The sequence below is a fragment of the Mustelus asterias genome, chromosome 22, assembly GCF_964213995.1.
Source record: "Mustelus asterias chromosome 22, sMusAst1.hap1.1, whole genome shotgun sequence".
In the NCBI taxonomy this organism is placed as follows: domain Eukaryota; kingdom Metazoa; phylum Chordata; class Chondrichthyes; order Carcharhiniformes; family Triakidae; genus Mustelus; species Mustelus asterias.
This window is the reverse complement of record NC_135822.1, coordinates 6,667,286-6,798,877: the sequence shown is the minus strand read 5'-3', so window position 1 is coordinate 6,798,877 and position 131,592 is coordinate 6,667,286. Positions and strand designations below refer to the sequence as shown.

At 44.9% G+C, this 131,592-nt stretch overlaps 2 protein-coding genes across 5 annotated transcripts; both read left to right on the top strand.

Moving 5' to 3' along the window:
* Window positions 1-135: 135 nt before the first annotated feature.
* On the top strand, window positions 136-36,696 carry slc25a33 (solute carrier family 25 member 33). Its single transcript, XM_078238720.1, has 7 exons — window positions 136-233; window positions 14,179-14,358; window positions 19,606-19,683; window positions 28,641-28,741; window positions 29,783-29,849; window positions 29,949-30,223; window positions 33,194-36,696. Exons 1-7 carry the CDS (start codon window positions 193-195, stop codon window positions 33,382-33,384), a joined length of 933 nt encoding a protein of 310 aa, XP_078094846.1. The 5' UTR covers window positions 136-192; the 3' UTR covers window positions 33,385-36,696.
* A 26,386-nt stretch (window positions 36,697-63,082) lies between these two features.
* LOC144509836 (transmembrane protein 201-like) lies at window positions 63,083-125,774 on the top strand. Of its 4 annotated transcripts, XM_078238716.1 has the most exons (7): window positions 63,088-63,257; window positions 90,450-90,570; window positions 93,604-93,798; window positions 110,322-110,498; window positions 118,499-118,878; window positions 122,615-122,818; window positions 123,589-125,774. In XM_078238716.1, exons 1-7 carry the CDS (start codon window positions 63,151-63,153, stop codon window positions 123,626-123,628), a joined length of 1,224 nt encoding a protein of 407 aa, XP_078094842.1. In that variant the 5' UTR covers window positions 63,088-63,150; the 3' UTR covers window positions 123,629-125,774. The 4 variants fall into 4 exon arrangements, with proteins under 4 accessions (XP_078094843.1, XP_078094842.1, XP_078094844.1 ...); XM_078238717.1 differs by having other exon boundaries at window positions 63,083-63,257; window positions 122,615-125,774; XM_078238718.1 differs by lacking the exons at window positions 122,615-122,818; window positions 123,589-125,774 and adding an exon at window positions 120,685-120,897.
* The last annotated feature ends 5,818 nt before the right edge of the window (window positions 125,775-131,592 follow it).

The following is a 131,592-nucleotide window of genomic DNA, read 5'->3' as shown; positions in this document are numbered from 1 at the left end:
ACGCAGACGGCCGCGATGACGCAGGGCCACCGCCCCCGCCCCGCCCCCGGTGAGGTCACAGGCCGGAGCCGCGCCTGCGCACTGGCCGCCGGCCCCCATTGCCGCGCGTGCGCACTGGCCCCTCCCCACCGGCCCGCATTGCCGCGGCTGCTGTCAGTGCGGAGCGGCTGCCCTCAGCATGTCGGTGTGAGCATGGCCCAGAGAGACACGGTGCTGCACCTCTTCGCAGGAGGGTGAGTCCCACCGCGCACACACACATCGACCTTTGTGATTCTCTCTCAGCACTGGGCTTGGGGGGGAAAGGATTAATTCAACCAGTTAGGCCGCTCCCGGTCGCCCCTGGTTACCGCTCAGATGATGGACTGAGTGTGAGGGAATGTTCCAGAAGGCAGCAGCGTGTTACACCCCAGACCCCCCACCCCCAGGCCCCCACTAACCCCCCCTCCCCCCCACTAACCCCCCCTCCCCCCCACTAACCCCCCCTCCCCCCCACTAACCCCCCCTCCCCCCCACTAACCCCCCCTCCCCCCCACTAACCCCCCCTCCCCCCCACTAACCCCCCCTCCCCCCCACTAACCCCCCCTTCCCCCCCCACTAACCCCCCCTCCCCCCCCACTAACCCCCCCCTCCCCCCCCGGCGCTCATCCCCCCCCCCCCCGGCGCTCATCCCCCCCCCCCCGGCGCTCATCCCCCCCCCCCCCCGGCGCTCATCCCCCCCCCCCCCGGCGCTCATCCCCCCCCCCCCCCGGCGCTCATCCCCCCCCCCCGGCGCTCATCCCCCCCCCCGGCGCTCATCCCCCCCCCCCCCGGCGCTCATCCCCCCCCCCCCGGCGCTCATCCCCCCCCCCCCCGGCGCTCATCCCCCCCCCCCCCCGGCGCTCATCCACCCCCCCGGCGCTCATCCCCCCCCCCGGCGCTCATCCCCCCCCCGGCGCTCATCCCCCCCCCGGCGCTCATCCCCCCCCCCGGCGCTCATCCCCCCCCCCGGCGCTCATCCCCCCCCCCGGCGCTCATCCCCCCCCCGGCGCTCATCCCCCCCCCCCCGGCGCTCATCCCCCCCCCCCGGCGCTCATCCCCCCCCCCCCCGGCGCTCATCCCCCCCCCCCCGGCGCTCATCCCCCCCCACCCGGCGCTCATCCACCCCCCCGGCCTTCTCCCCCCCCCGGCGCTCATCCCCCCCCCCGGCGCTCATCCCCCCCCCCCGGCGCTCATCCCCCCCCCCGGCGCTCATCCCCCCCCCGGCGCTCATCCCCCCCCCCGGCGCTCATCCCCCCCCCGGCGCTCATCCCCCTCCCCCCGGCGCTCATCCCCCCCCCCCGGCGCTCATCCCCCCCCCCCCCCCGGCGCTCATCCCCCCCCCCCCCGGCGCTCATCCCCCCCCCCCGGCGCTCATCCCCCCCCCCCCGGCGCTCATCCCCCCCCCCGGCGCTCATCCCCCCCCCCCGGCGCTCATCCCCCCCCCCCCGGTGCTCATCCCCCCCCCCCCCCCGGTGCTCATCCCCCCCCCCCCCCGGTGCTCATCCCCCCCCCCCCCCCGGCGCTCATCCCCCCCCCCCCGGCGCTCATCCCCCCCCCCCCGGCGCTCATCCCCCCCCCCCGCGCTCATCCCCCCCCCCCCGGCGCTCATCCCCCCCCCCGGCGCTCATCCCCCCCCCCCGCGCTCATCCCCCCCCCCCCGGCGCTCATCCCCCCCCCCCCGGCGCTCATCCCCCCCCCCCCCGGCGCTCATCCCCCCCACCCCGGCGCTCATCCCCCCCCCCCCCCGCCCGGTCTCATCACCCCCCCCCCCCCGGCGCTCATCCCCCCCCCCCCCCGGCGCTCACCCCCCCCCCGCTCATCCCCCCACTCATCCCCCCCCCCCCCCCGCTCATCCCCGCCCCCCCCGCTCATACCTGCCCCCCCCCGCTCATACCTGCCCCCCCCGCTCATACCTGCCCCCCCGCTCATACCCGCCCCCCCCCGCTCCTACCCGCCCCCCCGCTCCTACCCGCCCCCCCCCGCTCCTACCCGCCCCCCCCGCTCCTACCCGCCCCCCCGCTCCTACCCGCTCATACCCGCCCCCCTCGCTCATCCCCGCCCCCCCGCTCATCCCCGCCCCCCCCCGCTCATCCGCCCCCCCCCGCTCATCCCCGCCCCCCCCGCTCATCCCCGCCCCCCCCCGCTCATCCCCATCCCCGCCCCCCCCGCTCATCCCCGCCCCCCCCCGCTCATCCCCGCCCCCCCCGCTCATCCCCGCCCCCCCCCCTGCTCATCCCCTCCCCGCCCCTGACACCCCCCCGTGCTTATCAGCCCTTGTACCCCCTCCCCCGCTCATCGACCCTGGAACCCCCCATCCCTCGCACACCCCTCTCTCTGTTTCTCCCTGCATTCGCAACCCCTATCCTCCCCCTTCGATTGGTCCTGCGATATAGACTATCTACAAATCTGAAAAACGTGCTGGTTAGGGTGCATTGGCCATGCTAAATTCACCCTCAGTGTACCCGAACAGGCGCTGGAGTGTGGCGACTCGGGTGATTTTCACAGTAACTTCATTGCAGTGTGAAGGTATGCCTACTTGTGACACTAATAAATAAACTTTAAACACATTCAGAATTTTAAAAATGTACTATTGGACTATGTCACAGAATGAATCATTGTAGCTGTTTAAGTGGAGGTAGGAGAAGGTAATCCTGGACTACACCAGCTCTGTTTTCTCGTTGGTTTACTGTGGTGTTTGGGGAGAACATTATTTTTGGCATCATGGTTGGGTTTTGATTTGATTTTGTTTTCGTGTTGGCACATTTTGCTGGCCTGGCGGCAGAACTAAAATCGGTCATCATCCTTGGGTGACATAACCTTAACTATCCAATAGGTTCCCAGAATAGCATAAGCCGCTTCTGAGTTTGTGCCACAAGTGTGACGACTAATCCAGTGGGGATTTGGAAGCAATGAGGGACATGATTGCAGTCCCATGGTTTAATCCTGAGCCACTCACCTGATCATCATGGTGTGTCACCAACCTGTTTCCAAACTTGCTCAGCTTCTTCGTACAAGTCCCAGCTCTGTGTCAAGTTCACTTGTACTGGGTAAAGCAATGTAATTATATATTATAACATACAATGGGAAATTAGTGTCTCTTCATTGTATTTTTCTAACTTGTTCATCTATGTGGAGATGGAGGGGAAACGCCTCTCTTTTGTTTTTCTTGACTTGTAGCTGAGTCCTATTTACAATGTCGCCTGTGATGGACACTATCTTTTCACACACAGTTGGTTACTGGCTTTCTATACAGCTCTGTTGGAAGCAGTTTGATTTGATTTATAATTGTCACATGTATTAGTATACAGTGAAAAGTATTGATTCTTGCACGCTATACGGACAAAGCATACCGTTCATAGAGACGGAAAGGAGAGAGTGCAGAATGTAGTGTGACAGTCATAGCGAGGGTGTAGAGAAAGATCAACTTAATGCGAGGTAGGTCCATTCAAAAGTCTGACAAACAGCAGGGAAGAAGCTGTTCTTGAGTCGGTTGCTACGTGATCTAAGACTTTTGTATCTTTTTCCCGAAGGAAGAAGGTGGAAGAGAGAATGTCCGGGGTGCGCGGGGTCCTTAATTATGCCAGCTGCTTTGCCGAGGCAGCGGGAAGTGTAGACAGAGTCAATGGATGGGAGGCTGGTTTTGTTGTTGGAGTTTGTGAGCAAAGTAACGTGACGATATTTTGGAGAAGGGCAGTGGAGCTATTTCACTATAGATGTGGTCTGACCTGAGTATTTCCAGTATTTTCTGTTAAAGTTTGACGTTTATTTATTAGTGTCACGAGTAGGCTTACATTAACACTGCAATGAAGTTACTACGAAAATCCCTAGTCGCCACACTCACCGGTGCCTGTTCAGATACACTGAGGGAGAATTTAGCACGGCCAATGCACCTAACCAGCACGTCTTTCGGACTGTGGGAGGAAACCGGAGCACCCGGAGGAACCCCATGCAGACACAGGGAGAACGTGCAGACTCTGCACAGACAGTGACCCAAGCCGGGAATCGAACCTCGGTCCCTGGTGCTGCGAGGCAGCAGTGCTAACCACTGTGCTGCCCACATCTATCTCTTTGCTCTTTGTGGGAACTTTGTGTGTGCAAACTGGCTGCCATGTTTTCTATATTACAACAGTGACTGAGTTTCAAACATACTTTATTGGCTGCAAAGTACTTGAGGACAGCGTGAAGTTGTGAACGGTGCTATATAAATGCAAGTCGCTTTATAGTTGAACTCTGTCCAGTCTTGTTTGTCACAAGGCATGCTGTTTTTATTCATTGAGGCATGAGGAAATTAACCTTCAGGGGAGTAAGATGCTGAAGTATTTTCCTGCACAGATACTCTTTCAGTGCATCATAGCCACATTTTGGAGGTATTGCTTTGTTTGAGGTTTCAGGAACCCCTGGCTAAATAATTTTATAACTTCTGCATTGTAGGGATTCTGTGAGTCTGTGATTGTGATTCACCTTATCCATCTTTTTTTAACTGGATCAGTTGATGACAGTTCTGTGTAATTCCCAAAGGGTGGTTATTGAGCCTTCCACGCTTGTAGCAATAGTTTTTGTTGTTGCAGCAATATGGCTATGTGTCTAAGGTGGAGGTTCCCACTATTATTAAACAATCATAACCGTGATTCATTCTCTTATTCCACCTCTGTGAATCTGAAGATACATTTGGCTGAACACCTATAGGAAGAAGTATAGTACTCGGTGTTCTGTCGAATGTTCTAAATCTGAAATGGAACACGTAGCTCGTAAAACTGTTCTGCTCAAAAACCATTAACTTGCAACAAAACGAACAACACCACTGAATGTTAAATAGCATCAATTCTTAGTGTGTGAAACTAACACTATATTAGCACATGGAGCCATTGGAAGCAATATTTATACATTTGCTTTCCTTTTTGATAAGGTAGCAGTGCTTCAGAATCTAAATTGATCCTTTATGTTGGTGCATGATTTATTTGTAGTGTGTTCATGGTGCTTTTGTGCAGCATTCTTGGTGGAGTTGGGCAATGCCTAGTTGTGACTCACACAAGAAAATGTTCTCATGCTGCTTTTCGGCGATGACTCAAGTATGTAGTAATCACACCAAGGATATTTGGCATGGGAGTTTAAGAGGTGCCCACACAGAGCAGACAGCACTGGCAAACAATGAAGAGAAATTAGTTCCAACAATGCAAATGATGTATGAAGCTGGTTTCAAGCTAAAAGGCATAACATTTGTTAACTCCTCAATAACTGCGGCAGCGAGGGAATTTGGTGTTGTTGAAAAACTGGTGCGAGAAATGGAAGGAGGAGTCTGCCCTGAAAACCGAGGGCAGAATCTTCCGGCCGGCGGGATTTTCTGAAACCGTTGCGGTGAACAGAGTGTTGGCTGAGTGCCCAATTCTCCACCCTCTCTTGCATTGGGACGTGAACGGCTGGTAAGATTGCGCCCTAAGACTGAATGCACCATGAGACTGGAGACCAGCCACAGATCTTGAGATGCACATATTGAATGAGTCTTTGAGATTTGTCAGATTAGTTACATCGCCATCAGAAAAGCATTGCGCACGCAAACATTGAAGTGGATCAAATCAAATTCTGATGATTTCAGAGCAACAGCTAGTTGGCGTAGCTGTTTTATGGAACAAAAATGTCCTCTGTTGCGACAGCAGACCAAAATTGCTCCAACTACCAAAAGGCCTCAATGCCAAAATTACCAGTCCCCAGCGATTCATCTTCACACAATAGCAAAAAGATGAGTTTCCATTATGTCACATGGGTATCCTGGCTGGAACTCCATGAACTTTAATATGCCTAGCCACAGAACTGCAGGGTGCCAAGGTGTGAAAACATTTCTGCTGAAAACCTGAGGACATTGCAAGACACGGTTCACTGATATGAACCTGCAAGCCAACAGAATGAAATTTAAGCCTAGCTAATTTTTAACCATAAGCTGTAGCTTTCTCTGCCAGATCATTTGGCTATTTCAGAAAAGAAACTGCAAGGCATGGATCCCACTTTGTGAGCCAGTCCCACCAGCAACTTATCTTAAAGATTGGGGTGCAATTATTAAAGGCCATCCCAATACAAGAAATTTAAAATAAGACTAGCCTGCAATGCAACACCCACTCTCTGGCTCTGCTGCCTGCCGCTGACTTGATCTCTTTCCCTCCCCATGCGATGCACTCACTTGAACTCCTCTGGTGGTTTCCATCTGCCAGGTGCACGCCAGGAAAACCGCCCCCCCATTGCTACAGGCTCACCAGGACTGGAAATTGAATGTGCATGGACATTTGTCATTCAAGAAGGATAGGTAGAGAGGGAAGGGAGGTGTTAGTAAGGGACAAGATCAGTATATTCGTAAGAGAGGATTTTGGGTCGAAAGATCAAGATGTAGAATGCGTGTGGCTGGAGCTAAGAAATAGCAAAGGGGCCGCAAAAATTAGTTGGAGTCATTTATATGCCACCAAACTGTAGTGGTAATGTTGGACTTGGTATAAATCAGGATATTAGAACTGCAGGTAACTTGGGTATAGAATCATAGAATTCCTACAGTGCAGAAGGAGGCCATTCGGTCTATCGGGTCTGCACCAACTCTCTGACAGAGTTTCTTACCCAACCTTAGGGTAATACAGTAATAATGGGCAACTTGATTTTAAACATAGACTGGGTAAATCTAATTAGCATTAATGCTGTGGGGGATAACTTCCGGGCGTGTATAAGAGATGGGTTACTGGAGCAGAATGTTGCAGAATTCACTAGAGATCAAGCCGTTTTAGATTTATTATTACATATTGAGAAAGGTCTAATTAATAACCTTACTTAAAAGGAGCCATTAAGAAATAGTGACCATAATATGATAAAGTTGTACATTAAGTTTGAAAGTGATGCAGTTCGTTCTGAAATAGGGTCCTATATCTAAACAAGGGAAATTATGAAGGGATGAGGGGCAAATTGGCTACTATAATGGATAGGGAATTAAAAGGTTTGATCGGAAACAGATAATGGCTAGTATTTAAAGAGTATTACATGGTATACAACAAATATGTATTCTTCTAAGACACACCACCCAACGGGAAAGGTGAATCAACCGTAGCTAGCAAAAGAAGTCAAAAATTGCATTAGGTTAAAGGAATTGTCTTAAGGTTGCCAGAATAAGTGGTAAGTAAAAGTGGGAGCAATTCAAAATCCAACCGTGGAAGACCAAGAAATTGATAAAGAAAGGGAAAAGAAGGTACGAATGTAACTTATAAAAACGTCTTTAGGTACGTGAAAATGAAAATATTAGCCAAGCACAAATATGGGTCCATTGCTGGCAGCGACAGGAGAATTTATAATGGAGAATAGGAAAAGAGTGGCTGAACTAAAACATTTCTTTGTGACTGTCTTCATAGAGGAAGGTACAGAAAATCTCCCAGAAATACTAGGGAACCAAGAGACAAGGGAAAATGAGGAACTAAAAGAAATTAGCATTAATAAAGAGGTTGTACTCAAAATTAATTGGATGAAAGGTTCATAAATTCCCTGGACTCGATGAGCTACATCCCAGAGCGTTGATGGGGGTCGCGATAGAGAGAGTGCATATATTGGTGGTTATCTTTCAAAATTCTATAGACCCTGGAAAAGATCCTGGGGACTGAAAAGTCATTACTTTTTGCATATGATGTTGCAGTTATATAGTTGGTTAGGCCACATTTGGAATACTGCATCCAGTTCTGGTCGCCACACTACCAGAAGGACGTGGAGGCTTTGGAGAGAGTACAGAAAAGGTTTACCAGGATGTTGCCTGGTATGGAGGGTATTAGCTATGAGGTGAGATTGAGTAAACTAGGGTTGTTCTCCCTGGAAAGACAGAGGTTGAGGGGCGACCTAATAGAAGTTTATAAAATTATGAAGGGTATAGATAGGGTGAACAGTTGGAAGCTTTTTCCCAGGTCGGAAATGACAAACACAAGGGGTCACAAGTTCAAGGTAAGGGGGGCAAGGTTCAATACGGATATGCGGGGGACGTATTTTACACAGAGGGTGGTGGGGGCCTGGAATGCACTGCCAAGCAAGGTGGTTGAGGCAGACACGCTAGGATCATTTAAGACTTATCTAGATAGCCACATGAACAGACTGGGAATAGAGGGATACAAACGGATGGTCTAGTTAGGAACACATGATCGGTGCAGGCTTGGAGGGCCGAAGGGCCTGTTCCTGTGCTGTATTGTTCTTTGTTCTTTAGCAACATGTGGCTTGTGCAATAGTGGTTCAAAGTCAGAACAGAGATATCGTCACAGGTTTTATCACTTCAATATTATGAAACAATTGTCTAAACGCGAGTGAAAGACTGATACTCGTGTTATATGTGGCACCAGCAGCCTGATCAGACTTGGAGAAGGTAACTTCTCCACAGCTCCAGAATGCTACAATGTATGTCCAACAGCTTAAGTACAGGGGAAGCGGTAGAATTTATGAAAATGCTTTGGTTAATTCACTATAAATTGACATTGTCAATGCGATAGAACATTACTTATTTGTCTTTAAGACAGAGGGTATGTGGTAGAGCACAGAACAAGAGTGATTAAATGACAGAAGAGATGATACAAAGCAACAGGGGACGATCATAGAATCTACGGCACGGAGACAGGCCCTTTGGCCCAAACTGGTCCAAGCCAACCAAAAAGCCCATCTAAGCTAACTCCATTTGCCTGCATTTGGCCCATATCCCTCTAAACCTTTCCTATCCATGTATCTGTCCAAATGCCTTTTAAATGTTGTCAATGTCCCTGCCTCCGGCAGCTCATTCCACACACGTACCACCCTCTGTGTAAAAAAAAAAGTTGCACCTCAGGTTCCCATTAATTCTTTCCCCTCTTTCCCCGGTAGCACAGTGGTTAGCACTGCTGCTTCACTGCTCCAGGGACTTGGGTTCGATTCCCGGCTTGGGTCACTGTCTGTGTGGAGTTTGCACACTCTCCTCGTGTCTGCGTGGGTTTCCTCCAGGTGCTCCGGTTTCCTCCCACAGTCCAAAGATGTGCAGGTTAGGTTGATTGGCCATGCTAAAAAATTGCCCTTAGTGTCCTGAGATGCGTAGGTTGGAAGGATTAGTGGGTAAATATGTTGGGATATGGGGTAGGGCCTGGGTGGGATTATGGTCAGTGCAGACTCGATGGGCCGAATGGCCTCTTTCTGTACTGTAGGGTTTCTATGATGACTAACGTAAACCTATGCCCTCTAGTTCTCGATTCCCCAACCCTCAAAAAAAGACAGTGCATTTACCCTATCCATGCCTCTCATGATCTTATACACCTCTATAAGATCATCCCTCAGTCTCCTACGTTCCAAAGAAAAAAGTCCCAGCCTGTCCAATCTCTCCCAATAACTCAGTCCATTGAGTCCTGACAACATCCTTATAAATCACTTCTGCACACTCTCCAGTTTAATAGCATCTTTCCTATAGAAAGGCGACCAAAACTGAACACAATACTCTTCACCAACATCCTGTACAACTGCAACATAACTTCCCAACTTCTATACTCAATGTCCTGACTGATGAAGACCAGCATGCCAAAAGCCGCCTTCACTGTCCTATCTACTTGTGACTCCACTTTTAGCGAATCGTGCACCTGAACACCAAGGTCCCTCTGTTCCACAATACTCCCTAAGGTCCTACCATTCACCGTGAAAGTCCTACCTTGATTTGACTTTCCAAAATGCAACACCGCACATTTATCTGTATTAAACTCCATTTGCCATTTCTCGGCCCACTTACCCAACTGATCAAGATCCTGCTGCAATTTTTGATTACCACCTTCACTGTCTACAATACCACCATCTGCAAACTTACTGATCATGCCTTATACATTCTCATCCAAATCGTTGATATAGATAACAAACAGCAATGGGTCCAGCACTGACCCCTGAGGCACACCACTAGTCACAGGCCTCCAGTCCGACAAGCATCCTTCCACCATTACCCTCTGCTTCCAACCATCAAGCCAATTGTATATCCAATTTGCCAGCTCTCCCTGGATTCCATGTGATGTAACCTTCCAGAGCAGCCTACCATGTGGAACCTTATCAAAGACTTTACTGAAGTCTATATAAACTATTCTACCACCCTGCCCTCATCAACCTTCCTGGTCACTTCATCAAAGAACTCTAACAAATTTGCAAGGCGTGATCTCCCATGCACAAAGCCATGTTGACCACTCCCAGTCAAACCCTTTCTTTCCAAATGCCTGTATATTTATCCCTCAGAATCCTCTCTAGTAACTTACCCACCACCGATGTTAGGCTTACCGATCTGTAATTCCCAGTTTTTCTTTGCAGCTCTTCTTAAATAAGGGCACAGCATTTGTTACCCTCCCGTCCCACTCGTGGCTATCAATGAGCTGATAATGAGGAAAAGTAAGGAGACAAAAAATAGGTCCAGAGGTGATGGTTACGGCAGAAACATTATCAGCTCCTGTTGTCTAAGCAAATGAGAGCAGTGGTTATCACCTCAATTTGTTGAATTTGGTGTTGAGGCTGCAAGGCTCTAAAGAGACTAATCAAGAGATATGGTGTTGTTTCTTGACCTTGCGCTGAGAGCTTCATTGGAATAATGATACAAAGGGAGAATGCAGCAAATGCTGGAAAGCTGAAATATAAACAAAGATTTAGCAGCAGAGTTGCCTCAAATTCGTCACCGCAGTGCGTGGCCTGACTGTTGCAGTGCACAGTCACTTTTAGATTGCCATGCATCTTAAAGGAACATCAGTCATGTGTGAGACCTCATTGTCCCTGTGTGGTCCATTCCAGATTTCTGCACACTGGGCATCCATGTAATTTAAAGTGGGCATTGTTCAATAGGTCAGACATTTATAGAAAGACAGACAAATCTGTGACTTCTGTCAGAACTGGAGAATGTTGTTCTGATGAAAGATTGCCCACCTGAGGTGTTACCTCTTGAGTATTTCCAAGATTTTCTGTTTCTATTTCTTGGGACAGTGTTAGAGGTGGAGGACAGAGAGACCAGAGTGGGACTAAGAATTAAAGTGGCAAGAGACCCAGAAGCTTGGGGTCACGCTTGTGGACTAAACTTAGATGCTCAGCAAAGTGAACATCCAATTTGACCTCTCCTGTGTGGAGGAAGCCACATTGTGAATAGTGAATCCAGTATAGTAAATTGGAGGTACAAGGGAATCAATTCTCAGGACAATGGGGGAGGAGGAGGGATATAACATTCCTGTGCTTGCACGGGAAGGTGACTGGGGAACGGAAGCTTAAGGTGAACTTCATTGAGCATTTAACTTGCTCTCTCTGACCTGGGAGTTGGTGTTGATAAAGAGAATCTGAAGTGAGAAAGATTTTACTTTCCAACATGCAATCTAGCGAAGTTTAGTAGGAAACCTAGTGTTTAAACAAAACAGATTTTGACTCAATTGCTACAGAGGTTTGTATATTCTGCATATACCCTTTAGAAATGTTCCGTCTGAATGCAAAACCAGGATTGACAGTGGATGGGTGTCAGAATTCATGGGCAGGGGCGGATGTTGTCAGGCTTTATGGGTGCAGATGTTTTGAACATGATGTTGCAAGAGGGAAAAAAATAAGGAAAGAGTTTCAAAGCATGAGGGTAAAATGGTTGGGGCTTTGCTGCTAAAGATTGAGTGGAGAATGGGAGGTATAGGAAGCCAGAATGAAGAGTAGAGGATACAAGAAGGCTTTTGGGGCTAGAGCAGATTCTAGAGTTGGGCAAGAACAAGGCTATGAAGGAACCTGGTAGACAAAGGTGTGAATTTTGTTGCTGATATGCCAAGGGATGGTGACCTGATAGAGGTCAGTAAGAATGAACTGACGAGCGGCACATGCTAAGGTAGGATGTTGGTAACTCATGTTTTGAAGACTTGGAGTTATGGAAGATTAGAATGCGGGAGGGTTCTATCTTCAATCTCTCTTGGTTGAGCTCTTTGAGTGGCAATGGTCATGTCGCAATTAGCTTGAGCATCAGGGGGCTAAAGAGATGAAAAAAACAACCAGCATTTCTGCTCCTGATTGTTAAGCTGCTAGAATCTGTGTATTCATATAATGTGTGGTAAGGCCAGGAGTTCGGCTTGGCAATGCTCCTCTCCGTAATGAAGTAGGATGCCACCACTCAGGTTAGGCCTAGAAATAAATAGAATCATAAATGCAGAAGAGGCCCTACTGTGTAATTAAATTCCCAGCACTAGGAGAACCGGAAAACATGTAGTTATGTTTAGTGGTGCTTCACATGCCAATCTACCAGATGGACATTCAAGCGATGCCAGATACATAACATTCTTGGTAGGTAAGAAAGAAAAAAGCTTCCTACAGTTCCCAACAGATTCTTCTTTATACTGAGTCGGTTGGTCAGCTGACCACCACATCATTTTGTCATTCGTTACATAGTTTACTGGGTCAGCTGATCCTGCTACCATTGGTCACACTACAACAGATTCAACGTTATCATTGGTTACATTCTAACAGATTCCCCTTTGTTTTCTAAATAATTTAAGACAACCATCCTCCAATCTTAACTTTCCAGTACCTGCATCAGTCCAACGCCGGCATCTCCACATCATCCCTTTTGGTAAAGCAGTCGGATAACTGTAGATTTGCACCAACCCAGTTGAGTTTGGAAACGTCCTTGTTTTCCAGCATTTGTTTAATGCTGGCCCTGTTAGGGTGTAGCCAATGATAACACCTACGACTCATCAAGTCTGCACCGACACACGAGAGACACCTAAACTCCCACCTAATCCCATTTACCAGCACTTGGCCCATAGCCCTGACTGTTGTGATGTGCCAAGTGCTCATCCAGGTACTTTTTAAAGGATGGGAGGCAACTCGCCTCTACCACCCTCCCAACAGCGCATTCCAGACCGTCACCACCCTCTGGTTTTAAAAAAAAAGTTTTTCCTCGCATCCCCCCGAAACCTCCTGCCCCTTACCTATGTCCCCTCGTGACTGACCCTTCAACTAAGGGGAACAGCTGCTCCTTATCCACTCTGTCTATGCCCCTCATAATCTTGTACACCTCGATGGCGGCCTGATGGTGGTGGAGGGGAATGCCGACATCCATGAAACCGTTAATGAGAATGAGGAGAACATGGGAGAAAGATAATGGGTAACATTGTGCTTTGAGCGGCTGGCTGTAATTATTGTGCAACTTGTAGATATGCGTGACTGCCGAGTTTAGCAGCTTTCTCTCCCACTGCTTAAAAGACCCTGCCAATTTCTGTGAAACACTCTGTTACTATACTGGTACCAGGAGCAGGAAGTATTTTGCTCGAGTCAATATTATTTTGTGATATGAACTAAAATTGATCTCATTGTTCCCACCGCTGTCATTAACACATGTAGCCAGCAATATTTAATTTGAGCCTTAATGTCTCAATGCGTTCTGAAGACTTAGAGTCTGACAGTAAAAGTAGATATTTTGTCTGCTCTGTGCGAATGCAACCTGGAAATGCCTTGCAAGTCCCAACGACTGTGACGATAGTGTATACTTGGCATCAGCACTTTGCAAAAATTTGCATGACTTCGAAACCAGAGAGGCAGGATTGCAGCCCAATAGGGTGGTTTGTGCATATTGTAATTGCCAGTTTGAGAAAATCTTGGCACCTATCAGCTATCTATTTTTGAATGCAGGTCTGAGCATTTCTGTCACTTAGCAATATTTTTGCCTTTTTGGGTAATATAGGGGGGTGCGGCACGGTGGCACAGTGGTTAGCACTGCTGCTTCACAGTGCCACAGGCCGAGGTTCAATTCCAGCCTCGGGTCACTATCTGTGTGGAGTTTGCACGTTCTCCCCGTGTCTGCGTGGGTTTCCTCCGGGTGCTCTGGTTCCCTCCCACACTTCAAAGACGTGCAGGTTAGGTGGATTGGCCATGCTAAATTGCCCCTTAGTGTCAGGGGGATTAACAAAGTAAATACGTGGGGTGGTGGGGATAGGGCCTGGGTGGGATTGTTGTCAGTGCAGAGTCTAAGGGCTGAATGGCCTCTTTCTGCACTGTAGGGATTCTGTGATGAATCTATGATGCTAAATGCCCTTTACCCACAAACCTTTATCCCCTTGATCCCAAAGTAAAGCTCACACATGGAGCAGCCTGATTTGATGCCTGTGTTTCACATATACTTTAATAGCTAATTGCTAATTTTTTTCCTATTCTTTGCATTATCCACAGGTGTGGAGGAACAGTGGGGGCAATTGTCACTTGCCCATTGGAAGTGATTAAGACTAGACTCCAGTCCTCAGGCTTAACACTTCGTCCAGTCTACATTCCACAGGTCAACCTTAATACAATCAATGGACCGGGTGTGGTTCGACCAGCACGTGTAGCACCCGGACTTTTCCAGGTTCTAAAGTAAGTAAACTATACTTTTCTATATTTCTTCACAAAACTAATGAATTGGGTTTTGCCGCTGCAGCATATTGTCCGTGCAGTAACCTGGTCAGATCAACTATTGCCCAGCCAATTCACTTCAAGTTAAATGTTCATTGATTCTTGTATTTGGGATCTGCTCAATGTATCAGCAAACAAACACCAACCTGAAAGCAAATGCTGGGGATGCTGGAAATCTGAAATAAAATCAGAAAATGCTGAAAATATTTAGCAGGTCAGACAACGCCTGTGGAAAGAGAAACGGAGAAAGGTTGTGACCTTCCAGCTACAAAAATGGGCACTGGGTTTTTAATTAATTTTTTAGAAGATGTGGGCATCGCTGGCTGAGCCAGCATTTATTGCCCATCCCTAACTGCCCTCCATTACAGAGGCATTTGAGAGCCAACCACATTGCTGTGGGTCTAGAGTCACATGTAGACCAGACCAGATAAGGGTGGCAGATTGCTAGTCCAGTGATAAGACCACAACTGCCTTCCCTGGATAGTGATGCGCAATCACCTCGCGATCTTAGTGCCACCTGCTCATTATCACGATTGCTGTGTGCAGTCAGCACTAAATGTGCTGTTCATTTGCTGCACACGTTAGGGGACCCAATGTTATTACTTGCGAGTACTATTAAAAGCTAGCCTGCACTTAAAGGGAAAGTGCATTGTGGTGCTGGAGGTGCGAACTTCATTAATTTCACTGTTCAACAAAGGAAAATGGCTGATTGTAGGCCATCTGGCAGCAGGGACCCAACCTTTTGGCTAAGATCAAGTGCAGTATGGTCGGCAGCCCATGGTCGGCCGCACTTGGTCGAGGTCATTAGGTTACACTGAAGCTTCATATGTTGCATATGAAGCAATTTTTAAAAGCGGCATCTCGGCCTTTTGGCTAAGATGCAAATGAGCTCAAGTCTTGGAGGAGGAACCTCCCCCTTCTCCAATCAGCTTGGCTCATGGAGATCAGGCCCAGGACAGGGTGGTTTGGTCGCTCGCCCTGTCTTGTCAGCCTGGATCTGAAATGTCTCAACTTGTTGAGACTCTGAATTGGATTTGATTTGATTGAATTGGAAAAGTATTAAAAAAAAACCTGGCAGCAGGGACCCCTCCAGGCACTTGAGGAAAAGGCAATGAGAGCATCAGGGAAAAATGCCAGAAGGTCGGCACTGAGGAGTGGGATTTAGTACCCAAGAAGTTTGCTGACTCCATGAGTTGTCATGGCTGTATCTTCAAAGACCACATCCAGTTGTAAGAATAGCCTCAGCCCCTGTTTGATTCAGCACAACTATTACCATCAGCAACCACCCCCATCACTTGCCCATACTTAGAGTAAGTAAGAGTGAGGATAGAATGGCAGTTAACATAATGTGTAACCGACATATAAATAGTAAACGGTAGTAAGAGGTGGAGTGGGACCTAGTCAGGAACTATTCAAGAACTTAATGAGTACTTTTCATTGGTGTTTACTAAGGCGGAGTATGCTTAAAAAATAGTAAGGGTTAAGATGGCAGATGTAATGGTTGGTTGAAAATTGATAGCCAGGATCTACCTGAAAGGCTGCCTGTGTTTGAAGTGGATAAATTGCAGTGTGTTAAGCGAAGTGCGGGTGGAGATGATAGATAGATTTGCTGTAATCTTTCAATCTTCCATGGATACAGACGAGTTGCCAGGGGATTGAAAAATAGTAAATATAACACCCTTGTTCAAGAAAAGGTACAAGGACAATCGCAATAATAGTGGTTTACTCTGTAAATTACTCAGTTTAACATTGGTGGTCGGTAAGACGTGCTGGTTAGGTGCCATACTAAATTCTCCCTCAGTGTACCCGAACAGGAGTGTGGACACTCGGGATTTTCACAGTCACTTCATTGCAGTGTTAATGTAAGCCTACGTGTGACACTAATAAATGTACTTTAAACTTTAACCTTGAAGTCTTCAGAAACAATAATCAGGGAAAAGATTAACAGGAACTTGAGAGTTCTGACTTAATTAAGGTCAGTTTGGTCATTTGAATAAAAGGTCACAGTCTTGAAACATTAACTCTTTCTCGCTCCACAGATGTGGCCAGACCTGAATCTTTTCTCTTAATTCTATTGAAGTCACACTGTAATGGCAATTACTTCACTGTGCTGTGATTTTTTTGACTTAAAGTAGATTCCACCTGCCTGTAGCTGGCACCTTGGCCAACTTGGAAAGCCAGTGAAGGTGAAATGCTGCAGGGCAGGAACAGACCAACCTCTCTCTCAAATCGGTTTAATCTTAATCCCTCTTATGCACTCATGTTGCTATCGAGGAGTTCAAAATTGCAATATCTGGCCCAGCGTCTGTCTGCATTTGGAATTTACATCTAACATGTATTTGCTTTGAACAAAAGTTGATTTGCTGAGCATAATCTATCCATAAAGAAATAATCAAATGAAGGTTGCATACTGGGGTCAGTCTGTTTTCTTTATAGTAATAAAGTTGAAAAAACAGATACAGTGCTGCACGTTTTAAAGTTGCATTGCTTATTCTGCATGATTGCTGTTGCACAGAAATGTTAGAATCAGCATTGTCGCAAATGGATATTTAATGGTGTAGATTTTGTTTTCTCTCCCGAGATTCAAATTGCAACAAGTTCCTATCGCACTGCATTTTTCTATCATTGCCCTCTGTCATTGACCAAACCTTCAGCTGTGCTCTTTACTGAACAGAACTCATAATTGTGAAATTTGATACCATGCATTAGTATCATAGAATCCCTACAGTGCAAAAGGAGGCCATTCGGCCCATCGACTACAGGCTCTATTCCAGAACCCCACATAACACTCGGGTCAATTTAGCCTGGCCAATCAACCTAACCCACACATCTTTGGACTGTGGGAGGGAACCGGAGCACCCGGAGGAAACCCACACAGACACTGGGAGAATGTGCACACTCCACACAGACAGTGACCCGAGGCCGGAATTGAACCCAGGTGCTTGGGGCTGAGAGGCAGCAGTGCTAACCACTGTGTGCCACCCTGCGAAGTACTGTGTAATAAGGCCACATCTAACTTATTCTTCACTCCACAGGGATCACTCTGGTTACAGAGTCCAGGGCTGCTTAAGAACTTATTATTTGTATTGCTAGTTCTTTTAGAGCTTTTATCAGCTGATCCACTGCCATTTTCTGTATTCATAAATGTTGGGTATAAGACTTGCTTTAGAACTAGTATTCTCGCCTCAGTCAAATGATTGTCGGTTAAAACCTTTGACAAAGGGTCATCTGGACTCGAAACGTCAGCTCATTTCTCTCCTTGCAGATGCTGCCAGACCTACTGAGATTTTCCAGTGTTTTTTCTCTTGGTTTCAGATTCTAGCATCTGCAATAATTTGCTTTTAACCCTGAGATCTTGTCTGTCTTTTCAAGATGCCTCCCTACTCTTCGATGAAGGGCTGGGGAGTACTCATCACCTGGTTAACGTTTAACCCTCAACACAAAAAAAGTAAATTATCTGGTCATTTCTCTTTGATGCTCGTGGGGGCTTGCTGTGCACAAATTGATGACTGTGTTTGTCTACAGTACAAATATGTGTAACGGTGACGTACTTGAGGGATGCCCTGAGGTTGGGAAAGAGACTATATAAATGGATGTGTCCTTTTTGCTTGCATTCTCCAGATTTGATTTTATGCTTCACCATTGTTTTAATTAGGAGAGGAAATTCGAAGCAACATTGACAACCATAGAAGGGCCTGTGCATGGTATCTTTGAGTGGGAGGCCTGTTGCGCTGTCGGCCCCACACTAGCATTTAGTATTGCTTGGTTTCAATGATCAAGTGAGCCTGTGTATATGAGGACAAAGTGGGACAAGGTCCTGCTGCAACCTTTTGTCTGCCTTCATAGTTATCAGCTGATCCACTGCCATTAGTATTAAACTTGGGTTTGAGTTTGAACTCAGTTAATGGTAGGGCAATGGGGAAAGTTATAGAACACAAAGATCTAGGGGTACAGGTTCTAAGCTCCTTGAAAGCGGAGTCACAGGTGGACAGGGTGGTGAAGAAGGCATTTGGCATTCTTGGTTTCATTGGTCAGAACATTGAATACATGAGCTGGGACATCTTGTTGAAGTTGTACAAGACATTGGTAAGGCCACACTTGGAATAGTTGCTTCAGTTCTGGTCACCCTATTATAGAAAGGATATTATTAAACTAGAAAGAGTGCAGTAGGATACTACCGGAACTTGATGGTTTGAGTTATAAAGAGACACTGAATAGACTGGAACTTTTTTCCCTTGAGCGTAGGAGGCTTAGGGTTGATCTTATAGAGATCTATAAAATAATGAGGGGCATTGATCAGCTAGATAGTCAACATATTTTCCCAAAGGTAGGGGAGTCTAAAACTAGAGGGCATAGGTTTAAGGTGAGAGGGGAGAGATACAAAAAGATCTAGAGGGGCAATTTTTTCTCACAGGGTGGTGAGTGTCTGGAACAAGCTGCCAGAGGTAGTAGTAGAGGAAGGTACAATTTTGTCTTTTAAAAAGCGTTTAGACAGTTACATGGGTAAGATTAGTATGGAGGGATATGGGCCAAATGTGGGCAATTGAGACTAGCTTAATGGTAAAAACTGGGTGGCATGAACAGATTGGGCTGAAGGGCCTGTTTCCATGCTGTAAACGTCTATGACTCTATAAGCTACTTACTGGGAGACCACTTGTGCATTGCAGTCACAGTATTGGGGAATGGAAGTTTTAAGCAGGCATTTCAGGCTTCCTGAGTAATATAGGGTGGTCGAAAGGTGCTGACAATTCTTGAGTTGATGCGGGGTGGAGGTGCCTATGGTTTTATTTCAACCTGTTTTGCAGCAACGTTCTAACCACCTCCAACTCTATTTAATCCCTGATGCAACCATTTAACCTTCTTCAATAAGTTAAGTAAAAGTCCCAAAGTGCTTCACAGAACAGTGATCAAAAAGTCTGGAGTGTAAGTCAAAAAAATAGTTGTTTGAACAGGTGTCAAAATCTTGATCACAGAGGTAGGTTTTAAGGAGAACCTTAAAGGAACAGATGGAATTGGTAAGTTGGAGGGAATTTCAGAGTATATGTCCAAGTAGTTGAAGATGGAACCACCAGAGGGGTTGGAGGAGCATTCGGCCTAAAGCTACATCTTAAAGTTTTAAGCGTCCATTAATATAAAGTTGCAAAAGTTTCATTGTTTTGTTCCTTTATTATAAAACACTTTCTAACCTCATGTAATAACTCTTTGCAGGTCTATTTTAGAAAAGGAGGGACCACGGTCACTTTTCAGAGGACTGGGACCTAACTTGATTGGTGTTGCTCCATCCAGGTAAGTGTTCAAATTGAAGGGAACAAATTCTCTAGACTTTGTTTTGGTTACCGTGTTACCAACAACTTTGCACATATATCATTAATGCTGTGTGAATTTGGCCTCCCTCTGGAGCTTTCGTTGACAAATAACTTGAGTGCGTGTGCCCTCCTCTCATTTTATATTCACACATGGCCCTTGAAAACCAGATGTGAATCCAGTCTCTGGTTAAGAGACCATTTTTTTATATCAGAACATCCATAACAGCTCCACTCCACTGAGCTCTGTTTTACCAAAATATTAAACGAGACCATGCTCAGTTACTTTGCCTTTGGGGTATGGGGTGTGCTTTGAGCTGGGATTGCCACTATGGACTTGCTTCTCTTTAAATGAGATGAGTAAGGAAAACTAGATTAATAGTTCAAAATATGTCAACAATACAGGAGCAGAAATCATGGCGTACAAAGGGCAAATTTTCAAACTGAAATTGAGTGGCAGGGCAGAGGGGGGAATGTTAATTCAGAATTTGTTTCTACAGCGACAGAAATACTATCCCTGGAGCTGAGCTGGTGCACCCACAGTTAGGGCAGAAGCCTCTCTCAGCACCTCCCAAACTCATGGCCTCCACCACCTTGGAGAGTAAGGGTGACAGATACACATCACCACTTGCAAATTCCCCTCCGAGCCACACACCATTCTTATTGTGAACTCTGTTGATGTCTCTCTGCTGTCACCAGATCAAAATCCTGGAGTTCCCTTCCTAACAGCAGGATAGGTATGCCTACACCAGGTGGGCTACAGTGGCCAAGGAGGTGATTCACCAACACCTGCTGTATGATTGCCCGACCAATGCAAGAGTGTGGCACAGTGGTTAGCACTGCTGCCTCACATCACCAGGGACCCGGGTTCGATTCCCGGCTTGGGTCACTGTCTGTGTGGAGTCTGCACAGTAAGTAGTCTCACAACATCAGGTTAAAGTCCAACAGGTTTATTTGGTAGCACGAGCTTTCGGAGCGTTGCCCCTTCATCAGGTGAGTGAAGAGTTCGGTTCGTCACCTGATGAAGGGGCAGCGCTCCGAAAGCTCGTGCTACCAAATAAACCTGTTGGACTTTAACCTGGTGTTGTGAGACTACTTACTGTGCCCCACCCCAGTCCAACGCCAGCAACTCCACATCATGTGTGGAGTTTGCACGTTCTCCCCGTGTCTGCGTGGGTTTCCTCCGGGTGCTCCGGTTTCCTCCCACAGTCCGAAAGACGTGTTGGTTAGGGTGCATTGACCCCAACAGACGCCGGAGTGTGGTGACAAGGGGATTTTCACAGCAACTTCATTGCAGTGTTAATGTGAGCCTACTTGTGACGAATAAATAAACTAACTTTTGCTCACATCCCTTGAAAGAATTTTAAAAATACTTAAGCTGACAATTTCAGTGTAATCATAAGGGGTAGGATGCTGAATCAAGCAGCTCAGACCTTAAGGCGGTCGACACTCCTTCCTCAATCAACGTTACTAAACAGAGCATATTGTAAAAAATCACTTTACAAAAAATAACTACTAGTTTGCTTATTTAAGTCACTATACTTCAGGGTAACTTATTGTATGTGATGCACTTCGTGATGATTTTTTTCCTTCAATTAAGCCAATGGATTTTTATAATCCGCGTTATATCTGAAGGCTTGCTGAGCAGTCTCTAAGCAGGGGAAAAGTGTACCCAATTCAACTTCAAAGAATAACATGAAAAAGCTGTGTGCAAATCACGTGACATTTGTTTAAAGCTTTGGAAAAGTTCAAGATAGTGCATATAGAGTTCCAACTTATCTAAAATCAAGCAAATTCCTGTCTTGTGATCTTTATTCATCTCAATTGGAACACCGTTGGCATGACTGCTCACCTGAATGCTCCTGGGTTAGAGAAAAGAAATAACTCCTGGTTATCCCGCTTCCCCTGCGAGAGCGTGTGCGCATTTCAGATGAGGATAGAAATTAGTGTGGCTGTACTAGCCTGCTGTCACCCAGAAGTGATTCTTCACAGTCATATTGGACTTGAAGCGTTAACTCTGTCTCCCTCTCCACAGATGCTGCCAGAACCACAGAGTTTTTCCAGCATTTTCTGTTTTTATTCCAGATTTCCAGCATACGCAGAGTTTTTGTTTAGTTTTGAATATCACCATTGTCGGTTGTTGTTCTGTTCATACATTTCCATTGTGGGCAAAGAAAGCAAGTGATTTTTATTTATAGTGTAAGGAGAGACAGTGCACAAATGTTCCCTGGAAAACAGATGTGCGTGCAGTGCTGGGCACAAATTGGATTCCTTACAGATATCAATATTAATCAGTTGTTAAAAGATTTGTAGGGAACAAAAGAATAACTCAGTGAGGCAGGGGGTGCTGCTGGTGATGGGAATGGATCTCATTTTGCAATCCATCTTGGACAGCCTGTCACGATGTGCTGGGAGCAAGATGCAAGTTTAAGATCCTTGTTTCAATAGCAATGAAAACTCCTATTACATTTTTTGCTACTGCTATTCCTTGACCGCCATCGTGGGCGGCACGGTGGCATAGTGGTTAGCACTGCTGCCTCACAGTGCCAAGGACCCGGGTTCAATTCCTGACTTGGGCTACTGTCTATGCAGTGTTTGCACGTTCTCCCCGTGTCTACGTGGGTTTCCTCCGGGTGCTCTGGTTTCCTCCCACAGTCCAAAAGATGTGCTGGTCAGGTGGATTGGATGTGCTAAATTATCCCTTGGTGTCCAAAGATGTGCAGGTTGGGTTAATTGGCCATGGTAAATTGTCTCTTAGTGTCCAAATATGTGTAGGTTAGGTGGATTGTCCATGCTAAATTGCCACTTGGTGTCCAAAGATGTGCAGGTTAGGGTGATTGGCAGTGGTAAATTGTCCCTTAGTGCCCAAAGATATATAGGTTAGGGGAATTAGCGGAGTGAATATGTGGGATTAAGGAGGTGAGGCCCCAGTCGGAGAGTTGGTGCAGACTCGATGGGTTGAATGGCGTCCTGCACTGTAGGGATTCTATGACCTTTTATGAGAATAATTGCAAGCTGCTTTGTGTGAGGGAACTTTGCCCATCATGAACTAGCCCGTGACAAATGGCTGTTCAGGTGTTAACCTAGTTTTTGACTGAATGGGAGTGCGCATTCGCACCGAGCCCAGATCTGGTTTCACCCAGCATCCCCTTGTGCAAATTTTCTTCCGAGAATTCGCACTGCATTGCACCACTTGAACCTTTGCAAGTTGAAAAGATGATCCTTTCACTTGGAGGCAGTCTTTTTTAGATAAAGTATTAAATTCTATTTTAATTGATGTCAGACATTCATTACAAAGAGTAATCTAGGAAAGTTGGCTAGCATTTCCAGAGACATCACTGTACACAAAAATTGCAATTTGGAAGAAAAACAGAAAACATATTTGCGACAGAACCAATTCGTAATGATGGGGGCGTACAATCCTCAAGTTGCACACCTGAAACAATCCAGGTGTGCTTTGTGTTCTGTCCACAGATGCTGATAGATCTGTGTTTCTCCAGCATTTTGTTTTATTTCATGTTGCCAATATTTTGGGGTTTTTTTCTTTTTAAGAATTAATTTCATTTGGCAAACCCAATTTTTAAATGCTTCAAGCCTGTCTTTAATTTCAGCAGTTTTAATTAGTGGCACTGTTCCCAAATGAATTGATTCCGTTTTGTAAGCCTATATTTTAAAAAACAAGTCTGTACAGCTTCCCGATCTCCAGCTGAAAAACCAAACAATCTGCAGCCAAGCATCAGCTGATGCTTGAAGTGGAGTGGAGTTTAGGCTGCTTTCCTTTCATTGTTTCTTGCCTTATTTGTGCAGGGTTTTGGTGTCCAATTTGAATTCCTTCTGTCAGCAAGCCATGAAAGGAATCATGGAAGAAGTGGTATAAAAACAGAGAATGCCGGAAGTCCTCAGCAAAACTGGTAGCAGAGAGAAGTGGAGCTAACGGTTCAGGTCAATGACCTTTTGTCAGAAAGTTCTGATGCAAAGTCATTGATCTGAAGTGTAATTCTGTTTCTCCACAGATTCTGCCAAGCCTGCTGAGTATTTGCAACATTCTCTGTTTCTATTTCGGATTGCTAACATCAGCAGTATATAGCTTACTCTATGTCAGCCGGGTGGGTCAATCAGTGCCGCCTTGTAATGTCATTGCAGCCTTCGCCCAGCCCAGGGGATACCAAGGGCAATTCTGCCCATTGGTGCCCTGGCTCCAATTCGTTGGATCCTGTCTTCCCCTGGTGCCCACCAGCATCCACTTTCCACCACAGAAACCTGAGCACAGGGCCACGGCAGCCATTTTGGAGAGCTTCTGTGAATGCCCTCTCTGCGCTCCAGTAATTCGGCATAAATCAGAGATCAAACCCCAGGTGTTCAGCTCAGTGACGGGGACCTAGGAGCTGCTGTGTACAAGTGATCCAGTGTGTTAGCCAATATCGCCAAAGCTTTGTCAGTGCCAATTGGCGATGGGCTATCATTCTGTGATGCTGCAATGTCTGAATGCATCCATCCCAGGAGAGTGAACACCCCAAGATGCCCAGCCTGGAGTTGACAAAACCCATTTGACCATTGTTTACCCAGGGCCTGGTCCTTCCTCCTGCTGCGAGTTTCCATCCACCGTTCCAGTTTCTAACAAGCTCTGTTCGAATGGGTGCAGGAGGAGTCCATTCAGCCCCTCACCTATCCCACCATCCAGTGAGACCTGTATCTTATTTCTATTTACTCACCTTGGTTCCACTGTCTGTGTTGAGTTTGCACATTCTCCCGTGCCTGCGTGGGTTTCCTCCGGGTGCTCCAGTTTCCTCCCACAGTCCGAAAGATGTGCTGGTTAGGTGCATTGGCCGTGCTAAATTCTCCCTCGGTGTACCCAAACAGGCGCCGGAGTGTGACGACTAGGGGAATTTCATAGTAACTTCATTGCAATGTTAATGTAAGCCTACTTGTGACTAATAAATAAACTTTAACTTTATATTGCTTGGTGAGGAAAATTTATTGAGCTCAGATTTAAAATGGTGAATTAAGCTAGCCGTTACCTTTTGTGGGAGAAGTTTCCACATTTTTTTTTCTCTTCTGGGCGGCATGGTAGGAAAGTTATTTCTGAAGGTGTTGTAAGAAGGATACAAAGAGACATAGACAGGGCAAGTGAGTGGCAAAGATCTGGAAAATGGAGTATAATGTGGGTAGATATGAAATTGTCCATTTTGGCAGGAAGAACAAAAAACACTTGCTGTCTAAATGGTAAGAGATTGTAGTGCTCTGAGGAGCAGAGGGATCTGGGTGTCCTAGTGCATGAATCACAAAAGGCTCGTATACGGGTACAGCAAGTAATTATAGCAAATAATAGAATGTTATCATTTACTGTGAGTGGAATCGATTACAAAAGTATGGGGGCTATGTCTCAGTTGCACAGGGCATTGGTGAGACCACATCTGAAATATTGTGCAAAGTATAAGTCTCCTTATTTAAGGAAAGATGTAAATGTGTTAGAAACAGTTCCGAGAATGTTTACTGGACTAATACCAGGAATGGGCGTGTTGTCTTCTGACAAAGATTTGGAGAGATTAGGTTTGTGTCTGCTTGGGTTTAGAAATGTAAGAGGTGACTTGATCGAAACCTTTAAGATCCTGTGGAGTATTGACAGGATAAATGTACAGAGGATGTTTTTTATTAATTCGTGGGATATGGGCTTCGCTGACTGGCCAGCATTTATTGCCCATCCCTACCTGAGGGCAGTTGAGAGTCAGCCACATTGCTGTGGTTCTGGAGTCACATGTAGGCCAGACCGGGTAAGGACAGCAGATTTCCTTCCCTAAAGAACATTAGTGAACCAGATGGGTTTTTCCGACAATCGGCAATGGTTTCATGGTCGTCAGTAGATTCTTAATTCCAGATATTATTTATTGAATTCAAATTTCATCATCTGTCGTGGCAGGATTTGAACTTGGGTCCCCAGGTGGGAGAATCTAGAACAGTGGGGGGAAGGTCACTGTTTAGAATAAGGGATCACTCAATTAAGACAAAGATGAAGGGAAATTCTTTCTCTCTGAGGGTGGTGAATCTCTGGAACTCTCTTCCCCAAGGCAGTGGAAGCAGAGACCTTGAATATTTTTAAGGCAGAGTTAGATAGATTCTTGATTAACAAGGGGGGGTGAAATGTTATCAGGGGTAGGTGGGAATGTGGTGTAGAGGTTACAATGTGATCAGCCTTGATCTTATTGGATGGCGGAGCAGGTTCAAGGGGTTCAATCTAACTTGAAGACCAACGGGCAGATTCCTGATTAACTCCTCCACTAACGAGTTTTCCCCACATTCATTAACTTTTGTCACATTGCTTGGCATTCATGCTGTCTACAAAGCTATGGCTGAATCTTGATGATCTCCATGTTCTACTGTGGCAAAGTAAATATCTTGTTTGACTTTGTGGGCGGCACGGTGGTTAGCACTGCTGCCTCACAGTGCCAAAGACCCGGGTCCGATTCCTGGTTTGGGTCTCTGTCTGTGTGGAGTTTGCACGTTCTCCCCGTGTCTGCATGGTTCTCCCCGTGTCTGCATGGGCTTCCTCCGGGTGCTCCGGTTTGCTTCCACAGTCCAAAGACGTGAGGGTTAGGTTGATTGGCCAAGGTAAATTGCCCCTTAGTGTGAGGGGGGATGAGCTGGGTAAATACATGGGGTTACGGGATAGAGCCTGGGTGGGGTTGTTGTCGGTGCAGGCTCAATGGGCCAAATGGCCTCCTTCTGTACTTGTAGGTATTCTAGCATAGACTGGGAACCTTCTGGTCTGTAGAGTGCTCAATACTAGTGAGCCACCACTTTTAGCAAGTGTGTGTACTTAAAAGGGGATTGGTAACTATACAGAGAACATAGGACATAGACATAGAACAGTACAGGCCCTTCAGCCCACGATGTTGTGCCGAAACTTTTCCGAAACCAAGATCAAGCTATCCCACTCCCTATCATTCTAGTGTGCTCCATGTGCCTATCCAATAACCACTTGAAAGTTCCTAAAGTGTCCGACTCCACTATCACAGCAGGCAGTCCATTCCACACCCCAACCACTCTGAGTAAAGAACCTACCTCGTACATCCCTCCTATATCTTTCACCACAAACCTTATAGTTATGTCCCCTAGTAACAGCTACATCCATCCAAGGAAATAGTCTCTGAACGTCCACTCTATCAATCCCCCTCATCATCTTACAAACCTCTATTAAGTCGCCTCTCAACCTCCTCCGCTCTAAAGAGAAAAGCCCTAGCTCCCTCAACCTTTCCTCATAAGACCTACCCTCCAAACCAGGCAGCATCCTGGTAAATCTCCTCTGCACTCTTTCCCGTGCTTCCACATCCTTCTTGTAGTGAGGTGACCAGAACTGCACACAATATTCCAAATGTGATCTCACCAAGGTCCTGTGCAGTTGCAACATAACCCCACGGCTCTTAAACTCAAACCCTCTGTTAATAAAAGCTAACACACTATAGGCCTTCACGGCTCTATCCACTTGAGTGGCAACCTTCAGAGATCTGTGGATATGAACCCCAAGATCTCTCTGTTCCTCCACATTCCTCAGAACCCTACCTTTGACCCTGTAATCCGCATTTAAATTTGTCCTACCAAAATGAATCACCTCAACATTTATCAGGGTTAAACTCCATCTGCCATTTTTCGGCCCAGCTCTGCATCCTATCAATGCCTCTTTGCAGCCTACAACAGCCCTCCACCTCATCCACTACTCCACCAATCTTGGTGTCATCCGCAAATTTACTGATCCACCCTTCAGCCCCCTCCTCCAAGTCATTGATAAAAATCACAAATAGCAGAGGACCCTTGTGGAACACGGCTGGTAACTGGTCTCCAGTCAGAAAATTTTCCATCCACCACCACCCTCTGTCTTCTATGAGATAGCCAGTTACTTATCCAATCGGCCAAATTTCCCTCTATCCCACACCTCCTTAGTTTCTTCATGAGCCGACCATGGGGGACCTTATCAAACGCCTTACTAAAATCCATGTATATGACATCAACTGCTCTACCTTCATCGACACACTTAGTTACCTCCTCAAAAAATTCAATCAAATTTGTGAGGCAAGACTTACCCTTCACGAATCCATGTTGACTATCCCGGATTAAGCTGCATCTTTCTAAATGGTCGTAAATCCTATCCCTCAGGACCTTTTCCATTAACTTATCGACCACCGAAGTAAGACTAACCGGCCTATAATTATCAGGGTCATTCCTATTTCCTTTCTTGAACAGAGGAACAACATTTGCCACTCTCCAGTCCTCTGGCACTATCCACGTGGACAGTGAGGACCCAAAGATCAAAGCCAAAGGCTCTGCAATCTCATCCCTTGCCTCCCAAAGAATCCTAGGATATATCCCATCTGGCCCAGGGGACTTATCGACCTTCAGGTTTTTCAAAATTGCTAATACATCTTCCCTCAGAACATCTGCCTCCTCCAGCCTATCAGCCTGTATCACACACTCACCCTCAAAAACATGGCCCTTCTCCTTGGTGAACACTGAAGTTTTATCTTAGTATTTACGATCAGTGATATGACTATAATTGCTTCATTTCCGGATTGAGCAGGAGGCTATTCAGATAAACCTTGAAGCAAGTCAAATACATTCATAAGTCTTGTCTTGCTAGATCATAATGATCTTGCTAGATCATAATTTTGGTGTGCGTTGCTTCACTTCAATGAAATTTATGACTCCTGAGATCCACAAGTTAGTATAACAATTATCTGTACAACCCTAACGCACTATAGACCAAAATTACCTCGGTATTTGCTGGCATAGTCAACAACTGAAGCAATAAGTTATAGCCTTGATTTCGAAATGCATCGTTCGAATTCCATAAACCCTTCTGTACCCAAATTATGATTGTCATTCAATTTGCTTGCTGGCTGTAATTAAGTTCAGCAAAACAAATGCATTATCATTTTTGTTTATCTACAGAGCAATCTACTTTGCTGCATACTCCAAAGCCAAGGAGAAGTGTAATGCAGTCTTTGTACCACACTCTAATGTTGTCAACATGTGTTCTGCCGGTTTTGCAAGTAAGTGCTAGTTTATTATTAAGCATTAGTTTAAAATGTTCATTTAAGAGTAAAAGTTCAAGGGAGTAAAGTTTTATGCTTCTTCCCAGAAGCTGGATGCCATCTTGTCACTGGTTCCCTGTACCATTTTTGTTAATTTTATAAGGGATGATTTAACTAAAGTTTTCAAGATACTAAGGGGGACGGATAGGGTAGATCGAGGACAATTATTTCCACTCGTTGAAGAGTCTGGCGGCATAGTCCAAAAATTAGAGCCAGACCTTTGAAATGAGGAAGCGCTCCTACACTCAAAGGGAGCACAAGTTTGGAGCTGTCTTTCACACATGGCAATTGATGCCAGATCAATTATTAATCTTAATCTGAGATTGATAGATTTTTGTTAACCAATGGTATTGAGATGTGGGGTATTCGGAGTTAAATCGCAGAACAGCCATGATTTAATCAAATTACAGAATGGACTTGAACTTACTCCAGTTTCTATGTTCTTAATCAAATTATTCAAGTTTTCTTTTTTACTTGAGGTAAAAATGAATATTCTGAACTGTGCAACTTTAATGAAACTGTGTAATTTAATGTTCAAATGTAATAGCTATTAAATATGCCGGATTAAAATATTGACCCTAAAGCATACTTAATTATTAATTAATCGTGGCGGCACAGTGGCTAGCACTGCTGCCTCACAGCTCCAGGGACCTGGGTTCGATTCCCGGCTTGGATCACTGTGCGGAGTTTGCACGTTCTCCCCGTGTCTGCGTGCGTTTCCTCCGGGTGCTCCGGTTTCCTCCCACAGTCCAAAGATGTTCAGGTTAGGTCGATTGGCCATGCTAAATTGCCCTTTAGTGTCCCGGGATGCGTCGGTTAGAGGGATTAGCGGGGTAAATATGTGGGGTTACAGGGCTAGGGCCTGGGTGGGATAGTTGTAGTTGCAGACTCGATGGGCCAAATGGCCGCCTCCTACACTGTAGGGATTCTATGATTGCATTTATGATCATATTTCAGAAACTGTGGAATAGAAATTTGTGTATCTCTTTTATACACTAGGCTTTATTACAAACACATTGATGAACCCTATCTGGTTGGTCAAAACAAGGATGCAGTTGGAAAGCAGGTAGGCTACACTGCTGCACGTGTTTTAGGAAAATTTACAGTCGCAGAAGCAACTACAAAATCCTCAATGCTCTATTGGTTCCTTATTTTCTGTCGGTAGGAAACGAGGTGAGAAAGCAACAAATGCTTTCCAGTGTGCAAAGTACGTTTATCAGACTGAAGGATTCAAAGGCTTTTATAGAGGTTTGACAGCCTCGTATGCTGGGATCTCCGAGACTGTGATTCACTTTGTTATTTATGAAGCATTGAAGAAGCATTTAGAGGAGTGGAGGTTCACCATAAGGGAAAACAACAAGAATGCATCGGATTTTCTAGGATTGATGATGGCTGCTGGCTTCTCAAAGACGTGTGCATCTTGTACAGCATACCCCCACGGTAAGTCTTGTTCATCCCCTTTGATTTATTAAACACTGCTCTACTACTGATGTAAGGAGCTACTGGAACTGAACAAAAATGTTATCTAAAATTCTATCAATGCTTTATTGTATCGTTGCATTTTATTCTGGAAATTGCACACTGCAAAGGATCTGATTTGCCATTATCTGAAATGTTTGAGGGTTTCTTCCATGAAGGAATTCAATAAAATGCATTTTATAGATTTTTATAAACAAAGTTCTGTTGAATCTTTAAACAAGTTTGACATAGGAAAGTACTCGTTACCCTTTTATTGTGCTACACTGCTTTATTTTTGTGACCTCAGATTGGTAGCTTTCACCTTCTGGTAATCATCAAACAGTGGCACGGTGGTTAGCACTGCTGCCTCACAGTGCCAGGGACCCGGGTTCAATTCCGGCTTTGGGTGATTGTCTGTGCGGAGTTTGCACATTCTCCCCGTGTTTGCATGGGTTTCCTCCGGGTGCTCCGGTTTCCTCCCACAGTCCAAAAGACGTGCTGGTTGGAAGCATTGACCATGCTAAATTCTCCCTCGGTGTACCCAAACAGGTGCTGGAGTGCGGCGACTAGGGGATTTTCACAGTAACTTCTTTGCAGTGTTAATGTAAGCCTACTTGTGACTAATAAATAAACTTAAAATGTCTGAAAGTTAAATGAGGTGGCAGAGTGGCTAGCACTGCTGCCTCACAGCGCCAGGGACCCGGGTTCAATTCCGGCCTTGGGTGATTGTCTGTGTGGAGTTTGCACGTTCTCCCCATGTCTGCGTGGGTTTCCTCCAGGTGCTCCGGTTTCCTCCCACAGTCCAAAGATGTGCAGGTTAGGTGGATTGGCCATGCTAAATTGTCCCATAATATTAGGGGTAATAGCAAGGTAAATATGTGGGGCTATGGGGTTAGGGCCTGGGTAGGATTGTGGTTGGTGCAGACTTGATGGGCCGAATGGCCTCCTTCTGCACTGTAGGGATTCTATGAACTGCCAAACTAGTTTATCACAAATCTAACTACAATTGTATTCTGTTGTCGACCAGTGGTGCTGTGTGACTGTTTTACAGATGATTGCTTTTATGTATATTTCTCATGGTGGCATCACATGGCTACCATTGTACTTTATTTGAAATTCAGAAAGAAAATAAATGTTAAAAAATCTAATCCCACCAACGCTGAATGTATGAAAACATTAGGGAAGAAAAGAGTGCGCAATATTTTCCTCTGAATTATCTCTCACTAAGTTGGATTCACTTTCCCTTTGCTTGCCTTTTCTTTTTTCGTTCTTATTCATTTCTCCTTTTTTAACCCACCCTCCCCTCTTCTGAAGGCACTGGTTTATCCCGAGGTACAGATCCATGGCTTCTGGCAGCCACTCAGCACTGAACCCAAATGCTCTTGACTATAAAGTCAGCACTACTAAAACTAATTTCAGTTCCTCTACCACATTTCCAGTAAGGTCTGATAATTTCATAGTGCTTAGCATCTTCTCTCTACTCTTCCCCGAACCCGTCATTGGGAAATTACAGATGTGATCCTATAACGTGCCACAGCCACATTATGTAATGTTTGTGACTCCACGATGTTGCATTGTTGGAATGCAGTGAATTAAACACAGGAGAGTTACAATTGGAGCAGTTGCTGATCTGTTTCAACATTAGGCTTGTTGTCATTTCTCGATTCTACTGTAGTCTGTGTCTTTCCAGATTGCCAGAATCATATGGCACAGGTAGAGATGATTCGGTCCATTGTGCCTGCTCTTTGAAAGGGATATCCAATAATTCTCATTCTTCTACTCTTTCCAATTAGTTCCTTTTCAAGTATATAATCAATTCACATTTGAAAGTAACTGGGTGCCACAATGGTTGTTAGCACTGCTGCATCACAGCGCCAGGGACCCAGGTTCGATTCCCAGCTTGGGTCACTGTCTGTGTTTGCATGTTCTCCCCGTGTCTGCGTGGGTTTCCTCCCACAGTCTGAAAGGCGTGCTGGTTAGGGTGCATTGAACCAAACAGGCGCAGGAGTGTGGCAACTAGGGGAATTTCACAGTAACTTCATTGCAGTGTTAATGTAAGCCTTACTTGTGACTAATAAATAAATAAAACATTTTATAAATAAAACTTTTAACTATTGAATCTGCTCCTACCAACCTTTCAAGCAGTGCATTCCAGATGATTGTAACTTGCTGCATAAAAATATTAATTCTCATCTCTTCTCCCCCGCCACCCGCACCGATTATTTTGTCATTAAATTCTCTTATTTTCATTTTTTCATTCTTGTGATTATCAAGTTTCTTGCCCACAAAAGCATTTTAATAAACTTTGGGTGTTTGAAAGCATTGCTTGGAGTGGTATTAAACTATTCCCAGCAGGAAGGTGGAAGAAAAACAGAAAATGCTGAAGAAACTCAGCAGGTCTGACAGCATCTGGGGAGAGAGAATAGAGCCAACGTTTCAAGTCTGGATGAAGTTGAGTGGGGAGGCAGTGGCGTAGTGGAATTGTCACTGGACTAGTAATCCAAACACCCAGGGTAATGCTCTGGGGACTCTGGTTCAAATCCCACCACGGCAGATGGTGAAATTTGAATTCAGTAACAATCTGGAATTAAAAGCCTAATGACCACCATGAAACCGTTGTCGATCGTCGGGAAAACCCATCTGGTTCACTAATGTCCTTTAGGGAAGGAAATCTGCCATCCTTATCTAGTCTGGCCCACATGTGACTTCAGATCCACAGCAATGCGGTTGATTCTTAAAATGTTCTCGGATGGGCAATAAATGCTGGATAAAGAAAAATAATCCTTTGGTAAAAGGTCTGGCCGTGCATCTGAACAATTGGCACTTGCTGAAGGAACAGGATTGCTAACTGCTTTTCAGAGGTCAGTTCAATGATGCTGAGAGGAGTAACAAAGTGAAAACTGAGTGAAGAAAAACCTTAACGCTAATTATTTTTCACATTTTTTTTTCCAGAGGTGATAAGGACACGACTAAGGGAGGAAGGCACAAAATACAAGTCATTTTTGCAAACTGCGCGCCTAGTGGCAATAGAGGAAGGTTATAGTGCTTTTTACAGAGGACTACAAGCTCAGCTAATTCGCCAGATTCCAAACACTGCAATAATGATGACTACGTATGAACTGATTGTTCATGTTTTGGGATAGTGTTGGAAATAAAAGGAGACTCAGCAATCAAAGGATTCTGTTTTGTCACACCGCAATATCATAATGAGCCACAAACTAAGGGAAAATGTGGCAAGTCACTGACCAGATTAGAAGTTGTTCATGTCGAGTACAAAGGTGAGATTTTTCTCTCTGGATTTGAGCCAACTGGGCACTTTGAGTTCGGAAACTGGCATTGCCCTCCCTGGGTTAGCTAGAAATAAACTTGCCGGGGTCATGGTTCCTGATTGCTGTCTGGGGGCTTCCGCACAAAAGTGTGCTGGTGGACACTGGGTGGTATCAAAAGCATCAAGTCCTCTCTGGTTTATTGCCACTCGGACCAGGCTCTCATTCAGGACACTTGGGGGAAGTTACTGGAAGGCTGCCAGTGCCTGTGAAACTGTACCAAAGCAAGAATCATCGCTGATGGGGAATTGGCAAAACAAAGGAAATTCTCTTTCTCTGAAACTAATCTGTGCAGTGATATTGGTCTCTAAGCATCGCTATTTATTTTGATGATAAAATGAAGTAAAGTTGCAAACTTAATTTGAGATCCCATTTTTCTGTTGGAATGCATAGGATTTTTCTTGCGGCCTCCTGGAAATATTCGGAAGCTGTGAGAAGGGAATGTGTAAATATTTGTAATGTATATGGTTTCTGTAGATAAGTTTGGTTAATATGTGTTTCTACTGAATGCGGTATAAAATACGCTCTCCAATGCAGTTACAAAAGGAAATGAGCGCAAATGTTAATTTATTTGGTTTAATGTGTCTCTGACAACATGTGGAAACTGGAAAATGCTTCAGCTAATATGGTGGTTTACACAACTCGGAAGGGAAATGTATGACAAGCACAGACAATACTGCTATGGTACTTAGTCACTTTTTAAATTATTTTAGTTTACAACCAAGTCTTCTTAAAAAATATATATATAATTTGGAATTAACTTCTCATTGAATAGAATTATCAGGACTCAGTCTTACCTGAACTTTGTTTTATTTTAGGTTACCAGCTTCTGCAGTACCTTGCATTTATGTTTGCAAAGCTTTTGATAGTTCTTTCAATATATTACACATTTCAGTGCTGAATCAGCAGAACACTAACTCGAATGTTAAAACCTGCAGTGGTGATCATTTAAAATAAAATGCTTCTTTTACTATTAATTTTAGATGTGTGCCTTACTCAGTTGACAAGCTACCAAACTCACACTGTAGTGGAAGAAAATTCTTTTCAATGATCAATACTGCAGGTCCTAGTATGATCTGGTCATCAAAATAGTTTTATATTTTTCCCTTTCCACACTTGTTGCAGATAATTATTTTTTCCCAGCTGTTTAAATGCTTGCATTTAATGACTAAATCTGTGGGGAGGTGGAGACCGAATGATAATGCCTTCCTCCAGCAATATTGAAGTGTAAGTGACAATGGATAGAAATGTTCTGGTTAACCCCAGAATTTGGGGCAGACTTACTGGGCGACGCTTTTTAAGGCAAATAAATAGTAATGACTTAGTCATGTCACATTGTTGCTTGTGTTACTGTTGAACTTGTTTATTTTGAAAATAAGTTTAAAGTTTATTTATTAATGTCACAAGTAGGCTTACATTAACACAGCAATGAAGTTACTGTGAAAATTCCCTAGTCGCCACACTCTGGGGCCTGTTCAGGTACACTGAGGGAGAATTTAGCATGGCTAATGCATCCTAACCAGCATGTCTTTCGGACTGTGGGAGGAAACCAGAGCACCCGGAGGAAACCAACGCAGACACGGGGAGAACATGCAGACTCCGCACAGACAGTGACCCGAGGCCAGGAATTGAACCTGGGTCCCTGGTGCTGTGAGGCAGCAGTGGTAACCACTGTGCCACTGTATTGCCCTATTAAATATAGATATAGAATCATACAGTGCAGGAGGCCATTCGGCCCATCAAGTCTACACCAACCACAATCCCACCCAGACCTTATCCCCATAACCCCATGTATTTACTCTAGCTAGTCCCCCTGACAGTCGGGGGCAATTTATCATGGCCAATCCACCTAACCCGCACATCTTTGGAATGTGGGAGAAAACCGGAGCACCCGGAGGAAACCCACGCAGACACTGGGATCTGAATCGATGTGAGAATTCCCATCTGATTAATGCCTTCATCCTAAATTTCCTACCAAACATTTCAATTATTCTGCTCTTTGTATACACCTCAGGAGCAGGTTTCATTCAGCTGAATACCAAAGCAACAGGAGGCAATTCCTCTTGCTTCCTTCGACTTCTCTGGTGCCAATCATCTGTTTTATTTTGAGAATTTCTCAGTTCTATCGCTGACAAATGAGAACCCCAGAGAATGTTTGTATTTCAGAAGAAAATAGGAGGGCTTAAAGTCTTTGTCACAGATGATGATTTTCCCCCAAGTTCTGCAGATTTAGATAGCAAAGTGAATAAAATTGAATGACCTTCCCCGAGTGGTTACCATAAATGGATTTAATGTGATTACCCAATGGAAAATTACATGTGTTCAGTTCTGAGTCTGTGTTTTCGTGTGGCACCAGGTCCTTTTGAAAGGAAGTAGAAAATTGGAAGTGCCATCTAGTCAATGTCAAAGTATAACCTTCGAATAATTGTAGGCTTTTCAGATGTATTCTGTTGACAATGCTGAAATGTTCCAGTTTTTTCTTTTGTATTCGAGTTAAATCATTCAACACTTTTCAAAAGAACACGAGGATTTCTCTTAAAAGATACTGACTGATTCAGATAGGTGGGTACCACAAAAGAGTGCTACCCCCACAGTTTGAATTCCAATAGAATACGGATCCCAACTTCATAAGTAATAACTTGATCTTGTTTGGGTTATCCTTAGATGATCCAGTTTGTATCCAGACATCTGTTCTACTATACTCCCATCACTAAGCATTAAGCAGATAACTACGAAAGGTCGTGAATGTAGCCCAGTCCATCATGCAAACCAGCCTCCCATCCATTGACACTTCCCACTGCCTCAGCAAAGCAGCTGGCATAATTAAGGACCCCACGCACCCCGGACATTCTCTCTTCCACATTCTTCCTTCGGGAAAAAGATACAAAAGTCTGAGGTCACTTACCAACCGACTCAAGAACAGCTTCTTCCCTGCTGCTGTCAGACTTTTGAATGGATTTACCTTGCATTAAGTTGACCTTTCTCTACACTCCAGCTATGACTGTAACACTACATTCTGCACCCTCTCGTTTCCTTCTCTATGAATGGTATGTTTTGTCTGTATAGCGCGCAAGAAACAATACTTTTCACTATGTTAATACATGTGACAATAAATCAAATCAAAGATATAAATTTAATTATTTTAGCCCTGGAATCTATTTTTCTCACGTATCCAGGTTGCTACCCGTATCTTCTAAAAAGAAAGACACGTTTGTTTGAAGTGGGACTCGGCATAAAATGGTTCGGCACAGACAAGAAGGGCCAAAAGGCCTGTTTCTGAGCTGTAATTTTCTATGGTTCTATGGAAGTTTAAAGTTAAAGTTTATTTATTAATGTCACAAATAGGCTTACATTAACACTGCGATGAGGTTACTGTGAAAATTCCATAATCGCCACACTCTGGTGAGAATTTAGCACGGCCAGTGCACCTAAACCAGCACGTCTTTCGGAATGTGGGAGGAAACCGGTGCAGACACGAGGAGAATGTACAGACTTCACACAGACACATTTATTGTTACAAAAGCAATGTTTATAACATTATGTTTAGGGACTGTCTCTAATTTAGGGTAAAATGGAGGAGGATGGTCACGTGACCTGTTCCATATTCTGCCTGACAACAAGCTTGGGTGCAAAAAGAGAAAACGCTGGAAAATCTCAGCAGGTCTGACAGCACCTGTGGAGAGGGAACAGAGCCAGTGATTCAAGTCTGGATGACTCTGTTCTCCAAGATGCTGTCAGACCTGCTGAGATTTTCCAGCGTTTTCTCTTTTTGTTTCAGATTCCACCACCCACAGTAATTTGCTTTTAACAAGCTTTGGTGGCTTGGTTGTTAAAGGGAGGCCCATGTTGTTCCACTGGGAAGAAGGTAAAAGTGTTCACACCTGTGGACAAGGGCATCCGCGATAACTGTGGATAGTGTGTTTGTCTCACAGGAAGGTATTGAAATGTCAGGTTTAATAAATGGTTATATTTTAAATCGTTTACTTAATTGCAAGACAAAATAAAGTTGGATTTTCAGGATAGTTAATCAGCATTTCTACCTGAATACAAGGCCCGTGTGATTCACATTGTCATGGAAATCCCCTTTGAGAGGGGTACAAGCCATATATCATTGTATAGGCTTAGAAGCTTTTATTAAGAACCTCTTAGATCAGTCTGCAAGAATGAGAAAGAGAAATAGAGGCAGCCAGCTTGTATTGCTCACCATGCAGAATGCAAGTGAAGCTTGGACTCAGATCGAAGAGTTCATGAGGATTTAACAGGGCTGGAAGATTTGCCTAGCTTTGGCTACAGGCCGGAATTTCCAGGGTAACCCTCACTTAGTGAGCTCAGGGATTAGAATTATCTACAGGAAAAAAGGAAGCAAGCCATTGTGAGCTGAAATAAGCTTTGCACTGCTTCCTGATGAATAAAGTGTCCATTTAAGGGAGGAAGTAAACTTTAACTATGGAGAGGGATTTTCCATCATTTTAAATGTTGATTGGGATTTTTCTGTAGTGGCCAGCTGAGTAGTGTTTAGACAATGTTGGTTTTGGTTTGTTACAGTAAAAGTTTTCAAAATTGATGTCTTGTCATGAGATCCGTCCAATCAGTCACTGGAAATTCAAATAACTAACATATTGGTCTTTACAGGGATCATAACATTGTTTTAGCAAGTTGAAAGTTTAAAGTTTATTTATTAGTCACAAGAAGGCTTGCATTAACACTGCAATGAAGTTACTGTGAAAATCCCCGAGCCGCCGCACTCTGGTGCCTGTTCGGGTACACTGAGGGAGAATTTAGCATAGCCAATGTCCCTAACCAGCACGTCTTTTGGACTGTGGGAGGAAACCTGAGCATCCGGAGGAAACCCATACAGACACGGGGAGAACGTGCAGGCTCCACACAGACAGTGACCCAAGCCGGGAATAGAACCCGGGTCCCTGGCGCTGAGGCAGCAGTGCTAACCACTGTGCCAATATTGTCAAATCTTTCAATAATTCATCTGGAGAAGTTGCTGGACGCAATGTTGAAAGTGATATGAATTAACATTTGTTAACCATGTTTTTAATGTGAAGGTACACCATTGTCATTTTAACTATGGTCATCTTAGCCAGGTTCAGTGGTTGTGGTTTTCTGCCTCTGTGGTTCTTGGCAATTTCACAATCTCCCATTTCTCCGCATGCAGTTGCTCCTTCATTTTGATGGGGAGTTGGGGGAGGGATGGAAGACGCTCACCAACTTTTACAGATGCACCATAGAAAGCATTCTTTCTGGTTGTATCACAGCTTGGTATGGCTCCTGCCCTGCCCAAGACCGCAAGGAATTATAAAATGTTGTGAATGTAGCCCAATCCATCACGCAAACCAGCCTCCCATCCACTGACTCTGTCTACACTTCCCGCTGACTCGGTAAGGCAGCCAGCATAATAAAGGACCCCACGCACCCCGGACATTCTCTCTTCCACCTTCTTCCATCGCAAAAAAGATACAGAAGTCTGAGGTCGCGTACCAACCGACCCAGGAACAGCTTCTTCCCTGCTGCTGTCAGATTTTTGAATGGACCTACCTTGCATTAAGTCGATCTTTCTCTCCACCCTAGCCATGACTGTAACACTACATTCTGCACTCTCTACTTTCCTTCTCTATGAACGGTATGCTTTGTATAGTGGGCAAGAAATACATGTGACAATAATCAAATCAAAGATGCCAGCAAGCATAGAAACAGGACAACCAATCCAGCACTGTTTAAACAAATAGTCGATCTCGACCAAAATGTCATGATGATTACTTTAAGGATAAGTAAGGATTCCTGCCCTGTGTGAAGTTAGCTGTCTATGTGCTAGAAATAGCCACAGTATCTTGGAATGTTTAAACTCCTGTGATAACCGCCAGGACTTGCATGGGGAATCCCCGATTAACCTCCCAGTAGGACTCGGAGAATATGAATTCTCATAGTCCACGAGTCCAACTGGGAGATCAATCAGGGATTCCCACGTAAATCCCAGGGATTATCACAACTCCATTCTCAGGTCGTAGGTGAAAGTTAATATTGTAAGATTAAGGTCAGAGCAGTATCGGTTTTGTCTGTGATATTCCCCTAGTCTCCTGGTACTCATTGTCCCCGCTTGCAAAAAGAATGGTAGGGTGATGGGTGCTTGCGAATCCATCCCATTACATGAGGGTGTGACCTTTCTAATATGGATGGGAGGAACAAAAGTATAATGCAATCATAAAACGCAAACATTTTATTACACATCAAGCAACTCCTTGAGATTCCTGCACAAGGACACCCAGGTCCCTCTGCACAGCAGCATGCTGCAATTTTTTACCATTTAAATAATAGTCAATTTTGCTGTTATTCCTACCAAAATGGATGACCTCACATTTACCAACATTGTACTCCATCTGCCAGGAATACAGGAATTGATGTGACTGGAGGAGAACAGAAAAACTAGGAGCAGGAGTGGGCCATCTGGCCCCTCGAGCCTGCTCCGCCATTCCATAAAATCATGGCTGATCTTTTCGGGGACTCAGCTCCACTTACCCGCTCGCTCACCATAACCCTTAATTCCTTTACTGTTCAAACATTTATCTATTTTTGCCTTAAAAACATTCAATGAGGTAGCCTTAACTGCTTCACTGGGCAGGGAATTCCACAGATTCACAACCCTTTGTGTGAAGAAGTTCCTCCTCAACTCAGTCCTAAATCTGCTTCCCCTTATTTTGAGGCTATGCCCCCTAGTTCTAGTTTCACCTGCCAGTGGAAACAACTTCCCTGCTTCTGATCTATTCCCTTCATAATCTTATATGTTTCTATAAGATCTCCCCTCATTCTTCTGAATTCCAATGAGTATAGCCCCAGTCTACTCAGTCTCTCCTTATAAGCCAACCCTCTCAACTCCGGAATCAACCTAGTGAATCTCCTCTGCACCCCCTCCAGTGCCAGTATATCCTTTCTCAAGGAAGGAGACCAAAACTGTACACAGTACTCCAGGTGTGGCCTCAACAGCACCTTATACAGCTGCAACATAATCTCGCTGTTTTTAAACTCCATCCCTCTAGAAATGAAGGACAAAATTCCATTTGCCTTCTTAATTACCTGCTGCACCTGCAAACCAACTCCTTGAGATTCCTGCACAAGGACACCCAGGTCCCTCTACACAGCAGCATGCTGCAATTTTTTACCATTTAAATAATAGTCCATTTTGTTGTTATTCCTACCAAAATGGATGACCTCACATTTACCAACATTGTACTCCATCTGCCAGACCCTCGCCCATTCACTTAGACTATCTATATCCCTTTGCAGACTTTCAGCGTCCTCTGCACACTTTGCTCTGCCACCCATCTTAGTGTCATCTGTGAATTTTGATACACTACACTTCGTCCCCAACTCCAAATCATCTATGTAAATCGTAAACAACTGCGGTCCCAACACTGATCCCTGAGGCACACCACTAGTCACTGATTGCCAACCAGAAAAACACCCATTTACCCCCACTCTTTGCTTTCTGTTAGTTAACCAATCCTCTATCCATGCTAATACATTACCCATAACACTGTGCACCTTTATCTTGGGTGCGGCACCTTGTCAAATGCCTTCTGGAAGTCCAGATACACCACATCCACAGGTTCCCCATTGTCCGCTGCACATGTAATGTTCTCAAAGAATTCCCCCAAATTAGTCAAACATGACCTGCCCTTCATGAACCCAGGAGTGATGCACAGAGTCTGAAAGTAGTTTATTGCAGTTAAACTGTTGTGTTTAGCTTTTAATGCAACTCCAGGGTGCGCTCCTGGATTCCACCTTTGTCCTTTTGTCCCTGATAGCTGTTCTTTTCTGCATTTTTGCCCTGAGTACTTGAATGATTTTAATATCATTTGTTTCTGCCTTGCATGGATGGTTGGCTGCCTGGTTCTGGATGTTATCTCTATTCCGGGCACAGTCTGCTGATGCCGCTTCCCCAGATTTTCTAATGCTTTACATGACTGTTAACTGTGTGTGTGCTTGGTCAGTTTTCGTGGAAGAGCAACTCTGCTTATTTTCTGCAGAGTTTTAAAGTTTATTTATTATTGTCACAAGTAGGTTTACATTAACACTTAATATTAAGGGGAAGCAATGACCTAGTGGTATTATCACTAGGCTATTTATCCAGAAACTCAGCTAATGTTCTGGGAACCCGGGTTCGAATCCCACCACGGCAGATGGTGAAACTTGAATTCAATAAAAAATATCTGGAATTAAGAATCTACTGAGGACCATGAAACCATTGTCGACTGTGAGAGTGGGTGAGATAAGCTGATCAGATGGCAGCTGAGTTGTGGGGGAGGAGGGGTCGGATCGGGTGAGAGTCTGGAAGGCCAGTGTGAGGGATTGGAGGGTCAGTTCTGTTTTAGCCAGGAGTTGGGCCAGGATTTTTCTGTCTAACATTTTCTCAGTCACTATTCGGGTAGATCCCACAGAACTGTCTGAAGTCCCTGACTCTATAACTCCAAGTCAGAGACTTTGACATAGGTTCCCGGGAAGCAGAGCCCATCGGATGTTCAAACATCCTGGGTAATTCCCATGGAGGTCAGCTTGTTGGAACTTCCATGGGGTCCTGATGCGAATCTCGGGTCATGCGAATGGTCTCCAATCTGGAAACTGGATGATCTGGGCCCTTAACTGAGAAAAGATATGTTTGGATGGACCTGTACCTTTTATATAGTCTCAATCTTCAAGGCTCTCCTAAAGAATGTAGACGATGGTGTGCCTCCAATCCCCTGGCAGCCTGCATCTCACTCCCTTTTCCCCCAGCTTCCAGCATTTATTCTGGCAATTTGTGCCTTCCAGTCACTGAATTTCCAATCTGCGTTTGGAGGCCAGCAACAAAGATGGAATTTCTGCTGACGATAGGTCCCTTTCAGGAAATGAAAAATGTTAATGATGTGAGACAGGAAATCGAGACAATCCTTAGTCTGGACTGGAGCAGCAAGGTTTCTACTACACTGCCCCGGTCCAGTGACAAGATGAGCGGACAGCTGAGTACTAGTGCTGTCACTGTCCTGCAGAAGGTGGGAGACGGTAGTATCTGCTGCAATGGAAGGCTTCCCATTCCAGATCTCAGCTACTTACAGATCAGACACATGTGGCCAGATGTAAGCTAACATCTGCTCTACCCTGCATGGACCTGAATTCAGAATATCTTCAACTACCACAGCAGGGCAAATTCTCCACCCCCCGGATGAACTAAGTTCAATTCACAGTAAGTGCTCTAAGTTCAAAGCCATGTCCAGTATCGCCGGATTTTAATGCCAGTCGGATGCCTAGTCTGTCTAGAAAGAATTACTGTCTTATGAGTTGCAAAATCAAGCTGAAAGCCCGTAATGGGCGTGTTTGTTTGCATGATAAGGAGTGTTGTGTACACCCACTCTAAAGGGACTCGCCCTACTTCCAAGAAGTAATCCCAAGATGCCCGAGTACCGTTTTGTAGATTTGTAGAGATTCCATCACAAAAGGAGGCCTTTCATCCCCCTCCTGCCCTTGCTGATGCTAGCTTCTCGAATCGAATTGTCGGCACGGTAGCACAGTGGTTAGCACTGCTGCCTCACAGCGCCAGGGACCCGGGTTCGATTCCGGTCTCGGGTCATGTTCTGTGTGGAGTCTGCACGTTCTCCCCCGTGTCTGCGTGGGTTTCCTCCGGGTGCTCCAGTTTCCTCCCACATGCCAAAGATGTGCAGGTTAGGTTGATTGGTCATGATAAATTGCCCCTTAGTGTCAGGGGGACTAGTAGGGTAAATATGTGGGTTTATGGGGATAGGGCCTGGGTGGGATTGTTGTCGGTGCAGGGTCGATGGGCCAAATGGCCTCCTTCTGCTCTGTAGATTCTATGATTCTATGAATTACATTTCCTTCTCATTTACTTGTATCCTGTCTTTGTTATCTAGTCTCTGTTTCAATTGCGTCTTGTGGCATTCTCTATCCTAATAACAATATTCTGGGAGGCCGGGGATGGGGGGGGGGGGGGGAGCGGATCTCATTCCTGTTTTGTTCTTGTATAATTCTAAACCTGGACTCCATGGTAACAAGTCGCCACCCAGTAAAAATAATTTTTAATAATCTACTCTCATACCCTTTTGATTATGAGATCTCCCTTCTTTCGTCCAGAGAATCATAGAATCCCTACAGTGCAGAAGGAGGCCCTTTGGCCTATCAAGCCTGCACAGACCACAATTCCACACAGGTCCTGTCCCATCCCCGAAACCCCACACATTTACCTTCCTAATCCCCGTAACATTAAGGGACAATTTAGCATGGCCAATCAACCTAACCCTTTGGACTGTGGGAGGAAACCGGAGCACCCGGAGGAAACCCATGCAGACACGGGGAGGATGTGCAAACTCCACACAGACAGTGACCTGAGGTCGGAATCGAACCTGGGTCCCTGGCGCTGTGAGGCAGCAGTGCTAACCACTGTGCCACCCTGGAGAAAAATACCAATTTTCCAGTATTTTTTTCAAACCAAAACCTCTCATTTCAATACCAGGTCCAAAACACTCCTTATCTTTGGCTTCCCTTCCACACCCAGAGCACCTTAAACCTCTCTCCTTGAACCCCTAAACCTGCGATCTCGAGCTGCTCCACAAATCGTGGAGTGGCAGATTCTGTGTTAAAGCCCGGTGTTCCATTTCTCCTCTCCCCTCATGCCATCTGTTCCAGGAACCAAAATTATATTTTTCCACATCTATAGCCCTTTGGGTGGCACAGTGATTAGCGCTGCTGTCTCACAGCGCCAGGCACCCGGGTTCAATTCCCGGTTCGGGTCACTGTCCGTGCGGAGTTTGCACGTTCTCCCTGTGTCTGCATGTGTTTCCTCCGGGTGCTCCGGTTTCCTCCCACAGTCCGTAAGACGTGCTGGTTAAGTGCAAAGACCATGATAAATTCTCCCTCAGTGTACCCGAACCGCGGTGTGGCGATTAGGGGATTTCCACAGTAACTTCACTACAGTGTTAATGTCCGCTTACTTGTAACACTAATAAATAAACTTTGAAAACTTTCCCCGTCCAGTGGCTGCTGAAGCCCGAGGCTAATTCGCTATTGCCCAAAGGCTTGATTTCTCCAACACTCTGACTGGCCTTCTTACATTACCCGAGACCCCGCATCCTTCCCCACACTCCCCCCGAGACCCCGCCCCCTTCCCCACACTCCCCCCGAGACCCCGCCCCCTTCCCCACACTCCCCCCGAGACCCCGCCCCCTTCCCCACACTCCCCCGAGACCCCGCCCCTTACCCACACTCCCCCGAGACCCCGCCCCCTTCCCCACACTCCCCCCGAGACCCCGCCCCCTTCCCCACACACACCCCGAGACCCCGCCCCCTTACCCACACTCCCCCGAGACCCCGCCTCCTTCCCCACACTCCCCCCGAGACCCCGCCCCCTTCCCCACACTCCCCCGAGACCCCGCCCCCTTCCCCACACTCCCCCCGAGACCCCGCCCCCTTCCCCACACTCCCCCTGAGACCCCGCCCCCTTCCCCACACCCCCCCCGAGACCCCGCCCCCTTACCCACACTCCCCCGAGACCCCGCCCCCTTCCCCACACTCCCCCCGAGACCCCGCCCCCTTCCCCACACTCCCCCCGAGACCCCGCCCCCTTCCCCACACTCCCCCTGAGACCCCGCCCCCTTCCCCACACCCCCCCCGAGACCCCGCCCCCTTACCCACACTCCCCCGAGACCCCGCCCCCTTCCCCACACTCCCCCGAGACCCCGACCCCTTCCCCACACACCCCCGAGACCCCGCCCCCTTCCCCACACACCCCCGAGACCCCGACCCCTTCCCCACACACCCCCGAGACCCCGCCCCCTTACCCACACTCCCCCGAGACCCCGCCCCCTTACCCACACTCCCCCGAGACCCCGACCCCTTCCCCACACACCCCCGAGACCCCGCCCCCTTACCCACACTCCCCCGAGACCCCGACCCCTTCCCCGCACTCCCCCCGAGACCCCGTCCTTCCCCACACTCCCCTGAGACCCCGCCCTCTTACCCACACTCCCCCTGAGACCCCGCCCTCTTCCCCACTCTCCCCCCGAGACCCCGTCCTTCCCCACACTCCCCTGAGACCCCGCCCTCTTACCCACACTCCCCTGAGACCCCGCCCTCTTACCCACACTCCCCCGAGACCCCGCCCTCTTACCCACACTCCCTCTGAGACCCTGCCCTCTTACCCACACTCCCCCCGAGACCCCGCCCTCTTACCCACACTCCCTCTGAGACCCCGCCCTCTTACCCACACTCCCTCTGAGACCCCGCCCTCTTACCCACACTCCCCCGAGACCCCGCCCTCTTACCCACACTCCCCCGAGACCCCGCCCTCTTACCCACACTCCCCCGAGACCCCGCCCTCTTACCCACACTCCCCCGAGACCCCGCCCTCTTACCCACACTCCCCCGAGACCCCGCCCTCTTACCCACACTCCCCCGAGACCCCGCCCTCTTAACCACACTTCCCCCGAGACCCCGGCCTCTTACCCACATGCCCCCGAGACCCCGCCCCCTTCCCCACACTCCCCTCGAGACCCCACCCTCTTACCCACACTCCCCCGAGACCCCGGCCTCTTACCCACACTCCCCCGAGACCCCGCCCTCTTACCCACACTCCCCCGAGACCCCGCCCTCTTACCCACACTCCCCCGAGACCCCGCCCTCTTACCCACACTCCCCCGAGACCCCGGCCTCTTACCCACATGCCCCCGAGACCCCGCCCCCTTCCCCACACTCCCCCGAGACCCCGTCCTTCCTCACACTCCCCCGAGACCCTGCCCCCTTCCCCACACTCCCCCCGAGACCCCGCCCCCTTCCCCACACTCCCCCGAGACCCCCGTCCTTCCTCACACTCCCCCGAGACCCCGCCCCCTTCCCCACACTCCCCCCGAGACCCTGCCCCCTTCCCCACACTCCCCCTGAGACCCCGTCCTTCCTCACACTCCCCCGAGACCCCGCCCCCTTCCCCACACTCCCCCCGAGACCCCGTCCTTCCTCACACTCCCCCGAGACCCCGTCCTTCCTCACACTCCCCCGAGACCCTGCCCCCTTCCCCACACTCCCCCGAGACCCCGTCCTTCCTCACACTCCCCCGAGACCCCGTCCTTCCTCACACTCCCCCGAGACCCCGTCCTTCCTCACACTCCCCCGAGACCCCGTCCTTCCCCACACTCCCCCGAGACCCCGTCCTTCCTCACACTCCCCCGAGACCCCGCCCCCTTCCCCACACTCCCCCGAGACCCCGCCCCCTTCCCCACACTCCCCCGAGACCCTGCCCCCTTCCCCACACTCCCCCCGAGACCCTGCCCTCTTCCCCACACTCCCCCGAGACCCTGCCCCCTTCCCCACACTCCCCCGAGACCCTGCCCCCTTCTCCACACTCCCCCGAGACCCCGCCCTCTTCCCCACACTCCCCCCGAGACCCCGCCCCCTTCCCCACACTCCCCCCGAGACCCCGTCCTTCCTCACACTCCCCCGAGACCCTGCCCCCTTCCCCACACTCCCCCGAGACCCCGCCCTCTTCCCCACACTCCCCCCGAGACCCCGCCCCCTTCCCCACACTCCCCCCGAGACCCCGCCCCCTTCCCCACACTCCCCCCGAGACCCCGTCCTTCCTCACACTCCCCCGAGACCCTGCCCCCTTCCCCACACTCCCCCGAGACCCTGCCCCCTTCCCCACACTCCCCCGAGACCCCGCCCTCTTCCCCACACTCCCCCCGAGACCCCGCCCCCTTCCCCACACTCCCCCCGAGACCCCGTCCTTCCTCACACTCCCCCCGAGACCCTGCCCTCTTCCCCACACTCCCCCGAGACCCCGTCCTTCCTCACACTCCCCCGAGACCCCGCCCCCTTCCCCACACTCCCCCGAGACCCCGCCCCCTTCCCCACACTCCCCCGAGACCCCGTCCTTCCTCACACTCCCCCGAGACCCCGCCCCCTTCCCCACACTCCCCCGAGACCCCGTCCTTCCTCACACTCCCCCGAGACCCCGCCCCCTTACCCACACTCCCCCCGAGACCCCGCCCCCTTCCCCACACTCCCCCGAGACCCCGTCCTTCCTCACACTCCCCCGAGACCCTGCCCCCTTCCCCACACTCCCCCGAGACCCCGCCCCCTTCCCCACACTCCCCCGAGACCCCGCCCCCTTCCCCACACTCCCCCGAGACCCCGTCCTTCCTCACACTCCCCCGAGACCCCGCCCCCTTCCCCACACTCCCCCGAGACCCCGCCCCCTTCCCCACACTCCCCCCGAGACCCTGCCCTCTTACCCACACTCCCTCCAAGAGCCCACATGCTTACCCACACTCCAGTACCCCCCTACCCTTTGCCAATTTCCTCAGCAAACTCATCCACTAAGATTTCAATTTTGTTATTTTGGTTAACCTTTCCCTGGCCTTGCCGCAGCCCAGCCTTAATGCTCTCCACATGCCTCCCATCACTGAACCTCCAAACCCCTCTCTGCTCCATCAACATCATTTGTTGAGACATTATGGTCCTCCCCTCAGCAATTTTCTACCCAGTTTCTCCTGCCGTGCCACCCCCTTCTTCACTCAGGAAATCGTCCTCAACACATGTCTATAAAATTATGAGAGGCATTGAGAGGGTTGACATTCAGAATCTTTTTCCCAGAGTTGCAATGTCTAATACAAGCTTTCGAGCGTCCCTCAGTACGTAGTCCTGGGCCTTGGAATGTGCCAATCTGCAACACTGGGTTGGGGACAACTCCTAGCACTGGAAGATCAGCCACTTTCGGGCAGCCCAAAGAGCGTCTTTCACAGAGTTGATGACCCTCCAGCAACAGTTGATTGTCTCAGTGTGCGTCCCTGGGAACAACCCCTAGAGCACAGAGTCCCCGTCCCTGGGAACAGCCCATAGAGCACAGAGTCCCCGTCCCTGGGAACAACCCCTAGAGCACAGAGTCCCCGTCCCTGGGAACAGCCCATAGAGCACAGAGTCCCCGTCCCTGGGAACAACCCCTAGAGCACAGAGTCCCCGTCCCTGGGAACAACCCCTAGAGCACAGAGTCCCCGTCCCTGGGAACAGCCCGTAGAGCACAGAGTCCCCGTCCCTGGGAACAGCCCGTAGAGCACAGAGTCCCCATCCCTGGGAACAGCCCGTAGAGCACAGAGTCCCCGTCCCTGGGAACGGTCCAGAGTACAGAGTCCCCGTCCCTGGGAACGGTCCAGAGTACAGAGTCCCCGTCCCTGGGAACGGTCCAGAGTACAGAGTCCCCGTCCCTGGGAATGGTCCGTAGAGCACAGAGTCCCCGTCCCTGGGAACAGCCCGTGGATCAGAGTCCTGCGTCCCTGGGAACAGCCCGTGGAGCACAGGCTCTGTGTCCCTGGGAACAGCCCGTAGACACAGAGTCCCCGTCCCCGGCAACAGCCCGTAGAGCACAGGCTGGAACAGCCCGTAGAGCAGAGTCCTGCGTCCCTGGGAACAGCCTGTAGAGCACAGAGTCCCCGTCCCTGGGAACAGCCCGTAGAGCACAGAGCCCCGTCCCTGGGAACAGCCCGTAGAGCACAGAGCCCCGTCCCTGGGAACAGCCCGTAGAGCAGAGTCCTGCATCACGGAGCTGCTTGAGATGAACCTCAACAAAAACCACCTCACCTCTCTCCAAAACCTTCTTTGCAAAGGCACATTCCACAAGGACCACGATCTCTGCCCCACCGCCGTCACCTCGAGAACAATGTGCAGGTTTATTGTGTGTACATTATTGTGTCTGTTCGCATTACTTAATTGTTTCTTAGTCTTCCTGACGTAGTTTTTATCGTTGTGTCCGATCAGTACTCCTTAACCTCAACCTTGGAAGACACATGAGCCACCTTTAGCCTGATTCCGTTTATAAAAGAGTTGTTAATTTGGAAAGTAATCTACAACAGAAAAGTTAGAATCCCTGATGTAGAAAAAAATCAAGTCTCACACCAAGAAATCACAACAGAAATTAATGACATGTTTTAGTCATTTGTTTCCAGTGGTTTGGAGGCACAGAAGGCACAGATCTCTCGAGACTAGAGTTCAAGTTAAATTTCAGAAGATTTGCAAAAAAGAAAGTCCTCAAAGTTTATTGAATTAAACTTACTCTCGATATTTGGAAGAAGAATTCCAGGTTTCTATGATTTGATCACAATATTCTTCCATTGTTCATGACGGAATTCTCCGGCCGGGCTGGTCTAAAAGCTGGAAATTCCCACTCGACTGTCAATGGAGTTTCACATTGTCCGCAACCCGCCCGCTAAAATTCCAGCGACGGGCGGGATGGGAGAATTCCTATAAGGTTCGTGGTGGAAGATATAGGAGGGATGTACGAGGTAGGTTCTTTACTCAGAGAGTGGTTGGGGTGTGGAATGGACTGCCCGCAGTGATAGTGGAGTCGGACACTTTGGGAACTTTCAAGCGGTTATTGGATAGGCACATGGAGCACACCAGGCTGATAGGGAGTGGGATAGCTTGATCTTGGTTTCGGAAAAGGTTCAACACAACATCGTGGGCCGAAGGGCCTGTACTGTGCTGTACTGTTCTATGTTCTATGTATTTTTCTTGGCCTCTGACCGGTCATTCTCATGCATCCTCTGTTTTGTTCATGATGTGGAGATGCCGGCGTTGGACTGGGGTGGGCACAGTAAGAAGTCTCACAACACCAGGTTAAAGTCCAACAGGCTTATTTGGCAGCACAAGCTTTCGGAAACTCCAAAAGTTCGCGCTGCCAAATAAACCCGTTGGACTTTAACCTGGCGTTGTGAGACTTCTCACTGTGTTTTGTTCACCATTCCCTCTTTTTATCCCAGTTCCTTTTTCCCACTTGGATTGTTGGGCACACATTCCAGTTTCAGGTCACTCCGGTTTACCTGGCCATTTGGAGGTTTACAGGTGTGAATGAGGAGTGAATTGCTCACTCACATCGCATCTCCTGGAGGGAAAATGCACTGGGTACCTCCACCTGCTGGCCAAGACTGGAAACGTAGCTGTCTGACTTTAAACTCCCACAGGGAAGTTGATTCACAGACGTACTTGGAACTCTCCTAGAATTATTCAGTTGAAGGGCAATCATAATGTGCTTAAATATTTGCTGCAGGGAGTTTGGCCTTGCCAGCCTCGGGTCACTGTGTGGAATTTGCACGTTCTCCCCGTGTCTGCATGGGTTTCCTGCGGGTGCTCCATGTTTTTTTTAATTTGTGGGACATGAGTGTCACTGGCTGGCCAGCATTTATTGCCCATCCTTAGTTGCCTGAGGACAGTTGAATCAACCACATTGCTGTGGCTCTGGAGTCACATGTAGGCCAGGTCAGGCAAGTATGGCAGACTTCTTTCCCTAAAGGATATTAGTGAACCAGGTGGGTTTTTCCAACAATCGGCAATGGTTTCATGGCCATTGTAGATTCTTAATTTCAGATTGTTCCCTCCCACAGTCAAAGATGTGCAGGTTAGGTGGATTGGCCATGCTAAATTGTCCCTTAGTGTCCAAAGATGTGCAGGTTAGATGGATTGGCCATGCTAAATTGTCCCTTAGTGTCCAAAGATGTGCAGGTGAAGGGGATTAGCAGGATAAATGTGTGGGGTTATGGGGATAGGGCTGGGGGAGGGGATGCTGGATAAGGTGCTCTGTCGGAGAGTCGGTGCAGACCTGATGGGCCAAATCGCCTCCTTCTGCAGGGATTCTGCGGTTCAAGTTGAGGCTTAAAATGTTTTGTGCAAAAGTTTGTAATTCAGAAAATAACCCCTTCCGGCACTCAATCTAAACAGTGCTCCTTAGAAAGCAGCACCCACCTGTCAGCAGAGCTGGTGAGGTTCGAATCGCTGAGGCGCTGGAACAAAAAGGAGGAATGATGCTGCACATTATAACTCTGTGACGGTCAGGTTTCGGGTGTGCCTCGGTAAGACTATCTTTGAGCTTGGGGGATTGAAGCCTTTGGATTCAATCTGCCTGTTTTCCCTGATGTTTTCATGTACAAGAACGTAAATCATATCAGCCACGGCACAGCTAGCAGCACTCAGCCTCTGAGTGACAAGGCCCTGGGTTCAAGTCTAATCCTAGGGCTTGAGCACAAAAAATGCAAGGCTAACAATCCAAAGCAGCACTGAGACACTGCTGCACTGTTGGAGGAACCACCTTATGGATGAGACGTTAAGCCGGGGCCTCATCTGCCTGTTTGGTGGATGTAATAGAACCTGTGGCACTAGGGGAGGCGATGGCCTAGTGGCATTTTCGCTAGACAATTAATCCAGAAACTCAGCTAATGTTCTGGGGACCCGGGTTCAAATCTCACCACGGCAGCTGGTGAAATTTGGATTTAGATTTAATTTTTTAAAATCTGGGATTATTAATCTACTGATGACCGTGAAACCATTGTTGATTGTCGGAAAAACACAGTTGATTCACTGAAGTCTTTGGGGAAGGAAATCTGCCATCCTTACCTGGTCTGGCCTACATGCGACTCCAGAGCCACAGCAATGGGTTTGACTCTTAACTGCCCTCAGGCAACTAGGGATGGGCAATAAATCTGGCCAGCCAGCGATGCCCATGTCCCACAAAATTTTTTTTAAAAGTGACCAGTGATCACGAAAAGTTTATTTAATTATTAGTGTCCCAAGTAGGCTTACATTAACACTGCAATGAAGTTACTGTGAACACCCCCTCGTCGCCTGTTCGCGTACACTGAGGGAGAATTTAGCATGACCAATGCACCTAACCAGCACATCTTTCGGACTGTGGGAGGAAACCGGAGCACCCAGAAGAAACACACGCAGACACGGGAGGACATGCAGACTCCGCACAGACACCCGAGGCCAGAATTGAACCCGGTTCCCAGGCGCTGTGAGGCAGTAGTGCTAACCACTGTGCCACCTTGAAAAGTGCCAAATAAGTGAAAGTATTTCTCTTTCTGTAACTAATTAATTTGGGTGATGATTTATGTCAGTCTCTCCCTGTGAATTAAACACCATCTTGTACCGAGAACTGAAATATAATAGTGAGCCACATTGTGAGGTCAGGGGGAAGGCAGCTGCTACTGATGCTGAGAAAATTTCCCACTAACAACAGAACTCTGTGGTGGTTATTTTCCCAAGTAAGATATCGGGGAAATAGCCACCACAGAGCAGCTCGGCGGCACAGTGGTTAGCACTGCTGCCTCACAGCACCGGGGACCCGGGTTCAATTCCCGGCTCGGGTCACTGTCTGTGTGGAGTTTGCACATTCTCCCCGTGTCTGTGTGGGTTTCCTCCGGGTGCTCCGGTTTCCTCCCACAGTCCAAAGATGTGTGGGTTAGGTTGATTGGCCATGCTAAATTGCCCCTTAGTGTCAGGATGATTAGCAGGGGAAATATGAATGGTTACGGGAGTAGGGCTTGGGTGGGCTTGTGGTCGGTGCAGACTCGATGGGCTGAATGGCCTCCTTCTGCACTGTTGGGATTCTATGAATTCTATCAGGTTGCTGCTGGCATTAGGGGGAATAGTGAAATCATCAAGCAGACGAAACAGCCAATGAGTTTGAAGAATTCTGAAACCAAAACTTAAAATGTACTCATTAACATTCATCTTTTAGTTTTTTTAAATGGAAAATGAAATATTGGGCGAGATTCTCCGGCCCCCCAGCCACATGTTTCCCGCCAGCACGCTGTTTGCTAGTGGTGGGATTCTCTGGTCCCGCCACTGTCAATGGGAATTCCCACTGACATCAACCCACACCGATGGGAAACCCGCAGGCAGGGGTGCGCTGCCAGCAGGACCAGAGAACCCCACCGGCATGAATGTCCGGAGAATTCCGACTAGAAATTAGGACATAGACATGAGGTTAAGGTAGAGAAACAAACTTTCAGAATATTTTTTAAAATTGTTTTAAAATCTAAGAATGTTTTAAATCATAGAATGGAGGAAGTGACAGTCCAGTTTTCCGAAATTAGTTTTTCAGGGTCAGGGAATTAATTCAGTGGTAATTATGACTTAGTATGTCCTGTGTTGTGTTCCATTAAGAAGTCACCTTTTCAATGGTACAGGGAGAATAGTGCATGGAAAGCTGAGGTTCACGCCAAATCACTCCATTCTGTGCTAATTACATCTGTATAGGCTGCAACAACGCATCCCGCAAAGGAGCGGGACACCATTTGGGAACAGGGCAGAACTTCTAGATTTCCAATGTTTAGCTGCAATCACGCAGACATCAGAAGTTGCCATTAGTTTCACAGAGTGATGATGGCAAACACTTAGGGGGCGATTTTACCAAAACAATTCTAAGTGCTGAACAAGCATGAAAAAGGGAGAGAATTGCCCTTTTTTTTATTGGGCGAGATAAAAAAAATCAAATCTTACCTCTCTCTGTGGAAAATAAAAAGTAAGATCTATTTCCTGTAAGAAGTCTAGTAAGAAGTAAGTGTTTACCCCAGTCCAACGCCGGCATCTCCACATCAGATCTATTTCCTGCCAGCAGGGGAGGGGGGCAGGGCCTAAGCTCACTAAAAGCCAGCTTCTTGCAGCAGAGGGCGCAATTGCGCTTGCTCAGATCTCTGTGTTCTATGAGCATAAAGATCTGTCTACCACTGCCACCCATAGCTACCGCTGGACTTTGCACCTGATCGCTCCCCCCATGCTGTCATGGGGCTCAATGGCTCATTTCCCCCACCCCAACCCCACACAGGGACCAATCACCCACCCCCCGAACACCCATCCCTCGCCCCCTCCCCCCCACATGGACCGACTGATTGTATTTGCAGGGCATGCAGTGTGCTCCGCCCATTATCAGTTGCAGAACGCACAGTGTTTCCACTCCCCCCACCGATCGGCCCACCCACTCCCAGTTGGCCCCGCTCCTTCAGGCCCCACCCCCTTGTCACTGCCTGGTGCCTGGCAGGCAGTGCAAGGGTGCCAGGCTGGCAGTGCCAGGCAAAGTCTCCCTCTGCCCCCGACCTCCCGGGGTGGCCTCAATGCACTCCATCCCCAGCAGCGAGGCCATCACAATAGATTCCCCGTTGATGGGGACCATAGGTGATCTTCGCCAGTGTGGACCTTCACCGGCGAAGCTGCAGAGGCAAGTATATCCTGGGCTCAGTAATTTAAATCACATTTAAATTGGATTTAAATATTACAATCAGCTTCACGCCCTGTTCAGGAGTGTGGCTGATCTCACCGGATATCCGGTGCTAGTCAGATCGCGAGAGGTGAGAAACGGGATGCGAACCTGATTTTTCGACTCTCTCAGAATCTTACCATCTCGCCCCGGCCATCGATGGTAAAATCGCCCCTTAGTTTTTCCATTACAATTGAAAAATTGGGGCTATTGCAGGAATTGTTGTCTGATGTTATGGAACTTCACAGACTCAAGGTCACGCTGCCTGTCACAGATTAATGGTAGTCGGGTTTAGTGTGGGCCTGTGTGCCAGTCACCCAAGTAGAAAGTCTGTTGCCAGGAAACAAGCATTGTGTTAGTTTAAATCAATCTCCTTTGTAAAACTTGTTCACAGGCAAGCTGCTGAATGTACTGCTCACCCTGATTTTAATCTTTAGTCCTGTTTCCTGGGTCACTTTCCTCATTTAGTCGATTGTTTTTTTTTAAAACTCCCTTCTTTATTTGGCCTTCTAGTTTCTTCTTTGCTTTCTGTTCTGCCATCGGACCGCTGCAATCTCACCTTGCAATCTCCCCATTAACAAGCTGCAGTTCTAGTCCTTCAAATAAAGCTTCTTTCAGAGGACTGCTTAGCATTCATCTGAGCGCTGGGGATCTGTGTATTCTCACGGTGCACTATCTTGTTGGTTTCAGATTTGCTTGGCATCTTGCCTGTTACTTACCCAGCAACTTCCTACTTCTTGGCTCAGTATCTCACTGGTCAGTCTGTGAACCTACAACACTGGCTTTTCAGCCCAACCAATACGTGTTGGTGTGAATCCTCCACGTACTCCTTTTTTTTCCATTCATTTGTGGGACATGGGCGTCACTGGCTGGGCCAGCATTTATTGCCCATCCCTAGTTGCCCTTGGAGGGCAGTTGAGAGTCAACCACATTGCTGTGGCTCTGGACTCACATGTAGGCCAGACCAGGTAAGGACGGCAGATTTCCTTCCCTAAAGGACATTAGTGAACCAGATGAGTTTTTCCAACAATGGTTTCATGGTCTTAATGCCAGATATTTTTTATTGAACTCAAATTCCACCATTTGCCGTGGCAGGATTTGAACCCAGGTCCCCAGAATATTAGTTCCTTCCTAATTCCCTGCTTCTTTTTATTATTGATTGATGTTACATGGACGGTGCTGGCTAGCCATCCTTTATTGCCCATCCCTAGTTGCCCTTGTTCAGAGGGCAGTTGAGAGTCAACCACATTGCTGTGGCTCTGGAGTCACATACAGGCCAGACCGGGTAAGGACGGCAGATTTCCTTCCCTGAAGGGCTTAATGAAGCAGACAATCGACAATGGTTTCATGATCATCAGTAAATTCCTAATTCCAGGTATTTTTTATTGAATTCAAATTCCACCCTCTGCTGTGGCGGGATTCGAACCTGGGTCCCCAGAGCATTAGCTGAGTTTCTGCATTAATAGTTTAGCGATAATACCACTAGGCCATTGCCTCTCCTATAATTCATCTCCCATATTGCCCTTTACTCACCTACCTAACTTTTTTTCCATGTTGGTATTTCCTGATATTAGGCAGAATTCGAGTAAATTTGTGCTGAATCTGTGGTCTTACTAATGCAAGCCTTTTACATCTCCAGTGCATTCATCCAGAACAATAAATCACCATGAAGCAAATGTTCCCCCAGGGGTCAAGTCTTCATATTATTGAGCATGTGTTACCTATGATTGTACTTGTATATTTATAAGATTGTATTTACAATCATATTTGATGGTTGGGAATGCAAAGGTCTTCCAAAATACGGATTGAATTCATTTTGATAGAATCCCGACAGAACAGAAGGAGGCCATTCGGCCCATCGAGTCTGTACTGACCACAATCCCACCCAGATCCTATCCCAAAACCCCACATGTTTACCCTGCTAATCTCCCTTACACTAGGGTCAATTTAGCATAGCCAATCAACCTAACCCGCACATCTTTGGACTGTGGGAGGAAACTGGAGGAAACTCACGTAGGGCACGGGGAGAATGTGCAAACTCCACACAGACAGTGACCCGAGGCCGGATTTGAACCCGGGTCCCTGGTGCTGTGAGGCAGCAGTGCTAACCACTGTGCCACCGTGCCGTCCAAAATTGCTCAAATATTTTTGAATCCCAGCTATTTTTATAAACTGTCCGTCATTATGACACTTCTTTCAGCCTCACAATGTGACAGCTAGCACATTTCAGAATTATATTATTATATAGAATAATTTAGTTTGCTTCTGATAGGAACATAGGTATTTTTAGACAATGACAGACCATGCTTCATCGAGTAATCCTTCTGCCATCCTGATAGTCATATGATACAACAGCAATAGCATTGTTGACTATTCATAGCAATCAATTTGTCCACAATAGACCCAGATTTGACACGAGGAAAACTCAAGTGGTGGAGAGCTTTGGGAACCAAATGTCCTAAGTCATCTGTTCCTGTTCAGCTTGGTACTCTTACCCAAAGATGTGTCTCAAATATGTATTGTCTCTCAAAATGACACTTCCTGAAATAAGTCTATCTAATGAGACAAATGCAAGGTGATGCATTTTGGTAGATTGAACCAGGGCAGGACTTACTCAGTTAATGGTAGGGCGTTGGGGAGAGTTACAGAACAAAGAGATCTAGGGGTACAGGTTCATAGCTCCTTGAAAATGGAGTCACAGGTGGACCGAGTGCTGAAGAAGGCATTCGGCATGCTTGGTTTCATCGGTCAGAACATTGAGTACAGGAGTTGGGACGCCTTGTTGAAGTTGTACAAGACATTGGTAAGGCCACACTTGGAATACTGTGTGCAGTTCTGGTCACCCTATTATAGAAAGGATATTATTAAACTAGAAAGAGTGCAGAAAAGATTTACTAGGATGCTACCAGGACTTGAGTTATAAGGAGAGGCTGGATAGACTGGGACTTTTTTCTCTGGAGCGTAGGAGGCTGAGGGGTGATCTTATAGAGGTCTATAAAATAATGAGGGGCACAGATCAGCTAGATAGTCAACACCTTTTCCCAAAGGTAGGGGTGTCTAAAACTAGAGGGCATAGGCTTAAGGTGAGAGGGGAGAGATACAAAAGTGTCCAGAGGGGCAATTTTTTCACAGTGAGTGTCTGGAACAAGCTGCCAGAGGTAGTAGTAGAGGTGGGTACAATTTTATCTTTTAAAAAGCATTTAGACAGTTACATGGGTACGATGGGTATAGAGGGATACGGGCCAAATGTGGGCAATTGGGATTAGCTTAGGGGTTTTAAAAAAAAGGGTGGCATGGACAAGTTGGGCCGAAGGGCCTGTTTCCACGCTGTAAACCTCTATGACTCTATGACTATAGCATTTGAATGAATCAGTGCTAACTGTTGCTGTCATCTACCCTAGGGGAGCTATTCCATATATTGGTCACTTACTGGAATATCGAGTTGATTATTCCCGGCCTTGTGATTATGGCCCTGGAAGCAGAAGACGCTGGGAAAATTACATCCAGATGGCTGCTTCACCGGGATGAGCCACATGTCTGCTTAAGCCTCTCAAGGGACACAGGTTTGAAATGATATCAGGGACAAATGGTTTAGCCGTCCCACCACCAGATGTGGCTGGGCCACTGAGAACGCTACCACTTCCTGCTCTTATCTGCTAAAACTTCTCACTATTCCAGGACCCTCTTGGAACGCAAATGTAACCCCGGCTTCTTTTTCTGCAAACTATCTTGCTAAGCCCCCTTCTTCCATCCTCCACCCTCCAACAACAAGTGCGAAGAACTCATGGACTTTGTCGATAAGATTGAGACCTTCTAATCAGCTTTTTCAGCTGCTTCTCTCCATTGCTCTCGCCCACCGGATCAAACATCCTCAGAAGGCTCTCTGATATTGTTAATAATTCTCTCTCCTCAGGCATTATTCTTCTCTCCTGCAGATCTACTGTCATTACACCTCTCCTTAAAGGCAAACTCTTGGCCCTACCTTTAACCTCCCTTTCCTCTCGAAACTCCCTGAATATGCTGTTGCATACTCATGTCCATCTTTCCTGGAACTTCAATCAAATGTCCATCTTGCCACAGTGATTTCATAACTATTTGGTCATCAAATCACCTCACAAATTCACAAATTAAATCTGATATGACTGCAACAAAGGTAAAAGATCATTTTCACCCTTCTTGACTTAACTGAGGCCTTCAACATGGTTGACCAAACTATCCAGTTCCAACGCCTCTTCACTTTCAACCACAGAAAATGCTGTAAAATCTCAGCAGGTCTGACAGCGTCTGTGGAGAGAGAATAGATGTTCTCAGGGATGTTCTTAAAGTTCTTGGGGACCCGGGTTCAACTCCCGCCACGGCAGATGGTGAAATTTGAATTCAATAGAAATCTGGAATTAAGAATCTACTGATGACCATGAAACCATTGTCGATTTGTCCGAAAAACCCATCTGGTTCACTAATGTCCTTTAGGCAAGGAAATCTGCTGGCCTTACCTGGTCTGGCCTACATGTGACTCTCGAGCCACAGCAATATGGCTGAGCAAACCACTCAGTTCAAGGGCAACTAGGGATGGACAATAAATGCTGGCCCAGCCAGCGACGCCCACGTCCCACAAATGAATATTTAAAAAAACAGAGCCAACGTTTTGAGTCTGGATGACCGTTCATCAAGTCATCCTGACTCGAAACGCTGGCTCTATTCTCTCTCCATAGATGCTGTCAGACCAGCTGAGATTTTTCAACATTTTCTGTTTTTGTTTCAGATTCCAGCATCTGCAGTATTTTGCTTTTGCCTCTTCATTTTCGTCCAGTTATGTGGGACTGCTCTCACCTGATTCGATTCCTATTTGTCCAGTTGTGGCAAGAGAATCACTTGCACTGGCTTCTTTTCCTGCTCCTGCAAAGTTATTTCTGGTGTCCCCTGGGATCCATCTTGAGGCGGCACGGTAGCACAGTGGTTAGCACTGCTGCCTCACAGCACCAGGGACCCGGGCTCAATTCCGGCCTTGGGTCACTGTCTATGTGGAGTTTGCACATTCTCCCCATGTCTGCGTGGGTTTCCTCCGGGTGTTCCGGTTTCCTCCCACAGTCCAAAGATGTGCAGGTTAGGTTGATTGGCCATGCTAAATTGCCCCTAGTGCCCCTAGATTTAGCAGGTAAATATGGTTAGGGGGCGAGGGCCTGGGTGGGATTGTGTTTGGTGCAGGCTCGATGGGCCGAATGGCCTCCTTCTGCACTGTTTCCTTGTAATATCCTTGGATCCCTCCAATTTCTCATCAACATGCTGCCCCTCGGCGATATCATCTGAAAACACAGCATCAGTTTCCACTTGGACACTGTGACACTCACCACAACTTCCCTCGAACCTGCGCATCCACACCCCCATCCCCAACCTCTCCACTGTCTCTCAATTTTAAGGCTGCTTTTCTGACATCCAGTAGTGACTTGGGCAAAATTTCCTTCAACTAAATATTGGAAAGACCGAACCTACTGCCTTTGATCTCGACTAACTCCAACCCTGCCATGGCAACTGTCTGAAGTTGAACCAGACTTTTCACAACCTTGGTGTCATGTATGATGCCAAGTAAGTTTCTGACTACAAATCAATCATACTTGGACTATTTCCATCTCTGTAGCATCATCCTACTCTGCCCTACCTCAGCTCACCTGCTGCATAACGTCCTAACCAAGCCATTGCTACCTCTAGAATTAACTAGTCTAGCACACTCCTTTCCTACCATGTTCTATCCCCCATAACTTGAGATCATTAAAAAATTGTATCAGGTCCCGTCCACCCATCCCCCCCATTGTTCATTGTTGTGGGAAAACCACCAGAGTCAGATTGGAGGTTCAATTTTATTTAACGAAGCTTCGTGGAGAAAGGCACTGGCACTCCGCAGTACTTTAGCAGCTACCTTCTCTCAATGATACAATAGGAGTGGTTCATTTTTATACTTTTCACACAATGGATAGTCCGGATATTAGCCATTTAACACATCGTTGTAGCTGAATAGGATTGATAGTTAACACATCGTTACAGCCAGACATATACAGACATTGGCTTTTAACATCGCGTTGTTTCATAGAATGGATACATTTCCTCTTTCAGTGATTTATCAATGACTTCGTTTCGGTCTATACATACAGTGATTGGTTTTCCTGCATTTATGTATTCCTGTTCCCATCTGTGGCTAATCTCTTTATCAGACCCTATTGTCCTTATCCTAAAGTGCCTCAAGCCCTGGCTGGCTTCCTGCAGAATCTGATTCCTGCATGTTTAACTTTAAATAACTGTCTGTCCTTCATGTTGTAATTTCAAGTAGCTGTCTGCGCTAAAAGTCAGTGCCTGTTTAATGTCTCTTTCCCAGGTGACTGTTTATGTGCCAGGCAGCCATTTTATGTGTTATGTACCCATCTTTATGTTTTTCCCACTTCACTCATGACCCACACTGACTCCTGGTTAAGTAACGTCTTGATTTTAGAATTCTCATCCACATTTTCAAATCCCTTGGGCCTCTATCTCTATAATCTGCTCTGGCTCCACAACTCTGAGATATCTGTGCTTATCCACTTCTGCTCTCTTCGATTTGATTTGATTTGATTTATTATTGTCACATATATTGATATAGTGAAAAGTGTTGTTTCTTGCGCGCTATACAAAGCATACCGTTCATAGAGAAGGAAAGGAGAGGGCGCAGAATGTAGTGTTACAGTCATAGCTAGGGATAGAGAAAGATCAGCTTAAATAAGGTAGGTTCCATTCAAATGTCTGACGGCAGTAGGGAAGAAGGGGTTTTTGACTCGGTTGGTACGTGACCTCAGATTTTTGTAATTTTTTCCCAACAGAAGAAGGTGGAAGAGAGAATGTCCTGGGTGCTTGGGGTCCTTAGTTATGCTGGCTGCTTTTCCGAGGCAGTGGCAAGTGTAGACAGAGTCATAAGACCATAAGACATAGGAGCAGAATTAGACCATTCGGCCCATCGCATCTGCTCTGCCATTCAATCATGGCTGATATTTTTCTCATCCCCATTCTCCTGCCTTTTCCCCATAACCCCTGATCCCCTTATTAATCAAGAACCTATCAATGCTTTAGCATTTCCAATATTTGTCGCTCCACTATTTGTGAGCCTTGCCATCAGTTGCCTCAGCCTGAAGCTCTGCAATTCCCTCCTCGACTTGTTTGTCCCACTTTCCTCCTCTTTTAAGGCATTAGCTTTCAACCAAGTTTTTGGTCACGTGCACTAATATCCCCTTATGTAGCTTGGTACCTAATTTTGCTTTATAAATGCTGCTCTGAAGTGCCTTGGAATGTTTTATTAGGTTAAAGGCGCTGGTGCATAATGGAATAAAATAAATAAGTGTCAGCTCGGTCTCAGTTGGTAGCATAAACATCTCTGACCCACAAAGTTCTGGGTTCAAGATCCACGATGTGGAGATGCAAAAAACTCACATTCTTTGTATCTTAAAGACTTGATTAGTTGTAAGTATTCGCATTCCAACTATTATTCATGTAAATTGAGTCTGTGTCTTTATATGCCCTGTTTGTGAACAGAATTCCCACTCACCTGAAGGAGGGGCTTGGAGCTCCGAAAGCTTGTGTGGCTTTTGCTACCAAATAAACCTGTTGGACTTTAACCTGGTGTTGTTAAACTTCTTACTGTGTTCAAGATCCACTCCAGACCTTGAGCACATAAAATCAAGGTTAACATTCTAGTGCAGTACCGAGGGAGCACTGCATGGTCGGAGATGACATCCTTTGGATGAGGCACCTAACCAGCATGACTGTCAGACAGGGGAGGAAACCCACGCAGATACGGGGAGAACGTGCAGACACCACACAGTTACCCAAGCCGGGAATCGAACCCGGGTCCCTGGCTCTATGAAGCAGCAGTGCTAACCACTCTGCTGCCGACCTCCTGCACCCCCTTTCCAACTGTTTAATAAGTACATCTCTATCCCTCTTCAGTTCTGTAGAAGAGCCACAAGGACCCAAAATGTTAACTGGGCACAATGAAAACACAGGAGCCTTTGATTGACAGGAGGGTAGCGGAGTGGGCGGGGCCGCAGCTCAGCTGACGCAGGCGCGGTGACGGAGAGGTGATTGGCCGAGGCAGAGCGGTAGTTGGCGCAGGCGCAGTGGCAGAGCGGTAGTTGGCGCAGGCGCAGTGGCAGAGCGGTAGTTGGCGCAGGCGCAGTGGCAGAGCGGTAGTTGGCGCAGGTGCAGTGGCAGAGCGGTAGTTGGCGCAGGCGCAGTGGCAGAGCGGTAGTTGGCGCAGTGGCTGAGCTGCAGTTGGCGCAGGCGCAGTGGCAGAACGGTAGTTGGCGCAGGCGCAGTGACAGAGCGGTCGTTGGCGCTGGCGCAGTGGCAGAGCGGTAGTTGGCGCAGGCGCAGTGGCTGAGTGGTAGTTGGCGCAGGCGCAGTGGCTGAGCGGTAGTTGGCGCAGGCGCTGTGGCAGAGCGGTAGTTGGCGCAGGCGCGGTGGCGGCGCGGGCTCAGTCTCCTGGGTGAGCGCCGGTAATGGAGGCGGTGCACAGCGCGATCGGTGCCTTCCCCAGCGCCCTGGCCGGTGGCCTGGGCCTCGGTATTTGCGCCACTGGAGCCGCCATCTACAGAGTGGCCACCAGGTAAGTGGGCAGCGAGAGGGCCTCGGGTCCGTCGCTTTCCCTCCTCCCCCCGCCCCGCCAATCGACCTGAGAGGCGACTCCCCTCCCTCACCCATTCCTTCTCCCTCCTCACCCTTCCCTCACTCATTCTCACTCACTCATCCTCACTCTTTCACTCATTCATTCTCCTTCCCTCCCTCCCACTCTCCCTCTCTCTCTCACTCTCCCTCTCTCCCTCACTCACTCATTCTCTCTCCCTCTCACTCATTCTCCCTCTCACTCACTCATTCTCCCTCTCTCACTCATTCTCCCTCTCTCACTCATTCTCCCTCTCTCACTCATTCTCCCTCTCTCTCACTCATTCTCACTCACTCATTCATTCTCCCTCTCACTCACACACACTCATTCTCCCTCTCACTCACTCACACTCATTCTCCCTCTCTCACTCACACTCATTCTCTCTCTCACTCACTCATTCTCCCTCTCTCTCTCAATCACACTCATTCTCCCTCTCTCTCACTCACTCATTCTCCCTCTCTCTCTCTCACTGAGGCGGCTACCCTCGACCCTCCAGTCCCCTGTTAAATGTTTGTAATGTATAAATGACTTGGAAGAAAATGTAGCTGCTCTGATTCGCAAATTTGCAGATGGTACTAAGATTGGCGGAGTGGTGGATAGTGATGAAGATTGTCAGAGAATACAGCAGGATGTAGATAGGCTGGAAAATTGGGCGGGGAAATGGCAGATGGAATTTAATCCGGACAAATGCGAGATGATGCATTTTGGTAGATCCATTTCAGGTGGGAGCTATAAAATAAATGGCAGAACAATCAGGAGCCATAGACACACAGAGAGATCTGGGAATACAGGTCCACAGATCCTTAAAAGTGGCAGCACAGATGGAAAAGGTGTTGAAGAAAGCATATGGCATGCTTGCCTTCATCGGACGGGGCATCAAGTATAAAAGTTGGCAATTTATGTTACAGTTGTATTAAACGTTGGTTAGGCCACATTTGGAATACTGTGTCCAATTCTGGTCACCACACTACCAGAAGGACATGGAGGCTTTGGAGAGAGTGCAGAAAAGGTTTACCAGGATGTTGCCTGGTATGGAGGTATTAACTATGAAGAGAGATTGAATAAGCTGAGATTGTTCTCCCTGAAGAGTTGGAAGCTTTTTCCCAGGACAGAAATGGCAATTACAAGGGGGCACAAGTTCAAGATAAGGGGGGAAATGTTCAGTGTAGATATGCAGGGGAAGTTTTTTTACACAGAGGATGGTGGGGGCCTGGAATGCACTACCAAGTGAGGTGGTTGAGGCAGTTACGTTAGCCATATTTAAGACTTATATTGATAGGCATATGAACAAATGGGGAATAAAGAGATATAAGCGGTTGGTTCGGTAGGTAAACGTGATTGGTGCAGGTGTGGAGGGCTGAAGGGCCTGTTGCTGTGTGTGTGTGTCCCCACATATGAGCTTCTCCACATATGAGCACCCGGAGAGAACCCACACAGACATGAGGAGAATGTGCAAACTGACAGTCACCCAAGGCTGGAATTGAACCTGGGTCCTTGGCGCTGTGAGGCAGCAGTGCCAACCACCGTGCCACCCTTTCATGCTTTAAAGTTTTAAAAATGTCAGCTGTGTGGTGGCTGTTTGTCACATGCCTTTCCCCTGCCTTGTCAAGAAGTTTAAAGCTGCCTTCTGGTGCAGTACGTAAGTGATGACGGGTGGAAAAGGGCAGGATGACCGGCTGTGACAGGTGGAGACCATGTCCTAAAATAGGCAGACTGATCCGAGGGGAAGGTGACAGTAACGAGCAGTGTAGGAGCAGTGAAATTAAGTATGCCTTTATTGAAATGTATTAGACAGCACTGCCATTCTGCAGCGTCTTATCACAATTCTGAATGAAGGAAGATGTATCACAATGTGATGTTAGTGGTGTAAAATCATTATTTCATTGTTGGGCTAACCTTCTGAAAGTCATTATTGCTGTAAATTATTTTGCTGCCTTTTTCCTGGAGTCCTTTGTTCATTTGTTCTGGGATATAGTACCACTTGCCCTCCCATACTCTGCCCCATCGAGTAAATCTTGGGTAAGGCTAGTCAGTGAGTGTTGGTGGCAGGTTGTAACATGATGGGTCAAATCTGACATCTTCCTTCATGTTGAAGGCTTCAACATGCTCATGCTGAATAAGTTGAAGCCTTGTTCGTGCAGAAGTGGAGGCTTATATTTGGCTTTTCTGTCCCTTGAGTCTGTTAACACTGAGAAATATTTTACGCTGGTATTGCATTCTTCTGAACCTCGGGTGAGGGCTAGACTGGCCTCAGGTGGGATGGCCTCACAGATGACCAGTCTGCTAACACCGTTCAGACCTGCACCTGAGTATTTAGCAATTAAATAAGATGTTGGCAAGTGCTGGATAATTTTGGAGACATGACCCCATCAAGGATTCAATGCCATCCAGGAGGGAAGGAAATAATTTATTCCAGGTTTTGCATCTGGGAAGTTAGATGGGTGTTGAATGCACTGCCATGAATCTACATTTTCTGATGTTCCTCAAAATGGCACAGGGATTTAATGAAACATTTGAGTTCCTTGTCATTGAAATGGGGACACCCAGGAATGGCATTCCTGTAAGGTGATAATTTGGGGGAACAGGCTCCTTCTAGTTTGGTCTTATGAACTGTTCAATGTTTCTGTGGAAGAAAGGTTTACTGTGATAGAAAGTGGTTATATTCCTTTGCTTTACAAGAAAAGCAACAACCTGTATTTACATATGACCTGCACATGAAATAGATTATCGGACAGAAATGAAAACCCTGGAATAATTTAAGAAGCAAGTGGGTGACCTTAGGGTCATTCTGGATGGAGACAGTGTATATCCCAGACTGAAATTCTCACTTTTTTGCAGATCTTTTTAGATGCTTATTTTTGTTGAATTTAGAAAATATCCCACGGTGCTTCACAAATGTAATCAGGCAAAAACTGACATCAGGAGGTTGTAAGGCCATAGGAGGTTACAGCCATAAGGAGGAGTGTAGACATGAAGCGAATTGAACATTGGGATGCAAATAGCAGCACTCCGAGCCAGTGAAGGTCAGTGAGCACAGCGATGATGAATACCTGGGACTCGGTGCAGGATAGAATCGAATACGGGCAGCAGAATTTTGGATAGTTGAGTTTGCGGATGAAAAGGGAATGAGTGAGGGTTTCAGCAGAAGATTGGTTGAGGTAGGGTAGTCAGGAATGTGATGGAATATTCTCATTTGTCTGGGTGAGTGCAGCTCTAACAACACTCAACCTCAACACTATTAGGCCAATGCAACCTGCTGGAGTGCCACCCCATTCAGCACCTTCAACATCCACTCCCTCCCCTCCAATGCACACTGGCAGCATGGGCCACCTACAAGATGCACTGCGCCAAATCACCAAGGCTCCTTCGACAGTGTGACCTCTACCACCTCGAAAGACAAGGGTAGCAGACACGTGGGAGCACCAGCACCCTCACGTTTCCCTCCATGCCAAACACCATTCTGACTTGGAATTATATCATTGTTCCTTCACTGTTGCTGCGTTATGTTAAAATCCTGGAACTGCCTCCCTCACAGTACTCTGGGTGGAGACACACCACGTGGACCTCAGTGGCTCAAGAAGGGGACCCACCGCCACCTTCTCAGCAAAATTGGGGATGGGAGTAAATGCTGGCCTAGCCAGCGACGAGAGTAGTTAAAAAAATGGTTCGAGGAGGTTGGTGGTGACAGCCACTTCAAAGCCTGCAGAATGATTAGGAGAGATAAGATCACAATCACAGAGGATGTCATTTGTGACTTTGAAGAGTGTTTATTTCTGAGATGAGGCAAAAACTTGATTTTAAACACGAGAAAGATGTCCACAGACTTTGGAGGTGGTAACATGTTCAAGGCAAATTTAGGACCACCATGGAAATTCTTCATGCAAAGTGACCTGCACGTGAAATAGATTATCGAACAGAAATGAAAACCCTGGAATAATTTAAGAAGCAAGTGGGTGACCTTAGGGTCATTCTGGACGGATGGAGACAGTGGATGTCCCATTCTGAAATCATGATATTGGTTGCAGACCCATTAGATGTTTATTTCAACAACTGTACACCAAAACAAGTCATCAAAAGCAAAGTTGCTCTTACAGATCAATTAAGGAAGTATGCTTAAATATCGAAACTACAATCAGGAAGATTTTGTATTTTATCAAATGTTACTTTGCAGTGGTTAAGATTTGCACATTCATTGTAACCTTTGACCATTTTCATTTCTGTGGTCTTGTTTCATTATTTGGAGGTAATTGCTTCTATCTGTATATTTTGCGTCTGAGCTGTTCTGCAAAAGATTATCTGAATCACCAAGGGATAGTTAATGATGCTGGGTTCCTGAGTGGGGGGGCTGCCATCAAGATATATGTTCAAAAGCTGTAATCTAATCACTAGGTTCACAAAATCTCCTTAGCCAAACCATGTGTTAAAGCCATCCAATCCCTGAATTGAATTGCAGACGGAACCTTTGATGGAATACTCATTAATATAAATTAGCTTGCATGGAACTGAGTAATTTACTTTTGCAGTTGCTAGGGTTTTTATGCTATAAGTCTTGAGGTCGCCCGCTGGCCAGGAATTATGATAGCTAGGGTCTTGCACACCTCGAAGATGGCAGGAGATGTCTTTAGGTTCTCCTGGAGGTGGCTGAGGGCTGTTGCTGGGTTATTCATGGAACAGTTACAGTAATTGGACAACCATTTGAAAAATTTGTTTAGACTCTTTCCTTTGGAAAATCTATGTGACTTGTAGAGGCAAGGCATGTTCCCCATGCTATTCATTTATAGTGTATTATACTGTACAGCAGAGCTGTGATCGAGCTTAAGTATATGTTCAGTTTCGAAAACTCCAAGTTACGGAGTTTCCTATCTATTCCCCCCGCTCTCTGAAGCTGTTGTTTCGAATTTAATCGCCTGTCCAAGAGTTGGTCAAAGTTTTGTCTTGTGACACTCACAGTATCTTGGGATATTTTACTATGTTAAAGGCATTATATAAATGCAAGTTGTTGCGGTGCCAACTTCTCCACTGTGTCACTATATTCCATGTAGAGACTGGAATACAGCAATGTGCTCTGCGTGTGGCTAAAAATGGGTTTGAAAATACTTTCAAACTTTTAAAAATGTTGTTTCTTTGGGCAACTTGGAGTGAATAGCTGGAGTTATTGGGTACATGGCTAATGGCAGTGTAATAATAAATCTCTTCTCGCAATTATTGCTGTCTGTTGCCTTAATGGCTTGCTCTCTTTTTTTAAGCCTGGTTTTAAGTCACTTTGGTAGTGATGTGAATGTTTGCTTGAGTGCGATTTTGCTTTAGAGAAGCACATTGATTTTTAAGGGAAGAAATATGCAGTGGTTCAAAGCAGCTTAGCTTTTCAAAACTGGGTATCCAGATTCAAGAAAGTCTCAGACAGGATTAGTCTTTGATTTGTTGGAAGGCGCATGCTGTTTGTGAGACAGTGTTCATTTCTCGTTTTGAGCTATGCTGAGAAGTGGCTTGATTGTCGGGCAGTGTGGAGTTTGCGGACTAGACCTGTGTAGAATGGATTAATCTGGCTGAAGATTTTCTTCCCTAATGGATATTAGCGAACATGCTAGGTGTTTATAACTTTGGAACACTCTACCTCAGGGTTGTGGATGCTCCATTGTTGAATACATTTAAGGCTGGGATAGATTAGCCTTGGGGAATTGAGGGAAATGGGGAGCCGGCAGGAGTCCATGATATTGAATGGCGGAGCGAGCTCATTGGGCCATGTGGTTGACTCATGCTCCTATTCCTTGTGCTCTTGTTTTCATTGTCATTTTATGTTTAACTGGTCCCAGTCCTTAACCCCGATCATTAAATTCAGTTTCACAGTGCCATGTGGAGTTTGGGTTTGGGTACTGGGTTGCTGTTTCACTAGTGTAATCATTGTGCTTTCATTTAATTAATTACCAGAATTTAGGCACTGCTAACAAACCCATTGATAATTGCTTTGAGGGGATGTTGGTGGGCAGCATCATTGAATTGATGCAGTCTGCCTGGTGAAGGTGCTCCCACAGTGACTAAATAACCTGTTTCATGCAATCATAAGATTTCAGTATCTGTTGATCTATTAGCACAGTGGTATTCACTTTTTAAAAAAAAGGTCCAGTTAGGATATTGGAAAATGCTGCAAGTATTTGCAGCACAATATTTCTGTTAAATAAAAATTAATTTTTCTTTCCACTTGTGTCGATATTTACAGGGACGTCTCTGGGGCTAAGAAGTTTAACACTCTCTTTGGGAAAGAGTGCTTTATTCAAAAGACAATATTGGCCAGGAAACTGGTCAGAACTCCTTACTCTTCGAAAAGTAGCAATGCCCACCTGAGAAGGCAGTTGCTGTTTAACGTCTCACCTGAAAGACGGCAATGCGGCACTCTCTCAATAGTGCACTGGCTGACGGCAATGCGGCACTCTCTCAATAGTGCACTGGCTGACGGCAATGCGGCACTCTCTCAATAGTGCACTGGCTGACGGCAATGCGGCACTCTCTCAATAGTGCACTGGCTGACGGCAATGCAGCACTCTCTCAATAGTGCACTGGGTTTTCAGCCTTGATTTTTGTCCTCGGGTCCTGGAGTGGGACTTGACTCTGTGTCGGAAGGTTGTAGAATCATGAGCTTTGCCCACAGCCATTGCTGACACCCAAGCTCGATATTAAATTTGCTGTAGCTACTGGTTAAATCTCTTGCTTCAACCTGCCAATGGCCGCAATCTCGGAGCAAACAGCCCTTTTGTTTCTCAGGCATTTTCTGGTGCGCTGTCAAACACGTTTCTAAAAAAAAACCATGGGGCCTCTCTGACCCACTGGGGATTTTGTATTAACCTGAACTGAATTTTTAATAACAGGAGAGGAAATCAGAAGTTGAAATTGGAGCTTTAAGGTTCTCAAGTTGCATGTCACAAAAATAATTAATGCAGGTTTATTTTGGACAGATGGGATTGGGTTTGAGTCATGTGTTCAGAGGTAGGTTGTTTAAGTGGAGCATGTGGTGTTAACATCTAGAAATACTCCCTCTTTTTTTTAGCACTATCTACTGGTTAAACATATGCTTATGATTGTGGGTGATATAAATTTAGTACACACCCATTATCGATCAGTTTGCATCCCTGGAGTCAGTCAGAAGTCACATTGGTGCAAATTATCTTTGTTACAGCTTAAACATGTGCCAGCCAGCTGTCTTGTTATAAAGACCCATCTGGTATTATTGTCAAGTCTCCATTTGCCGCTGTTTAGGTTCTTGTTGCGTCCTTAAAGCTGTCAGACATCATTTAATAACGTTTGTGGGCCAAAGGTGTGTTTATGCTACGAATGTCATGTTGCTGTGAAGTAGTTTTCACTTTGCAGTGATGCTGATATTCAAACTTATCACTGGGGTCCAGTCTGACTCACTGCAGAGAGGAGTGATGTGGAACTTGCTGTGACTTTCTTTGGAGTTTTAAGTCTGCAATGTTCGCCCAAAAGGACTGACCGCTCAAGAGAATTATAGTTTTAAAAACAATTATTGTGTTATCCAGTTGCTGGTTTCAAAAATGGGGTTGCAATAAACTTTTGGGCGTTGGGATCCCCTGAGTAATTTTAAACATTGAACATAGTTACAGTTAGTTTCCTGGTTGTAACACTTAAGGCACATTTTGTACTTGGAAGGATAAAAGCAAATTGCTGCCGGATGCTAGAATCTGAAACCAAAAGAGAAAATGCTGGAAAATCTCAGCAGGTCTGGCAGCATCTGTAAGGAGAGAAAAGAGCTGACGTTTCGAGTCCAGATGACCCTTTGCTGCCTGACCTGCTGAGATTTTCCAGCATTTTCACTTTTGGTTATACTTGGAAGGGGTGGGAATAGTTAGTGATGTTGTGCTGTTCATCTTAGCATGAGGGCGATGAGAGGAAATGTGGTTCCTTGTGTGCCAGCTGGCTGCACGCTGCATTGAATGGGGAACAATTAGCAAAGGAAAGAGGGAAAGGACATATTGTACTGCAAAAACATTTGGGAAATGTTTCAATCCTATTAATTAAACTCTTTTTATTTGGTTACCTTGCTGCTTAAGTGTGTTATGTAGCATTGTATCTCCAAAATGTTAGTCAGCTGAAGAATTTGCTTCTGGATTGTGTACAAATGAGGCAGTTAACTAGCTCGTTTGAAGATGGTGGTTTTTCGAAAGAACAAGCCTTTGAATAGTGTTTTTTTTTTCAGTCCTGAAGCTGAGAACGTGATGCCAGTTTACACTGAGGTGTGGGAGGCTGGATGTGCATCATTCAATGAGTCATGTTCTGATGAGTCCATGAATGAGTAGTCCTTGTGTGGGAGTGCACAGTACATTTTCCTGTTAAATGAATGATGCCGCCTCTACATGAAGATTAGTCTTGTGGCCCAAGCTGTCAGTAAAATGAAGATTATGTGTACACTTTGTTTTAGCAGAGGTGTTGGAGTCTCTTTAAAGTTCCAGCCCTTAGCCATCCCTGATTAATCTGATCGTGCTGAAATAGGCAGGGGAGGGAGGGAGGGGGAAGGTGTGTAGTACCTGTTTTGAACTCTACTTTTGTCTAGGATTTAGTTGTGCTTACTGTGCTGAGCCGAAGATTTAAACTTTTGAAATATCCAACCAACGTTTAATGCGGGCATGAGTTGGAATGATTAATACAACATGGGGATTGAATTTAATGGTGAGTTTGATCAGATTGCCCCAGCAACGGTGGTAGACAGAACTTACATTTATATAACATATTTCACATCCTCATCATGTCTCGCATGTTGCAGAGTCAATGCAGTGTCATCACTATTATGTGGGCAAATGGAGATGTCGCTGGGCGGCACAGTGGCACAATATTTAGCATTGTTGCCTCACAGCTCCAGGGACCCGGATTGAATTCCAGCTTTGAGCACATTCTGCTTGTGTCTCTGGGTTTCCTCTGGGCGCCTCAGTTTCCCCCTGGAGTCCAGCAATGTGCAGGTTAGGTGGATTGGCCATGCTAAATTGCCTCTTAGTTGATTTTGATTTTGATTTATTATTGTCACATGTATTAACATACAGTGAAAAGTATTGTTTCTTGCGTGCTCTCTAGCCAAAGCATGCCGTTCATAGAAAAGGAAACAAGAGAGTGCAGAATGTAGTGTTACAGTCACAGCTAGGGTGTAGAAAAAGATCAACTTAATGCAAGGTAAGTCCATTCAAAAGTCTGACAGCAGCAGGGAAGAAGCTGTTCTTGAGTCGGTTGGTACGTGACCTCAGACTTTTGTATCTTTTTCCCGAAGGAAGAAGATGGAAGAGAGAATGTCCGGGGTGCGTGGAGATCCTTAATTATGCTGGCTTCTTTGCCAAGGCAGTGGGAATTGTAGACAGAGTCAATGGATGGTAGGCTGGTTTGCATGATGGATTGGGCTACATTCATGACCTTTTGTAGTTCCTTGCCGTTCCTTGTCTCCATGTCAGCAGGAGACATACCAAGCTGTGATACAACCAGAAAGAATGCTTTCTATGGTGTATCTGTAAAAGTTGGTGAGAGTCGTAGCTGACATGCCAAATTTCCTTAGTCTACTGAGAAAGTAGAGGCGTTGTCCCAAGATGTGTAGGTTAGATGGATTGTCTGTGCGGAGTTTGACCTGAACAGACAGGTGGCCTAACAAGTCTCCTGGCAGAGTTAAGAGGAGGAAGAAAATCCTGGGAAATCCCATTTTAGGTTCGAGTAAATCTACCCTGCAAACCAACTGACTGGGTCTGAACTTTGCAACCTTGTTTTCTTGGAATGTTCAAGAGTTTGAATTTCCTTTCTTCTAGGATTAAATCGGTTAGATTATTTCTTCCTCACTGCCACCAGTCTCCTTCTTTCTGCTGGTTTCCCTCTGAGAGCCTCACATTCTTTGGTATTGCATTTTACAAACAGGAATTCTGGAAATCAGACTTATGACCTCTCGATTCATGACTCAGATTCGAAAGGAATCTGTGTTTTGTTTTGCTTTTTAGGCCCCAGGCTCTGGGGTTCTCTTCAGGGAACACTTCAGCAGTCACGGGCATTCAGCCTCTGATCTTCAGGTAAGCGTTCTCCAAGACGGCCTTCACGACAATGCAGAGTCGCTGAGCAGAGACTGATAGCCAAGTTCCGCACACATGAGGACGGCCTCAACCGGGATCTTGGGTTCATGTCACACTATCTGTAACCCCCACGACTTGCCTGGGCTTGCAAAATCTCACTAACTGTTCTGGCTTGAGACAATACACATCTCTTTAACCTGTGCTTAACTCTCTCTCCACTCACATTGTCTGTATCTTTAGGACTTGATTACCTGTAAAGACTCGCATTCCAACCATTATCTTGTAAATTGAGTTTGTGTCTGTATATGCCCTGTTTGTGAACACAACTCCCACTCACCTGATGAAGAAGCGAGACTCCGAAAGCTTGTGCTGCCAAATAAACCTGTTGAACTTTAACCTGGTGTTGTGAGACTTCTTACTGTTCTCTTCCTAAACATTTCTACCTATCAATCCGTTTAAGGCGCTCCTTCAATCCTACAGCTTTGATGAAGTATAACGTGTGACACGTAACTCTTGTATACGTGTAAGTATAAAGTTGTGGTTTAAGTCCCACTCCAGGACTTTTGCACAGAACTCAAGGCTGACACTTCAGGGCTGAGGGAGTGCCACACTGTCAGAGGTGCCAACCTTCAGACAAGACATTAAACTGGGTCCCTGTCTGCCCCCTCAGGCGAGTCTGAAGTATGCCATAGCACAATTCAGAAGTAACTTCATTACTATATTTAAAGGTACTATATCATTGCCCCCACTTTTCATCAATCCCAGTTTCTTCTTGTATTAGGTTCTGGTTGTGAGCCCATGGAAGCTGTGACAAGAGCAAGGGAGCGTGATGTACTCTCGAACATCTGTCAACCTCACTGAGGTTGGTTCGCACTGCTGCCTCACAGCGCCACGAACCCGGGTTCAATTCCTGGCTTGGGTCACTGTCTGTGTGGAGTTTGCACGTTCTCCCCGTGTCTGCGTAGGTTTCCTCCGGGTGCCTCGGTTTCCTCCCACAGTCTGAAAGACGCGCTGGTTAGGTGCATTGGCCATGCTAAATTCTCCCTCAGTGTACCCGAACAAGCGCCAGAGTGTGGCGATTAGGGGACTTTCACAGTAATTTCATTGCAGTTTGAATGTATCATTGCAGTTTGAATGTAAGCCAACTTGTGACAATAAATAAACTTTGAACTATTTTACTGCTCCTTTTGCAGTGAATAAACGGTGAGTTGGAGATTCCTTCCATGGTGTGGTATATCGGGCCAACAAACTGGATAATTTCCTTCCTCTGCCTCATGTTGCTTTGTTATCCTTGTACAGTACTTTAAAAAGCAAACAAAATGGGATCATTTGGCTGAAGTATTGTCAAAAGGATATCCAATCAATTGAGTTTCTTTGTTCACTGTTTGATATTTTAAAAAATCAATATTGAGCGCTGGTTGAGGTCCAATGAGTTGGATGATTCCAAGATTACAGTTCAGAAACATTCAGTTGGTCGCGCTCTCATCTCTGACCCAAAAGGTTGTGGTTTAAGTCCCACTCCAGGACTTTAGCACAGAACTCAAGGCTGACACTTCAGGGCTGATGGAGTGCCACACTGTCAGAGGTGCCAACCTTCAGACAAGACATTAAACTGGGTCCCTGTCTGCCCCCTCAGGCGAGTCTGAAGTATGCCATAGCACAATTCAGAAGCAGAGCTGGGGAGCTCTTCCTGGTGTCCTGGTCAATATTTATCCCTCAGCCAACACCACAGAAACAGACTATCTGGTTGGGTCTCATCTCCTCCTTGTTTGTGGGAGCTTGCTGTGCGCAATTTGGCTTCTGTATTTCCTGCATTGCAACAGTGACTGTACTTCATTGTTTGTAAAGCATTTTAGGTGCCCCATGGTTGTGAAACTCGCTATCTAAATGCAAGTCCTTTTATTCAAAACTTCAGTTTATAACCTTCAGTTAGTCTCAAGGTTGACTTGCAGTTGTTGGCTGTCTTCCAGCTTATGATAATGTAAAGATTCCTTGGCATATCATATCTAGACTGGCTGTCTCAGCAGTCTTCTGACCTTGAAGGTTTTACCCTGTTTGAGAGTGCTGTGTGTATTTAGTCTGTGCTGATGAAGATTCACACGGCTGTCTCATTGCCCTGAGTATTGCACTTTTTTTAGTTGCAGATTCAAGTTGCCTATTTTTAAGCTTCTTGGAGGGAGCCTGGATTTTATTTATGTTGATGACTGTGGCAGCCAAGAGTCTTGATGCACAATTTAAAGCGAGGTGGTAAGGAACCTATTGACGCATTCACACTAACTCTGCAATCAATATAGAACAGGTTCCTTAACTCAGAATTCTAGTCACTGTGCAAATGCAGTCTTAATCCGAAGTCCATTCTAACCCAATGCTGAAGTGAAGAGCAATGAGATCCCTGCAGAAGGTGGCCTTACTCGACATTCACTGGGGGCCTTGACATTTAGTTAATGCTGTACAGCACTCAGCCATAATGAAAACACCTTGATCCCTTTAGCCCCAAGAGCTATATCTAATTTCTTCCTGAACGTTTTGGCCTCCTTCCTATGCTTGCTAACCCACATTGGCTGGCAACATTTTGGTTTTCTCCTTGTTTTCAAATCCTCCCTCAGCATTGCCACACCTCCATAACCTCCTCCAAGATATCCTCACTCTTCCAATTCTGGCCTTTTGTGAATTTTCCAGTACAGTATTAATTGCTTCATTGGTGGCTGTGCTTTCAGCTGTCTAGGCTCTTAAGCTCTAAATTCCCTTCATAAACCTCTTCTTCACTCTCTCCTTTATAATATGCTCCATAAAATTTGGTTAAAGAGTTCGGATTTCCGTCATCTGTCCTCATATCTCCTTTATGTAGCCAAGTATCAAATCCTGCTTCATAACATTTCATTGTAAGCACTCTGGGATATTTTACTGCATGAAAGCTGCTGTTTCAATGCAAGTTATTGTTTCTTTGCAATTGCTATGTCAGCATTAAAGCTAATGCTGCTGTTTCAAGTAGTTCTTGTCAATGCAAATAGAAAAAAGCTTGCAAACAAAATGGCAGCCAGTTTATGCACAGCAAGGTCCTACAAACAGGATAAATGATCAACCTGTGTTTGGAAATGTCATCTGAGAGGACGTAATGCAAGAATTTACCTGCACCTCTTCGAATTGTACAGTGGAATCTTTTATGCCCACCTGTACGAGCAAGGTTAAGGCTTTGGTTTAATGATAGCTCGTGAATCACGGCACAACCATGCTCAACTAGATTGTGCACTCAAGCCCCGGGTGTGCTTGATCTGTGGCCTGACAGGTTAGTTCTATCACTAGGTCAAACTAATGGTTCATTATAGTTGTGATCTTTTGTGTGAAAGAAAGTTATGTATGTGGTCGAATGAAGCACTGGAGCCAAAAGTAAGTTTAATTATCGCACTCAATTATTGCATCACAAAGGACTGTGCGGAGGGCAAATTTTAAGCACGTGTTCGACCCTCCTCTCTCTCAATTTGTAATTTTTATGTGGGTGACAAGGGGAAGGGAGTGCAAATTTTGTTTGTTGGTGAAGAGGCATCTTGCTCTGTGATTAATTATGTTTTGGTTTCTTCTCTTGAGTAAATGCTGAGGTGAGGAAGCAAGCAGTGTATCCAACCTATGATTCTCGCTAACGAGGGGCAGAATTTAATAGCATCTGTGTGGTACACATAATGGGGGGTTTGCAGTTAATAAGGAGATGAGTCAATTTACATCTGTCCCAGGAGATCATTAGCACAGAGGTGGCAAGTGAGTTGTAGGCGTCAGTTAGGTGTGCCTTATGCTTTTTAAAAAAATACTAGTTGTTTATTTGTACTGATATTAAAGCAGTATTGGGTATATTTTTTAAAGTTGTATCTGTGCTGGTTCCCTCTAGCTGCATATATTACAGCTGCAGACTTGTAAGAATTTAGTTCACCTCAGTGGGTTTTGGTGCTGCACAGATCAGAAAAACAATGGAATTACTTCATTTTTTCGAGTTGATTTGAACCCTTTTTTTGTTGCACTGTTTTGTGTTCTCAAGCTAATCAGTAACTTGTAATCATTGAAATTTAAATCCAACTCCCCACTCCTGAATTAGGGCTACGAATCCATACTGAGCAGTAAAGACCCCGGGGTCGGTCCCCTTCCCCATCTCCTTAACTACATTGATGTCGGTCAGAGCGGGTGGCGGGTGGGATGGAGACAGACAGAGGTAAGAATGGGTCGGGAATGCTGTTGATGGTAAGGCATCGCAATAAGTGCTGGTGCCCTGTATTTGGACTAGAAAATCAACACTTCTACCTGCAGGTTGCCCTTACTTTCACTATTGATGGGAGCTTGTGTATGTTTGTTAAGGGTAAGAATCTGTTCTCCAGCCCACTTATCACATTCCCGATTAGTTCCCCATGTTAGAATAGTTCACTGATACTCACTGTTGAGACCTGCCCATAGAGCTCTCCAGGGTGACCTGTTCAGTTCCCCAGCAAAGAATCAATATCGCTATGATGGCAATAGAGATTATGGGGGATCGTCAATAGATCTCCCCTTCGGCCTTGTGGAGTATGAATTCCCCTATTGAGCGAGCAAAAGCTCGCCCAATAGGAAATGAGCAGCGGGAGTTTAAAACCAGCTATCTCTACCCGGACCGGGTACCAAAGGTCTCCGGGTTTTCTCTGGTGTACTATCACCACAGAAGCAGCACTTTATTTACCGTAAATAAAACATGTTAATGATGGAAGACTTGGCAAAATTATTATATTGGCGACAAGGAATAAAATTAGTTTTTTTTCTTCCCTTCGGACAACCTTCATTGTCAAGGCAAGTAATTCTCCGGTAAGATAAAATGCCTCTCTTTGGTAAACTTGAAACCTACGGTGCAAGCGTAGAAGACTGGGCCCACTACACAGAGCGCATATGTGACGACCTTTAAGCTAATAATAGTGAGAGAGATGAAAGGCAGAAAGTAATCATGTTGAGAGCATACAGGGGACTGACAGCGTGATAAAAAGTCCAGATGCCCCTGACTCAAAAGCCTTTAGTGAGTTAGTAGACTGGTAAAAGGCTGTGCAAAACCCTCTTATTATACCCCCACTTTAACACCACAGGGCAAACCCCTGGGGAATCTGTCACTGAATTTTTGACCAGTTTATGAAAAATGAGTGAATATTGCAAATTCATCCCTGAACAACATATTGCGAGACCGACTATGGTATCTGGAATTAACAATGTGATAGCTCAAAAATAATTATTGGCAGAACCCAACCTGGATTTAAAAAAGGCAATTGAGATAGCTTGACCACTGGAGAATGCAGAGTAAGGAACACAGGAACTGCAGCGGGACTCGGACAGCAGTGTCGTCCAATTAGGGGAAGAGGGACCTCGTGCAACATTTATTCCCAACTGAGAGCATTTGTGTCAGTAAAATATCCAAGAATCCATTGCAATGTTGGAGCCCAAGTCGCATCACCAAGCAGACAAGGAGAGGCAGTGATGGTCTTAAGACTAGTTGGGAGCATGTAACAGAAGGTTGTAGTTGCCAGACAATGGACTGCAAAAGGCAAAGCACATGCCGTTTAAGTTAAAGGCCAGTATCAGACTGTACCTTGCAGGTATGCCTACTGTCAAAACAGGGACAATGCAATTAAACCACATCTCCAATACAAAGGTTGCCCCCATAATGGTGGAGATGATAGTAAAAGGCCACCCGTTAAAAATGGAGATGGACATGGGCTGCAGTCTCAGTTATCGGAGAGCAGATTGAAGATCGCCTGGTATTCAGCTCCTAAGCTTGGAAGATCCAGAGATCAGGCTAACCACATGGGGAAACCGTTACGAATTAAGGGCACCACAGTGACCCTAGTGACTTAAAGGCAGCCATCAGTTTGACTCCCACTCATTGTACGGGGACATGAACCGACCTTATGGCTGAAGATTTCCAGCCAGTTCAGTCTTTACTCCAGCACATCAAGACTGAACTGGACGGAGATCTTCAGCCTGGGCTGTACGAAGTTATCAACAAATATCCTGAAGTTTTCCAGCAAGGACTTGGCTAAGATCTACATCTTGTTGAATATGTTTAAATCACGGATAGATGGTTTCCTGATCGGTAAGGGAATTAGGGGTTATGGGGATCAGGCGGGTAAGTGGAACTGATGCACTTCAGATCAGCCATGATCTTATTGAATGGCGGGGCAGGCTCGAGGGGCTAGATGGCCTACTCCTATTTCTTATGTTCTTATGTTCTTTCTTCGACCCAGATGCTATACCTAAGTATTTTTAGAGCGAGACCAGTTCCACACACTCTGGTGAAAGTTGTGATGGAATTTGAATGCCTGGAAAACCTGGGCATAATAAGGCCTGTACAATTAGAGGAGTAGGTCATGTCTGTCGTCCCTGTCCTTAAGCTGGATATGTCAGTCTGACTTTGCGGAGACTATAAGCTCGCAGTTAGTCGTGTTTCTAAACTTGATAGATACCCTATGCCCTGAATTGAAGACTTGTGCGGCAGGTTAACAGGTGATGAAGCATTCTCCAAATTGGGCATGAGCCATGGGTATCTCCAACTTGAATTCAACAAACCCTCCCAAAAGTATGTGACAATTAATACACATAAAGGCCAAATGAGTACACTCGTCTGCCCTTCGGGGTCTTGTCTGCATACGTCATTTTTCAACGGTCTTGGAGAATATAATCCAAGGATTATCCCAAGTGGTGGTGGACCAGCCGACATCTTGGTCACAGGGACTTCGGAACGAGAGCACCTGGCAAACTTAGTTCTTGTGAAGATTCTCAGACGTTGGGGTGCACCTAGAGAGGGGAAAAATGTCTTCCAATGCCATGACCTAAGGCTATCGGGTGGATAGCAATGACAAGGTTAAGGGCCATCAAGAAAGCACGAACTCCGAGGAACGCCATGGAGTTGAAATCCTTCCTAGGGATAGCAAATTATTACTGGAAATTCATTCCGAATTTGGGTTCTTTACTGGCTCCCTCGCATGCCTTACTATGGAAGCATCAAAGGTGGTCGTGGGAGGCACCACAGGTGGAGACTTTCAATAACCTTAGACAGCAGCTTCTGTCATCTAACTTATTGGCCCATTTTGATCCCAAAATGGAACCTGTCCTGACATACAATGTTTCCCCTTACAGGGTTGGGGTGACACTGGCACACCACTGGGATGGACAAGCCTATTGCATATGCATCCAGGACCCTTTCAGATGCTGAATGGAGGTATTCCCAAATTGTGAAAGTGGAGTTGGAGGTTGTATTTGCCGTTTAAACAGTTTCATCAATACATCTACGGTCGACACTTCATAAAAGTAACGGACTATAAGCCCTTGTTGGGACTTTTTAAAGAAGATAAGGCAGTACTTCCTATTGCTTCCGCCCAGATACAACTTTGGGCCTTAGTACTGGTGGCCAATGAATACCGTCTAGGCCACTGACCTGGAACACGGGTCACCAATGTGCTGTGTGGTCTGTTGTTGTCCACAAGCCCATCTTCCTTACCAGCATTGGAAAAGGGCGTGATGACCCTAAATGTTTTTGGAGACTGTACCGGAGTCTGCAAGGCCTGGGTGCAAAAGGACCTGGTCCTATCTAAATTAAAATACATGATTCTGAATGGCGGGTTCAGAGTACAACCCTCAGACGAAATGAAACCGTCTCTAATGAAGAAAGAAGAGCTCCGTGTTGAAGATGGTATCATTCTCTGTGGTCCTGTGCAGGGCCCCTCTCCCCGCCTCCCTACATCCATGGAAGTGGCCTGGCAGGCCTTGCGTGCGAGCACGTGTGGACTTTGCTGCGTCTTTTATGGGTTCCATGTTCTTAATCATTGTGGACACATTCCATTTGTTGGAGATGCATCGCATGAGCTCCATCACTTCCCATGCTACAATTGAGACTATGAAGGAATTTCTACACTCAATGGGGTACCAGAAATCCTGGTTTCTGACAACGACGCTGCCATACCATGCTCTGAGTTCCAGAACTTGCCTTCCTAATGGCATCAGACGCATTAGGACAACACCCTTTCACCCGTCATCAAATGGATTGGCTGAGCATGCGGCGAAGACTTTTAGCTCGCATGAAGAAACAAGCCGCAGCATCCATCGAGACCAAGCTGGCAAGGTTTCTATTCAACTATCCGACTGCCCCTCGCACAATGTCAGGAATAGCTCCAGCAGAATTATTCGTAGGACAGCAGCAGATGAGACTAAGCCTACTGTCCCAAAACCTGGCAGGGAGGGTGAAGTCCCAAGAGAACCAAAAGAAAAATCATGATTCTGCAAAGACAGTGTGTTCAAAACCAGTGATCCAATTCATGTGAGAGACTTTGGAGATGGTCTCAGCTAGGTCCCTGGGATCATAATGGAGAAATGGGTCCGTGTCTTGTAAAATAAAAATGCAGGACAAAGTTGTGAAGAAGCACTTGGGCCACCTCGGGCTTAGGGAGCTCGTTACCAGCCATGGAAACGACTGCTGCCAGCATCAGGCCACGACTTGAAGTCAACCCTATGCCTGGCCCACAGGGTGATGAGGACATTGATTCTGAAGTGGATAGGGAAGAAGCAGGTGTCCCAGTTGAAGAGGTCCAGGAAGAATTGACGTCACTGGTTTTTACAGTGCTCCTTCAGGAAACAAAGATATCCAGTTTGGTTCACGCCACCAGATCTGGTCCCGCCTTTGACCTACTCCAGGCAGTAGAAATGACCTTGAGGATCGATCAATCGGAAAGGAGCAGCGGGAGTTTAAAATCAGCTGTCTCCACATGGACCAGGTACCTTAGGTCTCTGGGCTTTGACAGTTCTGTGTACTGTAGCCACAGAAGCGGCACTTTTTTCACCATGTGGATAAAGGGTGTTGGTGACAGAAAAGCGGCCTTGGCAAAATTATTACAAGTATCTTCAGAAGAAAGGGAAGGAATTGTCCAAAAAATCTAAGGCCAGTGTATAATGCAATAAGTGTGTTCTATTTGCCTGTCTTATGACAGTGGACATGCTGCAGTAGTGATGGGCAATCTAGGCTAGTGAGTGGGCCGCATGAGTGGCCCTCTCAGTGGGCCGCAAGATTGAAATCGGGCTTGTTCACTAACCATGATGCCATGGATAAGATTCAATGCATTTAATACACGCCAAATATTTCATAGCGAGTTATTGAAAATGCTTCATCATTTATACATTCATAGAACTCTCATCAACTTTAAATGGCAAAACATAAATATTGACACTTTGGACACAGACGGAGCGCACAGCTCGCACAGTCAATGTTGTGAGCAATCAGCACGTACCTCACTTCACTTGCCCTTGCTTTACATACATATCACTTCAGTCATACCGGCAGGAAAAAAACTACGCGGGTGAAAGTCAGCGGAATGTGGTAACCCTGCGCACGGGCAACAGTCAACAAAATTTCTCATGGCCACATTCAGAACCCGTATGGGCCCCGTGTGTCCCCCCCCGGCCTTAGGTTGCCCACCGCTGTGCTACAGGCCCTGGCAAGCTAGAGGTTCTAGTAGTTGAATTAATCTTGATGAAATCTGCTCTCAAAGAATATTGATGAAAGTGAAGAGTGTCAGTAACAATGAGAATCCTCCCTTGTTGCGCATTCAAGGAATAGGCTACCATTCCTCTGATGCAGGGCAGATCGGTTCTTGAACTATTTTGTGCCCTTCTCTACGTGAACTGCTAACAGGAGTTTGAATTCATTTAGTAATGCACTCATTGGTTCTTTTAATGCATTGGAATAGTTTTTTTAATGCATAATTTAAGTTCGGCCTCTGTGACAGTTTTTATTTCCATTGCTATTGTATGTTGCAGTTAGGGATGGGCAATAAATGCTGGCCAAGCCAACAACACCCACATCCCATGAACGAATAAGTAAAATAAAAACTAATGAGCAATGTACCTGAAATAAATTTCTGTACAGACAATAAACAAAATTGAATAGAATAAATTTACCTCAGTAAGCTGATGTTCTAAGCGCTGCATTGCAATAAGTAGTGATCAAATAAAGACATTTCAGACACTGCAGACTTGTGTTACTGCAACTGAATTTTATTGACCTTTCCATTTTTGTTCATTCTCTTTATTGACTGATGTCCTCTCCTAGAGTAAAAGGCTCATGTGTTTTGGTTCAGACTGGATGTGCAGCAGCTGTAGTAATATCTTCAGCTGTAGTAATCTTTTGTGCTTTCTCTTTGCTTTCCCCACCACCTCCCTCCACCCCATCAACGTCCAAAAGCAGGATATGTTTATGATCACAGTTGTCTTTGTAAATAATGGCTTCTTGTTCAGCTTTCAGATTTTGGGAAGGTTGCAGACTCTGTGTAGACGGCTGGCTAACCAACTGCTTTAATCTCCACCGTTCAGTGTTGCCACACGAAAAGTGTCAGTATTGTAGTCAGTAATTCTAACCGTTGGAATAGTTCATACGGCATTGCATTTGTTTGCTGCGTTCTTGTGGATAAAAGCTTTTTATTGTATGATCGATGTGTGTTTTTTTCTAATCCGTGTATTGCACTGTGTTACGAGGGTGTTCACAGCACCAGGGACTCGGGTTCAATTCCGGGTCACTGTCTGTGTGGAGTTTGCACGTTTTCCCCGTGTCTACGTGGGTTTTCTCCGGGTGCTCCGGTTTCCCCCCTCATTCTGAAAGACGTACTGGTGAGGTGCATTGACCCGAACAGGCGCCGGAGTGTGGCGACTAGCAGAATTTCACAGTAACTTCAATGCAGTGTTAATGTAAGCCTTACTTGTGACTAATAAACTTTAAAAACTTAATATTATTCAAAAATAATGTTTCTTATTTTTCTTGATGAAGTGATGAATAGAACAGAGAATTTTCAGGCCAGGCCAACATCCCTGATTGCCCTTGAACGAAGGGCAGTTAAGGGTCAACCACATTGCTTTAGGTCTGGAGTCACATGTATGATGGGTTTTCACAACAATTAATGATAATTATCGTGGCCACCTTTACTGAGACTAGCTTTATATTCCAGATTTTATTGAATTCAAATTCCACCAGTTGCCATGGTGAGATTTGAACCCACACCCAGACATTAGACTGGGCCTCTGGATTATTAATTCAGTAATATTACCAGTACACCATCTCAAGTTATGGTAAACTTGGATCAGTCCTTGATTACCATACTTGAGGTATTGTGCACAGTTCTAATTGTCGTATAATAAATAGGATATAGGTACCTGGAGAAGGTACAAAAAATATATTTAAAATATGATGCCAGAATACCACTGGGTAGACAATGAACTGAATTGTTATGAAATATGTAATGAATAATACAAACAGCACGCTTTTATATAATAATACCTTGGTGCTTCAAGTGAGCATTGTGAACAAAATTTGACAGAGCTATAGTTGAGGGGTATAGCATGGATGCATTTACTAGATGATAAGCACATGAAGGAAGGTGGTGTAGACGGGTATGTTAATAGAGTTAGATGATGTAAGGTGTGAAGAGGGTTGCATGGACCATAAATCCCAATTCAGGTCTGTTGGGCCGAATGGCCTTTTTCTCTGTTGCATTTTCTATGCAATGTCCAGTTTTAGAGCCAAATACTTTTACACATTCAGTTGCAAGTATCAGCGTCAAATCCTTTTCCTGCTGTACCCAGAAACATGAGGTCTTACATTGATGAGCAATCTGTTCACTCTGACTGTGACAGTCTCTGGAGTCATAGTCATAGACATTTACAGCATGGAAACAGGCCCTTTGGCCCAACTTGTCCATGTCGCCCCTTTTTTTTTATAAACCCCAAAGTTAGTCCCAATTGCCTGCATTTGGCCCATATCCCTCTAAACTCATCTTACCCATGTAACTCTCTAAATGCTTTTTAAAAGACAAAATTGTACCCGCCTCTACTACTACCTCTGGCAGCTCGTTCCAGACACTCACCACCCCTCTGGACCCTTTTGTATCTTTCCCCTCTCACCTTAAACCTATGCCCTCTCGCTTTAGACTCCCCTCCCTTTGGGAAAAGATATTGACTATCTAGCTGATCTGTGCCCCTCATTATTTTATAGACCTCTATAAGATCACCCCTCAGCCTGCCACGCTCCAGAGAAAAAAAGTCCCAGTCTGTCCAGCCTCTCCTTATAACTCAAACCATCAAGTCCCGGTAGCATCCTATTAAATCTTTTCTGCAGTCTTTCTAGTTTAATAATATCCTTTCTATAATAGGGTGACCAGAACTGTACACAGTATTCCAAGTGTGGACTTACCAATGTCTTGTACAGCTTCAACAAGACGTCCCAACTCTTGTATTCAATGTTCTGACCAACAAAACCAAGCATGCCGAATGCCTTCTTCACCACAATGAGCCCGTACTCCTCGATCTCTTTATTCTGTAACTCTCCCCAACGCCCTCCCATTAACTGAGTAAGTCCTGCCCTGGTTCAATCTACCAAAATGCATCACCTCGCATTTATCTAAATTAAACTCCATCTGCCATTCATCAGCCCACTGGCCCAATTGATCAAGATAGACATGAAGCAACAACAACAGCGCAGTGTTTTGTGTCATGAATCTGTTGTAAGCTGGAACTCCTGCACCCATCAGAAAATGGAGGAACCGCTGCTCCATCAGTAGACTGGACCCAGAATTAATTCTCTGCATTGTACCAGAGAGTTATCCACACGCAATGCTACGATTCCGGTTTTTTCCAGGTACCTTTTCCACTTGGCGCTCAGCACAATTGTCAGTTCCCATCCTTGTGCTTTCTATGACCCAAAACCTGACCTTGAGCTTAATATTCGGCAAGATATTACCACTGGGTAGACAATGAGCCATTAAAGTGTTTGGATATATGTAATGAATAATAAAACAGCACCACGCTGCATTTATATTATAATGGGGTAGCACAGTGGTTAGCACTGCTGCTTCACAGCGCCAAGGACTCGGGTTCGATTCCCGGCTTGGGTCACTGTCTGTGTGGAGTTTGCACGTTCTCCCCACGTCTGTCTGGGTTTCCTCCGAGGTGCTCCGGTTTCCTCCCACATTCTGAAAGACGTGCTGGTTAGGGGTGCATTGACCTAAACAAGCGCCGGACTGTGGCGACTAGGGGAATTTCACAGTAACTTCCTTGCAGTGTTAATGTAAGCCTTACTTGTGACTAATAAATAAACTTTAACTTAAAAAAAACCTTAACTTTAATGCTCTGGTGCCTCAAATGAGCATTGTAAACGAAATTTGACGGAGCTATTTGACATCAGGTTTTGGAATGTTGGACCTGTTTGTGGAATTAATTTAAGAATCCTTGCATGTTTGTGTTATTTTTACACTAAGCCATCTGTCTAAGATGTTCTTTTCTAACTGAGAGCTGCTTTGCTACTTTTGATTTTTTGTTCGTATTTAACATTCCGGCCTGCTGTGGCTAAGTGCGTAGCATTGGCCTCTGAGTCATAAGGTTGTGGGCCCACGTCCGATATTAGAGTATTTAGTACAAATGCATGTTGACACTCCAGGAGAGTGCTGCGCTATCAGATAAGGCATTAAACCGAGGCCCCATCTGCCTGTAAGGTAGATGTAAAAGATCTTCTGGCATGGTTTTGAGGGAAAGGTATATTCTCCAATATTTATCCCTCACCCAACATCGCTGAAACAGATTGGGGAACTTGTGGACAAATTGGTTGCCGGGTGTTCTGTGCCACAGGTGACCACATTTTAAAAGTACGTTGGGTGATGCAGGCTGTTATTGAAATGCACGTTCTTTTACTTCCATTGCTGTTGAGTCCTATCCTTTTATGTCGTTCATTTATATCTGTGGACTTCAAACAGATTGACCGAGTAAATGGTAAATGCATTACTGGAGTTTTATGGGACAGGAAACCAGAAGATCTTTTACATCTACCTTACAGGCAGATGGGGCCTCGGTTTAATGCCTTATCTGATAGCGCAGCACTCTCCTGGGGTGTCAACATGCATTTGTACTAAATACTCTAATATCGGACGTGGGACAGGAAACGATTTTGTCCCTCATTTCACTGCTTGGCTTTAATTTGGTTTTGTGTTCTCTGGGAGGTGTTGTAGTCCAAATTGGGTAATTTGGATTTTATTTTCCTCTTTGTGTTGTTGAATTTGCCATTGTTTCAATTCTGTTTCTTGCCTTTTGTCTCATTCTGCTCTGTGCAGATTATAACAGCTGCAGACACGAGGACTTTGTCTCCAAACAGCAGCAGTTCATTGGCACGGGTGCCCATTCTGTTATCACGAAGCACTATTAATCATTGTCTCTCACTCGCCTGCGCACGCACACATGCAGTTGTTTTTGGGCACTGAAGTCATGAATGAAGGATTTTGAAAGCTGGCATTTGTTGGAAGCATTTTTTATTATGGGTGATAAATCATGCCCAAATTGCCCAAAGGGCGGCGCAATAGCACAGTGGTTAGCACTGCTGCTTCACAGCACCAGGGACTCGGGTTCGATTCCCGGCTCGGGTCACTGTCTGTGTGGAGTTTGCACATTCTCCCCGTGTCTGCGTGGGTTTCCTCCCACATTCTGAAAGACGTGCTGGTTAGGTGCATTGACCCGAACAGGCGCCGGAGTGTGGGGACTTGGGGAATTTCACAGTAACTTCATTGCAGTGTTAATGTAAGCCTTACTTGTGAATAATAAATAAACTTTAAAATTATTTGTAATGTGCAAGTGAAATTCAAGTATTTGTTTTTCAAATTTTCTTTTGATGTCTATAGGTTGACTTCTTTTGTGTCAGGTATAGCACGTGACTCCGTAAATGTCCAGCATTCTACTTGTAATGGGTTTTAATTGTGATGTGATTTCAGGCCCTGTATTTTGGGAGAAGCATGAGGTTGCTGTGATCATGGTGGTCAGTGTTGAAACAGCGCCTTTTAGAATTATCTAGAAGGAGGTCTCTCTCCATAGGCCTGCGTCATCATTTTGTTTAAATATTTGGAATGAGTTTTGACGCCACTGTGTCAGCCCTCGAGTTGAAACCAGGACGAGACTTCTCGCAAATAGCCTGTTTAAATAGAGTCACTAAGTACCGCAACAACTAAAACCCACCACCAAAACTATAGTAGTGTCTCCTAATACAAGCAGGATTATTTCTCCAGCAAAATAGAATGAGTGGAGGAATAATTATGTAATACAAATAAGTGCACAAAATCAATCCCAATAACTGAAAGCTTATTGTCTCAGTTGTGATTGTCGGAGTATTTACTCAAACAATTTCGTTCTGGCGTGTGGGGTGATTGTATGCTGTCGTACATATTTAGCTACTTCTCTCAACTTCTGCTTGTGGTATAACATTCCATGCTCCACTTCCTCCGATTATATGAGAGAACTTAGTATGGATGTGCAAAGATATGAAGCGTGCATAATAAAGATTTGTGTAAAAAGGATTCATAAACAAGCATAAGTGTTACAAACCCCGCTGGTGTTACATGCAAGAGTGTCCCAACTTGAAGCACTGGTTCTGGCGTCTGTTTGTTTGGACTAATGTGAGAAACCATATACAACCCAGCGAGAAAACAGTCCAGTCTTAATGTCAACAATTCATAGTATTTAGAAGAAAAATACACGAGAGAGCCTATAATACACTGTGACACTTAAGTATATGAATGATTAGGGTGGCACGGTAGCACAGTGGTTAGCACTGCTGCTTCACAGCTCCAGGGACCTGGGTTCGATTCTCGGCTTGGGTCACTGTCTGTGTGGAGTTTGCACATTCTCGTCGTGTTTGCGTGGGTTTCCTCCGGGTGCTCCAGTTTCCTCCCACAGTCCAAAGATGTGCGGGGTAGGTTGATTGGTCATGCTTAAATTGCCCCTTAGTGTCCTGGGATGCGTCGGTTAAAGGGATTAGCGGGTAAAATATGTAGGGATATGGGGGTAGGGCCTGGGTGAGATTGTGGTTGGTGCAGACTCGATGGGCCGAATGGCCTCTTTCTGCACTGTAGGGTTTCCATGATTTCTATTAAACACATACTGTTTCTCTGCGGTTGCCTCTCATTCCCAGACTAGACCCACGTTCCCCAAACTCATTGATGTGGAGAGGCTGACTTTGGACTGGAGTGGGCACAGTAAGAAGTCTCTCAACACCAGGTTAATGTCCAACAGGTTTATTTGGAATCACAAGCTTTCGGAGCACTGCTCCTTCCTCAGTGAAGGAAGGAACAGCTTTCTGAAAGCTCGTGATTCCAAATAAACCTGTTGGACTTTAACCTGGTATTGTGAGACTTCTTACCACACTCACTTTTCCCAAACAATGTCCAATTTTGTAACTCTATAAATCAAATCCAGCTCACAGTCACCACACAATACAGTTTAGATGACCAGATCTGGAAAACCACCTTTCGTTGGTTTAGCGAAAGTACAAAACTGAGTCTTGTGGAGGAGAATATCTGCAGTCTGCTCTAGCTCTAAATGTTGGGGCCCTCTGAAGATTTTGGCCTGCCTGGCTGTTATATGGAAACTAGCCTCTCTGGCTTGGATGTAACTAGCCTCTCCGGCTGTCGAATGTACTGGCCTGCTTCCTTCTGCGGATGCCAGCAATTATACCATTTAGCCTTTTTGATATTTGATTCTGTGGATTTGGCTGTCTGCATCTCTCAAATTCCATGACTCTAGAAATTATCATGTGTATACCTCCACTGATCTCTGCTGTCTAGGTAAACTGTTTCTACTGATAGGGCAATTTACACCTGATTCTGTCTGGATGCTTGCTAATCTTGTTACTGGGTAAATCGCGTCTCATCATGCCTTTAGATTGCTGCTACAGCTGTCACTAGGCAGATTTTGACCTGTTGCTGGGCAAATCTATCATACTTTTAAAAATTCTTGTTAAGAAAAAGGAATAAAATATACAAAGAGCTGTTAAAATTTGTTGAGATTGCAATGCTTACATGGCCAAGTTTTCACCAGTAACGTGTGATGGGACAGAAATGAATGAATAAAGGGATAGGGAGGGAAATATAAATCAAGTCCCAGTTAGCATTTGTCGTCATTTTGTTCTTTTACTACTTAGCGTCAGCAGCTAACTTCTCGAAGAGCAATTTCACGTCTATTTGCAGTGGGCTTTTAAGGATTGTTTGATATTCAGTAATCAACCTTTCTTTTTTTTTTGCAGGAAGAAGCCGACACACGTGAAGGTGAACTGCTGGTTCTGCAGCCAGGATACAACGGTACCCTATGGGAACAGGAACTGCTGGGATTGTCCAAACTGTGAACAGTACAACGGCTTCCAAGAGGTTAGGGTCCTTACTCATCTTGAACAGTTGCACTTCCTGTCTCTGTGACCATAAAGCAAGTTCTCTTTTTATTTTAAATGTTCCTTTAGCAGCAGTATCTGAATACCCAGCATATCTCTGCATGGCTATTTTCGAAGGAATGTCTTTCTATGGACACATTACCTCCCAAGCCCGGTGGTGATTGAAGATTGCCCGCTGGGAGGTTTAAAGAAGCAGTGGGGTGCTTCCTTACCAGTGTAGTGGTTTGTCCTCTGTAGTTGGAATAGCAGCAGTCAGAAGAAGTTATGACTAAATTACTCTAGATGGACCAATTCTGGTTATTGAGAAACAGGAGACATTCAGGAGCTGGAGGCACTGAAGGGAAATGCCACAAGGCTGATCTCTAGGTGTTAAGAAAATATGTTTTTTTAAGCCTTCAAAGGAGTTTTCTTGAGATACAGAAATCCACTCTGATGGGGAAAAAAATAACAATTGGCCTAAGGTCTTTGGTAAGATCTGTAAAGTGATTTTTAGGTGTTGACAAGATCCCTTTATTAAACGCCGAGACTAAGTTGGATTCAATGGCGAACTGTAAAACTCTGCTTATTGAGGTCAGGAAGAAGGCCATTGCTGGAAGGACAGTCGCTGAGAATAGTTAAGAGAATGAAAAGGGTAAACCTAGGTCATTTAAAATTAAAATGCAAGGATAGGACAAGAGGGTACAGGTTTAAACTAGTTAAGGGTCGATTTAAGAATGATGTATCAATCAGTGAATGGATTAATGGTGGTAATATTTTGGAATTTTAGAAATACGCTGCAATGGGGAAAATGTTGAGTCTTTCTGGCTGGGTGCATTAACGTGGTCCAACTTATCTATAAATTAGTTTTGTTGGCTTGAAATTGCAGCCATCGATCTAAGCAGTAAAAGATCAAACTTGGCTGCAAATTGTCATTATTTGCAGAGGGCTCATGTTGGAGTGTTGGTAAATCGAGTAACTAGTTGTGTGAATGACAGATCTAACTGCTCAGTGTCAAAAACAAATTATAACTGCAATCCTACTTATATTGCAGAGCTTCGTGCAATGGAAGCTTTCAGTTTAATTGAATTTGTCTTGTGCAGAATTCAGCCTATTTTATACTGGGGATAGTTTCAGCGATGTGATCTTGAGCTTGACTTCCTATTCTGAACATGGAACCCTCTCCCCTCTGATGGAAAAAAAAATAACAGTTGGCCTCAGGCCTTTGGTAAGATCTATAAAGTGATTTTTAGGTGATAAGACCCTTTTATTAAATGCCTAGACTAAGTTGGATTCATTGGCAGACTGTGGCACTGTGCTTACTGAGATCAGGAAGCAGGCCATTGCTGGAAGGACAGTTGCTGAGGAAGGAAATATGGTATGAAAGTGAGTCTTGGTAAACATCTTGCCAAACGCCATGAGGGGAGAGGAAAGCAATGAAGGTGGACAGGGTAAACGAGACAAACGGAAATTCTGTCAAAAAGAAGAGCAGAACAACTTCAGGGAAGGCATTCCTGGAAGCCCATTGCTGCCTCCTGCACGTTCCTTGCTTTATTTGCAGGGTTACCTTCTAGACGGTGGTATAACTGCAGTATTAAACTGACATTTTAATGCGCCCCCTTTCTCTTCCTTCTCTGGTAGGTTTAAATAGGGCATATTAAGGGCAGATGTGTTGTCTACCCACCTTTGAATAGCGACCTCAGTTAAAATTATTTTCCAGCTTTAACTTGTGCGTTGATTGCAGCTTATTGTCAAATGTTTGATGTAGCAATCAGTTAATGCAACACAGCATTGGGAGATCCAGTGCAGCAAACTAGTTGGACTGTTTTACCTGCAAAGGAGCAGAAGCATTGTAAATGGCCTCTACGTTCTCAAAGCACCATCTGCAACAAAAGGTTGTACAAAAGGGTTCATGGTGGGAGATATAGGAAGGATATCAGAGGTAGGTTCTTTACGCAGAGAGTGGTTGGGGTATGGAATGGACTGCCTGCAGTGATAGTGGAGTCAGACACTTTAGGAACATTTAAGCGGTTATTGGATAGGCACATGGAGCACACCAGGATGATAGGGAGTGGGATAGCTTGATCTTGGTTTCAGATAAAGCTCGGCACAACATCGTGGGCCGAAGGGCCTGTTCTGTGCTGTACTGTTCTATGTTCTATGTAAAAGTACAGTAAAATTCAGCAGGGTGACCTGGAGTCAGACACCCTGTGCTCTTTCTGTTTGTGCGACAACTCTGCAAATTATCAGTGACTAAAATGGCAGAAAGCTAACTGAGCAGTGCATTGCTGTCTGGGCAGTGTTTTGTTGTGTTTAAAGAAAATGTAATTCCTAGAATTTTATTGCTGCAATTCTTGACAGCAATGTCTTCCTTTTTTGAGGGAAATAATCCTGAGTCAACTTTCTGTCTTCGGACATAGAAGTATGGTTAAAAATGGTTGAAACAATATCACATTGGTTAAATAAAAAATTCTTTTCATCACAGAAAATGAGTTGCAGTTGCAATCAAAAATGGGGGCGCTTATACTCTGATCTAATAACCAAACTGAGTGGGTATCACTAGAGTTCAGCATCATGCTCTTCCCTCTGCCAGCAACTGATCATTCTTGTATTTAGACCGTCCCAAATACAGGCAAGGCCTGTGTTTCTTTGAATTGCTAAGTAATTGATGCTTGTAAACACAGTTTGTGTATTTTGGAAAGGGAAAGAACTTGATGTAAAGCAGTGTAAAAAAAAAAGCTAATCAAAAGAGAAAATGCTGGAAAATATCAGCAGGTCTGGCAGTATCTGTAAGGAGAGAAAAGCTTTGACAAAGGGTCATCTGGACTTGAAACGTCAGCTCTTTTTTCTCTCCTGACAGATGCTGCCAGATTTTCCAGCATTTTCTCTTTTGGTTTCAGCAGATTACAGCATCCGCAGTCATTTGCTTTTATCCAGTGTAAAAATGTGAAAATATCTGACCAAATTCAGCATAGCTTAATAATGATTTTCTTGCTTTCGTACCATGGTGTAAAAGTTATGCTGTGCTTCCTTTCAGAATGGAGACTACAATAAGCCGATTCCTGCTCAGTACATGGAACATCTGAACCACATGGTGACCAGCTGGGCAACACCCTCACAAGCTTCCAAAATTCAGCAGTGGCCAAATGGGCAAATTCTCTTCTGCAAGAAATGCAACAATAACCAACCCCTGAAGATCAAGCAGCTGGCGTCCTTTGTACCCAGGGATGAGGTGAGAATTTATTTCCAGCAACTGTGTTAAACCCTCAAAACGTCAGGGCCTTGGGGCTCATCCACGAACCCAAGGCCGAGTTAACAACTCTATTCCAGTTGTCCCCCATTGCACATTCCTTGGAAAATCAGGATCATGGCTGCGCTAACCCACTAATAAAATGATGGACTTGCAGGTCCTCTTTATTTAACTTTTGAAGTTTTGTTTTAACCTGCCCATCGTTGTAGAATTTGCCATATTAGCAAAATGCTGATGACTAACCATGGGACGTTTCTTTTGAAGATACACATAGTGTACAGTCCAGTAACCATAATTATGTTTTTATTACCATCATTGCCATTGAATTATCATATTTCTTGTGTATGTAGATATAATACATGACAGAGTAAAATTTATTTTGGATATGGTACCATAGTGCTGATGTTACATCGATTAATATACAGAGGCCTGGACTGTTGAGGAAGTTCAAACTGCACAACAGCAACTGAGGGGACTTCAATTAGTTCCATTACATAAATCTGGAATAAAGAGCTAGTCCCAGTGATGGTGGCCACAAAACTACTGGGTTGTTGTTAAAAATCCAAATGGTTCATTGATATCCTTTTCAGGGAAAGAAACCTGTCACTGGTTTGGCCGATTGGTGGTTCCAGACCCACAGTAATATGGTTGACTCACAACTGCTCTCTGAAACGGCCAAGCAAGATACTTGGTGGTATTCGAGAAGGTGGCTAATCATCACCTCAAGGGCAATTAAGGATGGGCAATAAATGCTGGCCTTGTCAGAGGCATTCTCCTCAAATGAATTAATAAGAGTGATGACCACATCCCATGCATACGTTTTTTTAAAAAAATTACCAACTTCGTCATAAATTGCCATTAATACATTCAATAGATTGCCTAGTGCTTACTTTGGACATGCTAGGATGAATAGGAAAGGCTGGAACAATTTGAACCAAGTCATGAACTTCCTTTCTACCTCTTCCGCCTCTCAAACAAAGTGGCTTTTCTGTTGTTATTAGACACTATTTCCACCAGGAAATAAACCTTTAGTCTAATTGCTTTTTTTTTTTGGCCTCAATCTTTTTGTTTCTTTTGAGGGAGTTGAATTTATTGATACTTAAAGCAGAATTGGAATTAAATTTATTGAAGCTTGTATGTTGGAAAACTGCACTGCTCCTAGCTCTGGTTTTAGTCAAGCGATTTAAATTCCAGGCTGTTTATTCATCTCCTAATCTGTTGGACATGAGGAAGCTTCACAATTGCCATGGGTTTGATTTATCCAGCACCCCAAAGGTCTGATAGTGTGCTGTTACTATTCGATAACCCTTTGCCTTTGGCATGGTTGCATCTTCAGTGTTGCTTGTGGAGAGGTTTGGTTTTCAATGCACATTTTCTTAATTGAAATGTTTAGGCAAAAGACCATAGGCCTCGATGTACAGATCCACAGAGTTTGAAAGCAAAACAACCGAATAAGGCAAGGGGTGACTACAATGAATTGGTTGTTAATGAGTGAGTTTGATAAGCCTGTAGATTCTAGAAGGATGTGGAGATGTCGGTGTTGGACTGGGGTGGGCACCAGGCTAAAGTCCAACAGGTTTATTTGGAATCACGAGCTTTCGAAACGTTGCTCCTTCATCAGGTGAGTCCTCACTCATCAGGCGAGTTATTCACCTGATGAAGGAGCTGCCCGAAAGCTCGTGATTCCAAATATACCTGTTGGACTTTAACCTGGTGTTGGTGTTGCCATTCTAGAAGGAGATTAGCATTTCAACGGTACAGATCCTGGGGAAGGATAAATTGGCATTGGAGGCTGTAGCATTGGCCTTGAGCTCAAAAGGAATATGGGTGGAGCAGAATAATAATCGAGTTTGACGCAACAAGCACAGATTGCTCGCTATTGATACTAGTCAGAGTTTGGGTGATTTATTTTGGTTCTTTTTTATTCCCCTCACACATGGGGGCGATGCCTATAGCTACCCAAACCTCACCACCTGGCATTCCCTCCCTAAAGAACACAAGGAGGGCCCTACACGCCCCGGACATTCTCTCTTCCACCTTCTTCCGTCGGGGAAAAAGATGCAAAAGCCTGAGGTCACGCACCAACCGACTCAAGAACAGCTTCTTCCCTGCTGCTGTCGGACTTTTGAATGGACCTACCTTGCATTAAGTTGATCTTTCTTTACACCCTAGCTATGACTGTAACACTACATTCTGCACTCTCTCATTTCCTTCTCTATGAACGGTATGTTTGCCTGTATAGCGCGCAAGAAACAATACTTTTCACTGTGTGTTAATACATGTGACAATAATAAATCAAATCAGAAATAGCAATTCTCCCTCCTGCTTTTTCCTTTTATTTTATTGATCCTCCTTAAAGCCTTCTTTGACCACATTTTTGCATCGTCCTTCCCAATATCTCCCCCTGTGTCTTGATTTCCATTTTGTCTGTGGTCCTATCTGAAAGTTTTTAGGCAATTTTATAAATGCAAGTTGTTTGCCATTCCACCAAAGCAGTTTCCGCTTGGATTAAACTACAAATATGCAGGCTTTAACCACTTCTTGAAAATAGCTTTTTGCAATTATCTGCAGATCCTCAGTTCAATAGTAATGAAATATAAATATGATGTGCTAGCAAGGAATAAGAGCAATTTGGCAACGTTGTCCTGTCTGTAAGCCTTAGCATGTCATTACTAAACTCTACACTTTGCTGTAGGCATTGCTGTGTATAGGGAGAGGAAGATTTATTTCTTTTTCATTACTTTGCAAAGTATATTGTGTCCATTGCATAGTGTGCATTATCTTGAAGGATTCACCAATGTTAATTTCTGGCTGGCTTGTCAGTGTAAGCATTTTCATTGGGTGCCAAAATATGGATAATTGTGTTTGTATTTGGAGTTTTGGTTTAAATAGTAAATTTTGTGTTGGAATCATTGTTGGCACACTGTTGCAACACTGACCGTACTTCAGAAATACTTAACTGGCTATTAACTGCTTTGGGATTTCTTGAGATTGTGAAAGACGGGATATAAATATAAGAAGGATGTGGAGACACTGGAAAGAGTGCAAAGGAGATTTACCAGGATGCTGCCTGGTTTGGACGGTAGGTCTTATGAGGAAAGGTTGAGGGAACTTGGGCTTTTCTTTTTGGAGCGGAGGAGGTTGAGAAGAGACTTGATAGAGGTTTATAAGATGATGAGGGGGATAGATAGAGTGAACGTTCAAAGACTTATTTCCTCGGGTGAATGGAGTGGTAACTAGGGGCCATAACTATAGGGTTCATGGTGGGAGATCTAGGAAGGATATCCGAGGTAGGTTTTTTACTCGGAGAGTGGTTGGGGTGTGGAATGGACTGCCTGCAGTGATAATGGAGTCAGACACTTTAGGAACATTTAAGAAGCTATTGGATAGGCACATGGAGCACTTCGGGATGATAGGGAGGAAATAGGTTGATCTGGGTTTCAGACAAAGCTCGGCACAACATCGTGGGCCGAAGGGCCTGTTCTGTGCTGTACTGTTCTATGTTCTATAAATGTAAAGCGCCAAGACAATTGAAGATGACTGATGTTAATTATCTGGGCTTGGGGAGTAGGGTAAATACACCAGGCTCTGTGCTCAGAGTTGAACACTGAAGCCTGGTTTTAGCCCTCCTTAAAACCTATTTTACAAAATTAGATATGCATATTGTATGATATGAAGTGTTAAACTACACTCTCGTCATGTGTTTTGTATTTGGATGAATGTTACAGTGGCCCCATTTAGATCCTGAATACCAAGGGCAATTAACATGATCATACAAGGTCCGACTGTATCATCTGACTATTCCAATACTTCTCTGGCCAGCCTCCTCTGTAAACTACAGCTCATCCAAACTGCACCGAGTGCCATTCACCCATCGCCCCTGTGCTTGCTGGTCCGTGTTGGCTCCTGATCTGGAAGCACTTGGATTTTAAAGTTCTCATTCTTGATTGAAAGTCCTACTTTGGCCTTGCCCCTCTTTTCCTACTTTAGTAATCAGCCATCCAGCCCTGACCTCCTGCATGTTTTTATCACACCCCACTGGTAGCAGCCTCGGCCCTAGACTCTTGAAATCTCTTCCTAAACATGGGCAGCATAGTGGTTAGTACTGTTGACTCACAGCGCCAGGGACCCGGGTTCGATTCCCGGCTTGGGTCACTGTCTGTGCAGAGTCTGCACGTTCTCCCCATGTCTGCATGGGTTTCCACCGGGTGCTCTGGTTTCCTCCCACAGTCCGAAGATGTACGGGTTAGGTAGATTGGCCGTGCTAAATTGATCCTAGTGTCAGGGGGACTAACTAGGGTAAATACATAGGGTTATGGGGATAGGGCCTGGGTGGGATTGTGCTTGGTGCAGACTCGATGGGCTGAATGGCCTCCTTTTGCACTGTATGATTCTATGTATCTTTGCCTTTCACCCTTTTAACTCGTGCATTAAAACCTCCTCTGACCAAGATACTTGGCTACTTGCTCCAATGTCTCCTTGTGTGGCTTGATGTCAAAATTTGTTTGGTTACCCTCTGTCTAGTGCTTTGGAATTTTTCACTGTGATGAAAGGTGCTATATGAATGCAAGTTGTTTTAAAGCGTTATGGCATGTGGCTCATTTTAAATGTACAATCCTGAATTCTCAATTCGGCGATGGGAATAAACTTTAGTTTCGGAGCAGCGCCCTTGAACGTACACTGTAATCTGGAGTTAATTTTGCTTCAAAATGGGAAAATAAGTAAGTGTAACCCTATGCATTTTAGTGGCTGCTGTAAATGGGAAGTGCAAGCTTCATACTGTGCGATCGTTCAACATCACAGTCACTGCTAGACCAGCTGTAACCGAGGTTGATAGTTCCTGTATTACAACGTCGTATTGTAAAGTTAGCAGTGACATTTCTAACACAGTAGAGGGTGCTCTAGTTAAAGGCAAGTGGGGATTTTTGATTCAAGACTGGTTCTGAAGTTATTACACGAAATTAGGATAAATTTTACACTCTTTACTATTCTGTCGATTCATCAATTTGAAGAAACCTTTGAAATCTGTGGTTTGCGAATACAAAAGCAAAATGCTGCAGATGCTGGAAATCCGTAATAAAAATAAAATATTCTGGAAATACTGACAACGTAGAAACTAGAAGCAGGAGGAGGCCATTCGGCCCTTTGAGCCTGCTCCGCCATTCATTATGATCATGGCTGATCATCAAAATCAATATCCTGACCCCCCCCCCCCCCCCCCCCCCCCCCCCATATCCCTTGATCCCTTTAGCCCGAAGAACTATATCTAATTCTTGAAATCACACAACATTTTGGCCTCAACTACTTTCTGTGGTAGTGAATTCCACACATTCACCACCCTCTGGGTGAAGAAATTTCACCTCACCTCAGTTCTAAAAGGTTCATCATGTGTGGCCAGAAACCGAGTTAACAGTCTCAGGGCTCACCGATGCTGACCTGCTGAATATTTCCAGTGCTTTTCTTTATGGTTAACTTGTTATTCACCATGAATGGACTGCACATAAAAGGTTTTGAACTGAAATTTTATACAAAGAAACAAGACAGAGTAATAAGGCAGTTAGTCAGAAAGTTGAAGTGTGCATTAATGCTTCCTCTGAAACAGAAGTAGGTATGAATTGTACTATAGGTTAATCAGGGGTCACCAGACTTCTCAGGGATGTGGATTATCCCAAATCCTTACCTAGTAGTTAAGAGTATGTTCTCACTATTTTTCTGTTTTTTTTTTCAGTGGCTAACATCTCTTAACGAAAATACTTTATATTCTGTAAACATACCAACCAACAATGGGAGGCTCGTTTTTAGTTAAATGTAGATGTTAACAAGACTACTTCTATTTTTATAGCACCTTTAATGCAGTTTAAATATCCCGAGGCTCTTCACAGGAGTGTTATCAAATAAAGCTTGCCACTCAGCCACAGAAGGAGATATTCAGGAAGATGAAGTCAAAGAGGTGGGTTTTAAGGAACATCTTAAAGGATGGGGGAGAGAGGTCAAGAAGCTGAGAGATTTAGGGAAGAATTCCAGAGCGCAGAAAATAGAAGCAGGAGGAGGCCATTCGGCCCTTCGAGCCTGCTCCACCATTCATTTTGATTATGGCTGATCATCATATTCAATATCCTGATCCCCCCCCTTCCTCCCATATCCCATGATCCCTTTAGCCCCAAGAGCTATATCTAATTTCTTCTTGAAATCGCACAATGTTTTGGCCTCTGCATTTTTCTGTGGTAGTGAATTCCACCGATTCACCACTCTCTGGTGATGAAATTTCTCCTCACCTCAGTCCCCAAAAGGTTTACCACTTACCCTCAAATTATGAATGAGTGAGATGCCAGAATTGAGGAGCAAAGATGTATCAGACGCTTATAGGAGCCCACAATGAGCACAGGGATGATGGGGTAAATGGGATTTGATGCAAGCTAGGAGGTAGACGTTCCAATGAACTGTTAAGCTGTAGAACCATTTTGCCAGTCAGTACTTTTGGCAGTGATTTATTGACTTGATTTGTTTTGGTGTAAACATCTGTTGGGACATTTTCACCAAATGATTGGTAGAATGCCAGTTATAAATAATGTGAAGTTTATATGTTGCCCTGGAAACCAGGTTACCTTTCCCCATGTAATAGCCCCTTTCAGCAGGACTGGGATTTTCTGCTGTTTGATTGTACACTTCAAGTCATAATTTATAAGTGAGCTGAAAGGATTGAGTTGGTGGTATCGCAGTGTGCCACTGGGTGCATTATTTGTTCAGGCTGCCGGTAGTGTTAATGCACAGTGTAAACCTAATTGGAACCACTGAGAAGCAGCAGGAGAAACTTAGAAAATGGATGACTTCTTTCTCTTAACGATAGCATGGTGGAATTTTCACACTGACTTCATTTCAAAGGTATTCTTACCTTTGAAGTACAATTATCTCCATGCCTTAGTGCCTTGTAATTTCATCAGCTATTGTGGGATTCAATGCGTCTGGTTTTGGAGGAGCTCATTTTCATGCTTCCTATTGTATATAATGGCTGCATATCATCATCCTATGAGTTGACCATGCTGTTGAGCGACTGCTGCTGGCTGCTGTCGTTTGGACATGCCTCAAGGTTTGATTTGATCTCAGGTGACATGGCTAATCTTTCAGCTTTGTTTTGAGCTGGTGGACATGACATCTGCAACAAACATTTGAATTGTACAAACTGTTATTGGATCAAAGTGGTGATGGTTAATTTACTGCTGAACTTTTGTCAGCTAATGTTTATTAAAGATCATTCAATATGTAAGAAAGTAAACTATTTCCGCAAGCATCAGGTAAAAAGGGCAAAGTCGGGCTTCACGGTGGCACAGTGGGTGAGCACTGCTGCCTCACAGCTCCAGGGACCCGGGTTCGATTCCCGACTTGGGTCACTGTCTGTGTGGAGTTTGCACGTTCTCCCCGTGTCTGCGTGGGTTTCCTCCCACAGTCTGAAAGACGTGCTGGTTAGGGTGCATTGACCCGAACAGGTGCTGGAATGTGGCGACTCGGGGAATTTCACAGTAATTTCATTGCAGTGTTAATGTAAGCCTTCCTTCTGATTAATAAATAAACTTTACTTTTAGTCGCCATGGCCCCAGAGGACCATAGGTTCCTCTCCCCTTTTCAGGGAGAGAACTGACTGGTGGTGATTTAACCTGAGGATCATCACACCTCAGGCGAGAGGCAAGGTTGAGAAGGGGCCTTCATGAATAACCTTGGCTGGTACGGAAATTGAACCTGCGCTGTTGTTGTTGCTTCATGTCTATCTTGATCAATTGGGCCAGTGGGCTGATGAATGGCAGATGGAGTTTAATTTAGACAAATGCGAGGTGATGCATTTTGGTAGATTGAACCAGGGCAGGACTTACTCAGTTAATGGGAGGACGTTGGGGAGAGTTACAGAACAAAGAGATCGAGGAGTACGGGTTCATAGTGGTGAAGAAGGCATTCACTTGGTTTTGTTGGTCAGAACATTGAATACAAGAGTTGGGCCGTCTTGTTGAAGCTGTACAAGACATTGGTGAGGCCACACTTGGAATACTGTGAACAGTTCTGGACACCCTATTATAGAAAGGATATTATTAAACTAGAAAGAGTGCAGAAAAGATTTACTAGGATGCTACCGGGACTTGATGGTTTGAGTTATAAGTAGAGGCTGGATAGGCTGGGACTTTTTTCTCTGGAGCGTGGCAGGCTAAGGGACGATCTTACAGAGGTCTATAAAATAATGAGGGGCATAGGTCAGCTAGATCGTCAATATCTTTTCCCAAATGTAGGGGAGTCTAAAACTAGAGGGCATAGGTTTAAGGTGAGAGGGGAAAGATACAAAAGGGTCCAGAGGGGTGGTGCGTGTCTGGAACAAGCTGCCAGAGGTAGTAGTAGAGGCGGGTACAATTTTGTCTTTTAAAAAGCATTTAGAGAGTTACATGGGTAAGATGAGTTTAGAGGGATATGGGCCAAATGCAGGCAATTGGGACTAGCTTTGGGGTTTATAAAAAAAAAAAGGGGGCGGCATGGACAGGTTGGGCCGAAAGGCCTGTTTCCATGCTGTAAACGTCTATGACTCCATATCGTGAACCAGTCTTCTGGCTGACTGAGCTAACCGACTCCCCAACAAAATCAAATATGCAATAAAGAGACAAAAAGCCATAAATGAAAGGCCAGACTATCTGGAGTAAAAATTCATTCATTTCGTTTGGTGTTTTTGTAATTGCTGAAGCCTGGAACTGGACCAAGCGGAAAATGAAGGTGAATCCGGAAGTGTTGTAGCTGTGTTATATATTTAAGTCAAAGAATGTTAGATTTTCAGATTTGAAGAGCGTCACGAATTATAGGGGTAGTGTGGGAAGCTGTAACAGAACGTATTTAATGGTGGAGCAGCCTCACAGGAGTTAATAGCTTGTTCCTCCCCCTGTTTAATGTGCCTTTTTGTTATTTGAACTAACAATCCAGATGCCTCGAGTAACAATGCTGCAGTGAATTGACTTCAGATCTCAGCATGGCACTGTGAGGATTTGAATTCAATTTAAGAAATCTGGAATTTAAAAAAAAAGATGAACAATACAAGATCCCATGAAGTTGGTAGATTTTCATTAAAAACAAAACAGCTATTTCACTGTCCTTTTGAGGAATGAAATCAGCTGATTTTACCCAGTCTGGCCGATATGTGACTGAACATCTACAGCAATTTGGCCCCTCTCCACTTGTCTGGATGAATGCAGCTCCAACAACTCTCAAGAAGCTCAACATCATCCAGGACAAAGCAACCTGCTTGATTGGCACCTCATTCATCACCTTCAGCATTCACTGCCTCCTGTGGCAGCAGTGTGTACTACCTACAGGATACACTGCAGCAACTCGCCAAGGCACCTTCTAAGTCCACGACCTCTACCAACTTCAAGGACAAAGGCAAACGCGTTGAATGCCACCATATGCAAGTTCCCCTCCCAAGTCAAATACCATCCTGGTTAGGAACTATATCGCCTTTCCTTCACTGTCACTTAGTCAAAATCCGGGAACTCCCTCCCTAACAAATCTGGGTGTACCTACATTATCTGGACTGCAGTGCTTCCGGAAGATGGCTCGCCACTTCGAAGCAATTAGGGATGGGTGACAAATGCTGGCCTAGCCAGGGACGCCCACATCACGTGAGAATTTAAAAAAGAAAGATGGGCTAGAAAGTTGCACAATTAGATGGTTAATCACCACCCCCTCAGGATACAAATAGATGGGAAATAAATGTTGACTTTGCAAGCGATGCCCATATCACAAAACCGACCAAACCCCAATGGAAGAGATTGCACATTGTGATGGTATTTTGTGTTAGAAAGTGATTTTTTAAAAAAGTTTCCCAAAATCTTTTTATCACCGTTGCTTTAAGACTGAGAGTTTGAGTATTGTGCCAATATTGTTCTAAAGCCACGGGTTAGAAAAATGTACAAAAGTGAATAGTTTATCTTATTCAGCAACAAATTATTCATATAGTGCCTCAAGTGTAATAAAGCATCCTAAAGTGTAATGTGGGAGCATTATAAAATAAAATGACGCTGAGCCACATGAAATATTAAGCCAGTTGACCAAAGGTTTGGTTAAAGAGGTAGGTTTTAATGAGTGTTTTAAAGGCGGAAAGTGAATCGGGGAAGTTTAGGGGTGGGAATTCCAGGGATTTGGGCCTCTGCAACTAAAAGCACAGTCATCAATAGCGGAGCAACTAATACCAGGGATGCTGAAGAGACCAGAACTTGAGGAGCACTGACATCTCTAAATTGTGGGGCTGAAGAAGATTACAGAGATCAGAAAGGGCAAAATTGTGGACAGATCTGAAAAAAGGATGACAAATTTGAAATAGAGGTGTCGCTTGAGCCAGTGTAGGTTCAGCAAGCATTGGGGTGATAAGTGAACAGGACTTTGTGAAAGTTAAAACACGAGCAGCAGAGTTTTGGCCTCAACATTATCCGGGGGATGGAGAGGGGGCAGTGCATAGTTGTGCCTTGAGGTAATAAAAGGCACAGAGTGAAGCTTACAGCAGGCGATCAGCCGACGGGAAGTCGGGCAATGTTATGGAGGTGGAAATAGGCGACCTTGGTGATGCATAAATCGTGTGGCTGGAAGCTCATCTCAGAAACCAAATGTGACGCCAAGATTACAAACAGACTGCTGCCAGGGAGAGGGATGGAATCAGCCAGGAAGCAGAATTTGGAGAGGAGGGAGACTGGAAACAATGGCTTCAGCCTTCCAGTATTTTATTAGGGGAAGTGTGAATTCTCAGCACCATGTCCAAAATACAATAGAATGGTGGATCTGTGGTATTGGCCATTGCTTGGGTGAACAATTTTGTTGTGACTACTGATTTTTTTTATTGCTCTGATATCAAAAATCAGCGTATTCACCCACCTTGGATTTTTAATGCAACATTCCAGTAACGGGGCCTTAAATCCAAGTCGTGCTGCAACAAATTGTGGCTGTACTTTGGCAGTCACTTGCCCTGGCCCACTACACAATGAATCAAATAGTTGGAAATGTTTCTCTGTAAACTGATAAAATAATCACTTGTGGCTTTATCATAAGCTGATCGCTTGAGATAAAAGTATTAGTCAGGGATTACATTTACAGTGTTTAAATAATCCATTTCCACTGCTTCTTGCAGCACTAAAGCTTGGTGTAACTTTAGACCATATGCTAAACTAATCATCCCTATCACTGGTTACTTTAGTCTATTTCTGTAATGCAAGAGTTTCCCTGATAAAACTAAAATCTATCGGCCGGATGTCACTGAATTGCAGTAAAAAGTTCCCATAGTATTTAAACTTGGTCAATCAGTTTTTACTCATGCTCCATGTGCGCAAGCTCTGTAATGGATTTTGAAGACAAAATCACGATGAGTTTAAAAATCCTTCCAGCAGCTGTGTCTGTGAGAAACTAATTGGTTGAATAATTTCCCAAATCCCACAAAGCAAAATAACCGAGTTGAGTGACATCTCTGAAACTGTACCCTGTCAAGGAGCGAGTTGGAGAAGGTGTTGATGCAGTGGTGAACGGGAGGGGTGATCTGTTTGTGGCTGTCTGTTAACTATATAGCTTTTGGGTGTTTTGTGCTTCAATCACTATATTTTTCACGTTCATTAGGTGGTGATTTGTGTGTTGCAATTCTACATTAGGCTCTGAGAGGTCATTGTGTGGGCGTGTGTGTATTAACTGGAATGACAGATTATATCAAACAAAACTGCCAGTTCTGACTCTATCTGTTGGGTTGTTGAATGCCTGGAATAATGGCCGGTGACCACCATAATGTGTTAAATTGTTCTTTCTTTTTTTAAGTGTCCTTTAGTCCTTACTGGATTATTAATAAATTCCATAACTTGTTCATTGATACATAGTGTTGCTGATACAAGAATGGATTGCAGATGTAGGACAAAACAAAACATGTCCATTACATTTATATTCTTTCTACAGTCAGTTGGAATCTAGAATGTACCGCTTGAAAGAGTGGTAGAAGGAGATTGAGTGGCAAAAAAAAAGGGAACTGGATATACATTTGGAAAGGAAACTTATGCTGAGGCGTATGTTTAATTAGGTAGCACCTTTCAAATAGTCATGACATAACGCTATGGGCCAATTGGCTCTCTTCTGTGTGAAACATTCGACTGTGAAAGGCAGTTATTTTCATTTTGAGTTAATCCACACACTGTCCATTTTCAGTAAATTTACTGACCATTAAAGTGCTTTGTTGCAAGGCCCAAGTGTAAACTGTACACAGCCAACTCTCTCTCGGACATTTCAAAATGGCCATAGGTGGTTTAATTTGGAAATTACAACATTCTCCTTGAGCTGAAGCACGGTTAAACCAGCTGGAAAAATATAGATTTAAAATCAAAGGCTCTTACGGCACCAAAGGCGGCCATTTCGGGCATTGTTGCTGTGATGGTGTTTTGAAAGAGCAGCTCAAATTAGTCCAATACCCCATAATCTTCCATAATCCTGCAAACTAGGCTGTTTTAAATATATGTTTCTTGAAAGTGTTTATGAATTCTGATTCCATCACCTTACATTTGCATTTATATAGCATCTTTCATAACCTCAGGACATTCCAAATGCTCTACATCCAAAGGAGGGTTGTCCCTATTGAAATGTGGCGTTGGTTTATGGACAGCAAGGTCCCGATGTCATAATGACTAGATCGTTTTTTATAAACTGATGCTGGTTGAGGGATAAATATTGACCAAGGATCGATCACTGGGAGTCCTCTCCTCTTCGAAATAGTGCCTTAGGACTTCTCGTGTCCACTTAAGAGGGCAGATTTACCTTTGTTTAGAGTCATAGAGGTTTTACAACCTGGAAACAGGCCTTTCCGCCCAACTTGTCCGTGCCATCTTTTCTTTTAACCACTAAGCTAGTTCCAACTACCCGTGTTTGGCCCACATCCCTCTATACCCATCTTACCCATGTAACTGTCTAAATGCTTTTTAAAAGAGAAAATTGTACCCGCCTCTACTACTACCTCTGGTAGCTTGTTCCAGACACTCACCACCCTCTGTGTGAAAAAATTGCCCCCCTGAACACTTTTGTATCTCTCCCCTCTCACCTTAAACCTATGCCCTCTAGTTTTAGACTCCCTTACCTTTGGGAAAAGATATTGACTAGCTGATCTATGCCCCTCGTTATTTTATAGACCTCTATACGATCACCCCTAAGCCTCCTACACTCTAGGGAAAAAAGGTCCCAGTCTATCCAGCCTCTCCTTATAACTCAAACCATCGAGTCCCGGTAGCATCTCATAACTTCTCATCTGAATTCGACAATACAGTTGTCCCTCTGTACTGCACTGGAGTATGGGTTTGTCGTCAGCTTGGATTATGTGCTTGGGTCCCTGGAGTGGTCTTAAACCCATGACCTCCTTACTCTGAAGTGAGAGTGCTGCTTACGTGACGGGTATAATTCCTGAGCCTGGTTGCTTTCTGGTGATAACAAGGTGGAAGTAAGCATTTGCAAATGTAAGAGGTAGGGTTGGATTTGACTCTGGTGCCTTCGCCTGGTTAAATGTCTGCTAACTCATTGTCTAAGCTGCACATTAACCAGTGACCAGTTGAGTTGGATGCTGAAGCCTGCTGACAGGTGTGGAACTCCACACAGTTTCTTTAGAAAAGGACAGGAGAGAGAAAGATGGAAAATGTTTTTGGCACAGGCCTTTTTCTTTTCTCTTCTTTCAAAATGCTTGTTTTAATTTATCATCTTTGCATTAAAGGTCCTTTTGTTTACACTTCAAGCCAGTACTTATCGGCATTCAGAATTGAATATTTTGCGTGTATGTTTTAAGAATCTAGAAGTGTGTCTACTTTGTGAAGAGCGCCAAGATGCTTTTAAGGAGTGTCTGAGACCTGCTGACAGATTTTTGACAGTGATATAGCTTCAGAAAGTTTGTGTAGTCCATGAGGTGTCGTCTAACACCACTACATAGAAGGAAGGCATTTTGTCAGTAGTAATTAAGGTGAATTAATTTGAGGCATTGCGTTCGGATTCTGAAGTTGAACCAGATAATTTAGAAAGTCTCTACTGTTCAGGGAAAACGTGGTCAAACCGTGGGGCCTTCTGCGAGATGATTTTCAACCTTTGTCCCTGAGATGAAGTGTGTGTGTTTTGTAAGCATTTGATGATGTGTCTCTACAGGTAGTATGTAATAAGATCTCACCAAGGAAAATAACATTTAAAAGTCCACAATTTTTCTGTCAAGTAACAGAATGTGACTAGATAATGCGGTTATAAAAAGTATGGTTGTGGGGTGGGAGGTGAGGGAGAAGGAATGTTGTGCAATCATTTACTTGCAAGCAATTTAAAGACATGCCCAAACTGTTCTCAATCTTGACTCTGGGCTGCTAGGAATCTACATACAAGTCCAAAACCAGGGGAGGGGGCGAGGTTGTTCTATGGCCAAAATGAGAGGCTGTTTTAGCAAGGATGTTTCAGCCACACCCAAACTCTGAGTTGTGTGTGTTCGTACAGAATTGGGATGTGCACCCATAACCTGGGCAAACAAGTTCTACTGGAGCTGATTTCTCTTGGAAGGTCTCCAGACTCCTTATGCTTGAGCTCGTCCAAAACTCTGTCACCTGTATCCTAATTTGCATCAAGTTCTGTGCACCAGTCACTCATGCTTGCTGGTTTGCATTGATTTCTGGTATAGCAATGCCACCTATGTTAAAATTCTCACCTTTGTTTTCAAACATTTCCATCGTCTTCCTAGTCAGTGCTCCTTCACTTCCTGCCTTTTGCTCAACCCCAGTTTCTTCCGCTATAGAATTGGTGGTTGTGCTTCCAGCTGCTTGGGCCCTAAATTATTCCTTCCCTAAACCCCTCACCCCCTCCCTCATTTCTCCTCTCGCCCATCTGTTCTGAGTTGAGGAGGAACTTCTTCAACGAAAGGGTTGTGAATCTGTGGAATTCCCTGCCCAGTGAAGCAGTTGAAGCTACCTCATTGAATGTTTTAAAGGCAAGGATAGATACATTTTTGAACAGTAAAGGAATTAAGGGTTATGGTGAGTGGGCGGGTAAGTGGAGCTGAGTCCATGAAAAGATCAGCCATGATCTTATTGAATGGTGGATCAGGCTCGAGGGGCCAGATGGCCTACTCCTGCTCCTAGTTCTTGTGTTCCTCTGTTCTCCCTTTTCCTTTTTAAAATGCTCCTTAAATTACTACCTCTTTGGGCAAGCTTTTGATCACATGTCCTAATGTCTCCTTATGTGACTTTGAAAGTCTTCATGACTATGGCATGACAGTCTGTTCATTTATTTGAGGTTGGCACATAATCACTGGATCCCTATGTTTGTGATTTGGGTGTTCTCCAAACAAATCTAAGTGAATGAATTGAAGGCACTGGCATCAGATGTGGAATTTAACTTCTAAGGTGTGATATTCCTATCTCGCTTTGATCTTTAGTAGTTGTATTAAAATGCTCTTCATGCCTTTCCTCCCTCTGGAAGATTTGGGTTCTTAGTTCTGGGGTTTGTATTATATTTTGCTGGCAGACCAGCCAGGCGTTTGTTCTTTTGTGATTTGAATCCAGTTAGATTGTTGTCAACATCCTTCCCAACTAACGATCACCTCGCGGCCAACCTTGGTCATCTCCTCATCATTGCTTTCACAAGTAAACCTTCCTGTAAAATAAGTGGTTAGCGATGTGCACTGGCAACTGTGACCACACCGTCTTATTTCTCCCACATCAAGCGCCTGAGAGCTCAAATGTTCAGATTTTCCATGTATTACTTGTTTGACTGTAGGATAAAGTTTTTCTTTGTAAAAACATTTCTGGGATTCAGAACTGCACTCATTTGTATACTGTAATTATATGCAAGAGTTTTAATTTGTCTTGGGTCCTATTATATTTTGCTATAATTCCTCTAGATAATGGTTGCAAGAAAATAGTGTTAGTGATGCTGTAAATGCAGAGAATAGTAAGAAGTGTGTAAAACTTAAAACAACGGGAAATGCTGGGTTAATGTTGATTAGCCTGAAGGAGGGAATGAGCCACACTCTTCACTTAATTATTGTAAGTATTGAATACGCAATGGGTAAAACAGATGAGCTAATTGTCTTCTCAATGGGCAACTTGATCTCGGGCCCCTTAGTGCTACTCTGAGCCAACTGCAAGGAACTCGTAAAAATGTTGTTACTTTGTGCGGTGCTTGGTGTTTCGTCATCGAGTGCACTGCACCACAATGCATGGTTCTCAAACTTTTGGCTACGTAACCCAGGTCCGTTGTAAAGCTTTTAGATACTGGCTTGGCAGGGAATTTAGTTGTCTCAGAGCCCATAATCACTTTTAAAAGGAAGTGAAAAACTAAATGGATCAGGGCATTGGAACTAAGTGGGATGGCTCTTGGCAGAGATATTACGAGCTGAAGGGCCTTCTGTATCGCAAAATTCTGTTGCATTTGGATGCAACCAAGTTGCATCTCTACAAAATGTGCATCTTCCAATGGTAGTTGCTTAATGTCTGACTTTCTGTATCTCTTAGGATAAGTACGAAGAAGAGATTGAAGTATATAAACACCATCTCGAACAGACCTATAAGCTGTGCCGTCCCTGTCAGACAGCGGTGGAGTATTACATCAAACACCAGGACCGACAGATTCGGGCAATTCTCTTCGACCATCAGCTCCGTCGTCGAGAAGCAGACAAAACCTTTGTGCAGGTGAGGGTTGAATGCAATGATTTTTTTAAAAAAAGCTTCTCCAGGAACTTTGAGGTCTTTGTTAGAAAACCGGAGAGCGAGGATTTTGCTGTGACTTTCTGCAGTACCACAGTGGCACTTCATTTCAAAAAATTGATGCATTTAGTTTTGTCCGTTGTTTAGCCTGATTGGAATACAAAACTTTCCCCCTCCCCGTTTTCCGAGTTTTCCAACAGCCCTTTTATACTCAATTTGATTCATTCAAGGTTAATGATGACAGGTTTGACTTTTCATTTGGTACTCACTTAAGGCACTTTTTAACAGTATGATGACAGGAGCACCTTGTTTCACAACATGGATATGGTTTTCCGATGCCAGAAAAGGGTGTGCTCCAATCACCATTTTTTCAATAGAAACTGGAGTACTCAGTATGTAGATTCATAGCACGACAAGACAGGTTGCAAGTTTCAGCTGGAAGCTTTCTTTACTGGAACAGCTGTTAAATTCTACAGAGTCTATTCTTGTTCATTTTCTCACAAAAAATATTATTCCTGTTATCATGGGGCATTGAAGAATTAAAGTGAACATTCTAACTCAGCATGGGTAGCTTTCAGGTGTAGGTTGTTCATAGTTCAGCAACTACGTGTTTTGAAAATGGCATCTTTTCATTTTGTAACGTGGCTTCCTTTTGCAGTGATACCTCAGCAGTTCAGATAACATTCATTGAGACGTTGAATGATTTATCGAGGTCATTCAACCTTTGGTCTCTTTGGTAGAGCTATCCAATTAATCCCTGTCTCCTCCCTCCCCCTTTCTCTAAAGTCCTGTGCTTTGTTTTTTCTTCAAGTATATATCCAATTCCTCATTGTTATTAAATCTTTCAAGCAGTCCATTCCAGATCACTAAGTTTGCCTTGTAAAGTACACACGAGGAAGGTGATTAGTGAGTGAATCGGAGGCAAGATGAGAATTCTTTTAAAAACACATCCAGAATGCACTGCCTGTTCTGTCGTCAAAGCTGGCTCATCAAGGTGGGTTAAGTGCAATTTCATTGGAGGGAGACTTGCTGGTAAAAGTCCTCCATTGTAGGAAATACTGTTGGCCAGATGTTGGTGGAGCGGTGGCTTGACCTGTTGCTTCGACTCTTATTTTTGAGCTGATAATGGCACGTTGAGGGAAGAGGAACACCTGGTACCTTAGTGACCAATGGGACAAATGGTGCATCACCAAAACCAATGAGATTAAAGGATTCCAAAATAAATAGGAGGACTGAGATGGAGAGTGACTTCAACAGCAAGTCAGCTACAGAGAGGGAAGAAGAGTTTATTAGAAAGAGAGAGAGGGAGGTCAGGAAAAAAGTTAAATTCTTGTATTTTGAAATTTTTTAAAGATTAATTACGGCATGTGGGTGTCACTGGCAGGGCCAGCATTTATTACTCATCCCTAACTGTCCTCCATTTCAGAGTCGACCATGTTGCTGTGGGTCTGGAGTCATATCTAGGCCAGACCGGATAAGGACGGCAGATTTCCTTCCCCAAAGGAGATTAGTGTGCCAGATGGGTTTTTACGACAATCGACAATGGTTTCATGGTCATCTTTTAGTTCCAGAATTTTATGGAATTCAAATTTCACCGTCTGCCATGGTAGGATTTCAACCCTCAGATGTTGCCCATGGTCTCTGAATTACAAGTCCAGTGACAATACCATTGCAGCACCGCCTCCCCACAATCTCCTAAAACAATTCGCAACTTGAAGGAATGATACTTTACACTTATTTTATGATCTGGACAAGAGGTTGGCTAACAATTAAATATACATACATTGTTAAAAGGGTACTTGTGCTGATAATTACTAGATTTAACTCCCTATGGTGAGTTTGACGGTCAATTAATGTGAAAGTGCTGCAACTTAAGGAAGTTCAAGGGGAAGTTGACAGCAAGATGCTGTTTTTGTGAAGCTAACAATGTACTGGGGATGATTGGCCAATAAGGTTGTGTTAACTCACCTGTGTAGCTACTTCGTCACAAAGCATTGGCCAGTCTGCACAGTTAATAACAATGTGTGTTATTGAGAAGAAGTTTAACAACACCAGGTTAAAGTCCAACAGGTTTATTTGGTAGCAAAAGCCTGCCACCAAATAAACCGGTTGGACTTTAACCTGGTGTTGTTAAACTTCTTACTGTGTTTACCCCAGTCCAACGCCAGCATCTCCACATCATGTTATTGAGAAATCAGCTAGTTGTTTTCTACAGCGTCTGATTCTTGCTTTGAAGCATAAAAACGCAGGAACAAGCTTACACATGCATGTTGCTTTGAAGGTGCAAGCAGCCACTGTTTGTGAGGAGTTGCTTCCTTCCCTGTTGACCAAGGTAGGTCTCGGAGGCCTGTATCATGAAGCTGTTTTGCTAGCCGAGGGAAACTCCGTAAGAAGTCTCACAACACCAGGTTGAAGTCCAACAGGTTTATTTGGCAGTACTAGCTTTTGGAGCCCCAAGCCCCTTCTTCAGGTGAGTGAGGACTCGTGTTCACAAACAGGGCATATAAAGACACACACTCAATTTACAAGATAATGGGTGGAATGCGAGTCTTTACAGGTAATCAAGTCTTAAAGGTACAGACAATGTGTGTGGAGAGAGGGTTAAGCACAAGTTAAAGAGATGTGTATTGTTTCCAGCCAGGACAGTTAGTGAGATTTTGCAAGTCCAGGCAAGTTGTGGGGGTTACAGATAGTGTGACATGAACCCAATATCCCGGTTGAGGCCGTCCTTGTGTGTGGAACTTGGCTATCAGTCTCTGCTCAGCGATTCTGCGTTGTCGTGTGTCGTGAAGACCGCCTTGGAGAACGCTTACCCGAAGATCGGAGGCCGAATGCCCGTGACTGCTGAAGTGTTCCCCGATTGGAAGGGAACACTCCTGCCTGGTGATTGTTGAGCGGTGTTCATCCGTTGTCGTAGCGTCTGCATGGTCTCTCCAATGTATCGTGCCTCAGGACATCCTTTCCTGCAGCATATCAGGTAGACAACGTTGGTCGAGTTGCAAGAGTATGTACCGTGTACCTGGTGGATGGTGTTCTCACGTGAGATGATGGCATCCGTGTCGATGATCCGGCACGTCTTGCAGAGGTTGCTGTGGCAGGGTTGTGTGATGTCGTAGTCACTGTTCTCCTGAAGGCTGGGTAGTTTGCTGCGGACAATGGTCTGTTCGGGGTTGTGCGGTTGTTTGAAGGCAAGAAGTGGGGGTGTGGGGATGGCCTTGGCAAGATGTTCGTCTTCATCAATGACATGTTGAAGGCTTGATTACCTGTAAAGACTCTCATTCCACCCATTATCTTGTAAATTGAGTGTGTGTCTTTATATGCCCTGTTTGTGAACACGAGTCCTCACTCACCTGAAGAAGGGGCTTGGGGCTCCGAAAGCTAGTGCTGCCAAATAAACCTGTTGGACTTTAACCTGGTGTTGTGAGACTTCTTACTGTGTCCACCCCAGTCCAACACCGGCATCTCCACATCTAAGGAAACTCATCAGGCATCCAACAGCAGGCAGCCTTTTTTAATGTCTACTACGGACATTAAACCATTCAATGCTTCCAGTTTTGTTCCTTGAGCATTGGCTGAAGTGGTAAAAGCTCTCCTGTTTGTGTTTGCAGTGTGCCAACAATGGTCCACTATATGTATAGTTTAGTTATCAAACCATTCTCAGGCTTTGGCAGACTGAAAGTCCCTTGTATTATAATGTGTAATAACCTGCATTCATCTGTTAACATAGCTCCCATTTTCTGATATAAAATGATAAACCAGACAAGATTACTTGGAGGAATTTATGATAGGAATGAATAATAAAGGCTGACTATGCCAAGAAAGATGTTTCTAAGAACTTTAGGTGTTAAATAGATAAACAATCATCCTTATGTTCAGGAAACAAGGTTCTTGTTGCAGACATTTCAATCTTTGCTGTTGGTTTTTTAAATTCTCTTAACTGTACACAATTGTCCTGTAGTATATGTTGTAGTAAAAGGGCGGTGTTGTTCTGTTTGAGGCAAAAAAGTTTATTTATTTATTTAGCCACAAGTAAGGCTTACATTAACACTGCAATGAAGTTACTGTGAAATTCCCCTAGTCGCCACACTCCAGCGGCTGTTGGGTCAATGCACCCTAACCAGCACATCTTTCAGACTGTGGGAGGAAACCGGAGCACCCGGAGGAAACCCATGCAGATATGGGGAGAATGTGCAGACTCTGCATAGACAGTGACCCAAGCCGGGAATCGAACCCGGGTCCCTGGCACTGTGGGGCAGCAGTGCTAACCACTGTGCCACCATGCCGTCTCTCTCTTCGCCCCCCCCCCCCCCCCCCCCCCCCCCAAAAAGCACAAAATTAGCTTTCAATAAGTGCATTAAAAAGAATAACTTTGGATGGTGTCTTTTGATGTCGCCAACTTTTTCTCGTATTGTTAGTTTTGAATGCAGATAAATTAAATCAATCAAAACCTAAAGTATTTTATATTCATCCTGGCCATACTTTTCATTTTAGTACTCACTGGAGTTAACCAAAATGAAGAAAGTCGAAGAATTGTGTGTGTGTGTGTGTGTCTGTGTGTCTGTCTGTGTGTTTGTGTGTCTGTCTGTGTGTTTGTGTGTGTCTGAGTATTCTACGTTTTTGAATGACCTGATAGTTTGTGTATATATGCCGTGATTTGATGACAGAACCTCACAAGACATCAAGCAGGGCAGCACGCATGCTTCCACTCTTGGTGAAGATTTTTTTTCTGTTAGCCATCTACCTATTCCATGATCCTAGAATGGCTTTTCGAGGTACGCATCTAAAAGTTGGATGTCTGGCATTAGATCCCCAATAACGCTGTGGGTGTTATTTCTTCAGCTGCAGTTGTTGCCAATGCTGTGTCTGCACTGTTCTATTTTTTTTCTCTATTACAATATTTCGGGCAACGGTAGGCAGTGGCCAAGAGCAGAAATGCTTATTAAAAGGTTATTGGAGTTGCAGGCAATATTTTACAACTTTTGCTTCGTAAGATTTTTTTTTAAAAAAGCTTCCAAAAAAAAATGAAGGAAGCAAATTTGACCCCTGACAAAAACAATTTTTACTCCAGCTATGCAGAAAATCAGCCGCGGCTGTTTGCTTGCGTAACAACAATGACTCCTCAGCTTCTAAAGATTTCTAATGAACAGCATAGTAAGCATTTGAGAAGTTACGTGGGATTATCCATACTGAGGTTACACCATGACGACAAAGTTCACGAGTCTTTAAAAGCCTTAAAAGAGCAATGAAATTTTAATATTCAGGGAAAATAAACAATCCTCAGTCTGCAGCTTCAAATTGTGCTAGAAAATATTCAAGCTACATCTGCCACAGGAAGTAATGTCTCGGGAATATATCAGGTTTATTGAAAAATTATTGCCACGAGAAAGCTTTCTAGTGGAGTGACATTATTGGATCTCTGCACCTGTGCAGGCGGGTATCAGCTGCTCTCTTGCGCTGGCAGGAGACAGTGCCTCGTGATCTCATTGATAACACGGGGTCTGTAAAGTCCCACACCAATAAACTGTGTTCTTTACATAGGTCATCAGGGTGCTTATTCCACACGTGAAGTCAAACTGTGGACCAAAAACCCGTTTTTTTTTACATGCCGCCCAACTTTTTTTGCTCCAATTGAATGTTGCCCATGTGACTTTAGTGATATTCCTTCTATCATTCTAGTTGATTTCTACTGTACCTTGCTGCCCCTAGTTTTATTTGTGTTCTTGCTGTGTGTTGTGTGTTAACCTCAGTGTAATCTTTCTGTTATACACTGAACAGCCCCAAGTGTCAACCCTGAGACATTGCTTCATTGCTTTGCTCTAACAAACAAACTTGCCTCTCAAAACCTCAGATGTTCGAAAGTGCTTTGCAGCTAATTAAGTACTTTTGCGGTTTGCAGGGATCGGTGCTGGGTCCCTTGGTGTTTTGTAGTGTACATTAACGATCTAGACATGAATGTGGGGCTATGATCAGTAATTTTGCAGGTGACACGAAAATTGGTGGTGTAGTAAATACCAAGGAGGAAAGCCTTAGATTGAAGGATGATATAAACGGGCTGGTCAGATGGACAGAACAGGCAAATGGAATTTAACCCTGAAATGTGTGAGGTGATGCATTTTGGGAGGACTAACAAGGCAAGGGAATAAACAATGAATGGTTGCACACCAGGAAGCACTAGGACCATGTGGACCTTGGGATTCAATGTCCAAAGATCCCTGAAAGCAGCAGGACAGGTAGATAAGGTGGTTAAGAAGGCATTTTTGATTTGATGTATTGTTGTCACATGTATTAGTATACAGTGAAAAATATTGTTTCTTGCGCCATACAGACAAAGCATAGCGTACAGCGAAAAGGAAAGGAGAGAGTGCAGAATTTAGTGTTACAGTCACAGCTAGGGTGTAAAGAAAGATCAAATTAATGTATGGTAGGTCCATTCAAAAGTCTGATGGCGACGAGGAAGAAGGGGTTCTTGAGTCAGTTGGTATGTGTCGTCATATTTTTGTATCTTTTTCCCGATGGAATAAGGTGGGGAAGAGAGTATGTCCGGGTTGTGTGGGGTCCTTGATTATGCTGGCTGCTTTTCCGAGGCAGTGGGAAGTGCAGACAGTCAATGGATGGGAGGCTGGTTTGAGTGATGGACTGGGCTTCGTTCACGACCCGTTGTAGTTTTTTGCAGTCTTGGACAGAGCAGGAGCCATACCAAGCTGTGATATAACCAGACATAATGCTTTCTATGGTGCATCTGTAAAAGTTAGTCTCCTGAGAAAGTAGAGGCGTTGGTGGGCTTTCTTAACTATAGCATTTGGAATACTTGCCTTTATTAGCTGAGACTTAGAATATAAGAGAAGGAGAGTTATGATGGAGCTGTATAAAACACTCAGGCCGTAGCTAGAATCCTTTGTACAGTTCTGGTTGCCACTATAGGAAGGATGTGGTTGCACTAGAAAGCGTGCAAAGGAGATTCACCAGGATGTTGCCTCGGCTGGAGCATTTCAACCAAGCAGAGAAGCTGGATATCCTGCTGCTGATTTTCTTAGAGCAGAGAGGGCTGAGGGGGAACTCATCAAGGTGTACAAAATTGAGGGATATAAATAGGAAGAAACTCTTTCCCTTGTTAGAAGGGTCAGTAACCAGGGGATATGGATTTAAGGTAAAGAGCAAGAGATTTATAGGGGATTTGAGGAAAAAACCTTTTCACCCCAAGCATGATGGGAACCTGGAACTCACTGCCTGAAAGTGCGGTAGAGGTGGGAACCCTTAACATTTAATAAGCATTTAGAAGAGCATTTGGAATGCCTTAGCATGCAGGGCTAAGGACTAAGTGCTGGGAAATAGGGTTAGAATAGATAGGTTTATAATGGCTGGCACAGACATGATGGGCCGAAGGGCTGTGCTGTAAAACCCAATGACTCTATGACCAGATAATCTGTTTCTGGTGATGTTGGCTATGGGGTGGATGTTGGTTACGGCACCAAACGTCCCCCAAAAGGGAAATCATGCTTCATATTTCTCATGTCCCTTATAAAAGGCAGCACCCCTGACAATGCAGAACCCAGGGAGTATTTCACGGAAATGTCATTTTAGATTGTGTTCATGTCTTGGGGCTTGAACCCATGACCTGCTGGCTGGAAGGTAAGAATGCTCCCACTGAGCCATGGGCACCTGTATCGATTCCAAATAAATCATTTGCACTGGTTTTGGAAGTTCCAATCTTAACTTTGTCAAAAGCCAAGCACAAAAGAGCGGTGAAAGTGGATTCCGTAGTTTTCAGAAATGAATTGGATAAACATTTGAAAGGGAAACATTTGCAGGACAATGAGGAAAGGTTGGGGAATGTGATTAATTGGATAGTTCTTGGAGTTCGAACAGGAATGCTGAGCTGTACAGCCTCCTATGTGGAATCATTGCTTTCCAAATCAGACGTGGGATTAATGTGGCTGAAATTCCACGTGTTCACTGTAACTAAATCACTAACTTTTATCTTTCAGGGTTCTCATTATTCCAGCCTTTCCACTCCGCTCAGAGTATTATTTCTTCGCTTTGTGGCCTTTGTGAGTTGTGCCGTGTTGGTTGCCATGGCAGTGCATGGATCAAGTGATCTAGTTACAGGCCAGAATCCCACTGCTGAAATGCGGAAAATTGATCCAATGTCGCGTCCGTCCAATGGCAGCAGCGAGACCATTTCACCATCTGAGCGCAGGCCTGTTCGGAACGTCACCGGCTGGGAGCAGCTGCTGGATCTGATGCCAGAGGAAGTGCTGATGAACATGCAAGCTGCATGGGACTACGGGAAAAACCATCAAATGGCTGTCGTTACCACTGGCCTCTTCACTTGCCTATTAGCTGTACTTCTAGCTGGACGTATAAGGTGGGTCGTCTCCTTTCTCCTTTATGTTGCATGGGGTGCAGTGTGAAAAAACTGTAGCGTTAAGAAATTAAGTCCTCTTTGACATGAGGATATACGGCCGTTTTGGGCATGAGTCGCTTATTCCTTCTGTTTCTTATTCCACAAAAAAATCCTGCCCTGTTTTTGTTGGGTGGGTGAAGTTGTTTTTCGATCTTTGCTCTTTAATGGTGAACCAAGGCATGAGATTGACAGGGTATCCAACCATGAGGGTGTCACATTAGAACTGTGTTGCGCCCTCATCTTTTTGCGAATATGCTTTACTACAGGTTATCTTGTATATCAGAGGACCTGAATTAATTACGTCACCAACTTTTACAGATGCCCCATAGAAAGCATTCTTTCTGGTTGTATCACAGCTTGGTATGGCTCCTGCTCCGCACAACACCGCAAGGAACTACAAAAGGTCGTGAATGTAGCCCAATCCATCACACAAACCAGCCTTCCATCCATTGACTCTGTCTACACTTGCTGCTGCCTCGGCAAAGCAGCCAGCATAATTAAGGACCCCACGCGCCCCAGATATTCTCTGTTCCACTTTCTTCCATCGGGAAAAAGATACAAAAGTCTGAAGTCACTTACCAATCGACTCAAGAACAGCTTCTTCACTGCTGCTGTCAGACTTTTGAATGGACCTAACTTGCATTAGGTTGATCTTTCCCTACACCCTAGCTATGACTGTAACACTATATTCTGCACCCCCTCCTTTCCTTCCTTATGTATGGTATGTTTTGTCTGTATAGTGCGCAAGGTGCAATACTTTTTACTGTATACTAATACATGTGACAAATCAAATCAGTTGAAAACATCCAGTTAAGGAAGTTTGTATAGCATTCCCTCTGCTTTAGGTAGTAAAGGCGGGATACAACTGAGTCAGAGTGCCCTGAAGGCTTCAGATTTGGCTCCAGGATTGTATGAACTTAATTGAGTTCGGTCAAGATAACACATTCGAATCCTACTGGCTTGAGCATGGCTGGGTTTGGTGAATGGAGGGTGGGGGGGGTGAGGGGGGGGGGGGTGCAAGTTGTCTCGGTCCTAATAAGTATTGGATGACCTCTGAAAGGTGTGTGTGTTTATCCGTGTGACTCCCCCACCATGATCGAAAATGAGGTGATGGAAAGTGCCTACCTGTTCAAAGTTGATTCAGACAGGGTAGAATGAAAGAATTGAGTCTGGGTGCAGTTTGTAGCAACATCTTCAATACAGTCAAAAAGGAAGAAAGTAGTTACAATGCCACTAAACATGGCATTTCATTAATCCTTCCTGGGGCGGGGGGGGGAGAAGAAGTTGAGTTCCATTTCTTCCTGCTTTGCAATCATCTCTGATTTGTATTCTACTATATCCTGACTTAGTCATTTGCATTAACCGGCACAGTCCAAGAGGTCACTGTTGGGTTAAAGCACAAGTGTCACTCATCGCTGGTCTGAACCCTTGCCAAGCAACCTTTTCCTGCCTCTTGAAACATGTTGATATTGGGGATAATTGCGCTGTCTACTCCTCCTGCGTCGGCACATTGGATAAAAGGCATGGTATTCAAATGTACCGGAACATGTGTCACGTTGATCGCCGTACTGTTTTACTCCAGATAACTAGCACCCACAGTATTTGGCTTTTATTTTACTGTTTTATTCGTGCTTTGACCCTCCATCATTCATTCTTTGTGCAGTGAATAAGTCTGCTGTGCATGCAAAATCTGTAGCCTGATTTGCCGAAACCTGCTAGAGTTAAGGATGCTGGCTGACAAGGTAACTATATCCTGAATTCCTTTAGGCGACGACAAACTGCCCCTTTGATCAAGCTGCAGGTGTTTTGAAATGTGCCCCATCTGACAAGGCAAAATCCGGTTTAGAAAAACGATGGATGAGTGAATGTGGTTACCTGTACAGTGCACTTCAACTGAAGAAGTAGATTAGTCAAAGGAACTATGAATCCTGGTATGGGGGAAGGTATGCTAACCTAGTTAATTTACTCTGGGCTATTGAACATTATACAAGCAAAATCAGAACTTTGTTTTGTACTGTGACTAGGGCAGTGTGAGCATGGCCCTGTAACTTTGTGCGTTCTGCTCATGGGGTTTTGTAACCTGCGTGCCCGCTCAGCGCACTGCAGTTTTGGCAGAAAGAAATTCTGCTCCTGCTTGAAGAGGGTCTCAATAATCTGCTCCAGCAGGAAGCAAAGAATATTTAAACAGCAGAAAATCTATTGAAAGTTGGTGTACGGCTGTTTCTAGACAGTGGTGTTGCACATTGCTGATCACGGCCATACTGTATTGGAGTGACACCAAGTCCAGCTCAGATGACTCTCTCTGAGGGAAGGAAAATCGATCACAAGAGCCAGCCTCTGACACTGAGTCTGTAATTAGCAGAAGGAAAGTGTAGGGAATGGATCACCTACCTGTTAAACCCCCACCTTTGCTCACAGAAGGTGCAAGTCTCTAGGAGACTAAAACTTTATAGCTTACTGGGCTGGCCTTGGCTGGAATACTCTCTCACACAGCACAGAAGCTGGCTATTGGGCCCATCGGGTTTATGAGGCTCTGTGAAAGACCCTGTCCGCTTAGTTACACTAGCTTTCTCTTTCCCTAAAGTCTGCAGATTTCTACAATTCAAGTGGATGTCTAATTTCCTTTTGTAAGTTACTGTTGGATCTGCTTTCACCACCTTTTGTGCAATTATCCAATCCCAAGCACTACACTTTGGGAGATGTATTAGGCCTTGGAGAAGAGATTTACCCAAAATGGTCATCCAGTTGAAGGACTTCAGTTATGTAAAGAGAGTAGAAAGTTCTCCTTCGTGTAGAGGCAGTTAAGAGGAGATTTAATAGAGGTGTTTGAAAATATGATGAGTGTAAATGAAGGGAAACTATTTCCATTGGATGGGTCAGAGGATACTGATTTAAGATAACTGGTAAAAGAAAACCCAAGAGAGAGATGAGGCATTTATTTCATTCAACAAGTTGTGATTTGGCATACACTGCCAGAAAGCCTGGTGGAAGCAGAGCTTTCATAGAACATTTCAAAAGAAAATTAGTTCTTTTCGTGGAAAGGAAATTTGTGCATCACTGCAGGGAAAAGCAGGATTGGGTGAGATTAATTGGAAAGTTCTGTCAAAGAGCTGGCGCAAATACAGTGGGCCCAATAGCCCCCTGCTGTAATCCTGAAAGTGGAGGGAACAGAATACGAGTGAACAAAACCAACTCCCTCTTCCTCCGTGCCTAGAGTGGCATGATGGCACACTGGTTAGCACTGCTGCCTCACAGCACCAGGGACACGGGTTTAATTCCCACCTTGGGTGACCGTGTGGAGTTTCCACGTTCTCCCTGTGACACTGCGGGTTTCCTCCTGGTGATCCAGTTTCCTCCCACAGTCCAAAGATGTGCAGGTTAAGTAGATTGGCCATGATAGACTGCCCCTTAGTGTCCAAAGATATGTAGGTTAGAGGGTTTAGCAGGGTAACTACATGGGATTACAGGGAAAGGGCCTGGGTAAGATGCTCTGTCGGAGAGTCGGTGCAGACTTGTTAGGTCGAATGCCACTCTCCTGCAGTGAATCTCTGATTTTTCCGATGGAAGTAAAATGGAACTCATTATGCCAGCATGCTTGATAATTAGTCTGACCCTCCTCTGTCTTTACCCTGGGACATTCGGAACATGATGTGTTTTTATTTATTTCTGTTTTTCTTTCTTTTACCTAATTCCCCAGGCTGCGGAGGATTGATGCTGTAGCTTCCCTACTCTGGCTGACAGTGATGGGCTTGCATTTGATGGAAGATTACCTGCAGACCGATGTTCCTGGTTGGCTTGACACTCTGAAATTCAGCACCACGTCCCTGTGTTGTTTGGTGGGATTCACTGCAACCATCGCCACTCGAAAGTCAACTGGCCAGCGGCGATACAGAGCACGAAGGTCAGAGTCTGAACAATGAACAGTGGCAGAATATGAACTCTTGTGTGAATGATTCTGTCCTTATTTATCCAGTGGATTGCTGTTTCCTATCTTGCTTTTCCATCATTTCTAAGGACCTTAAAGATGCAGCATCATTATTTGTCGACCTATGGATGTTAACTTGAATCTTATTAAAATCAAACCGACACAACAACATCCTCTTTATTCCACCCGTGTTAGGTTAGTGGCCTTTTTTTCATAACTGAGCCAATACACCACTTATTAAAACTTAACAAATTAGCTGGAAAAGCGTGAAACCTTTAGATGAAGTGACAAATCTTCAGTCTTTTTAAAAGTGGAAATAGATCCCCTGTGGTGTTGCTCAATACATCACAGGACAGAGTGAAGCTATACCACCTCTTAGTGGCTGTAGCTTGCAGCCACAGTGTCACTGAAAGTATTCACCTAGGAAATTCCCATTATATATAGCTGATTGTATATGCATTTTCAGTCATGGAAGTCGACATAAAAAGGATGACCAAACATCATGACAAAAGAAAATTAATGCAAAATAATTACTGTCATAAAAATAAATAGTGTCTTGGGGATAATTTTTAACATAACCTTGGATCTTTATTGACTGGATGCATCCATTTTGCGATTTAAATTAATTTGTTGTTTGGTCGTAAGTGAACTGGCACAACAGCCATTTTAATGTGATCTTCCTTTGTCTTTTAAAATAGTAAATTGTACTGTAAGAAACTTAGCTGTGTGTGTTCTCTCCCATTCAGAAACGAACGATTAATGATGGGCCTGTTTTTAAAAGACTAGGAACACTGCAGTCCTCACTGTGCCACGTTGCCTTATATTCAACAAAGAGCAACGATATTCTCGATTTATACTCATAACTCTAATGGTACTGTTGTGCTTCATTCTTCAGTGTTGTGATACTGACACACGTTCTACCCTTGACACACAGCCAACAAAATATCTTTCTTGAGGAACGTAACCCTATGGGGGGAAAACAAGGCAGTGGGACTGATCACATAGCCCTACTCGGCTCGATAGGTCGAAGGGCCTCCTCCTGTGATGTTTGTTTGTTCCGTGTAATTATGAAACTGGATTAAGATACCTTCTCCTCCCCCACCCCCTCAAAAAAATCAGTTGTAAGATAGTGAAGCAAAGTGACTGTGTTTGATTTTCTTAAAGATGCAAGTCCATTCTAGGTCTATAAAAAATGATTACTGGTTCTTTTTTTTTTTTAAAAAAAAACATTTTCGCATTCCTGGCTTCAGACTAGTGAGTGGGTGATATGATGGCTTTGTTTTAACACATCACAGACCACAAAAGAAAATAAGTGATTCATTTTCAGTGTTATTTGTATTCCGTCATTTGCAATGTAATCACAGTTAATGTGTAAACTAAAATTAGTGCAGATTTGTGAGTTTAGCCTTTCCTGTCATTTATGCTGAAGGCAGTCAGTTTAACATTTATAAAACCACGTCAGTGCCACACTGGTGCCATCAGCTCACCCATCACTAGCTCAAATTTCTCCTGTTTGTATCTGCTGGTGCGCCTTTCATAAGATTTCCTTAACTTTTTTGAATGCTGAATAACTTGCTAATATTTCAAATCCAGCAGTACTTGGAATGCTTCTGAATGTTCAGTGAAAGGTATTTAATGCATGCACTATTCATTAGATTTAGCTTGTGTTCACATTTGTGTACCCGAACAGGCGTCGGAGTCATAGAATCATAGAATCACAGTGCAGAAGGAGGCCATTCGTCCCATCGAGTCTGCACTGACCACAATCCCAACCAGGCCCTATTTCTATAACCCCACATATTTACCCTAGCCTAGGGTCAATTTAGCATGGCCAATCAACCTAATCCCGTGCATCTTTAGACTGTGGGAGGAAACCGGAGCACCCGGCAGGAACCCACGCAGACATGGGGAGAACATGCAGAATCCACACACACAGTGACCTGAAGTCGGAATTGAACCCGAATCCCTGGCAGTATGAGGCAGCAGTGCTAACCGCTGTGCCACCAGAGCGTGACGACTGCAGGATTTTCACAGTAACTTCATTGCAGTGACTCGTGACACTAATAAATAAAGCAAAAGCAAACATTTAATTTTAATATTACATAAAAACCGCATTCAGATCCTTAAGAATCACAGAGTGGGTTGCCTTTAAAGTCTTTGTCAGGTAATTAGTGTTTCATTTAGTCCTGGGATGTGTGTTGTTGGCAAAGCCAACACTATTGCCCATCCCTCATTGCCCTGAGAAGGTACTGGTAAACCACCACCTTGATCTGCTGTAGTCTATGTGGAGGGAATTCCAGGATTTTGACCCAGCGACAATGAAGGAATGGTGACACACATCCATGTCAGAATGCTTTGTGATTTAGATGGGACTTTGATTAGAGTGGTGAGTGAAATTTAGAGTAAGATGTATTAAAGGCAATAATGTGCACAATTTCATTTATAAGATTTTTTATGAAGTATAAATTAATAACCGTCCTTTATCATATTGACATTAAGTTTCTATATTAAAGTTAATGTTAACTGTAAAATATTGGGTTTTTTTACAAATGTTTTCAATTTTCAATTGCACTTATTTCTTTACGTTGAATTAGTGTCCTGTATTTTATTTGAAAAGTTTCAGCATTCAGAAGGGTTGTACTCCTGTTTTTTCACCTTGTCGTCTGTTACTTTTTATGCATCTTAATTGTTCTCGAATGTTGTGAAATTGGCTTGAATTCAAACTCACGAAGCCTTCCATTTTCTTTGCTTCAAACCCTTTTCTGTCGCCCTGTGTCTTTTCTACATTTAAACAACAGTCTTTTGTAATGGTTTAATTGGATCCATTAATGTCTATTACCAAGTAGCTCTAGCTGTAATGTGCATGGTGGAAGTGAAGCTTCTAGGTTTATATGTAGCTGGTACTCTTTAATAAATTGTATATCCATCATCGAACATACTCTTCGCTTATGTGCTGTTGCCATTCATTTTTCCAAATTAAATTTTCAAAGCAAGCATTCACAGCATTTACAGCAACTCTGCTCGTTCAAGAAGATGGTAACAGTCTTCATTCTCTACAGTCTTTCAAAGATTTTCAAGCTTTTTGAATTCCGACCAGACTTCAGTTTGCATGCGAGTCCCGTAATGCGAAGTTTGCATTCCAGTTCTTGATGTGGATCAGGAGGGAGACTTGACTCTTTTTCGACTTAGTCAACCTGACCAAATGGCTGATTCAGTCTGAAACTGTCAAAGCAAGGTTTTCTCCTCACGTAGCCAAAGCATAGTTGTAGGAGTGTGGTTTTAGAATTCTATTTGCAAAGTAAGTTTAGTGTACGTGTGTGTGTAAGAGAGGAGTTAAAGGGTTTGGCTTCATTTCAGATTTTCAACAGCGCTCGGGCTGTTCAGTTGCACCCTGACAACTGTTTCCCTTTTACAACACATTTAAAGACTCATTTAATCTTTAGTTATCATATGAATTAGTTTAAATGCAACCTGTAAATGTGTTTTGACACTGACTGAAAGTCTTTGATTACTTATAAACATTGCGTAAATCTTAATGCAGTATTAAGGTACAGCCTGATGTAATCATATAGAAATGTTACTAGATATGCAACTAGATTAATGTAGTCAGTAATTTCTATCCTGTTTTATGAATCTTGATTGTCTGTAAATTTAACTAGATTATGCCGATTACTGTAATGTAATTTTGCATCTGCAGAATTAAGCATCATTATATTGTTGCACTGCAGCTATCTCACCTATAGCAGTCATTTACTAAGATTCAACACCGTGCTCCCCTTTCATGACAAGTCATAAGGAAATGTCAATATTGTATGAGTTTACAGCTGAGGTAATGAATGCATTAGAAAGAGATTCAACCCAAAACCCATTTGGAGCTACATTTCATCTCCACCATATTTTGTGCCGAGGCCATCTAGGGTAAACTGTAGAAAACTAGTTGAATGCTGGCTTTTTAAGCTATACATGAGTAAGTGTGTATAACAGGTTAGTGCACAGTAACGCAAGAGCTAAAATTATAAATCAGGACAATATTATCTGTCCACAGAGAACAAAGGTGTGTGTGTTCGGAAGTTTGACAAGTTGTTTCTATTTGAACTTTGAAAACAATAACTTGCGTATTTCATGGAGCTACAGGGATTGTGGTTGGTGCAGACTTGATGGGCCGAATGGCCTCCATCTGCACTGTAGGGATTCTATGTATGTATATGTGAAAATGTAAATAATGAGGTGAAGAGAATACTGATTGACACTATTCCAATTTAACAATGTTTTGTGCTCGATCCTTGTGCTACGAACCACTGTCTGAAAAGGCAGTGCGGTGGTTAGGGATTTAATTTTCTTTTAAAGCAGTTGGTTTGGTTCTGTAATAAAATTACACTTTGCTATTTTTGTTATACATCAAATTAAATTTGGCCAGTAATGCATCTAATTGGATTTGGATCTCAGAAATATCTTGGGAAAGGAACTGTAATCAGAAATGTAATTTGAGTTCTTGATATCCTTTCAATGCGATATGATTCTAGACTGACCTCTCCTAGATATGTTACTATGTCTGGCCAAATAATTTCCACTTATTTACCTTCTCTAATTGCATGCTAACACTGATGCGAGTGGAATAGCATCTCTATAAAGCACTCTAATTGTTGTAATTTCCGAGGACTGCCATGATGATTCTCAGTGGCTAACTGGTCCCAGGGAAAAAACAATCTGGTAGCTTTTCCCCACCTCCTTTGACCACAGCGTAGATAGTTTGCCTTTTCTGTTTAGCTCTTCCACTTCTAGATGGGTTTTTTTAAAAAGAATTTGCCCGTTACGTGCAGCTTCTTACTTGGGCGTATTGCAACGTTTTGTAACATCTTTAAACTGGGCTTTAAACACAACTTTCCTTCAGGATCACGCGACAAATTGGGGAATGACTAGCACAGATGAGATTACATTCCAGGTGTTGTGAATTTCCGTTAGTCTGGGAAAGCAAGTTGCTTCCCCCCCCCCCAGAGATTTTTAAAAATCCATTCATGGAGCGTGGATGTCACTGGTTGGGCCAACATTTATTGCCGATCCTTAATTGTCCTTGAACTAAGTGGCCTGTTAGGCCATTCCAGGGGGCATTTACGAGTTAACCACATTGCTGTGGATCGGGAGTCACATGTAGGCCAGACCAGGTAAGGACAGCACATTTCCCTCCCTAAGGGACATTAGTGAACCAGATGGATTTTTACAACAATTGACAATGATTTCATGGTCATCAGTAGACTTATTCCAGATTATTGTTGTGTATGTATTCTCCTGCAGGTGTGGGGAGATGCTTTTTGTGGAAAAAAAATCACGGTTTCAAATATTGCGGCTTATATAAAAATGTATCTGCAAGTTACTTTTTGTTTCCGTGCCATTGATTAACTAGGTTTTGTTTTTCTATTTATAACTATGACTTTTATCCTTTTGGATGATTTTGGAAATGAATCTTAAAAGCTGGTTGTGCAGTTGATAACTTGAGCATATTATTCAAGCTCCATTTTCAAAAATCAATTTAATTAATTGTATTCTTGAAGGTGGAGCTTGTTGAATAATATGGTGAGCAATTTGAAAAGGTACTCAAACTCTGAAAGTTAGTCACTATACCAGATCAACCCCATTCTTTGGGTACTCTGTCACGATATGTACTTGTGAAAGACAGCATCAGTGAGTTTAAGCAGGCTGTCCACATACAGATTTCTAGTAATAGTCACAAGACTGCGAATCATCTGTTACCATTAGGTATAAACGAAACTTGAATAAGTGGCTAGATTCACTGCCCATTAAAATTCAATGGGTACAAAAATGATCCATTCGCACTTCAGATACAAACTCAACATTGCTTCCGCTGAATTTTTGAGTGACCACTTTTAGATTTTTAGATTGGGCGGCACAGTGGTTAGCACTGCTGCCTCACAGAGCCCAGGGACCCAAGTTCGATTCCCAGCTTGGGTTACTGTCTGTGTGGACTCTGCACGTTCTCCCCGTGTCCGCATGGGTTTCCTCCGGGTGCTCCGGTTTCCTTCCACATTCTGAAAGACGTGCTGGTTAGGTGCATTGGTCATGCTAAATTGCTCTTCAGTGTACCGGAACAGACACAGGCGACGAGGGGATTTTCACAGTAATTTCATTGCAGTGTTAATGTAAACCTACTTGTGACACTAATAATAAATAAACTTAAACTTTAGATTTGTCTCATCATTCCTCCTTTTCTCCATTCTTCTATCCCCATTCCCAACTGTGATTGGCTTTTACTACTAGGTAAAGCACCTGTCCAGACTGCCATTGAGATTTGTCTCTGCACACATTGGCCTGAACTGACTTAAAACTTGCCTTGACCTTCATGTGAGACAGGATGGGGAGGCACATTGGCCATCATTAGTTTTTCCTTCAGTACCCTGTTTCAGTAGCGCTTACTGGGAATTGCAGGCACACCCTGTATCAGGTGACACCATTGCACCATGCCTTTGATGTTAGTTTTGCTCACTCGGATTTGTCTGGAAGTTGTAAGCAAATTAGTTTGTTTCATCTTCGTTAAAATATTAAGTAACATTACCCACGTGATTCCGATCAGAGTTTGGATTTTAACTCCCTGGCCTGCTGACTCCAGGAATCTGATTGAAATTTGCCACAGCTGTTCGTGTCACTAGATCAGACACTAATCATCATAGAATCCCTACAGTACAGAAGGAGGCCATTCGGCCCATCGAGTCTGCACCGACCACAATCCCACCCAGGCCCTATCCACATATCCCTACACATTTACCCATTAATCCCTCTAACCTCCGCATCTCAGGACACTAAGGGCAATTTTAGCATGGCCAATCAACCTAACCCGCACATCTTTGAACTGTGGGAGGAAACCGGAGCACCCGGAGGAAACCCACGCAGACACGAGGAGAATGTGCAAACTCCACACAGACAGTGACCCAAGCCGGGAATCGAACCCAGGTCCCTGGAGCTGTGAAGCAGCAGTGCTAACCACTGTGCTACCGTGCCGCCCTAAACTGCATTCTGAACTGAAGTTGTTAGTAAGTCAGGTTTTTAACTGAAGGAAGTCCTTACAGTTTATTACAACTTTGACTGAGAATTGGTGCACTCAAAAACAATTCAGACATTGACAAGACTACACATGGCTCAGTTTATGACTCAGCTTTTGAGGTGGAAGATTCACTGTTATGTCTGCTGCATGAGTCTGACTTTTCCACTTTTAGTAAGCACCAGTTCACCAGTGATGGTGTTTTTTGCAGGCAGTAAAAAGCTTAAGACTTAGGACACACAAGGCATAACTTCACACAGCCAGCAGTGAGGTGTATTTTTCTGGATGGTTCAGTGTGATGCTGATCAAAATAGCTTTGATTGCGATCTCAGCTGAGTTTACTGTTCTCGGGGGTGGGGAATGGTTGGGACACCATATAGCACCTGAGCTAATGCAGGGGCAGGGAAAAAAATCAAACAGGCTCCCCCTCTAGCTGCTTTCCATTGATTTGTGCAGGAAGTACAAGTGCAAGTATCTAATGGGACCTACGTTGGGCTTAGCAGTGAAGCCTACATTGGTTGCCTAGATTGACATGTAGAAAGTATTGTTTGGGTGAGCTACCAGTGGGCTGGTGGAACCCCAAAAGGTTGTACGTCAGTAAAACTCAACTCATCGCACCGCACGGAAGGGGATGTTAGTTGTGGTTAGTTATAGGTTTGCCAACCATGGGGGCAAGGTGAGATGATCTTTACAAATAACTGATGCCCAACTCTTTGATTTATTATTGGCACGTGTAAAAGTATTGTTTCTTGCACGCTATACAAACAAAGCATACCATTCACAGAAAAGGAAGTGAGAGTGTGCAGAATATAGTGTTACAGTCATAGCTAGGGTGCAGAGAAAGATCAACTTGATGCATGGTAGGTCCATTTAGAAGTCTGATGGAAGCAGGGAAGAAGCTGTTCTTGAGTCGGTTGGCACGTGACCTCAGACTTTTGTATCTTTTTCCCGACGGAAGAAGGTGGAAGAGAGAATGTCCGGGGTGCGTGGGGTCCTTAATTATACTAGTTGCTTTGTCGAGGCAGCGGAAAGTGTAGACAGAGTCAATGGATGGGAGGCTGGTTTGCGTGATGGATTGGACGACATTCACAACCTCTTGTAGTTCCTTGCGGTCTTGGGCAGAGCAGGAGCCATACCAAGCTGTGATACAACCAGAAAGAATGCTTTCTATGTTGCATCTGTAAAAGTTGGTGAGAGTCGTAGTTGACATGCCAAATTTCCTTAGACTTCTGAGAAAGTAGAGGCGTTGGTGGGCTTTCTTAACTATAGTGACGGCATTGGAGGGGGGGGAGGGGGTGGGTGCAGGACAGGTTGTTGGTGATCTGGACACCTAAAAACTTGAAGCTCTCGACTATTTCTACTTTGTCCCCATTGATGTAGACAGGGACATGTTCTCCATTACACTTCCTGAAGTCAATGACAATCTCCTTCGTTTTGTTGACATTGAGGGAGAGATTATTGTTGCCGCATCAGTTCACCGGGTTCTCTATCTCATCCCTGTACTCCTGTCTCGTCATTGTTTGAGATCTGACCCACTACAGTGGTGTCGTCAGCAAACTTGAAAGTCAAATTGGAGGGGAATTTGGCCACACAGTCATCGGTGTATAAGGAGTATAGTAGGGGGCTGAGAACACAGCCTTGTGGGGAAACGATGTTGATTCAAATCAAATCAACTCTGTGATTTAAGGCAAGGAAAAGA

Coding starts and splice junctions, on each gene's coding strand:
- slc25a33 (XM_078238720.1), top strand. CDS start 193: ATGGCCCAGAGAGACACGGTGCTGCACCTCTTCGCAGGAGG. Junction 234..14,178: donor CTGCACCTCTTCGCAGGAGG/GTGAGTCCCACC, acceptor CATTATCCACAG/GTGTGGAGGAACAGTGGGGG. Junction 29,850..29,948: donor AGGATGCAGTTGGAAAGCAG/GTAGGCTACACT, acceptor TTCTGTCGGTAG/GAAACGAGGTGAGAAAGCAA.
- LOC144509836 (XM_078238716.1), top strand. CDS start 63,151: ATGGAGGCGGTGCACAGCGCGATCGGTGCCTTCCCCAGCGCCCTGGCC. Junction 110,499..118,498: donor CAGACAAAACCTTTGTGCAG/GTGAGGGTTGAA, acceptor TTTATCTTTCAG/GGTTCTCATTATTCCAGCCT. Junction 118,879..122,614: donor CTTCTAGCTGGACGTATAAG/GTGGGTCGTCTC, acceptor CTAATTCCCCAG/GCTGCGGAGGATTGATGCTG.